This window comes from Oryctolagus cuniculus, chromosome 9 (genome assembly GCF_051225735.1).
Source record: "Oryctolagus cuniculus isolate XC-2025 breed Fujian yellow rabbit chromosome 9, ASM5122573v1, whole genome shotgun sequence".
Classification (NCBI taxonomy): Eukaryota; Metazoa; Chordata; class Mammalia; order Lagomorpha; family Leporidae; genus Oryctolagus; species Oryctolagus cuniculus.
Genome location: NC_142875.1, coordinates 108,000,095 through 108,140,440, shown reverse-complemented (window position 1 = coordinate 108,140,440; position 140,346 = coordinate 108,000,095). Strand labels below are relative to the sequence as shown.

At 38.3% G+C, this 140,346-nt stretch overlaps 3 protein-coding genes, 1 long non-coding RNA gene and 2 pseudogenes across 5 annotated transcripts; 2 read left to right on the top strand and 4 right to left on the bottom strand.

Moving 5' to 3' along the window:
- Window positions 1-30,077: 30,077 nt before the first annotated feature.
- LOC149124718 (C-type lectin domain family 7 member A-like) lies at window positions 30,078-93,593 on the bottom strand. Its single transcript, XM_089303324.1, has 7 exons — window positions 93,466-93,593; window positions 72,718-72,824; window positions 72,510-72,584; window positions 34,024-34,137; window positions 33,219-33,370; window positions 31,520-31,626; window positions 30,078-31,101 (listed from the first exon to the last, which is right to left on the bottom strand). The coding sequence occupies exons 1-7, from the start codon at window positions 93,591-93,593 to the stop codon at window positions 30,978-30,980; spliced, it is 807 nt and encodes a 268-aa protein (XP_089159450.1). The 3' UTR covers window positions 30,078-30,977.
- LOC108175720 (killer cell lectin-like receptor 8) lies at window positions 65,799-71,443 on the bottom strand. The gene is made up of 4 exons (XM_089304856.1): window positions 71,308-71,443; window positions 70,842-70,993; window positions 69,129-69,235; window positions 65,799-66,717 (listed from the first exon to the last, which is right to left on the bottom strand). The coding sequence occupies exons 1-4, from the start codon at window positions 71,426-71,428 to the stop codon at window positions 66,588-66,590; spliced, it is 510 nt and encodes a 169-aa protein (XP_089160982.1). The 5' UTR covers window positions 71,429-71,443; the 3' UTR covers window positions 65,799-66,587.
- Window positions 93,594-95,476: 1,883 nt separating the features above from the next.
- LOC127486762 (natural killer cells antigen CD94) lies at window positions 95,477-104,303 on the top strand. The gene is made up of 4 exons (XM_089303323.1): window positions 95,477-95,567; window positions 97,567-97,781; window positions 99,757-99,863; window positions 102,991-104,303. The coding sequence occupies exons 1-4, from the start codon at window positions 95,477-95,479 to the stop codon at window positions 103,118-103,120; spliced, it is 543 nt and encodes a 180-aa protein (XP_089159449.1). The 3' UTR covers window positions 103,121-104,303.
- Window positions 104,304-125,964: 21,661 nt separating this feature from the next.
- On the top strand, window positions 125,965-127,502 carry LOC149124717 (uncharacterized). The gene is made up of 3 exons (XR_016212988.1): window positions 125,965-126,073; window positions 126,388-126,539; window positions 127,395-127,502. It is a non-coding gene; the product is annotated as an uncharacterized LOC149124717 (long non-coding RNA).
- A 3,496-nt stretch (window positions 127,503-130,998) lies between these two features.
- Window positions 130,999-133,561, bottom strand: LOC138843711 (ubiquitin-conjugating enzyme E2 D1 pseudogene; annotated as a pseudogene).
- Window positions 133,562-135,776: 2,215 nt separating this feature from the next.
- On the bottom strand, window positions 135,777-137,690 carry LOC127486761 (heterogeneous nuclear ribonucleoprotein A1-like 2; annotated as a pseudogene). Its single transcript, XR_016212986.1, has one exon. The product of XR_016212986.1 is annotated as a heterogeneous nuclear ribonucleoprotein A1-like 2 (transcript).
- Between the last annotated feature and the right edge of the window lie 2,656 nt (window positions 137,691-140,346).

Below are 140,346 nucleotides of genomic sequence, written 5' to 3'. Positions count from 1 at the left end.
AGGAACAGAATAAACCCCACCACCAACACTAGGTTATTAGCATATGCAGAACTATGACATCCAAGGCATTAGTAACCACGCCTGCTCTCTGCTAGGAGCTTAGTAAGCACTGAAGAGCAAGCAATAACTGCTTTCTTCTACTAGTATGTAAGGTCAAGAGCCCTTAAAGAAACTTTCTCTGTGTTTCATGAATGCAAAAGGTGGTTGAGGTGTTGCATGAAAATCCTCACCAGCGTGGCAGATTCAGCATAAACTGAAGGGCCAGCGCCATGGTGCACTAGGTTAGTCCTCCACTTGCGGTGCCAGCATCCCATATGGGTGCTGGTTCTAGTTCCCATTGCTCCTCTTCTAGTCCTGCTCTCTGCTATGGTCTGGGAAGGCAGTGGAGGATGGCCCAAGTGCTTGGGTCCCTGCTCCCAGAGGGAGACCTGGAGGAAGCACCTGGCTCCTGGCTTCGGATCAGCATAGCTCCGGGAGTTGTGGCCATTTGGGGAGTGAACCAATGGAAGGAAGACCTTTCTTTCTGTCTCTCTCTCTCACTGTCTGTAACTCTACCTGTCAAATAAATAAATAAAAAATCTTCGTTAAAAAAAGTAGAGGAGGCCAGCGCCACAGCTCACTAAGCCAATCCTCCACCTTCGGCTCTGGCACTCCGGGTTCTAGTCCGGGTCGGGGCACCGGATTCTGTCTCGGTTGCTCCTCTTCCAATCCAGCTCTCTGCTGTCGCCTGAGAAGGCAGTCGAGGATGGCCCAAGTGCTTGGGCCCTGCACCCTCATGGGTCCCAGGAGGAAACACCTGGCTCCTGCCTTTGGATCGGAGTAGTGCGCCGGCCGGTGTAGCAGCCGCTTGGGGGGTGAAGCAAAGGAAAAAGGAAGACCGTTCTCTCTCTCTCTCTCTCACACTGTCTAACTGCCTGTCAAAAAAAAAAAAAAGTATAGAATTCAAGTTCTGTTTTGTGATGAGCATAGCAAAAAAATAAGCCCAAACCAAATGAACTCCTGAGTAGCTTGTCTATTTTGCCTACACTAACTGCTCCAGAGGATATGTATCCATTGTCAGATATAAATGCTGTTTATCACTAGCTCCCAAATTCTATAAAAAATGGAGCAGCTTTAAAGCAAATGAGGTGCCTGAGGAACAAGGGAAAGAACAGTAGCAATGGTTGGTCCTGAAATAAAGTTGGTCATAGATGACATTCAGAAATTATTCTAAAATTTTGAAATTTTAAGATATCAATTTAAAAGAGCTATAATTAATGTGATAAAGAAATTAATAGGAGTAATGCATAACATGTGTGACTTGAAAATGTACAAAAATTCAATAAAAATGCTGTAAAGAAAAACAGGGCATTGGAGTTGAGATGGCCCTTCCATGGAGTCAATTCTGAAAGAAACACAGGAAACACAGAGATAGTTCAAAATACTACCCAAATGGAAGAACAAGTAAGTAAAGCATAAGAAATGGAACATACCATTCAAACACTGTGGGACAGCATCAAAATATTTAGATAAGCTTAAACTGGATCTCAGAAAGAAAAAGAAATGATAGAATTTGCAGAAGGAATATTTGAAGATCTATCAACTGAGTATATCCCAAAAAATACATATCAAGTCAAAGACTGAAGAATCAATGGTATAATACCATAGGTGGGCACTGTAGCACATTAGGGTTTCAGAGATCTTCAGAGTCTGGGCTCCTAGGGCCAAGAGACTGCTCTCAGAAATTAAGAAAAAAGATAGGAAAGGAAAAGGAAGGAAAAGAAATTTAAATAAATGGAGGGGAAGGGAAAGGGAGGAAAAATTGAAAGGAACAGAAAAGAAAAGAAAGGAAGGAAAGGAGGAAGAGAAAAAGGAAGGGAGGGAGGGAGAAAGGAAGGGAGGGAGAGATCTTTGTTAAAAGTGTTGATATCTTTTCTGATGGCTTTGTTTTTGAGAATTTGCCTCCATAGAATACTGGAACACTGTGGTTTATAGTAGATATCCAGAGGTGTGTGCAGGTGGAAGCAGGGAGCTGTGGCCCACTTTTGTGAGTGGGGCAAGCACCCAGAGTACACCCAAATTGGGCAAGGTGGCTCTCTGCTATTTTTTTAAAGATTTATTTTATTTATTTGAAGACAGAGTTACAGAGAGACATAAAGACAGAGAGAGAGAGGTCTTCCATCCACTCCTTCACTCCCCAAATGGCCACAATGGCCAGAGCTGAGCTGATCTGAAGCCAAGAGCCAAGAGTTTCTTCTGGATCTCCCATGCAAGTGCAGGGATCCAAGGACATGGGCCATCCTCTTTGCTTTCCCAGGAGTTGTGAGCTTATAACGTCAGACTGCGTGATTTCCAATGACACAGCCACACCCCACACTTTCCCCAGACTATGTAGATGTCACATAATCATAGAGTGCAGACTCTCTAAGTCACAGGGTGCAGAGGATCTGCTCTCCGCCTTGCAAGCCTCCACGTCCAACAGGTGAGATGCCCATCTCTAGACCATCTGCAGACAGGTGAGAAATTATCACAGTAGACAGAGATAGTAAACTAAACTGAAATATTAGAAATGAAGAATTCAATTGGTGCTCTGCCTTGGCAAGTAGAGTCTAGAGCTTCGGTGGCGTAGGGGAGGGAAGCAACACTTCCTCACTTGCTAAGTGTAACAACCACTTAAAGAAGGTCAGTCCTCTCTCTATGTAGTGCTTTCCACTTAAGTTGAAGTGGTGTGTATTTAAAAACACCCCAGGTTACTCCCACAAGTTTGTGAAACAACTTAATTAGAAACAACATAATTAAAAGACAAATATCATATGTTCTCGCTGAACTGTGGCAACTGTCTGAGCACCTAAAAGGAAACCTGTAGAAGTGAAACGGACTCTATGAGAAACAATGACTTGATCAGCCCTTTTCCTGACTTACTATTTTATTTCTTGTAGTATTTTTTTCGTTCTACTTAATGCCATTGATTGTACTCTTTAAGACACAATTATTCTTAGGGGTTAAAATTTAACTGAAAAGTGATCCCTGTTAAATATAAGAGTGGGAATAAGAGAGGGAGGAGATGTACAGTTTGGCACATGCTCATTGGGACTTACCCCGAATGGTAGAGCTAGAAACGGGACAGGGGATTTGAAAACAGTCTCATCAAGGTGGCATGTACCAATGCCATCTCACTAGTCAAAGTGATCAGTTTTAGTTCAAAGGGATCACATAAACAAGACTAATGTCTGCTAATAATAACTGGTAGAATTAAAAAGGAGAGAATGATCCAACATGGGAAGTGGAATACACAGCAGAGTCATAGAACGGCAAAAGCCCTAAACAGCACACTGGCCTCAGAATCAGCCCTTAAGGCATTCGGATCTGGCTAAAAAGCCCGTGAGAATTTCTCAGGCATGGAAAGCCAAGACACTGTGGCAAAAACCAAAACAACAACAACAAAAAATCTCTGAATGAAAGATCTCTGTGAGTGAGATGTGAGATCCTGGTAGAAAGAAGGGGGCATCAAAGAATGAGGTAGTTTTCTTTGAAGGGAGGAGAGAACTTCCACTTTGATTATGGCCTTATCATATCTAAATAAGGTATGAGTTTGTGAACTCAAAAGGCTTCCATATCCTTGGCAACTCATGACAAGAGCCCCGGGTGATTACTGACGTCATAAATAAGAGTGTCAATTCTCAAATCAATAACGGGAGTCACTGTGCACTTTCTCCCCATGTAGGATCTCTGTCTCAATGTGTTGTACTATGCGAATTAATGGTAAAACGACTACTCAAACAATACTTCATACTTTGTGTTTCTGTGTGGGTGCAAGCAGTTGAAATTTTTACTTAGTATATACCAAGTTGATCTTCTGTATATAAAGATAATTGAAAATGATCTTGATGAAGTATGGGATGGTTGCGGGGGGGAAGGGAGGTTATGGGGGAAAAGCCGCAATAATCCAAAAGTTTTACTTTCTTTTTTAATTTATTTTTATTGTTTTATTTTTTGACAGGCTGAGTTAGACAGAGAGACAGATAGAGAGAAAGGCCTTCCTTCCCTTGGTTCACCCCTTAAATGCCCACTACGGACAGTGCGCTGCACCCATCTGAAGCCAGGAGCCAGGTGCTTCCTCCTGGTCTCCCATGCAGGTGCAGGGCCCAAGCACTTGGGCTATCCTCCACTGCCTTCCCAGGCCACAGCAGAGAGCTGGACTGGCAGGAGAAACCGAGACAGAACCGGCACCCCAACCAGGACTAGAATCTGTGGCTCTGGTGCCACAGGCGCAGGATTAGCCTAGTGCACCGTGGCACCGACCTTTATTTTTTTAAAGGTTTATTAATTTATTTGAAAGAGCTACACAGATAGAGGAGAAGCAGAGAGAGAGAGAGAGAGAGAGAGAGAGAGAGAGAGAGAGAGAGGTCTTCAATCCACTGGTTCACTCCCCAGATGGTCACCATGGCCAGAGCTGCGCCAATCTGAAGCTGGGAGCCAGGAGCTTCTTTCCAGTCTCCCACGTGGGTGCAGGGGCCCAAGGATGTGAGCCATCTTCTACTGCTTTCTCAGGCCATAGCAGAGAGCTGGATTGGAATTGGAGCAGCTGGCACTAGAACCGGCACCCATATGCAATGCCAGTGCTTCAGGCCAGGGCGTTAACCCACTGTGCCACAGCACTGCCCCCAAGAGTTGTACTTCCAACATTTATATTTATTAAATAAAAATTTTTTAAAAAGTGTGTTTATGATGACAAAAATGTTTTTTGTGCAAAAGATTTTGTTTTCATAAGTTGTTGAAAATATGTATTATGAATAAACTATGTATTTCAATTTTTTGCTTGTGTATTTAGACTTTATTTTAAAATCCTAATAAAAGGTGATATTGACTAATCCATGATTTTACTATACAGCTGTTCTTTATTTTAGAGTCTCCAGAAGTTAAAATACATTTTCAATTTTTTAAGTGTCAAGGTGTTATATTGTGAAACACATTTCTGGAGTTTCTTAACTATATCTGCCAGCTGTTGAGTGTACTCTCATCTATTTTGTCAACCAGATAATAAGTGTCGTATATGAGATTTTAAAAACGTGTTTGCTCACATTCTTAAATGTATGAAAATGTGCAGATTAAATATTTGGTTACTCTAATTTAAAATTATTGTTCAAAATTGTTACATTAAAGCACAAGGAAGAACTATTTCACCATCTATAATCATAAAATTCTTAAACATGCTTCTAGTCATTTTTGTATACTTCTTTAATTAAATTGACAATTGTTTTTTAAGGAATATGAGGAGTCTCAAAAAGCTTATGGGAATGCATATTATGAAAAAGCTATGCATGCATTTTGATTTTTTATTCACAGAATAAACATGATTTTCATTTTCCAGAACTCTAACAGAAAAGTACAGATAAATGCAAAGAAGAAAAATATTTCTAACTCAAAGTATTACATACACTTTAATAATAGTTGTTGTGGATTACATAATGTGTTGTTTAGGGTAAATATAAATATACAGTAGATACAGTAGGATATATAGATAGATAAGTAAGTAGATTAATAGAGGATAGAATTTTTTTAGAAAAATAGGATTATGCTATATATGCAATGATTTAATTGTAAAAATATTTTTTAAAGAATTTAGAGGAAAATAAAATATGAGACATTAAACTAAAGGAATATTGAATATTTAAAATTAATGTTTTTATATGACATTGTTTCCTAGATTTTCCTCCACCAGCTGAGAAAATATTTCATAAACAATGTTGAAATATTAGAGTTTTATTGTTTAAAATATTAAAGGGGATTTGAAAAGTTTATAGAAAATGGAAAGGAAAGAGATTCCTGATACAGGTGGTAAGCACACCAATTAAAATGCCATAAAAAACTCACATCCTATATAGGAGCACCTAAGTTCAGTTTCCACATCTGACTCCTGCTTCCTGTTTCCTGCTAACGTGGACCTCAGGAAGCAGCTGTGATGGCTCAAGTCATTGAGTTCCTGTGACCAAGAGGAAGACTTGGATTGAATTAACAGCTCCTGGCTCTGTCCCCAAACCAGCCCCAACCACTGCAGGCATGTCTGGAGCAAACCAATGGACAAAAACTCTATCTACCTGTTTCTCCCTGTTTCTCTTTGTGTTCCTTTCTGGCACTTGAATAAATTAAAATTTTAAAATGATATGCACATTTTCACAAACTTTTTGAAACCCACAATATGCTTAAATTTTAGTATGAACTGTTTTCTTGGGTAAACAATGTGAGGTTTTAATATTTTCATACCTCCTCCCCAATTTCCAAAGTGATTAAGTATATCAGTTTTTGATACTGTATAGATAAAATTCTTATTGAGTTACTTAGCCACAATTCTCACCAAGAAATGTTTTAAAAGAAAATGAATCATCTGAGTTAAAAGGTGAATTATTTGTATGGTCATCTTCGACTAGGAAAAAAGAAAGTCCTATCAAAAATTGCTTTCCCTCTGTCGAAAAAAATCTAGATAATCTATAAAAATCCAAATTTTCATTACATCAGAGTGCTGAGGTCACATGTAAGTCCAATCAGCTGAATTCTAACAGGGATGTAACCCACAAGGAGGTGATGGCATTCAAACACTGTTTCACTTTTGACAAGATATGGGAGAGAGAGGTTCATGCCATAAAGGTTACTTAAAAACAGATAAAATCTAGTGGCTGATGCTGTGGCAGAGTAGGCGAGGCCTTCACTTGCAGCACAGCATCCCACATGGGTGCCAGTTCATGTCCCGGCTGCTCCTCTTCCAATCCAACTCTCTGCTGTGGCCTGGGAAAGCAGTGGAACATGGTCCAAGTACTTGGGACCCTGCACCCACGTGGGAGACCTGGAAGAAACTCCTGGCTCCAGGCTTGGGATTGACCCAGTTCTGCCCACTGCAGCCATTTGGGAAATGAACCAGCAGATAGAAGACCTTTCTCTGTCTCTCCCTCTCTCGTATACAACCCTGCCTATAAAATAAATTTTTAAAAAAATCTGCAAAAACCCAGACAATTTTAACAAACTCTTTGTTTTATTTGAAAGAAGAAGGCAGTGGGATGAGAGGTCTCCATGTGAGAGGCAGGAATACAACTACTTGAGACATCACTGCTGTTTCCTGGGTTCCTGTTAAGAAGTTGACTCAGAAGCAAGAACTGTAGAATGCAGGGGTCTTAACTGCTAGGCCAACCATCACCCCAACAAACCTTTAAAGCTACGTCTGGGTGTTCATGAGGGACTGGAAATCCTTGCTGGTAGGGGAGCCTCCACGCCTCTTCAACAGGCCTCCAGGGCAGCTCATGAGAAAGGTCATGACAGGGCATCTCAGGAAATCCATCACTGAGCAAGGGCCAGGGAACCCTCTGGGCCAAAGCTCCTACAGTGACACAGGCAGAGGTGTGCTGTGCCAGCCCAAGTCTAATTCTTTCCTGCTTGAGACCCCCACAGGTGCAAGGAGGGACCTGACTGCTGCATGGGAGGAGCAGGGAATGCTGTGACAGCCACACTCAGGCCACTGCAGGAGACTGAGGCTAGACCTGGAGTGGGGATTTCTGTTTGCTGCCAACACTGCATCCATTTGACACAGGCAGCTCACTGAGGGAATGGGCAAGAGTTTAGCAGGATTTCCTTTAGGGTGCAGGTGACCACAGCTTGCTGAAGCAAGAGGTGGAACAAAAATACAAAGAAACCCTGCTGAGCTCCCCAGACCTCACATGCAGTGCGAGGTAGCAGTTGCACATCACTGACAGAACTTAAAGTCTGTGGTGGACCGATGGTGACCACAGGAGCAATGTCACATAAACCAGATCACAGTCAACAGAATTAGAGCCGTGTTCTTTTCTGGACTAACCTACAATGTTTGTCATGCCACAAAACAAAAACAAAAAACATATTAGATGCAAACACAGAAAAGGTAAGAAAATATTCATTGTCAAAACATAAAAGGACTCGGGCAAATTTAGGTATGTTCAAGATGCTGGAATTTACAGCAGTAACTTTTTTTTATATGTCAAAAAAGCTAGTAGGAGAAAGTTTTAGAGCATGAATATATGGCAAGTGGTAGCACAGTGGGTAAGACCTGGGCTTCTGATTCCAGCTGGTGAGGTGCACCCTTGGGTGCTTGGATCCCTACCACCCACATGGAGATCCACAATGAGTTCCTGACTCCTGTCTTCAGCCTGGCCCAGTGGCAGCTGTTATGGGCATTTTGGGAGTGACAAGTTGGTGGGAGATCTCTTTCTATCTCTGAAATAAATTTTTAAAATTGTATAAACATATGCTGAAACTCTGCAGAGATATTGGATATAAAACTGTGATGTCATAAATGAAATAATTCCTCCCATGGCCTTCTCAGAAAAATGGACACAGTATGGAGGAAAAAAAACACAAAAAGCAAATGTCTTGAATATAGTCTTCTATCTCTTCTGAACCACAAATATGTTTGTATGTCTGTGTGGGTGCACACTGCTGAAATCTTTACTTAGTATGGAGTTGGTCCTCTGTATATAAAGATAATTAAAATAAATCTTAATGAAGAATGGGATGGGAGAGGGAGTAGGAGGGGGCATGTTTTGGGGGTGGGAGGGAGGTAGGGGGTGGAAAAGCACCATATTCCTTAAGCTGTAACTATGAAATTTTTATTCATTAAATAAGAGCTTTCTAAAAAAAGAGTGAAAAATAACAGGTCATCACAGAGTTTTCAGACTGTGGTAATTATAATTCCTTACCTAAAACATCCAAACCAGAAGTCAACAAAGTTGTATCTTTGTTGTACAGAAAGAGAAGTCTGTCAATGTCTACTGCAATGATAATAGGCATATCATATAACAATGAAGGAAGCAGTGCCATAGAATGACCTACAATTCTAAATTTATGAATACCTAATCATGGGCTTGAAGATACATAAACCCTAAACTGATAACACTGAAAGGAGAAATGTCCAGACCTTCAATGACAATTGAACACTTCAGCAACCTCTGTCAGTGAGTGCCAGATAATTTAAACAAGAAGTCAGAATATAGAAAGTCTGGAAGAGCAGTATCAGCCAAATGGACCTGACTGACATAACACAGAGTATTCCACTAACAGGAGAGAACATTTCCTTCAAATGCACATGGAACATTCACTGGTGTGGACATATTTGGAGGCAGGAAAAGTCCACAAATTAGAAATAATGTAAGTCACATGCAGCATGTTCTCAGACCGTAATTTAATTAGTATGAAAAATCAGCAGCAGAAGATATATGTAAAATCCCCCAAATATATGGGAATTAAAGCATGCATTTATGAATGACACACAGATCAAAGAATAAATCATCATAGAGAACAGAAAATATTTTGAATTGAATGAAATTGAAAGTGAAGTGTAGCAGAATTTGTGTGACTAGCTGGAGCGGTGCTTCGTGGGGAAGTACAAGTTGCTTCTCTGAAGAAAAGAAAGGTCAGAAATCAGTTATTGAACCTTGCACACTGGCTTCATATCGGCGCACCTCTGGCCATTGCAGCCATTTGGGGAGTGAATCAACGGAAGGAAGACCTCTCTCTCTGTCTATTCCTCTCACTGTCTAACTCTACCTCTCAAATAAATAAAATCTTAAAAAAATAAGAACAAATTATTCAAAACCATCAAAGTAAAGGAAATCATAAATATATTAGCAGAAATCAAAAACAGAAAAACAATAGAAAAAATCAAAAGCTGATTCTTTTAGCATATCAGTATATTTACTTAAGTTCTGAAAATCAAGAAGACACAAAAGACACCAATATTCAGAACAAAGATAGCTACAGATGCTACCAGACATTTAAAATATTAGTGAAAATTGTAAGAAAATTTCTGCTAATAGATTTAATAATATACTAAGGTGACATCAAAATGTGCAAAATGGAAATATCTTGGAAATTTTCCAAGAATTTTTTTGGCACAATTGTAGGGGTGATTTTTTAAAAATATTTTGTAAATATGTAATCAACAATTTTTTTTTAACTTTTATTTAATGAATATAAATTTCCAAAGTACGATTTATGGATTACAATGGATTCTCCCACATACCGTCCCTCCCACCCACTACCCTCCCCTTTCCCACTCCCTCTCCCCTTCCATTCACATCAAGATTCATTTTCGATTATCTTAATATACAGAAGATCAGCTTAGTATACATTAAGTAAGGATTTCAACAGTTTGCTCCCACACAGAAACATAAAGTGAAAAATAATAGATGATTTTTTTTAAATGATGATGAAATCAGATCAGACCTATTGTCATGTTTAATCCCAGTGAGAGTCAAGTTGGGAATTGATAATTTCTTTTTTTTTTTTTTTACAGAGGATCAGTTTAGTATACATTAAGTAAAGATTTCAACAGTTTGCACCCCCATAGAAACACAAAGTGAAATATATTGTTTGAGTACTCGTTATAGCATTAAATCTCAATACACAGCACATTAAGGACAGAGATCCTACATGAGGAGTAAGTGCACAGTGACTCATGTTGTTGGCTTTACCAATTGACACTCCTGTCTATGGCATCAGTAATCTCCCTATGCTCCAGTCATGAGTTTCCAAGGCTATGGAAGCCCTCTGAGTTCTCTGATTCTTATCTTGTTTAGACAAGGTCATAGTCAAAGTGGAGGTTCTCTCCTCCCTTCAGAGAAAGGTACCTCCTTCTTTGAAGACCTGTTCTTTCCACTGGGATCTCACTCACAGAGATCTTTTGCCAGAGTGTCTTGGCTTTCCATGCCTGAAATACTCTCATGGGATTTTCAGCCAGATCCGAATGCCTTTAGGGCTGATTCTGAGGCCAGAGTGCTATTTAGGACATCCGCCATTCTATGAGTCTGCTGAGTATCTCACTTCCCATGTTGGATCACTCTCCCCTTTATTTATTCTATCGGTTAGTGTTAGCAGGTACTAGACTTGTTTATGTGCTCCCTTTGACTCTTAGTCCTTTCATTATGATTAATTGTGAACTGAAATTGATCACTTGGACTAGTGAGATGGCATTGGTACATGCCACCTTGATGGGATTGAATTGGAATCCCCTGGTATGTTTCTAACTCTACCATTTGGGGCAAGTCAGCCCGAGCATGTCCCAAATTATACATCTCTTCCCTCTCTTATTCCCACTCTTATGTTTAACAGGGATCACATTTCAGTTAATTTTTAACACTTAAGAATAACTGTGTATTAATTACAGAATTAAACCAGTCATATTAAGTAGAACAGACAAAAAAACTACTAAGAGGGATAATGTATTAAGTTGTTCATTAACAGTCAGGGCTATGCTGATCAAGTCACCATTTCCCATAGTGTCCATTTCACTTCAGGAGGTTTCCTTTTTGGTGTTCAGTCAGTTGTCACCGATCAGGGAGAACATATGGTATTTGTCCCTTTGGGACTGGCTTACTTCACTCAGCATGATGTGTTCCAGATTCCTCCATTTTGTTGCAAATGACTGGATTTCGTTGTTTCTTACTGCGGTATAGTATTCTAAAGAGTACATGTCCCATAATTTCTTTATCCAGTCTACCGTTGATGGGCATTTAGGTTGGTTCCAGGTCTTAGCTATTGTGAATTGAGCTGCAATAAACATTAGGCTGCAGACCGCTTTTTTGTTTGCCTATTTAAATTCCTTTGGGTAAATTCCAAGGAGTGGGATGGCTGGGTCAAACGGTAGGGTTATCTTCAGGTTTCTGAGGAATCTCCAGACTGACTTCCATAGTGGCTTGACCAGTTTGCATTCCCACCAACAGTGGGTTAGTGTGTCCCTTTTTCCCCACATCCTCGCCAGCATCTGTTGTTGGTAGATTTCTGCATGTGAGCCATTCTAACCGGGGTGAGGTGAAACCTCATTGTGGTTTTGATTTGCATTTCCCTGATTGCTAATGACCTTGAACATTTTTTCATGTGCCTGTTGGCCATTTGGATTTCCTCTTTTGAAAAATGTCTATTGAGGTCCTTGGTCCATACTTAAGTGGGTTGTTGGTTTTGTTTTTGTGGAGTTTCTTGATCTCTTTGTAGATTCTGGTTATTAACCCTTTATCTGTTGCATAGTTTGCAAATATATTTTCCCATTCTGTCGGTTGTCTCTTCACTCTCCTGACCGTTTCTTTTGCAGTACAGAAACTTCTCAATTTGATGCAATCCCAATAGTTAATTTTGGCTTTGACTGCCTGTGCCTCCCGGGTCTTTTCCAGAAACTCTTTGCCTGTGCCAATATCTTGAAGGGTTTCTCCAATGTTCTCTAGTAACTTGATGGTGTCAGGTCGTAGATTTAGGTCTTTAATCCATGTTCAGTGGATTTTTGTGTAAGGTGTAAGGTAGGGGTCTTGCTTCATGCTTCTGCACGTGGAAATCCAGTTTTCCCAGCACCATTTATTGAATAGACTGTCCTTGCTCCAGGAATTGGTTTTAGATCCTTGATCAAATATAAGTTGGCTGTAGATGTTTGGATTGATTTCTGGTGTTTCAATTCTGTTCCATTGGTCTATCCATCTGTTTCTGTACCAGTACCATGCTGTTTTGATTACAACTTCCCTGTAGTATGTCCTGAAATCTGGTATTGTGATGCCTCCGGCTTTGTTTTTGTTGTACAAGATTGCTTTAGCTATTCGAGGTCTCTTGTGCCTCCATATAAATTTCAGCACCAATTTTTCCAGATCTGAGAAGAAGGTCTTCGGTATCTTGATTGGTATTGCATTGAATTTATAAATTGCTTTTGGGAGGATGGACATTTTGATGATATTGATTCTTCCAATCCATGAGCATGGAAGATTTTTCCATTTCTTGGTATCCTCTTCTATTTCTTTCTTTAAGGTTTTGTAATTTTCATCGTAGAGATCTTTAACGTCCTTGGTTAAGTTGATTCCAAGGTATTTGATTGTTTTTGTAGCTATTGTGAATGGGATTGATCTTAGAAGTTCTTCCTCAGCCATGGCATTGTCTGTGTATACAAAGGCTGTTGATTTTTGTGCATTGATTTTATACCCTGCTACTTTGCCAAACTCTTCTATGAGTTCCAATAGTCTCTTAGTAGAGTTCTTTGGGTCCCCTAAATAAAGAATCATGTCATCTGCAAAGAGGGATAGTTTGAGTTCTTCCTTCCCAATTTGTATCCCTTTAATTTCTTTTTCTTGCCTAATAGCTCTGGCTAGAACCTCCAGAACTATATTGAATAGCAGTGGTGAGAGTGGACATCCCTGTCTGGTACCAGATCTCAGTGGAAATGCTTCCAACTTTTCCCCATTCAATAGGATGTTGGCTGTGGGTTTTTCATAGATTGCTTTGATTGTATTGAGGAATGTTCCTTCCAAACCCAGTTTGCTTAGAGTTTTCATCATGAACGGGTGTTGTATTTTATGAAATGCTTTCTCGGCATCTATTGAGATAATCATATGGTTTTTCTTCTGCAGTCTGTTAATGTGGTGTATCACATTGATTGTCTTGCGCACATTAAACCATCCCTGCATACCAGGGATAAATCCCACTTGGTCTGGGTGGATGATCTTTCTGATGTGTTGTTGCATTCTATTGGCGAGAATTTTTTTGAGGATTTTTGCATCTATGTTCATCAGGGATATTGGTCTGTAATTCTCTTTCAGTGCTGCATCTTTTTCCGGCTTAGGAATTAAGGTGATGCTGGCTTCATAGAAAGAATTTGGGAGGATTCCCTCTTCTTCGATTGTTCTGAATAGTTTGAGAAGAAATGGGATAAGTTCTTCTTTAAATGTCTGGTAGAATTCAGCAGTGAATCCATCTGGTCCTGGGCTTTTCTTTGTTGGGAGGGCCTTTATTACTGTTTCAATTTCTGTCTCATTTATGGGTCTGTTTAGGTTTTCGATGTCTTCCTGGTTCAATTTAGGTAGGTTGCATGTGTCCAGGAATCTATCCATTTCTGATAGGTTTTCCTGTTTGCTGGCATACAGGTCCTTGTAGTAATTTCTGATGATTCTTTTGATTTCTGTGGTGTCTGTTGTTACATTTCCTTTTTCATCTCTGATTTTATTGATTTGGGTCTTTTCTCTTCTTTTTTTAGTTAGTTGGGCCAATGGGGTGTCAATTTTGTTTATTTTTTCAAAAAGCCAGCTCCTCGTTTGGCCGATTTTTTGGAATGTTTTTCTTGATTCAATCCTGTTGATTTCTTCTCTGATTTTAATTATTTCTCTTCTCCTACTAGATTTGGGTCTGGTTTGCTGTAGGTTTTCTAGATCCTTGAGGTGAATTGAAAACTCATCTATTTGGTGACTTTCCAATTTCTTGATGTAGGCACCTATTGATATAAACTTTCCTCTTAACACTGCTTTTGCTGTATCCCATAAGTTTTGGTATGTTGTGCTGTTATCCTCATTTACTTCCAGAAAAATTTTGATTTCTCTTTTAATTTCTTCTATGACCCATTGTTCATTCAGGAGCATGTTGTTCAATCTCCATGTGTTTGCGTATGCTCTAGGGATTCCTGAGTTGCTAATTTCCAACTTCATTCCTTTATGGTCTGAGAAGCTGCATGGTATGATTCTAATTCTTTTAAATTTGCTGAGACTTGCTTTATGGCCTAGTATGTGGTCAATCCTAGAGAAGGTTCCATGTACTGCTGAGAAGAATGTAAAATCTTTAGCTGTAGGATTGAAAGTTCTGTATATATCTGTTAGATCCATTTGGGCTATAGTGTCGTTTAAATCTACTGTATCCTTGTTGATCTTCTGTCTTATTGATCTGTCTATTTCTGAGAGTGGAGTATTGAAGTCCCCCAGTACTATTGTATTGGGGTCTAAGTCTCCCTTTAAGTCCGTTAACAAATCTTTTAGATAAACCGGTGCCCTGTAGTTAGGTGCATATACATTGATAATTGTTATATCTTCCTGTTGAATTGATCCCTTAATCATTATATAGTGCCCCTCTTTGTCTCTCTTAACGGTTTTTGTGGTAAAATTTATGGTGCCTGATATTAAGATGGCTAGGCCCGCTCTTTTTTCATTTCTGTTGGCATGGTATATCTTTTTCCAGCCTTTCACTTTCAGTCTGTATGGATCTTTGTTGGAAAGATGTGTTTCTTGTAAGCAGCAAACAGATGGGTTTTGTTCCTTAACCCAATCAGCCAATCGGTGTCTTTTAACTGGACAGTTCAGGCCATTAACGTTCAATGTGACTAATGATAAGTGGTAACTTTGCCCTGCCATTTGCCAAAGATAAGTTCTAATATATGCTTTGAATTCCCTGTGATCTTTTGCTGTGAGGTTTCCTTCCTTGGTTTTCTTCCTTTACCTTCTTTCATATTGATGACCGTGTTTCTTTGTTTCTGTGTGTAACACATCTTTAAGCAGCTTTTGCAGGGCTGGACGAGTGGCAACAAATTCTTTCAATTTCTGTTTGCTATGAAAAGTCTTTATTTCACCTTCATTCACAAATGATCGCTTTGCAGGATATAATATTCTGGGCTGGCAGTTTTTCTTTCTTAGTACCTGGGCTATATCTTGCCATTCCCTCCTAGCTTGTAGAGTTTCTGATGAGAAGTCAGCTGTGAGTCTGATTGGAGATCCTCTGAGAGTAATCTGACGTTTCCCTCTTGCACATTTTAGGATCTTTTCTTTATGTTTCACTGTGGAGAGTTTAATTACAATGTGTCGTGGTGAGGATCTCTTTTGGTCATGTTTATTAGGGGTTCTGTGAGCTTCCTGTACTAGGATTTCTCTGTCCTTCTCCAAACCTGGGAAATTTTCTGCTAATATCTCACTGAAAAGGCCTTCTAATCCTTTCTCCCTCTCCATGCCTTCAGGAACTCCTAGAACCCGAATGTTGGGTTTTTTAATAGTATCCTGAAGATACCCGACAATATGTTTTAGATTTCTAATTTCCTCTTCTTTTCTTTGGTCTGACTGTATCCTTTCCTGTTCTCTGTCTTCTAAGTCCGATATTCTCTCTTCTGCTTCACCCATTCTGTTTGTAAGGCTCTCTATTGTGTTTTTCATTTGATCTATTGAGTTCTTCACTTCAGTCACTATCACAGTTTCCTGTTGTACTAGTTGTTTCGTTTCATTTTGATTCCTCCTTAATATTTCATTTTCATGAGAGAGATTTTCTATCTTGTCCATTAAGGATTTCTGTAGTTCAAGAATTTGTTTTTGAGAACTTCTTAATGTTCTTATCAATTTTTTTAGATCTGCTTCTTGCATTACTTCTATCTCATCATCTTCATAATCTTGAATTGGGGTGTCTTTTTCATTTGAGGGCGTCATGGTGACTTCCTTGTTTTTATTACCTTGGTTTTTGCGTTTGTTATTTGGCATATTGGAGATATTTGGTTTCTTCACTGTGGTGCTTTTTCTTGTTATACTATGACTCTAGATTAAGTGGACTATCTGTTTTTGATGGAGCCTTAGGGCTTGAGATGGGTGTAGCCTGAGAGCTCTGTTTGATTTATAGAAAAGTGTCAGAGATAATACAGAGAGGTTAAATACTCTGCTCAGCTTGCTTACCCTCATGTAATCATCCGACATTACCATACAGTGATACATCATACATTTGTCAAATCCAGGAGTCCCCTGTTGGTCTGTGACCATTAATTACGTGTCAGACTTGATCAGGTCTCATTCATTTCTCCATGGATGTCTTTTGGCTCCAGGACCCAATCATAGTTCCCATGATGCATTTATGCACCATGTCCCTTTCACTTCCTAGCTGTGTTCACTTACTTTCATGCAACCTAGCAAGTAATAATACACTGAATATCTTTTTAAATCTCTGGAAAATTAAACATTTCAGAAAGCTCTTTTTTTTTTTTTTTTTTTGCATGGTCACTTTTGCCAAAATGGCATTCAAATGATTGCTAGAAAAACATAAGAGTTATTTTGAAATTTCCTGTATAGCAATCAAACTCAACTTACTATAATTCCATAACTGTATACTTGAGATGGGAAGTCTGGGAAAACAGCATGAGCAGTTGTCGGTATGAGGAAGCATCTGACTTTTCACTATGGCTCTGCTTCTGCTGACACTTTTATGATACTGTAGAAGCAAAGTACAAAGTGATGAGAAGAAGGAAACAAAAGTCCAAAATTTCAGACACCAATGACAAAACTGTAAAAATGATCCCAATTAGACTGATTATACTGATATATTAGTTACTGAGCAAAAATTGCAGGTAAAATACTCTAAGTGTCAGAAATGAAGCAGACCATGTCCTCTCATTTTTCACTCCTTGTTCACACAGATTCTTATTTATTTCCTAAATAACCAATTTGTCCCTATTTTTTCATTGTAATATAACAGACTATTGAGCTAATCATTTCTCACACGCATTTAATTTTTTACCAACTTTAAATTAAAAATACATGGAAATCAGGTTTATAAGAAGTAATTTAAAAATTAAAAACATTTTCTCCTGGATCTTTGTTTTTGATAAATTATTTCAAAACTGTATGCATTCCAGGTTCATATATTTAAACTATTCTGCTGCAATGTTTCCATGAGCAGTTCTCCTGTTCTTATTTTATGAACTAAGACATTCATTTCATCTTGGGTTATATCTTGGTTTCTACTATGTTATCAATGCTTCATGATTCAATATAATGTTTTTTTTTTCTTGTTTGGAATTGTGATACCATCTAGATTAACCTGGTATTAAATAATGACCCAAAATGGTACTTCAGTGGACCTTAAAGAGTATATAAATTTAATGTAGAAAAGAAGTAAAGAAAATATTCTGAGAGGTGCTAAAAATAGATTGGTATTTTTGGGTGTAAAGGTGTGTGGGTGTTTTAATGACAGGTGAGAGGTTTGGTGATAATATAATTAGCCAATGAATAATAGTTGTTAGATTAGAGATATACGTTAGCTGTACAGAATAATAATTATCTCTGAGCCTGGAAGATCATAGTTCCTGGCCATGCCTAAAAACTAATGTTTGCCTTTTAAGAGAAAGCTTGGTTGCCTGGAGTATTAAAAAAAATCACCATCCTTAATACATTTATTTATGTCAGAGACCTACCTCCTGAAGAGAGATTCTAAAGAAAAATAGAGGAAGCCAAAAAGCAAATCTCAAAAAAGAATTGATAGAGAATCTAGCTTTGTTGCTGTTATTTTAAAGGGGCTCATGAGGGAAGGAATTTCAAGACACAGGAAAATACCTTCAACATAAATAAAGGAGGAAGCTGATACAGACATGGATTTCAGCTGATGTTACTCACTTTCTTGAGAATTAAAAGTGTGAGAACATTGAGAGCTTATTAGGTGTGAAGATCCATGTGTTGGATCTGAAGAAAACAATTGCCTTTTTTACAAAGTCGCACCTACTTCTAGGGTTAAATAGGGCATAGGGCTGCTCAGTGGATTAAACAAATAGCTTTTGAATTTTGACAGCTATGGCTGTAATTAGTGGACCAGAAGATTTTGACTTTGATGCTTTAAAAAGAGCTATATTTAAGCCCACTCAACATTTAAGTCTTTCAGTTGCTAGAGCTGTCTCTTCCTTATTTAAGGAGAATCTGTTTCTTCAGATAAGTTGAAGAGAATACAAGTGGAAAAAGTGTTGTTTTCAAATCAGTCAACCCAGGATTGTATACATTTACATTTACTGTAAATCAAGCAATCTGGATATTCTTAGTTTGACTTTTTTTTTTTTTTAACAAACATGCCAATGTTTGTGCATATATGACATTTCTCTATGTTTACCAGTTACATAACAGTTGCAGATTTTCCATATTCTATAAAAGGGAAATTGGAGAACTCAGGCTAAGCAGGATATGGGTGTTTCTCTTTTCATATTTATTGGTTTAGAAATGTTATTGTTAACTGTTCCCTAATCTCATGTCTGTTTGTTTTTTTTTTTTTTCATTTTCCAAGCTCTATAGTAATTGCTGTAGTTAGATTTTAAATGTTCATACAACTTCATTTTTATTCCTGATGGCCTTTCTGACACATGGGTGGGAACAAGTGAGACACTGACACCACTGGAAACTTTCTGTGTGGGAATATCAGTGTCATGTGATCGTCTGCACCTTCACACAAGGTCTCTGTGAGGGACGGTCTCACACATCAGGACCTGCCTGGTCTCACAGCAGAGGTGAAGCCAGCAGAGCTGGGACGTGCTCGCCTGCTCCTGACCAAGCCTGTGCTCCAGCTGGGGACATCCCAAGGTACAGACACAGACAGCAGCTACTGTGGGTGTGTGCGTCCATCTCCATGTCGCCTCTCACCCTGTTGATGGCAGAGGAATAGAGCAGCACTTGGTCCGGGAGAGATGTGTGGAAAGGTGGGGTTAAATTATGATCCATGTTAACATCTAAAGTTACCTTTATTCTAGAGGAGAGGGCAGGAGTGGATCAGAATGAGAATTTGTCAAAAGAATTCAATAGGCATGAAATTTTTAAAATTGTCACGTTTTGTGGTATATTTATTTCCTTTTATAAGACATTATATATACTTTTATTTCTCATCACAATGGATGCTATTTATCTGGCTAGCAATGAATAACCCAAACTTTGAATTACCTTAGCATGATGTAACCTGTGTTAAATTTTGAAACCTTTGTTAATATGTTTGTTTTCTATCAATGGAAATCTAGTCTAATATGTACCAATTCATTTTGTTGATATATATGTATATAGATATAAGACAAAAATAATTGCACAAAAATCAGTTATTTCAGAAAATATATGACCTCAAGCAAAGATTTATTTTAATCTTTTATTTATTTATTTGAGAGGTGGAGTTACAAACAATGAGAGGGAGAGACAGAGTGAGATCTTCCTTCCATTGGTTCACTCCCCAGTTCTCCACAATGGCTGGAGCTACAGGATCCGAAGCCAGGAGCCAGGAGTTACTTCCCAGTCTCCCATGCAGGAGCAGGGGCCCAAGGACTTGGGCCAACTTCTACTGCTTTCCCAGGCCACAGCAGTGAGCTGGATTGGAAGAAGTGCAGCCGGGACTAGAACAGGTGCCAATATGGGATGTTGGTGCTGCAGACGTAGGATTAACACACTGCCCCACAGCACAGTCCCCTGGAGTTAAGATTTATATTGTAATTGGGAATATGTGTTTCTCATCTATAATTTGAAAACAGTAGCAATGTGTAGACTTGCTGTTAGAATTATAAGTGATGCTTATCTCAGTTAATTATACTTTCATACACCCCGACCTAGAAATCCCATCATTTCTTAATTTTTCTCAACTCTGAGGTCATGTCCATGAAGGCCAGTGACTATCAGGATGATGAGATAAATGAGTGCTGGGATGTGAGAGAATATGATTCAGCAGCATGGGGTGTTCATTGAATTAGTGTGTGTGTGTGTCCCTCATGTAAGAGGTGCCTCTGTCATGTTGTGGTGATCATTTGGACCTAATACATGTACTGAGTATCAAGTTAATTTTTCAAGAGAGGGTATAAATCTGGATATTTATGTACAAATTATATCCATTTGCAAATTTTGGCAACTAATTAAGTTAACTTTAAAACAGTTTAAAAGTTTAATACAGTATGTCCATATCTGAATAGGATCTCTCTTCTAAAACATCACAAAAAGGAATTTAAATCACTTTTTCCTGGCCAGCATTGTGATGGGGTGGGTTGAGTCAGCACCTGCCATGCCAGTTCCCATATCAAAGTGCTCCTTTGTGCCCTTGCTGCTCTGCTTCAGATCCAGCTCCCTGCTAATGTGCCTGAGATGACAGCACAAGATGACCCAAGAGTCTGTCCCTCGGCTACCCATGTGGGAAACCTGATGGAGCTCCTTGTTCCTGGTTTCAGCCTGGCCCAACCCCTAGAATGCCAGCCATCTGGGGAGTGAACCAGTGGAGAGAAATTCTAACTTTCCCTCCATCTCTCTCACTCTGGAACTCTCTGCTTTGCAGATAAATAGATTAAATTTTTAAAAAATCTTTTCTGTATTTTCCAGGGTTAGGGTGATCTTAATTCACTTTCTACAGGCCAGAGCGTATATCATTCCTGCTACTCTCCCCGTTATTCATGAAACATTTCCCCGAATTTAGCTGAATCTGTTATGTCTCGTGAAACATCTCTGGTCCTTGCTGTGTTTTTAGCCTGAAACTCTCAGAAATGAGTGAGGAGAAAGTGACATACTCAGAACTGAAATTGTCTCACGCAAAGAAAAAGGAAGGCAAAAGACATCTAGCTCACAAAAAAAGAGGTAACTTTTCTTGTTTTCTGATTTCTGAGAACATAATGTCAGGTAGAAAAAAATTAGCATAAATGTTTATCCTGCTTAGGTTCTTATCTGTTTACCAAGCTCATTATATATCCACTTTTTAAATTTTTTACAGAAAACCCATGCACAGTAATCCTGGGAATCATCTGTGCTGTGCTCCTGCTGGCAAGCATAGGGTTAGGATATATGTGTGAGTATGTGCAGCTATGTGGATGTGAGTGGGCAATAAGAAAAAGAGAAGGAAATCGATTAGCCCAAGAAATGGTGGATTTTAAAAATACGAAGTCTTTTTTTTTTTTCTTTTTAGTTGTGGTCTGGAATATGGACACTGTAATAGATTGCTGAACTGGAGGAAGAGTTACAGTTATTGTGAAGGGGACATGGAGGGACTATGTATTTGATATTGCTAGATTTTTACAACCAGATAAAATTTAATGTTGGTACATAGGAGCATCATGGAAATGAAAAGATTCTGTTGTGTGACAAACACTTGAGTGATTTTTTTCAAATTATTTATTCGAGGGAGGGATGGAGGAAGAAAGAGAGAGAGAGATCCCACCTTCTCATTATCTAAGTTTTAAAGTCCGCAACAGCGGGGACTGGGCTGGGTCACAGATGTGGGACAGAAATGCAATCCGCTCATGTGGGTGTCAGCGACCCATTCACTTTGAGCCATCACTACTGCCTCCCAGCATCTCCATTAACAGAAAGTGGGAATCAGGAACTGAACCGAGCTAGCAAACTTGTGTGCCTGATATGGACAACAGGCATTTTTTAAAAATAGAACAATAGCTTTTTATTTTACATTTTTATTCTCAACTTAATGGAAGAAACTGCTGTTTCTCTCTTAGACTTTTAACTTTCCTTTTGCACATTAGAAATAGCTATATGAACTCATTTGCCGTGCATATTTTATGCATTCATTATACATACAGGCAAATCCCTTATGTCAATATGTAAATTCTAAATTGAGTCACATGCTGAGAAACCATTATTTAAAGATGGCATAAAATCTAGTTCATTTTTAATTTCCTTTGTTTGCAGTTTATGAAATGAACACTACTTTTTTTATGTGTCTTTGAATTAATAGATTTCAAGTTACATATAATTGTAGTTTTATATAAAATATATTTTATGGCCTGCAACAAAAATATTTTATCTATGATTATAATCCCAAGTAATCATCACCATGTTCTTTTATACCTAGAATTATAGGATATGATCATAATTAAGTGATCTTTTAAGTCATTTATGTTGTTAATTTTGTAATGTGGATTGAAGATTTTCAGAAGTGTCCCAAATGCACAACACAGGATATGGAAAACACAAAAGAAAAGAATACTTCCTCAGTACAGCTGGAAGATCATTCAGTTGTGCCATCAGGTAGAGGTTTGTACTCAATCTTTAGGTTAATAGTTGACAGGTTATTTTCATAGACTTACTGCTTTCTGTCCATTTCAACATATAAACTTTAAAAAGTTGATATTGGATCTTATGAGGAGTTTTAGGTTTTAACTTTACTCTCCTCATTAAATCTATTTTTAAAATCATAGTTAACTAAGCATTCGAGTTTGAAAAGATGTTTGGGTACAGAAAAACTCTTCTTTTATGCTAATTCCTTCTGAAGAAAAAATTAAATACCTAAAATCTTGTTTTTTAAATGGCCTGGTGTCTTGGGATGGGGGTGGCTTTTGTTTTGAAGAACAAGCCTGTGGCTTCTTGCAAGGAAGACACTTTTGCTGTGGAAGAAACTGCTACTATTTTTCTGAAAAAGAAGAAACATGGGAGGAGAGCAGGAATTTATGCTGGAACATGGATTCTAGCCTTGTGAAGATTGATGACATCCAGGAACTGGTATGTTCACTTAATTAACCTTTATGAGAAGCTTGCAAAGACTGAGTTAGGCTACCTGTGTAGGCTTTCCTTGAGTCTTATTTGACTGCAAGGTGGAAACACTTGTGTTTGTAGAGGGGAAGACATGCTTTAAGGACCTAAATAATTTCACTTTCTAAAGCAGCAGAGGTGGCTTGTTGTGTGTGCCATGGAATTATATTGAGTCCTTACTACTTATGTTTTCATGATTTGTGAATGATTAAAAAAACCTAAATGAGTGAATTAGTTGGCACTTAATTTTAGTAATTCTTCAGAGCCCTAGAATAATAAAGTATATTTTAAACCTTCTTCTACAATACCTCTATGTATTTCATAGGTATCAAAAGAGAAACCATTACAATTTTCTTTTTTAAAGAACTTAACTAAAGTGATGGGAATTTGGGTTGTTTCCACTGCTGTTGTGATGAGCAGCTCTTCATTAACCATCCTTAGACACGTCAGCTGTGCATGCCTTTCATGTGTCTCCTCTGCAGTTCATCACAAACCTGTATGAGTGCAATTATTGGGTGTTTCCAGTTTTACAAAATAATGCCACAATATTTTTCAATTTGCTTTTTCTTCTAGTATGAAGATATTCTATTGTTTCCTACCATCCTAAAATCTTGTGTTTGCTCTCTGTAAAGCATTTCCTTGTAGCTTTGTTTGCCTTTACTTGATCTCCACTGAACTTGATATCCTTTATTGTTCATATATGTTTTCTATGAAACATCTACACTTGATTTTTCTTCATTTTTTTCTTTTGGATGATTTTGCTTTCTAATTGATTTATATGAACTAATGTTTTGTTCTTGGAACTACATTACTGTATGCATGTCCAGATTTGAAACTTCCCTTCCCATGTTCTTGAAGGTGTGTTTTGATGAAGAGAAGTTCTAAGTTGAATGAATCCATACTTACCAATCTCTTTTTTGGTATTATGCTTGGAGATTTTTGCGTCTTTCTATAGAGGTTCACCATGGTCCTTTCTTGATATCTTTCAAGCCACAAAGATGCAGGAGATTCAGACTTTTAGAACTTTGACTTCCATGGCTTCTCTGCACAGTAGATGAACTAAGATTGTCTTAAGTGAAATGATTAGTATTTTGTACAAGTCCTTTGTAGATAAAAGGCAATTATTGATGTAATAAGTAATACTAGTAATTCTAACCTGTGCACAGAATTTCATTCAATCACACATCAAATACACTTACTGGATTGGATTATACAAAAAAGAAGATAAAAATGAGTGGAAGTGGCGGGACAACACGAAACTTGCTCAGCAACTGTAAGTTTGCATTTCACATTCTATGAGGTGGGAAATCACATAGTGTACTAGAGGATCCTGAGTGCCATGGAGCACTGTTCAGTCCCTGCTGGGTCAGGGAGTACAGTTCGTGTGGGGGGCAATGGAAGGAAGAGGTTTTATGTTTTTAATGGGGGAGACACAGGTGATCTAATGTGATAATGGTGTTGGTATAATGATTTAAAGGAGGTGAATGAGAAAGCTAAGGGAGCTCTCTGATGGGGTAGCATCCTGGAAGGAAGACTAACTGGTGTAGAGATGGGGGAGTGCATTTGGTTTTCTCCAGGAAACAGGAAGAGTATCAGTGATACTGGAGGAATCTGAGAAAGGAAGGAAAAGTAGGTCAGAGAGATGACATGGATGAGATCATCTAGGAGTGAGAGACCACAGAAAGACTTTGATTTCTCTTTTTTTTTTCTTTTGACATGTAGAGTTATAGATAGTGAGAGAGAGACAGAGAGAAAGGTCTTCCTTCCGTTGGTTCACAGCCCAAATGGCTGCTACGGCCAGCGCTGCGCCGATCTGAAGCCAGGAGCCAAGTGCTTTCTCCTGGTCTCCCATGTGGGTGCAGGGCCCAAGCACTTGGGCCATCCTCCACTGCCTTCCTGGGCCACAGCAGAGAGCAGGACTGGAAAAGGAACAACCAGGACTAGAACCTGGTGCCCATGTGGGATGCCAGCGCCGCAGGTTGAAGATTAACCAATTGAGCTATGGCACTGGCCCTAATACTTTGACTTCTTAATGAGTGCAGTGATTCTCTTTTGGAGGGTTTTGAGCTGCAGGATGACAAGGACAACCTTCCTATTTTAAAAAGTCCCCTGGACACTGTGTGGTCCTTAGGTGGTGAATGGGAGATACAGATTGCAACTAAGAGAGTCACACTGAAAGTCAGTTGTCATCAACCAAGTGAGTGATGGTGGTGGTTTGGTCAGGACAGGTAGGGAGGGTGCTGGGGAAACGGAGCCAGATGCCAGACCTACTGTGAAAACGTGTGAGAGGAAGAGAATTCAGAGATGGCTGCCAGGTTTTAGTCCAGCAATGATGACAGTAGAGCTGTCATTAACTGCTACGAGGAGCATCAGGCATTCAGTATTAGTGACAAGTTTGATACATCCATTATACATTTTGATATCTGTGGGCATGTCACATAGACATGTTGTGCATGATTGTAAACTTCATGTAAAAAATCTGTCCTAGGGATGTGTATTTAATGTGTGTCAATGTATGCAGGGGTGTGGACACTATGAGATGATATTTTGAGTACTTTTTTATGCTTTATTTTATTAGAAAATCAGAGTTGGAGAGAGATCCTCCAACTCCTGGTTGACTCCCCAAAAAGCCACAATAGCCAGGGATGTGCCAGGAGCTTCATCCAGGTGTCCCATGTGGGTGACGGGTGTCCCAGGACTTGGGCTGTCTTCTTTTAGTTTCCCAGCACATTGACAGGAGCTGAATTGGAGGTGGAGCAGGCATGAATTGAACAAGAGCTCATATGGGATGTTGGCATCTCAAACAGCAGCTTAATTCACTGTGCCACAAGGCCAGCGCCTGTTGTGGGGATTTTGATTGCTGAGATATCCAGACCCTGATCCCCAGGACACCCAAACATTTAGCTATTGTGGTGATGAGGATGATTACAAAAGGGTCCTAAGAAAAGTAGTGAGATTGAAAGGAGGAAACCAGGAAAGAGCAGTGGGATACCTAAAAAAGGCACAACTAAAGCAATGTGCCAAAGTTAAATGGTTGCTGACTTCTGTCAATAATAATTTTGTGACTTGAAATTATTATTATCAGACTCATATATCTGGTGGGAAATTCAAATTATATACTTTTTCCATATATCATAGCAAGTCCTATAACTTAGAATCCATGTTGAATATTCTCATTGTCCAACATCACAAAATATCAACACTCTGTTTGGTGGAGCAGACATGAGCTCAGTGGGAGTAAGGTCACCTTGTGTGTGAAATGCCAACCAGCTCCTCCTAGTGCTGAAGGTGAGGACGGGGTTGTGGCCTCCTGCTATCTGCACATCAATCTGAGTCACAGGACACTGGAGCTGTCATTGTATCTAATTATAATGTGTCACTAATAACCTTACCTTATTTAGTAACTCCGGTGAGTTGCTGAAGTCTCAGAACTTCCAGAGTGAGCCCATCTAAAGCCTACCCACTGTGTTCTGTGTACCTAGTCCTCATCTGCAGTCATTCACCAGCATGAACTGTCCCTTAGCTTTAGAAATACTTACACCTTCTGATTTGCCACCTGTACATCTGTCAGAGGGATTTTGTGTTCACTTAATAATCACACACACACATACACACACACACATTTTTAAATTGTGACAATGAAATATTGCCCAAAGAATGCTATTCTAAAATAAATATATTCTCTGACATAGGACTTTCCGTCAATCAAATAAAGTGGGTGAAAAATGTGGATGCCTGAAGCCACAATACATTAATAATGCTGATTGTTCAAGATCTTTTCCTTACATATGTGAGAAGAATAAGCCCTTCTTCAATAATTAGTACAACCTTTATGGAAAGCAGTATGGAGATTCCTCAAAGACTGAAAATATATCTACAACATGACTCAGCCATCCCTCCTCTAGGAATATGTCCTGCAGTAACAAAGTCCACAAGGAAAGCGATTCCTGCACTCCCATGTTTACAGCAACCTAATGTTTAACAGCAAATATATGGAATAAACCTATATATCCATAAACTGATTACTGTATGAAGAATATGTGTGTGATGAAATATTACTTAGCCACTAAAAAGAATGAAATCCTAATGTTTGCAACAAAATGAATGCAACTATAGATCATTATGCTAAGAGAAATAAGCCAGACAAGGAAAGACAAATATAAAAAGTTCTCTCATATTTGGATATTAATATATAATGTATTAAAATGATATGAATTTCTTATTGTTTAGTATATGCATAGGTAGAAGTGTTCTCTTCACTGAATTGTATCATATATATAACAAATCACCCTCCTTTTCTCACTTCATGATCATTGACATGAATTCCATGTAATATTAAAATCCCTGTTTTCAAGAAAAGAGTGAATGTATGTATATAATAGCTACATATGAAGTGAATATGACAAGATTTTAAAAATTGCTAAATCTTAAAATAAATTTTGCAAATAAAAAAATTCAACCAAAATATATTTTATTTTTGAGTGACACAAAGATAGTAATTATATCTATTTTTGGGGAATAGTATGATATTTAATACATGTTTGCAATATGTAATGATCCACTAAGGGTAACTGGCATATCTATCAACTCAGGCACTTATTTCTTTATGTTGGGTACATTCAAATCTAGCTAACTGAAATATTCAGTTGTCATAGGACATTCGAAGTTATTTCTCATAACCAGCTGCACCTCTGTACCAATAAACAATCTTCTCCCCATCACTCTCTCTGCTACCTGCTTTTAAGGCTCTGGTAACCACTATTCCAGTCTCTGATTTACAGTCAATGTTTTTTTTTTAATTTTTTTTTATTTTTTATTTATTTTTTGACAGGCAGAGTGGACAGTGAGAGAAAGAGACAGAGAAAAAGGTCTTCCTTTTGCAGTTGGTTCACCCTCCAATGGCCGCCGCGGACAGCACACTGCAGCCGGCGCACCGCGCTGATCCGATGGCAGGAGCCAGGTACTTATCCTGGTCTCCCATGGGGTGCAGGGTCCAAGCATTTGGGTCATCCTCCACTGCACTCCCTGGCCACAGCAGAGAGCTGGCCTGGAAGAGGGGCAACCGGGACAGAATCCGGCGCCCCGACCGGGACTAGAATCTGGTGTGCCGGTGCCGAAAGGCGGAGGATTAGCCTAGTGAGCCGTGGCGCCGGCCTACAGTTTTGTTTAAGCTTCCATATAAAAGTGAAAATAGTTAGTACTTGTTTTTATGTTACTTCAGTAAAAGTAGTGTATTCTCATTCTTTCCATGCTCCTGAAAAATACAGAATTCCATTCTATTTTATGGATGAGTAATATTCCAAACAGCATTTTTATCCATTAGGGACACTTAAGTTGAGCTCATATTTTGATTACTGTGATCATTCTGAATTAAACATGCAAGTGCAAGGATTCTTCAATATACTGCTGTCAATTCCTTTAGATAAACATGCAGATATGCAGAGCAGTTATAACAAAACAGCCTTGTACTTGGCAAAAAAAAAAAAAAACAGATGGATAGACCAATGGAGCATAATAGAAACTCCAGAAACCAGGCCACACATCTATAATCAACTCTATTTGACAAGGAAGCTAAACTCAATTCCTGAAGCAAGGGCAACTTCTTCAACAAGTGATGCTGCAAAAACTGGATCTTTGCATGCAGAATATGAAACTAGACCCCTACTATACACCTTGCCAAAAATCCACTCAAAATGGGTCAAAGACCTACGTCCATGACCCAATACCATCACAATACCACAGAACATTGGAGAAACCCTGCAAGATAGTGGCATAGGAAAGACTTATTTTAAAAGACCCCAGAAGTACAGCAATCAAAGCCAAAATTAACAAATGGGATTACACCAAATTGAGATGCTTCAGCACTGCAAAAGAAAGCTCACAAAGTGAAGAGGAGAAAATATTTGCAAACTATGCAAGTGATAAAGGATTAATATCCAGAATATACAAGGAGCTCAAGAAACTCAACAACAACAGAACAAACAATCCAGTTAAGAAATGAGCAAAGGACTTGAACATTTTTCAAGAGGAAATTCAAACAGCTAACAGACCTGAAAAATGCTCAGGAACATTAGCCATCAGGGAAATGCAAATCAAAGCCACAATGAGGTTTCATTTCACCCCAGTTAGGATGGCTCTCATACAGAAATCAGTGAACAACAAATGGTGGTGAGGATGTGGGGAAAAAGTACCCTAATCCACTGTTGGTGGGAATGTAAACTGGTGTAGCCACTGTGGAAGACAGCATGGAGATACCTCAGAAATCTGAATGTAGATCTACCATATGATGCAGCCACCCCACTCCTTGGAATTTACCCGAAGGAAAAGAAATCAGCATATGAAAGTCATCTGAATCTCCATGTTCATTGTAGCTCAATTCACTATAGCCAAGATATGGAATCAATCCAGGTGTCCATCAAATGAAGACTGGATAAAGAATTATGATATAAATATATATATATATGTATATGTGTGTGTATATTTATATATATATATATACACACTATGGAATACTACACAGCAGTAAGAAATGAAATCCTGTCATTTGCAATAAAATGGATGGAACTGGAAAACATTGTACTTAGTGAAATAAACCAATCCCCAAAAGATAAATACCGTCTGTTCTCCCTGATCTGTGCTATCTAATGCAGTACCTAAGAGCTAATCTATAGGAATGAAATTGACACTTTGAGATGTGATTTTTATCAACTCTTGTCTTTACTGTTGAGGAGCAATGTTTTTTTTTTTTTCTCCATACCCTTTGATGAACACTTTGCTTAGTGTAGGGTTATTATTATGAGTGTAATATAACAGATAATAGATATTTGTAAAAATTATGAATGGGAATAGGAGAGGGAGAAATACGGGGGAGGCGAGAGTGTGGGCAAGAGAGAGGTTAGGGTGGAAAGTATCACTATGTTCCAGAATCTGTTTATATAAAATTTGTATACTTTAAATAAAATTTTAAGAAGAAAAACGAAAAAACTTCAGTGTCTAAACATACTATTAAGAGAATGAAAGACTGGAAGGAATTATTTATACAACCTTTATTTAAGTAAGTACTGGCAGGCAGAATATATAAACAATTTTCATAACAATATTAAGAATATGAACAACCCAATAAAATGGTCAACAGATTTGAATACATATATATGAAGTAGTTATACAATTATACAGTTGAAACAATACACACAAAAAGTTTCCCAATATAATTTATTCATTAGGGAAATATAATTAAAATCACAAATAAAATTTCACAACACCCTTATTAAAATGACCGAAGAAACTGGCAATATTACATATCAGAGGGATGTAAACAAATGGAGCTTTCATGTATGCTGGAATGTAAAATGACAGGCACTCTGGAAAACACTTTGGAAGTTTTCTACTGATCAGGAAACTCAGATTCAAAAGTTTTCACTTGCCAGTGAACACACAACTATTAGGTATGGTGCAGTCCTCAAATTTAGAATGGATTCAGGATACTATTCTCTTCTCCTTCCAGATCCCATATTGTCTTTCTCCTAAGAGATAAAGATTCAAACAGAAATGCATACATGCTTCATACAAAATACTGTCCTTAATTACTACACTCCATTTACTCCCAGTCGAATTGCACAATAGCGCCTGAAATTTATGGAATTATCTACGAAAGTGTGTGAGTTGCAGGAAGAGTATTCCCAGCTCTGTTTCCTGACCCTCATCAGAGCCCTGAAACTGTTCTGATCCATCTTGTTTTCATAAGTGCTGTGATCATGAAGTCTTGAATTGAAAATGGTAGAATTCCAAAGTCTCTGGCATCTCATTTTAGTAGACCAATACTTGGACCTCATTTTAATCAGGCTAGAATATAGGTAGAGCTCTTTAAAAATGCAGATGCTCTGAAGTGAGAGAAGACTCCAGAGCTCCCAAGGGTTTGAATTTTTCCTAAGAAAAAATTATTATTTTTTGTTGGTGGTGTTCCCAGCATTAAGTTGAACGACATGTAATTTTCTTCTCACAGATAGAGTGCATGAGTCTGGCACAGTCAGAAGCAGTAATCTGAGATGCTGTTAGACTTCCACAGTTTCCACTCGTTGACTCTTTCCAATCACTTAAAATAAAATAAGAACAAATAAATACTATGAGATATTAATGCAGAAATAATCAGCTATACTGGTCCAAAGTGAAGGAGGCGTATCTTTTTGTCTTTACAGAGACTATCCCACAGGGCCCTAAGCTTCCCTAGAGAGAATCATGTGAGAAATATACACATAGACTTCACATTGAAAAATTCCTTCCCTTCTCCATGAACTCATCTTCATCATTGAGCTTAGCTCCTCTGGAATGTGTGTGTGTGTGTGTGTGTGGCACACACATGTCTATGTGCCCATGCACTGGGTAAATATGCCTGTATATGTGAATTAATACATACATGTATGTGTGCATTTTTGACCTGTATGATTTTGGAACTATAAACCAGAAGCAGTGATTACAGGGCTTGCAAGTTCTTCTCTATCCCAGAGACTTACATTTTGAGAAGGGGTACTGAGTTGTCCTCCCATGTCCAGGGACTGCTGGTTCCTTTACGGGACAACCCAATCCAAGAAAAATAAGATATTTGACTCCGAATGAAGTTCTGTGATAAATGAATCATTATCTATAATTAATAATATTTTAGATTCCTAAAATGAAGTAATAAATTTACTATTATTATATTAATTTTGTTGTTAATGTGAATATCAAATGGTATAAGGATCAACTTCACCCAGAATTTGTTTAATTAAAATAATGGAACCTCAGTTGCTAACACTTCATTAAAGGTAACAACCTAACTAAACCCTTAGTGACAATTATTTTAAATAAGTTTATTTCAACTTAGAACTGAAATTTGTTAACTTCCCTTCAAAATTCAAATTTGTGATTCAAATATGAGTTCTGAGCCAAGTCAGCTGTGAATTTCGAGTTCCAAGTGTGACAGCTCTAAGATTTGTAACAACACTGTCTTATATTTCTGTTCCACAAGCCCTTTGTTTATTTCTTCTGAAAAGGACACCCTGAGTCTCTTTGTCATTAGGTGCAGTGTTTATAGGCCAACTAGAAAAGTAACTGCATAAAAGTAGCTAGGATTCCTTCAATGAAGGCATACAACACTTAAGGCTATGACATCACTAGGTAATATAACCTCATGGGCTCAACATTGTAAATACTATCGAACCCTGACCAAAAGTGTTGTTATGCAGCACATTGTGGTACTTTAGTTTTTATTTATCTGAAGTGTGGGGAGAGAGAAACAAAGAGAGTGCATCTATCCACCGGTTCACACTCAAACTGCCCCTGACAACCAGAGCTGGGCCACACCACAACCAGGAGTCCGGAATTCCATTCAGGCATTCCACATGGTGGCAGAGATCCAATCTGAAATCCATGTAGAGTTTTTTCTTCTACTTTAAGGCTCATTACTCACACTGATTCAGGTTGCTTTTCCTTATAGGTATAATGACTTTTGCCAAAGAGGCTAAAGCTAAATTTCCAATATGAGAAAACTCAGTATGAGATACACATATTTCCATGATCAAGCATGATATATTTTAAGGACCATTTTTCCTAATTACTTGAGGTTTAATTTATATATACTTTGAAAATTCTAATTGTGGAAGAATTAAATGAATTACTAAAATTCTCATATCATATATTTGCATTTCTTGTTTGCCATAAGAACTGTGTGGGTCTGAATTAAAGTATAATTATATATTATAATTATATATTGTAATTTTATACTGTTTAATGGGATTCAAATGTTATTAGATATTAATAGTTTGCCAAGAGGTCGTATTTGGTGCAGCTCTTAGGTTGACCCTTTGGAAGGCTCGATGCCAAAAAGGAGTGCCTGTGTTTGAGTCCTTTGTCCACTTCAGAATTCAGATCCCTGGTGATGCACATTCTGGGAGGCAGCTGTGATGGCTCAAGTAGCTGAACCCCTGCCACACACATGGGTGTCCTGGGCTGAGGTTTTGGCTCTGGTTTTTAGCCTGGCCCAGGTCCATCTGTTGAGGGTACTTGAGGAGTGAGCAAGTAGATGTAATCGCTCCATCTGTCTCTCTGCTTTTCAAATAAAATGAAAATAAATTAAAAAATTGTAAAAGCCCTGCTTTAAATAAAAATGAATTAGCCAACAGGTAATGCCTACATACATATGGTGTAAAATGGAAAACAGGAAATACACATCACCAGTTCTTGTTGATCTTCTATCTTAACAAGTTTGGAGTCCATTCTCTCACAAAATTTCTTGCTGTCTTCAAAGTTCTTTGATTCTTTTGAAAAATAATAACAGTTCTCTCCACAACACGTCCACTTAAGTTTACATGTGCCACTTCTGCCACCTGGAAAACAGAAGACATTCCCCAGAGACCACTCGGGACACATCCTGAGCACCACGGTCCAGGCTGGACAGAGCCGAGGATCCCTTTCCAGCCCTGTGTATTCTGTGAGACTCATGGGCTTCCTTTCTGCTTTTGGGGAAAAAGCTCTGGTCTGGGAAGAGCATCCCATCCCTTGTATCCTCCATCGTTATGCACGATGTTGCTAACACTGCGTAGCAAAGAATTTCCTACAGGACCGGTGTTTTCCTTCACAGCCTCTATTGGAAGGACTTCCAAATGGGAAATGGCTTCTCTGTGCTCTCCAGACTAAGAAATCCATACAGGCTGATCTCAAGTCAGTACCTGAAATAGACAGCTATATTGGAGCATATTTGGGTAACAATGATTAGAGAATTTGATAAAGTTGTTATTTTAGATTTTTTTTGTTAACAAAAGTAATCTTTTGGTAAATAGTGATATAATAGACTATAATGTAATGGATGCAGAAAAACCCCTCTGATAATAGTGATTTTTTTTCTCAACTAAATAAGAGTTAAAGTTGTATTATACAATTGGTTTAATATATATGAAAATACAGATTGAGAAAGATACTAGAAATTCGAGGGACATAGAGAAGATACTTAAAATCTCAGTCATTAACCTACACTACATACCTGTGTTGACTGAGTTGCCTGTGAAAATGCTGTCTTTCAAGGTGGAATTGTCCTCTTGCTTTGGATTTTCCAAAGGACACTTCTGTGGGTGGACTGCATGATGACACTGAAAAACTTAACTCTACAACATTAGCTCAATGAAAACATAACACAGAGTTAAATAAAAGGCACAGTTTTAATTTTAATATGGCAAATAATCTTTAGAATGAAAGGCCTTTCAATTTTTTCTGCATTTATTTTTATTGAGAGAGAAATAAAAATATCTCCCAAATGCCTGTAACACATGGAGCTAGGCTAAGCTGAAGCCAGGAACTGGGAACTCAAGTCAGTTTCTCACGTGGGTGGAAGGGACTTAGGGATTTGAGCCATCACCTGCTGCCTCCCAGGATGAGCGTCACAGAAAGCTGGAATCTGGAGTAGAGTCAGGACTCAAACTCAGGCACTCTGATATGGAATATGAGCATCCCAAGCAGTATCTCAACCTCTGCACCAAATGCCTACCATTAGTGACTGTTTGTTTCCTGTTGTTTTAGGAATCTCTTCTTTGCCTGTGATTTCCATGCTCACATTCCATTTAATGAATGACATGGCATCTTATCAGACTTCATGATAGAATAATGAAAAATATAAAACCTGCGGAGCTTATTAATTGTTACAGGAAGATAATGCAAATAGCGCAAATGATTGGGTGTCTTTCTTTTTTATTACAAGGTGTTAGAGGATGGGTTTACTGACTAATGGTAGCAAGGCTTCATTTAGTTAGTGATGACCTTAAATTTGCTTGTGGTCCATGGGTGGGAAAGTGGCAGGGGAGTAAAGAGGATTCACTGTAAAATTCTAGATTACAGGAACTGATTTTTGAATTAGCTCAATGAGAGGACAAGGCACATTAGGGTAATGCAAAATGAGTACAACCAGAGGGATCTGAGGGAGAAGAGCTGTGAAAGGAAGCAAAAAGCAAGTTGTAAAAAAACTGTCTGTATGCTTAGGTATTTGGATTTCAGCATAAGGCTGTAGTCTCAGTATTTTTACTTTTCACACTAAGGTTTTTGAGAAAGATCGGTAAACGTAAGCATTCTGGTAAGGATTCAAATCTTTACCAATTTTGCCTCACTAAGATCTGAAACCAGAGAAGATGTCCACTTTCACCACTCTGATGCAATACAATTCTAGAAGACTTTGCCAGATCTATTAAGAGAAAGGAGTCCACAAATTAGAAATAATGTAAATCACATACAGCATGTTCTCAGACCGTAATTTAATTAGTATGAAAAATCAGCAGCAGAAGATATATGTAAAATCCCCCAAGTATATGGGAATTAAAGCATATATTTATGATTGACACATAGATCAAAGAATAAATCATCATAGAAAATAGAAAATATTTTGAATTGAATGAAATTGAAAGTGAAGCGTAGCAGAATTTGTGTGACTAGCTTGAGCAGTGCTTCGTGGGGAAGTACAAGATGCTTCTCTGAAGAAAAGAAAGGTCAGAAATCAGTTATTCAGCCTTGCACACTGGCATTGGATCGGTGCAGCTCTGGCCACTGCAGTCATTTGAGGAGTGAATCAACGGAAGAAAGACCTCTCTCTGTCTCTTCCTCTCACTGTCTAACTCTACCTCTCAAATAAATAAATAAAATCTTAAAAAAATAAGAACAAATTATTCAAAGCCATCAAAGTAAAGGAAATCATAAATATATTAGCAGAAATCAAATACAGAAAAACAATAGAAAAAATCAAAAGCTGAATCTTGTAGCATATCAGTATATTTACTTAAGTTCTGAAAATCAAGAAGACACAAAAGACACCAATATTCAGAACAAAGATAGCTACAGATGCTACCAGACATTTAAAAGATTAGTGAAAATTGTAAGAAAATTTCTGCTAATAAATTTAATAATATACTAAGGTGACATCAAAATGTGCAAAATGGAAATATCTTGGAAATTTTCCAAGAATTTTTCGGCACAATTGTAGGGGTGATTTTTTAAAAATATTTTGTGAATATGTAATCAACAATTTTGAGTCATCATTAAGTAAGCTTTGAAGAAGAGAGTGGCCCTTATTTCTTTGATACTGGGTGTTAACACAGCATATTTTGTTAAGGTCCAAGTCAAAGTTTATTAGCTGACAATGTACCCAGTGTTGTGTCCATCAACAAACAGAACAATTAAAAGTAAAGAATTTCCCTAGCCTGCGGTTTTAGTGATTTTCCAGTGCTGATTGAATCTGAGGAAGCCACTAATTAGTTAAAAAATAAACATAAATTTGAAATTGCATCACTATCATCTAACTATTTTAACAGAAGTTAAACCAATTGCACCTAATTCCTTACATCCTTGAACTTAAATTTTTTAAAAAGAGATTTATTTATATATTTGAAAGGCAGAGTTACAGAGAAGCAGAGGAAGAGAGTGAGAGAGAGGTCTCCCATCTGCTGGTTCACTCCCTAGAAGGCCGCAAAGCCCTTGCTGATCCAAAGCCAGGAGCCAGGCTCTTCTTCCAGGTCTCACACGCGGATTCAGAGCCCCAGACTTGGGCCATCTTCTATTGCTTTCCCAGGAGAGCTGGATTGGAAGTGAAGCAGCCTAGTCTCAAACTGGTGCCCATATGGGATGCTGGCGCTGAAGACTGGGGCTTTAATCCACTGTGCCACGGCGCTGCCTCCTGAATTTAAAATACTGATGTAAAGCATCTGTAGCTATATCAGTGCAATAGTATAGTGTTTTAATCATTTCCATACATCCACTTAAATTAGATAGTGCCATTTCATTCATGCAGCAGTTACCTCTGTATCTAAAGCTAAATCATATGATTTGGTTAATTGTCAAATGCAAAATAAAAGCATCCATTGATACAATAATGTAGCGACTGAAAGTTATCCAAATTTATTCTAATTTTACTTATTCAGTTCAGTGTGGCAGAGGTGGAGGGAGGAATCAACCTTGCTGTTTGGTATCCTAGACCTCAAAAAACTTGTGGATAGAAAAAATTATTTTCAATCTAAAATATCTATTCTTAATTTTAAAAATCAGAATATTTACATGCTTTTACCATGGACTTTGGAACACCCCGTGGTTGAACTGAACAAATCCTTTAACACCCTGAGTCGCCTGAAGAGCAACAGTTTATACAACTCACTGACTGCATATTACTCTACCTACGATGTTTCCTTAGAATATTACCTGAGATACATTGTGTACGCAATAAATATAGCTGAAAATAATAACATTTATTACATTTTAATTCCATTTTTCATTTTTTTCTACTCATAACTCTTTCTTTTTTATAGATCATTGCAATCAGAAGTTTTATAAGTCTCATGGAAGAACTAGCTTTGAGTTTGTACAAAATGTTTTATGTTTACTTTCTGTTTGATTTCTTTCATATCGGTAGTGTCCTCTCTCCTTTTTTTAATCCGTAAAATTGTATGCTTACATAAAATATCTTTTAATGTAAACATGTTACAAATGATGGCTTTTTTTCAAGGAAAACAATATATTACCATTTTTGAAAATAGTTCTCTGCATTCTAATATTCAAAGTAAAATATTCTTTCTATGGTGTATTTCTTTTTTCCATTTGCATTTCTCCTCTTTTCATAATTAAAAGTAGTCCTGTATACAATGGGTAATCAGCTATTTTTAACTCAAAATGGTTTTTCTTCATACAAATGCATGCACTATTAACTCTGAGTTAGTGTAGAGCCTCCATGCCCCATGCGTAGTGAATAGAGGTCTCTCTGTACAATGTAGTCATTTAACAGTATTCTCAGATTATATACTAAACATGTAAGTAATCAAGGTTATTTAAAGAATACCATGCTTTGAGGTGTTCTGCCACCTAAACAGGTTTGAAGAATTCAAATGACTGATGGATTGATTTTTACTATCTGATACATTATTTGTGTTACTATATTAAAACAAAATGAACACATTAAATAAGGTTCATAGATATGATTCAAAGAGAGAGTGAGAATTGGAAAAAGAGACAAAGAGACTGAGACCGAGACAGAGAGAGACTTTTCACTGGCTGGTTCACTCCCCAAATGGCCCCCACTGGGCCAGGCAGAAACCAGGAACCCAGAACCCCACCAGGTTTCCCACGTGGTGGCAGCTGGCAGCTGTCTGGGGTACCAGTGTTCCAGATGGCTGCTTAATCCACTGAAGCTCAACACCAGCCCCAATAAAGTTCATTTCTTAAATTAAAACATTCCACACAGAAACATCCAGGAATAGAGGGGTGAGTGGCATATTTTTGGGCTAATCAGGGAAAAAAATAATAGCTTCATGCAAATTCTTCCAGAAACTATAAAGAGGATACCCTACCTGATTTGCTCCATAAAATCAAGAATAAGCTCTAAACCAGTACCTGCAATGTATGTTACAAAAAAGACAAGTCCAGGAAATAGCTATAAAGAAAATTGATCCAAACATAATGATCAAAAAAGCAAAACATGATCTGGTGACATACAAAGTAAACAAGAAATGAAATTTTTTGCAATGCAAATTTTTCTCATTCAATATCAATAGAAACTATTCACATTGACAAGAAAGTGAGAAAAGAGTATAATTTTTATCATCTTGAATAATGTCTTTATAACTTTGATAAAATATTGAGTATTTGATAAAATACAAAAGCTATTTTTATATTCTCTCTATATATGAACTTCCCCATCTGAGGGAAAATATGTGGAATTTGTCTTTCTGCATCTGGCTAATTTCACTTGGTATATTGATCTCCAATTCTACCCATTTTGTTGCAAATTTTAGGATTTGTATACATGGCATGTTGTCTTTGTTCAGTCATCAGTTAATGGACAGCTTGGTTGATTTGATGTTTTCCAATTATGAATTGTGGTATTATATACATGTGAACATAGGTATCCCATTCACATGCTGACTTCATTTTCTTTCTATATATTCCCAGAATTGGAATATTTGTGTTATATTATTTATATATATGTTATATATGTTATATAGTATTTTGTGCAATCTCTGTATTGTTTTCTTAATGGTTGTTCTAATACGCATTTCTACCACTAGTGTATTTTCTCCCCATCCTGTGAGTATTTGTTATTTTTAAATTTTTGGTTGATAGCCATTCTAACTGGACTGAGATAATACCACTCTTTGGTTTTTATTTGCCTTTCCCCAGTGGAAAACGATCCTGAGCATTTTTTTTCATGTGCCTGTTTGTCATTTGTATTTCTTTGAAAAAAATGTCTATCCCTATCCTTTGCTCTTTCTTATCAGGATTGTTTGTAAGTGTCTTATTCTGGATATTAACCTTTTATCAGATACACAGTTTGTCAGCATTTTCTCCATTCTGTCAGTTATCTCTTCACATTGTTATTTGTTTACTAGTCAGAAACCTTAGTTTGATGTAATGTTATTTGTCTATTTTTCCTTTTATTGCCTATGCTTATGTGTCTTACCCAAAAGTCTTTGCCAAAATACTGTCTTGTAGTGTTTCCCTGTTTTCCTCTAGTAGTTTGATCATTTCAGACCTTGGATTTAGATCCTTGATCAGTTTTAAGTTAATTCTTGCCTGTAAGCTAGGGGACTTTTTTCAAATTTTTGCATGTAGAAATCCAATTTCCTCAACACCATTTATTCAAGAGACTGTCCTTTTATGCTTTTAGCTTTTAGTTTTTAAATGCTTTTAGCTCGTTTATCAAAGATTAGTTCGTGGAACATATGTGAACTTATTTGTTAGTTTCTATTCTGTTTCATATGTCTACATGTCTATTTTTGCCAGTATCATGGTATTTTGGTTATAATAGTGCTGTAGTATGTTCTGAAATACAGTATTGTGATGCCTCTGGCTTTGTTTTTTTTGTTAAAGACTGTTTGATTATTTGGGATCTTTTTTGTTTCCATATGAATTTTAGGATTATTTTTTCTAGTTCTGGAAGAATGTCATTCATTCTTTGATGTGGATTGAATGTATGAATGAATGTATAAAGTACTCTCTGTAGTATGGACATTCAACAGGTAATTAGCTCTGAGACACTAGTACAATTTCCTAATCACCAGCATCTATACCTCAGTTTCATCTGTTAAATGACAATGATAAAAATCTCAGGGATGTTGTTCAGTCTCAATAAAATTTTATAAATTACACACTATCATATGGCTGGGCATCTATTGTGGGGAGATACTACTAATCGATTCCATATATTTGAATATTCCAGATACTACATTCTTCTTCCAAATGCACCTTTTTTGTCTTGCAGTTTGGATCAACAGAGCTATTCAGCAGGACAACATTAACTTGGTCACCTTTTCCCATTGGTTCCTGAGTGGGTCACTCAATTAATTAACATTTACTGAGTATATATATTGAGTCATTGTACTGTCTCTCAATGGAGAGTTGTCAGTAGACTTCTCTAGAGATCCAGACTACAATTGACAGTGATGGACTAGCATGGTGAAAATCAAGAAAGGATTGGGAATTCCTCTGATTTTCTAATTAATTTTTTTAGGATTTTTCTAGGACCTGTGGTTTGATTTCTCTGTTTCTCCTTCCTTTTTTCCTGAAGAGTGGCCTAAGAAGGGATTCTTTTTTTTTTTTTTTTTTTTTTTTTTTTTTTTTTTTTTGACAGACAGAGTTAGACAGTGAGAGAGAGAGAGAGAGAGGTCTTCATTCTGTTGGTTCAAACCCCAAATGGCTGCTAAGGCCAGTGCTATGCCAATCTGAAGCCAGGAGCCAGATGCTTCCTCCTGGTCTCCCATTTTTTTTTGACAGGCAGAGTGGACAGTGTGAGAGAGAGACAGAGAATAAGGTCTTCGTTTTGTCCGTTGGTTCACCCTCCAATGGCCGCTGCAGCCGGTGTGCTGCGGCCAGCGCATCGCGCTGATCTGAGCCAGTAGCCAGGTGCTTCTCCTGGTCTCCCATGGGGTGCAGGGCCCAAGCACTTGGCCCATCCTCCACTGCAATCCCAGGCCACTGCAGAGAGCTGGACTGGAAGAGGAGCAACCGGGACAGAATCCGGCGCCCCGACCGGGACTAGAACCCGGGGTGCCGGCGCCGCAGGCGGAGGATTAGCCTATTGAGCCGTGGCGCTGGCCAATATATAATTGACAGAGTTAGACAGTGAGAGACAGAGACAGAAAGAAAGGTCTTCCTTCCATTGGTTCACCCCAAAAATGGCTGCCCCTGCCAACACGCTGTACTGATCTGAAGCCATGAGCCAGGTGCCTCCTCGTGGTCTCCCACGCGAATGCAGGAGCCCAAGCACTTGGGCCATCTTCCACTGCATTCGCAGGCCACAGCAGAGAGCTGAACTAGAAGAGGAGTAGTCAGGACTAGAACTCGGCGCCCATATGGGATGCGGGAGCCATAAGGCGGAGGATTAACCAAGTGAGGCACGGCGACAGCCCCTAATAAATATATTTTATTACAGGTATTTCTAATATTCACCCTAAAAATATGTTCAGTAGTTCTAAACAGGGAAATGCCAGGGGCCAGCATTCTGGCAGAACTGATTAGATTACCCCTGCAGTGGGAGCATTTCAGCAGCTCCACTTCTGATTCAGCTCCCTTCTAAAGTGCCTGGGAGGGGAGGGCTCATGGCACAGCAGGGTAATCCTCCACCTGCAGCGGCTGCATCCCACAGAGATGCTGGTTCTAGTCCTGGCTGCTCCTCTTCCAATCCAGCTCTCTGCTGTGGCCTTGGAAAGCAATGGAAGATGGCCCAAGTCCTTGGGACCCTGCACCAACATGGGAGACCTACAAGAAGCTCCTGGCTCCTGCCTTCGGATTGGCGCAGCTCCAGCAGTTCCGGCCATTTGGGGAGTGAACCAGCAGACAGAATACTTTCTCTCTGTCTCTCTCTCTCTCACTGTCTGTAACTTAACCTCTCAAATAAATAAAATAAATGTCATTAAAAAATAATAAAGTGCCTGGGAAATCAGCCAAAAGTCCAAGTGCTTGGACTCCTATACCAACATGGGAGACCTGAAAGAAGTGCCTGGCTCTGGGCTTCAACCTGGCCCAGCCCTGGCCCTTGAGTTAATTTGAGGAGTGAAAAATGGATGGAAGACCTCTCTCTCTGTCGCTCCCCCTCTTCGTGGAGGAACGACACAGGACCCTGCACTGTTCTTTTGTCTGCTCGGCCCTTCCCGGGTTTGCTGCTGGTTCTTCCCGGGTTGGCTGCCGTCCCTCCACCTCCGTGGAGGGGCGGGCCCCCTGCCACTTTCCCCACTTCCGCAGGGGAGCGGCACACCGCTGGCCGGCTCTCTCGGGGGCTGCTCAGGTGTTATTCGGATAGATGTTCCCGGTGCATGTTGTCTCTCTCCTCCTTTATAGTCCTCTTCCACCAATCCCAACTCTGCTACCCACACGCCGAGTACGCTGCTCTCCTCCAATCAGGAGCAGGTCCTACAGTTTATTGGTTGAACTGGAGGCAGCTGTGTAGAAGCTGTTTCCTCCTCTCCCAGAGCCATATTGTGGGAGAGCAGATGCATAGAATAAGTCTTAATTCCAGTAACTTAGTCTGGTCCCAGTTGCTCCCAGTTGCTCCCCACACTCTCTACCTCTCCCTTTGTAAATCTCTCTTCCAAATAAATAAATCTTAAAAAAAGGAAATGCCAATTAAGGAAAAACAGATTGGTGAATTTAAGAAGTTTATTCTTTTGAAAAGAAATGAGAAACTTATTTCTCACTCCCTTCACCATGATGTCATCTTCAAGGCAGTAGGATGAACAATTTTGAAATTAAGAAGCCATTTTTCTATAAACAAAATACTCCATGTGGGCTTAGTTATAATATCTGTTCAATGACAATGTTTCATTCTGGAATTTCATTCTTAACCTACTTACTTTTTTGAAATAGAAAAACTCAGATAGCAGGTCTTTAATTGAAGGCTTACAACACTTTCTCTGCAATGATACATTCCATGTATATAAGTGATCTTAAAGAGTTCATGGAAAGTGGTATTATGTTCTTATTGGAAGCAAGTTTTTTATTTTGAGGAAATTTTAGATTTATAGCCAAAAGGCAAAGATAATAGAATTATCATAGGCACCTAACCAAGTTTATTTACCTTAATGATATTATCTTACATTACCATAAGATGATACATCATACATTTGTCAAATCTAGGAGTCCCTTTTTGGTGCTCAGTTAGTTGTCACCGATCAGAGAGAACATATGGTATTTGTCCTTTTGGAACTGGCTTATTTCACTCAGCATATTGCTTTCCAACTTCCTAACAGGGATCACTTTTCAGTTAAAATTTAAACACCTAAGAATAATTGTGTGTTAATTACAGAGTTCAACCAATAGTACTAGAACAAAAAAAATACTAAAATGGATAAAGTATTACATTGTACATCAACAGTCAGGACAAGAGCTGATCAAGTCACTGTTTCTCATAGTGTCCATTTCACTGTTAAATATAAGAGTGGGAATAAGAGAGGGAAGACATGTGCAATTCGGGACATGCTTAAGCTGTCTTACCTCAAATGGTAGAGTTAGAAACATACCAGGGGATTCCAATTCAATCCCATCAAGGTGGCACGTACCAATGCCATCTCACTAGTCCAAGTGATCAATTTCTGTTCACAATTGATCATAATGATAGGACTAAGAGCCAAAGGGAGCACATAAACAAGACTAGTGTCTGCAAATACTAGCTGATAGAATAAAAAAGGGAGAGAATGATACAACATGTGAAGCGAGATACACAGCAGACCCATAGAATGTCAGATGTCCTAAACAGCACTCTGGCCTCAGAATCAGCCCAGGCATGCGGATCTGGCTGAAAAGCCCATGAGAGTATTACAGGCATGGAAAGCCAAAACACTCTGGCAAAACAAAAACAAAAACAAAACAAAAACCCTACATGAAAGATCTCAGTGAGTGAGATCCCAGTGGAAAGAACGGGTCATCAAAGAAGGAGGTACCTTTCTCTGAAGGGAGGAGAGAACTTCCACTTTGACTATGACCTTGTCTAAATATGATCAGAGTCGGTGAACTCAAAAGGCTTCCATAGCCTTGGCAATTCATTACAAGAGCCTAGGGTGATTACTGATGCCATAAACAAGAGTGTCAATTTGTTAAGTCAACAGCAGGAGTCACTGTGCACTTATTCCCCATGTAGGATCTCTGTCCTTAATGTGCTGTACATTGTGATTTAATGCTATAACTAGTACTCAAACAGTATTTTTCACTTTGTGTTTCTGTGCGGGTGCAAACTGTTGCAATCTTTACTTAATATATGCTAAACTGATCTTCCGTATATAAAGAGAATTGAAAATGAATCTCGAGGCCGGCACTGCGGCTCACTAGGCTAATCCTCCACCTTGCGGCACCAGCACAGCAGGTTCTAGTCCCGGTTGGGGCGCCAGATTCTGTCCTGGTTGCCCCTCTTCCAGGCCAGCTCTCTGCTGTGGCCCAGGAGTGCAGTGGAGGATGGCCCAAGTCCTTGGGCCCTGCACCCCATAGGAGACCAGGATAAGTACCTGGCTCCTGCCATCAGATCAGTGCGGTGCGCCGGCCACAGCACGCCAGCCGCAGCGGCCATTGGAGGGCGAACCAAAAGGCAAAGGAAGACCTTTCTCTCTGTCTCTTTCTCTCACTGTCCACTCTGCCTGTCAAAAAATAAAAATAAATAAATAAATAAATTTAAAAAAAAACAAAGAAAATGAATCTTGATGTGAATGGAATGGGGGAGGGAGAGGAAAAGGGGAGGGTTGGGGGTGGGAGGGAAATTATGGGGGGGAAGCCATTGTAATCCATAAGCTGTACTTTGGAAATTTATATTCATTAAATAAAAGTTAAAAAAAAATCTAGGAGTCCCCGTTGGTCTGTGACCACTAATTATGTGCCAGCCTTGATCAGATCTCATTCATGTTTCCATAGATATCTTTCAGCTCCAGGACTCCATCCATATCCCACAGCACATCTAGTCTCCAAGTCGCCTTCATTTCCTAGCTATGTCCCACTTACTTTTGAGGCAACCTCCCAAGTATTCATATACTCAGTATCTTTTTACATTTATGGAAAACTCAACATTTTAGAAAGCTCATTTTTTGCATTGTCACTTTCACCAAATCGTGTTAACATAGGTAACTAGCAAACCACAAGATACTATTATGGCTTTTCCTGTCTGAAACATAGCTCAACTGTTGATTATTTCATAACTGTCTATTTTAGACAGGAAATAATAAGGAGAAACATTGTAAATAATGCTGAAAAGGATTTATTTATATCAATTTACGTAAGATTTTATTATGTCTCTGTTTCTGTTGACAGTTTAATGTTGTTTTTGAAGGAAGAGTAAGAAGTTCTTAGAGAAAACAAACCAAACCCTAAAACTATAGTCACTAAAGGCAAAAATGTAGAAATTCTACCAAATAAGTTGAGACTGAATATGCTAATATATTATATGAGCAAAAACTGCACATAGAAATATTCTAAGGATCAGAAATAAAGCAGACCAGTATGCTTCATTTCCTTTATTTCTTGTTCACAGCAATTCTTATTTAATTTCTAACAACCACATTTATGCAAAATATTTACATTATAATATAACAAAGGATATTGAGCTCATAATTTCTCACATTCAGTTTTTACCAATTTTGAATTTAAAAACATACATGAAAATAGTTTTGTATAATCAATTTACAATTTAAAAATTAAAAACATATTTTCTCTTGGACATCGGTTCTTGAGAAATTATTTCTAACTGTTATGCATTCCTCATTTGTATAATTAAGCTATTCTGCTGATGTTATCATGAGCAGTTCTCCCTTTCATATTATATGTATTTACATATAAAATATACATTTCATCTTGGGGTTAAATCTTGGTTTCTACCACTTTATCATTGATTTCATTCAATGTAATATTGGTTGCTTTTTATTTTAAATGCTATACCATCTAGATTAAATGGATGTAAAATAATGACACGAGTTATACTCAGAGGACCTTAAAGGGTATAGCAATTCAAGGTAAAAGTGTAGCACAGCACAGTGGCGCAGTAGGTTAAGCCTCTGCCTGCAGTTCCAGCATCCGGTATGGGCGTGGGTTCTAGTCCCCGCTGCTCCTCCTCCAATCCAGCTCTCTTCTATGGCCTGGGAAAGCAGTGGGGGATGGCCAAAGTCCTTGCGCCCTACACCCGCGTGGGAGACCTGGAAGAGTCTCCTGGCTCCTGATTGGCATAGTTCCAGCCGTTGCGGCCATTTCGGGAGTGAATCAATGGAAGGAAGACCTTTTTCTCTGTCTTTTCCTCTCACTGTCTGTAACTCTAACTTTTAAATAAATTAAAATTTCTAAAAATATTAAAAAAATTCAAGGTAAAAAAATTCAGGGAAAATTCTGAGAGGGAATAAAGAATTGTTATTTTTAGGGCAAAAGGAAGTTCAGGTGTTTTAATGACAGGTGGGAGCTTTGGTGAATATATAATTAACCAATGACAAATAGCTTAGATTGGAGATATACGTTAGCAAGCAGAGCAATTAATATCTGTGAGCCTGGAAGATCTTAGTTCCTGCGCATGCCTAAAAACTAGTGCTTGCCTTTAAGGGTCAGCTTGGTTGACTGGACAATTAATAAAAAAAAAAAAAAAAAAAAAAAAAAAAAACCTTCCTCTTTATATTTATTTATGTCAGAGACTTGCCTCCTTAGTTCCTAGAAGAAAAACAGAGTAAGCTAGGGCTAGCGCTTTGGCGCACCCAGCAGGTTAAAGCCTTGACCAGCAGTGTCGGCATCCCATATGGGCACAGGTTCTAGTCCCAGCTGCCCCTCTTCAACTGCAGCTCTCTGCCATGTCTTGGGAAGCAGTAGAAGATGGCCCAAGTCCTTGGGCCTCTGCACCCGCGTGGAGACCTGGAAGAATCTCCTGGTTCCTGGCTTCGGATCAGCACAGCACCACCTGTTGCGGCCATCTAGGGAGTGCACCAGCGTATGGAAGACCTCTCTCTCTGTCTCTACCTCTCTCTGTAACTCTGCCTTTCAAATAAATATATCTTCAGAAAGAAAAATCGAGTAAGCCAAGAGAAAATCTTAAAAAAAAAAAAAGGCTAAATAATGTAACTTTGCTGTGATTTAGAAGGGGCGAGGACAGTTTTGCACCCTGGGTGATAAGAGGAGGAATTTCAAACCACAGTAAAGTGCCTTGAAAATACATAACAGATGCAACTGATAGAGATGTGGATTTCAGCTGCTATTACAAAAGTTCCTGAGAAGATTTTTGAAACCTGAGGGCACTGAGAGCCCTTCAGGCGTGAAGATCCATGTGCTTGACCTGAAAAAGTAATTGCTTTTTTAAAAAACTAGCACCCAGTTCTAGGATTAAATAGGGCAGAATTGCTCACTGAATTAAACAATTAATTTTTAAATTTTGACAGTTATAGCTGTCACTAGCAAACTAGAACATTTTATTTTAATGCTTTAAAAAGAGCTTTATTTAAGCCCGTTGAATATTTTAAGCCTTTCTGTTGCTACAGTTGTGTTTTTCAGTAATTAAAGAGAATTTATTTATTCAATTTGAAGAGAATACAAGTGAAAAAGTTGCTGTTTTCAAATTAATCAACCTAGTATTGGGTATATTTATGTTTACTGTAAAGCATTAAGCTGTCTGGATATTCATAGGGTGACTTTTTAAACATAGTGGCCAATGTTTGGGCCAATTTTACGTTTTTCTATTTTTACTGTATATATAACAGTTGCAGATTTTCACCTATTCTATAAAATGCAAAATGTAGAAATCATGCTAGGCAGGATATGGGTATTTCTCTTTTATATTTTATAAAATTTATTGTTAACTGTTTTCTAATCTCATGAGATGCCAATTTTTTTTTTCATTTCCCAAGCTCTCTAGTAACTGCCATAGTTCATTTTCAGTGTTCATAAAACAGTTTTTATTCTTGATGGCCTTTCTGACACATGGGATTGGAACAAGTGAGACACTGACACCACTGGAAACTTTCTGTGTGGGAATATCAGTGTCATGTGATCGTCTGCACCTTCACACAAGGTCTCTGTGAGGGGCGGTCTCACACATCAGGACCCGCCTGGTCTCACAGCAGAGGTGAAGCCAGCAGAGCCGGGACGTGCTCGCCTGCTCCTGACCAAGCCTGTGCTCCAGCTGGGTCATCCCAAGGTACAGACACAGACAGCAGCTACTGTGGGTGTGTGAGTCCATCTCCATGTTGCCTCTCACCCTGCTGATGGCAGAGGAATAGAGGAGCACTTGGTACAGGAGAGATGTGTAGAATGGTGGGGTTAAACTATGATCCATGTTAACATCTAAAGTTACCTTTATTCTAGAGGAGAGGGCAGGAGTGGATCAGAATGAGAATTTGTCAAAAGAATTAAACAGTCAGACGTGAAAGTTTTTAAAATTGTCACATGTTTTGAGGAATATTTATTTCCTTTTTTAAGACATTATATATACTTTTAATTCTCATCACAATGTATGCTACTTATCTGGCTAGGAATAAATAACCCAAACTTTGAATGATCTTTTCATGATGTCACTTGTGATAAAGTTTGAAATTTTTGCTAATGTGAATATTTTTTATCGATAGAAATATAATTAAATATTTACCATTTTGTTGATATTTATGTATATCGATATAACAAAAATAACTGCACAAAAGATTATCTCAGATAATAGATGACCTCGTGTTAAGATTTACATTATAATTGGGAATATGTGTTTCTATCTATAATTTGAAAACTGTAGCAATGTGTAGACTTGCTGTTAGAATTACAAGTGATGCTTATCTCAGTTAATGATACCTTCTTAATGACCCAATATTGAATCCCATCATTTCTTCATTTTTCTCAACTCTAAGATCGTGTCCATGAAGATCAGTGACTATCAGGATGATGAGATAAATGAGTGCTATCATGTGATAGAAGATGCTTTAGCAGCGTGGAGTGTTCACTGAATTAGTGTGTGTTCGCGTGTGTGTGTGTCCCTCATGTAAGAGGTGCCTCTGTCATATTGTGGTGATCATTTGGACCTAATACATGTACTGAGTTTCAAGTATAATTATTCAAGAGAAGGTATAAATCTGGGGATTTATGTACAAATTATATCCATTTCCAAATTTTGGGAACTAGTTATTTTAAAGCAGTTTAAAAGTTTAATACAGTATGTCCATGAACTGAATAGGGTATCTCTTCTAAAACATCACAAAAAGGAATTTAAATCACTTTTTCCTGGCCAGCCTTGTGATGGGGTGGGTTGAGTCAGCACCTGCCATGCCAGTTCCCATATCAAAGTGCTCGTTTGTGCCCTTGCTGCTCTGCTTCAGATCCAGCTCCCTGCTAATGTGCCTGAGATGACAGCACAAGATGACCCAAGAGTCTGTCCCTCGGCTACCCATGTGGGAAACCTGATGGAGCTCCTGGTTCCTGGTTTCAGCCTGGCCCAGCCCCTACCACCCAGCCATCTGGGGAGTGAACCAGTGGAGAGAAATTCTAACTTTCCCTCCATCTCTCTCACTCTGGAACTCTCTGCTCTTCAAATAGAGTAAATTTTTAAAAAATCTTTTCTGTTATTTCCAGAATTACGGAGATGTTAATTCACTTTCTACAGGCCTGAGTGTGTATCATTCCTGTAGCACTCCCTGTTTTCATGAAACATAGCCCCGATTTTAATTGAATCTATTACGTCTTTTGAAATATCTCTGGTCCTTGCTGTGTTTTTAGCCTGAAGCTCTCAGAAATGAGTGAGGAGAAAATGATATACAGAAATGAAATCATCTCACGCAAAGAAAAAGAAAGAGAAAGACATCTAGCTCACAAAAAAAGAGGTAACTTTTCTTGTTTTCTGATTTCTGAGAACATAATGTCATGTAGAAAAAAACTAAAATATTTAAAAACCATATCTATTCATATGGAATGTCTAGTTACTTATTTTACTTTATATATTGGGAGATGCATTTTAGTGTAGTATCCATGAGATTTTTGATTAGAATGAATATGTGATTTTAATGCAAATTTCCAGCATAAATGTTCATTCTGTTAAGGTTCTTATCTGTTTACCAAGCTCATTATATACCCACTTTTTAAATTTTTACAGCAAACCCATGCACAGTAATCCTGGGAATCATCTGTGTTGTGCTCCTGCTGGCAAGCATAGGGTTAGGATATATGTGTGAGTATGTGCAGCTGTGTGGGTGTGGATGGGCAATAAGAAAAAGAGAAGGAAATCGATTAGCCCAAGAAATGGTGGATTTAAAAATAAGAAGTCTTTTTTTTTCTTTTTAGTTGTGGTCTAGAATACGGACACTGTAATAGATTGCTGAACTGGAGGAAGAGTTACGCTTATTGTGAAGGGGACATAAAGGGACTATGTATTTGATATTGCTAGATTTTTACTACCAGATAAAATTTAATGTTGGTACATAGGGGTGTCATTGGAAATGAAAAGATTCTGTTTTGTGACAAACACTTGGATTGATTTTTTTCAAATTATTTATTTGAGGGAGGGATGGAGGAAGAAAGAGAGAGAGAGAGAGATTCCACCTTCTCATTATCTAAGTTTTAAAGTCTGCAACAGCGGGGACTGGGCTGGGTCACAGATGTGGGACAGAAATGCAATCCGCTCATTGTGGGTGTCAGCGACCCATTCACTTTGAGAGAGAGAGATTCCACCTTCTCATTATCTAAGTTTTAAAGTCTGCAACAGCGGGGACTGGGTTGGGTCACAAATGTGGGACAGAAAAGCAATCTGTTCATGTGGGTGTCAGCGACCCATTCACTTTGAGCCATCACCACTGCCTCCCATTATCTCCATGAACAGGAAGCTGGAATCAGGAACTGGACCAAGGAAGCAAATCCAGGTTCCTGATATGGAAAACAGGCATTCTAAAAAATAGAACAATGTGCTTTTTATTTTACATTTTTATTCTCAACTTTATGGAAGAAATTTCTGTTTCTCCCATGGACTTTTAACTTTCTTTTTGCACATTCGAAATATCTATGAACTGATTTGCCGTGCATATTTTATGCATTCATTATACATACAGGCAAATTCCTATGTCAAAGTAGGTGCTAAAAGGAGTCACATGTTGAGAAATCATTATTTAAAGATGGCATAAAATCTAGTTTGTTTTTAATTTCCTTTGTTTTCTATTTTATGTAATGAGCACTACTTTTTCATGTGTCTTAGAAATAATAGATTTCAAGTTATAAATAATTGTAGTTATATATAAAATCATTTTTTGGCCTGACACTTCAAATATTTTAACCTTACGTTTTATACGATTATATTTCCAGGTAGTCAACATCATATTCTTTCATATCTAGAATTACAGGATATGATCATAATTAAGTGATCTATTAAAGTCATTTATGATGTTAATTTTGTAATGTAGATTGAAGCTTTTCAGAAGTGTCCAAAATACACAACACAACATATGGAAAACAAAAAAAAATACTTCCTCAGTACAGCTGGAAGATCATTCAGTGGTGTCATCCGGTAGAGGTTTGTACTCAATGTTTAAGTTCATAGCCGACAGGTTATTTTTCATAGACTTACTGCCTTCTGTCCATTTTAATAAATAAAATTTAAAAAGTTGATATTAGATCTTACTAGGAGTATTAATTTTACTGTCTTCATTAAATCCACTTTTAAAATTATAGTTAACTAAATATTCGAGTTTCAAAAGATGTTTGGGTAAAAAAAACACTTATTTTATGCTAATTACTTCTGAAGAAAAAAATAACTACCTAAAATCTTGTTTTCTAAATGGCCTGGTGTCTTTGGATGGGGGTGGCTTTTGTTTTGAAGAACAAGCCTGTGGCTCCTTGCAAGGAAGACACTTTTGCTGGAAAAGAAACTGGTACTATTTTTCTAAAGGAGAGGTAACGTGGGAGGAGAGCAGGAATTTATGCTGGAACATGGATTCTAGCCTTGTGAAGATTGATGACATCCAGGAATTGGTATGTTCACTTAATTAACCTTTATGAGAAGCTTGCAAAGACTGAGTTAGGCTACCTGTGTTGGCTTTCCTTGAGTCTTATTTGACTGCAAGGTGGAAACACTTGTGTTTGTAGAGGAGAAGGCATCCTTTAAGGGACCTAAATAATTTCACTTTCTAAAGCAGCAGAGGTGGCTTGCTTTGTGTGCCATGGAATTATATTTAGTCCTTATTATTTATGTCTTCGTGATGTATGAATTATAAAAAAAAAGTACCTGAATGAGTGAATTAGTTGGCACTTAATTTTAGTGATTCTTCAGAGCCCTAGAATAATAAAGTATATTTTAAACCTTCTTCTACAATATCTCTATGTATTTCATAGGTGTCAAAAGAGAAACCATTACAATTTTCTTTTCATAGAAGTTAACTAAAGTGGAAAAATAATGGAGTGTGTATCTGGGACAGAGAACAGGAAAGAAAAGTGAAATGGAGAGAGTAAATTGCATTTGGAAATAAAATCAATCTTTTGCTTAACATTTGAGTACCCAAAGAAAACATTTAAAATGAATAAAATATAACTGAAATAATTACAAAATTTATACACTACTGTAATGTTTACAGTGTGTCAGATCTTTGTATGCATTATTTCAGTGCATAAAAACTTCCACATAGGTAATGCCATTCCCATATTTTAGACAAGGAAGAAACTCAAGGAGTTTAGTTTGTTTGCCTTTGCTCACATAATAAGTTAATTGCATAATCTGCTTTAAAATTTGTGGCTAGAGTTCTGATTTCCATAGCTGTATGATATTCGTGGTATCACATGGAGAGACGTTACTTAGTCATTCTCTAGGTGATGGGAATTTGGGTTGTTTCCACTGCTGTTGTGATGAGCGGCTCTTCATTAACCATCCTTAGACACGTCAGCTGTGCACACCTTTCATGTGTCTCCTCTGCAGTTCATCACAAACTTCTGTATGAGTGCATTTATTGGGTATTTCCAGTTTTACAAAATAATTTCACAATATTTTTCAATATGTTTTGAAGATATTCTATTATTTCCTACCATCCGGAAAACTTGTGTTTGCTCTCTGTAAAGTATTTCCTTGTAGCCTTGTTTGCCTTTACTTGATCTCTAGTGAACCTGATATCCTTGAATGTTTATTGTTCATGTATGTTTTCTATGAAACATCTACTCTTGATTTTTCTCCTTTTTTATTATTATTTTTCTTTTTTAAAGATTTTTTTATTATTTATTTGACAGGTAAATCCCTTTCTGGTTTGTAGACCAAGTCTTCTGTACTGTGTATGTGTATGTATTGTTGTTATACTCTTGATAGAAACACATACACACAATTATATGAATAATCATATATATGAAGTCTGTTGAGATACAATCCACTTACCATACAATTTATTCATTTAAATATAATAGTCAACATTTTCTGGTATATTCATATTGCTCAACAATAACTACAATGAATATTAGAACCCTTTTATCATCACATTGGAAATCTCTTATTCATTAATCATTGTGCCCCATTTTCCCTCAAACTTACCATTCCCAAATAATCACTAATCTATTTCATGTATCTACAGATAACTACTATTCTACGTATTTTCTAAAAATAGTATCACATAAAATATGGTCTTTGATGATTGACTTCTTTCAGCTAGTAGCAAACTGTTGAAGTTTTTTCACATCATAGAGTATCTCACTTTTTTCAATTTTTATTGTCAAAATTGTTCTGTATAAATATAATGAACTTATTAATTCTTTATTCTTATAATCACTTTAAAAATAATGCTGCTATAAAAATTGTCATGCAAGGTTTTGAATGGACACATCTTGTCATTTCTCTCAGAGTTATACATAGGAATGCGATGGCTAGGACATATGGTAAATGTATGCTATCTATACTCAATCTTTTGAAGAAATGTTGCACTATATTCCAAAGCCACTGTTCCATTTTACACTTCCAATGGTAGTGTATGAAGGTCTCATATCTCTGTATTTACCAACACTTAATTATATTTCTGATTATCATCATCCTTCTAAGTGTAATGTGGAATTCATTTTCTTTTTGATTTGCATTTCCCTAATTACTAATGGTGTTGTGCATCTTGCTATGTGGTTTTGGCCTTTTGTATATAGTCTGTGATGAAATTCCTATTTGAATTCTTTTCCTATTTTTAATTGGATTGTGTTGTCATTGGGTATTTGGAGTTCTTCATATATTCATATATTCTCATTATTCCTTATCATATAAGTATTTGCAAATATTTTCTCCCATTTTTACTCTTTTGATAGTAACATAGACATAATTTTGAGAAAATCCAATATATGAATTTTCCTGTGATTTCTTGTGTCACTTTCGGTGCTATAACAAAAAAAAAAAGGAAAAAGTAAAAAACACTGCTCAGTCTAAGATCATAAATTAAAATTAAAATTTATATAATCTTCCAATATTTTTTTCTATTTTAATTCTTACATTTCTTTATTGTTCATGTGCACTGTTCTTAGTTTTTCAATAGTGTTTTGTGGGTTTTTGGAGTATAGGTTTTATACTTCTTTTTAAAAAAGAGTATTTATTTATTTGAATGCAGAGTTACAGAGAGAGGGAGATAAACAAATAGATCTTCCATTTGCTGGTTCATTTTCCTAATGGTTGTAATGGCCAGGGCTGGACCAGGCTAAATGTGACGAGTGTGGCAGGGACTCAAGTATTTTGACCATCTTCCACTGTTTTTCCAGGCACACTAGCAAGGAATGGATCAGTAGCATGTTTCTGCATGCTTTTTTTTTTTTTTTTTGAAAGATTTATTTATTTGTTTTTTGAAAAAATTACATAGAAGGGGTTGGGGGGAGAGAGAGAGAGACTTCCATCTGCTGGTTCACTCCCTAGATGGCCACAACAGCCAGGGCTGGGCCAGGCTGAAGGCAGGAGCCCAGAGCTTCCTCCTGTCTCCCATGTCGGTGCAGGAGCTCAAACACTTGGACCATCTTCCGCTGCTTTTCCCAAGCAATTAACAGGGAGCTGAATTGGAAGTGGAGCAGCTGGAAAACAAACTGGCACCCATACGGGATGTCAGCATTGTAGGCAATGGCAACTTTTCCTGCTAAGCCACAGCACAGGCACCCTCTACGTTCTTTAAAAAGGTTTTACCTAACCATAGCTTTGTTGATATATGACACATAATGAGTGCTTTCTTAATATTTTCTGGATTGAAATACGTTTACATTTCTCACTAATGAATGTAGCATCTTACAGCAACACTGAGACAAGCAATTTTGCAATGCTTGTGTGGGATTCATTTGGCTCTTGAATAGAGAGGAATTTGAAAGCACGAAATCCCATCTGAGTGGCCTCCTTAGTTGTAAAAATTACATCAACATGAGATGTTAATGGGTGAAATGGGGTCAGGAGTATATGGGAACTCCTTAATTACATCCCAATTTGTATTTTGTTAATTTAAAATTAATAATAAAAAGAAATAGAGAAAGAAAGTTTCAAATAAGTGTTTGGGAAATAGAGAGCCAGAGGGAAGATGAAGAACATCTTTAATATAATTCAAGTTATATAATTAGACTGTATGAACTCAGCTTTCTAATTTTTATCTATTACTCCTCATTAATTAATGCATATTCAGAAAAATTTACAAAAGGATTTTTCCTTTTTATTTTTTTTTTAGTCTCGGGTCCTAAGAGAATTAGCTTCATGTCAAGTTTCAGCTTTATCTATTTTTCAAATGCAATTTAATAAGTACCTTATTCAATTATTTTTAAACTGTGGCGCAAGGGAGAGCATTCGGTGCACCTGTTAAGATGGTGCTCGGGAATCCTGCAGCCCTTTTTGGAGTGCCTGGTTTCAGTGCCACCTCTGTTGGTGATTTCAGCTTCCTACCAATGATAACAAGTGTTGGCTGAAGTTCTGGGGTCCTTCCCACCCATGTGGGAGACCAGGATTAAATTCCTGGCTGCATTGCTTCTTGGCCTTTTGGTGAAGATCAAGTGAATTCCTGCCTACTAGTTTCATCTGGCACAGTTTTGGCTGTTGTGGGCCTTTGTGGCGTGAACCAGTATGGGAGCCTGCTCTCTCTCTCTGCCTTTCAATTAAATAAATTTGAAAAAAAAAAAAAAAAAATAGCCGGCGCCACAGCTTGCTAGGCTAATCCTCCGCCTGTGGCGCCGGCACCCCGGGTTCTAGTCCCGGTTGGGGTGCCGGATTCTGTCCCGGTTGCTCCTCTTCCAATCCAGCTCTCTGCTGTGGCCCGGGAAGGCAGTGGAGGATGGCCCAAATCCTTGGGCCCTGCACCCGCATGGGAGACCAGTAGGAAGCACCCGGCTCCTGGCTTCAGATCAGTGCAGCGCTCTGGGCCATGGAGGCCATTTGGGAGGGGGGTGAAGCAACGGAAGGAAGACTTTTCTCTGTCTCTCACTCTCACTAACTCTGCCCGTCCAAATAAATAAATCAATAATATATATATAAGATATTCTAATATTCCCTTTTAAGGACATAGTCTGATGAATGTGATATTAACTTTAAGCCTATGAAAGTTTATCCTCTAAATTATAAAGACTATAGCAGAAAATTACCTTTTAATTATGGAAAGTCGGGATAATTATGGGTAACAACAATAATGATTGTATTTTAAAAATTACTAAATTAATGAAGATATTTTGTCACATATCTAGAACCAAAATCCTGTGTTGATTTGAAAATTAATAAACATTTCATAGAATCCACATATTTAGAACAATTTACATCAAATTGTAATCAGCACTCAAATTTTTTTTGTCATTTATGATCAAACTACACTAACCATAAGAATTAGAGTATATAAATATTTAAGCAAATTATCATCATTAGACTTCCTAGAAAAGGATAGCAAGGGCATTCATTATATGCTTTTAGGGAAGAAATATTGAGAATATGTTTATTTCACAAAGAGAAAGAGTTACTTTCCTAAAGAAGAATCACAAATGGGTAAATAGAATAAATGTAGATATTTATGGAGGAATAAATATACAGAGTGATTCTTCTGTTGTAGATGGAAAGGGAAAAGATTAGCTCAAAGTATTTATAAAATATATACGGTTTCCTAATGTGGATAGTGGTGGCGTAAGGAAATAATATGAAAAAGTTCAATGAAGATTATATTGTCATGTAAAAAGACACTAAGCTATTTAAGGTCTTTTGAATTTGAAGTGACTACTAAGTGCCAGGAGGAAATATCTAGCAAATGTTGCAGTTGTAAGATTGCAAATCAGAAAAAATATCATGAAAGGAATTGTGCCTCTCAGTTATCCTTTTTTAAAACAAATTTATGGGGCTGGCGCTGTGGTGCAGTGGGTTAAATCCCTCGCCTGAAGCACCAGCATCCCATGTGGGCGCCGGTTCTGGTCCTGGCTGCTCCACTTCTGTTCCAGCTCTTTGCTATGGCCTAGGAAAGTAGTAAAGGATGGCCAGGGTCCTTGGACCCCTGTGCCTACATGGGAGAAGCTCCTGGCTCCTGGCTTCGATTTGGCACAGCCCTGGCTGTTGTGGCCATCTGGGGAGTGGAGGACCTCTCTGTCTGTCTCTACTTCTCCCTGTGCTCTGTTTTTCAAATAAATAAAATAAATTTAAGAATTATTAAAAGTCATTGTACATAGATTTGGACTACTCTTTGATGTTTCCATGCATTATGCAAAATGTACTGATCAAATAAGAGTAATCACTTCTCCATCTTTGATGTTATTTTATGATTGGAGCCCTAAAGTCCTGTTCTTATTTGTTTCTGAAATGTGGAATGAGTTACTGTGAACAATAATCGCCTCACCATGCTGTGTAACACTGGAACATATTCCTCCGATCCAGCTATTATTTGGTGCCCATTCTTGATTCATTTTGAGTTGATTTTTGTACAGAGTATAAGGTAGGGGTTTTATCTCAAACTTCTGCATGTGGGAATGCGGTTTTCCCAACATCATTTATTGAAGAGGCTGACGCTTCACCAAGGAATACTGTTAGCACCTTTGATGCATGGGTTTATTTCTGGGTTGCCTATTTTATTTTGTTAGTCAATGTGTCTATTTCTATGCCAGTTTTCTGCTATTTGGGTTATCATAGCCCTGTAGGATGTCTTGAAATATGGGATTGTGATGCCTCCAGCTTTGATTTTACTTACTTTTCAAGATTTCTTTGGCTATTCAGGTATTATGTTCTTGCACATGAATGTTAGTGTTGTTTTTCTAGTTCAGTTAAGCACATCATTGGTACTTTGATAAGGATTTCCTTGATTTTGTAAATTTCTTTGGGTATTTTGGACAACATTTTGATATTAATTCTTTAAACCAAAAATATTTCTATTAACATTTCTTTAATCAGTGTTTTGCAATTTTAATTGTAGAGATTTTCATATTCTTGGTTAAATTTATCACAATGTATTTAATTTTTGTAGTTACTATGAATGGGACTTTTTACAAAGTTATTTCTCAGTAGGACCATTGTTGGTGCATAAAAGTGCTACTGATACTGTGTGGTGATTCTGTATTCTTCAACATCCCTGAATTTTCTTATCAGTTTTAGTAGCCTCTTGCTGGAGTCTTCTGGTTCCTTATATAAGGAATCATGTCATCTGCAAAGATGGGATAATTTTACTTCCTCCTTTTGATTTGTACAGCCTTTACTTCTTTCTCTTAATAGATCTGGCAAAATCTTCTAGAATTGTATTGCATCAGAGTGGTGAAAGTGGACATCTTCTCTGGTTTCAGATCTTAGTGAGGCAAAATTGGTAAAGATTTGAATCCTTACCAGAATGCTTACGTTTACCGATCTTTCTCAAAAACCTTAGTGTGAAAAGTAAAAATACTGAGACTACAGCCTTATGCTGAAATCCAAATACCTAAGCATGCAGACAGTTTTTTTACAACTTGCTTTTTGCTTCCTTTCACAGCTCTTCTCCCTCAGATCCCTCTGGTTGTACTCATTTTGCATTACCCTAATGTGCCTTGTCCTCTCATTGAGCTAATTCAAAAGTCAGTTCCTATAATCTAGAATTTTACAGTGAATCCTCTTTACTCCCCTACCGTTTTCCCACCCATGGACCACAAGCAAATTTAAGGTCATCACTAACTAAGTGAAGCCCTGCTACCATTAGTCAGTAAACCCATCCTCTAAGTCCTAACACCTTGTAATAAAAAAAGACACCCAATCATTTGCGCTATTTGCATTATCTTCTTGTTACAATTAATAAGCTCCGCAGGTTTTATATTTTTCATTATTCTATCATCAAGTTCTGATAAGATGCCATGTCATTCATTAAATGGAATGTGAGCATGGAAATCACAAGCAAAGAAGAGATTCCTAAAACAACAGGAAACGAATAGTCACTAATGGTAGGCATTTGGTGCAGTGGTTGAGGTACTGCTTGGGATGCTCATATTCCATATCAGAGTGCCTGAGTTTGAGTCCTGACTCTACTCCAGATTCCAGCTTTCTGTGACGCTCATCCTGGGAGGCAGCAGGTGATGGCTCAAATCCCTAAGTCCCTTCCACCCACGTGAGAAACTGACTTGAGTTCCCAGTTCCTGGCTTCAGCTTAGCCTAGCTCCATGTGTTACAGGCATTTGGGAGATATTTTTATTTCTCTCTCAATAAAAATAAATGCAGAAAAAATTGAAAGGCCTTTCATTCTAAAGATTATTTGCCATATTAAAATTAAAACTGTGCCTTTTATTTAACTCTGTGTTATGTTTTCATTGAGCTAATGTTGTAGAGTTAAGTTTTTCAGTGTCATCATGCAGTCCACCCACAGAAGTGTCCTTTGGAAAATCCAAAGCAAGAGGACAATTCCACCTTGAAAGACAGCATTTTCACAGGCAACTCAGTCAACACAGGTATGTAGTGTAGGTTAATGACTGAGATTTTAAGTATCTTCTCTATGTCCCTCAAATTTCTAGTATCTTTCTCAATCTGTATTTTCATATATATTAAACCAATTGTATAATACAACTTTAACTCTTATTTAGTTGAGAAAAAAAATCACTATTATCAGAGGGGTTTTTCTGCATCCATTACATTATAGTCTATTATATCACTATTTACCAAAAGATTACTTTTGTTAACAAAAAAAAATCTAAAATACTTTATCAAATTCTCTAATCATTGTTACCCAAATATGCTCCAATATAGCTGTCTGTTTCAGGTACTGACTTGAGATCAGCCTGTATGGATTTCTTAGTTTGGAGAGCACAGAGAAGCCGTTTCCCATTCGGAAGTCCTTCCAGTAGAGGCTATGAAGGAAAACACCGGTCCTGTAGGAAATTCTTTGCTACGCAGTGTTAGCAACATCGTGCATAACGATGGAGGATACAAGGGATGGGATGCTCTTCCCAGACCAGAGCTTTTTCCCCAAAAGCAGAAAGGAAGCCCATGAGTCTCACAGAATACACAGGGCTGGAAAGGGATCCTCGGCTCTGTCCAGCCTGGACCATGGTGCTCAGGATGTGTCCCGAGTGGTCTCTGGGGAATGTTCTGTTTTCCAGGTGGCAGAAGTGGCACATGTAAACTTAAGTGGATGTGTTGTGGAGAAAACTGTTATTATTTTTCAAAAGAATCAAAGAACTTTGAAGACAGCAAGAAATTTTGTGAGAGAATGGACTCCAAACTTGTTTCAATAGAAGATCAACAAGAACTGGTGATGTGTATTTCCTGTTTTCCATTTTACACCATATGTATGTAGGCATTACCTGTTGGCTAACTCATTTTTATTTAAAGCAGGGCATTTACAATTTTTTATTTTATTTTCATTTTATTTGAAAAGCAGAGAGACAGAAGGAGATATTACATCTACTTGCTCACTCCCCAAGTACCCTCAACAGATGGACCTGGGCCAGGCTAAAAACCAGAGCCAAAACCTCAGCCCAGGACACCCATGTGTGTGGCAGGGGTTCAGCTACTTGAGCCATCACAGCTGCCTCCCAGAATGTGCATCACCAGGGATCTGAATTCTGAAGTGGACAAAGGACTCAAACACAGGCACTCCTTTTTGGCATCGAGCCTTCCAAAGGGTCAACCTAAGAGCTGCACCAAATACGACCTCTTGGCAAACTATTAATATCTAATAACATTTGAATCCCATTAAACAGTATAAAATTACAATATATAATTATAATATATAATTATACTTTAATTCAGAACCACACAGTTCTTATGGCAAACAAGAAATGCAAATATATGATATGAGAATTTTAGTAATTCATTTAATTCTTCCACAATTAGAATTTTCAAAGTATATATAAATTAAACCTCAAGTAATTAGGAAAAATGGTCCTTAAAATATATCATGCTTGATCAAGAAAAAATGTGTATCTCATACTGAGTTTTCTCATATTGGAAATTTAGCTTTAGCCTCTTTGGCAAAAGTCATTATACCTATAAGGAAAAGCAACCTGAATCAGTGTGAGTAATGAGCCTTAAAGTAGAAGAAAAAACTCTACATGGATTTCAGATTGGATCTCTGCCACCATGTGGAATGCCTGAATGGAATTCCGGACTCCTGGTTGTGGTGTGGCCCAGCTCTGGTTGTCAGGGGCAGTTTGAGTGTGAACCGGTGGATAGATGCACTCTCTTTGTTTCTCTCTCCCCACACTTCAGATAAATAAAAACTAAAGTACCACAATGTGCTGCATAACAACACTTTTGGTCAGGGTTCGATAGTATTTACAATGTTGAGCCCACGAGGTTATATTACCTAGTGATGTCATAGCCTTAAGTGTTGTATGCCTTCATTGAAGGAATCCTAGCTACTTTTATGCAGTTACTTTTCTAGTTGGCCTATAAACACTGCACCTAATGACAAAGAGACTCAGGGTGTCCTTTTCAGAAGAAATAAACAAAGGGCTTCTGGAACAGAAATATAAGACAGTGTTGTTACAAATCTTAGAGCTGTCACACTTGGAACTCGAAATTCACAGCTGACTTGGATCAGAACTCATATTTGAATCACAAATTTGAATTTTGAAGGGAAGTTAACAAATTTCAGTTCTAAGTTGAAATAAACTTATTTAAAATAATTGTCAGTAAGGGTTTAGTTAGGTTGTTACCTTTAATGAAGTGTTAGCAACTGAGGTTCCATTATTTTAATTAAACAAATTCTGGGTGAAGTTGATCCTTATACCATTTGATATTCACATTAACAACAAAATTAATATAATAATAGTAAATTTATTACTTCATTTTAGGAATCTAAAATATTATTAATTATAGATAATGATTCATTTATCACAGAACTTCATTCGGAGTCAAATATCTTATTTTTCTTGGATTGGGTTGTCCCGTAAAGGAACCAGCAGTCCCTGGACATGGGAGGACAACTCAGTACCCCTTCTCAAAATGTAAGTCTCTGGGATAGAGAAGAACTTGCAAGCCCTGTAATCACTGCTTCTGGTTTATAGTTCCAAAATCATACAGCGAAAAAATGCACACACACATGTATGTGTTAATTCACATATACAGGCACATTTACCCAGTGCATGGGCACATAGACGTGTGTGTGCCACACACACACACACACACACACACACATTCCAGAGGAGCTAAGCTCAATGTTGAAGATGAGTTCACGGAGAAGGGAAGGAGTTTTTCAATGTGAAGTCTATGTGTATATTTCTCACATGATTCTCTCTAGGGAAGCTTAGGGCCCTGTGGGATAGTCTCTGTAAAGACAAAAAGATACGCCTCCTTCACTTTGGACCAGTATAGCTGATTATGTCTGCATTAATATCTCATAGTATTTATTTGTTCTTATTTTATTTTAAGTGATTGGAAAGAGTCAACGAGTGGAAACTGTGGAAGTCTAACAGCATCACAGATGACTGCTTCTGACTGTGCCAGACTCATGCACTCTATCTGTGAGAAGAAAATTACATGTCGTTCAACTTAATGCTGGGAACACCACCAACAAAAAATAATAATTTTTTCTTAGGAAAAATTCAAACCCTTGGGAGCTCTGGAGTCTTCTCTCACTTCAGAGCATCTGCATTTTTAAAGAGCTCTACCTATATTCTAGCCTGATTAAAATGAGGTCCAAGTATTGGTCTACTAAAATGAGATGCCAGAGACTTTGGAATTCTACCATTTTCAATTCAAGACTTCATGATCACAGCATCTATGAAAACAAGATGGACCAGAACAGTTTCAGGACTCTGATGAGGGTCAGGAAACAGAGCTGGGAATACTCTTCCTGCAACTCACACACTTTCGTAGATAATTCCATAAATTTCAGGCACTATTGTGCAATTCGACTGGGAGTAATTGGAGTGTAGTAATTAAGGACAGTATTTCGTATGAAGCATGTATGCATTTCTGTTTGAATCTTTATCTCTTAGGAGAAAGACAATATGGGATCTGGAAGGAGAAGAGAATAGTATCCTGAATCCATTCTAAATTTGAGGACTGCACCATACCTAATAGTTGTATGTTCACTGGCAAGTGAAAACTTTTGAATCTGAGTTTCCTGATCAGTAGAAAACTTCCAAAGTGTTTTCTAGAGTGCCTGTCATTTTACATTCCAGCATACATGAAAGCTCCATTTGTTTACATCCTTCTGATATGTAATATTGCTAGTTTCTTAGGTCATTTTAATAAGGGTGTTGTGAAATTTTATTTGTGATTTTAATTATATTTCCCTAATGAATAAATTATATTGGGAAACTTTTTGTGTGTATTGTTTCAACTGTATAATTGTATAACTACTTCTTATATATGTATTCAAATCTGTTGACCATTTTATTGGGTTGTTCATATTCTTAATATTGTTATGAAAATTGTTTATATATTCTGCCTGCCAGTACTTACTTAAATAAAGGTTGTATAAATAATTCCTTCCAGTCTTTCATTCTCTTAATAGTATCTTTAGACACTGAAGTTTTTTCGTTTTTCTTCTTAAAATTTTATTTAAAGTATACAAATTTTATATAAACAGATTCTGGAACATAGTGATACTTTCCACCCTAACCTCTCTCTTGCCCACACTCTCGCCTCCCCCTTATTTCTCCCTCTCCTATTCCCATTCATAATTTTTACAAATATCTATTATCTGTTATATTACACTCATAATAATAACCCTACACTAAGCAAAGTGTTCATCAAAGAGTATGAAGAAAAAAAAACATTGCTGCTCAACAGTCAAGACAAGAGTTGATAAAAATCACATCTCAAAGTGTCAATTTCATTCCTATAGATTACCTCTTAGGTACTGCATTAGATAGCACAGATCAGGGAGAACAGACAGTATTTATCTTTTGGGGATTGGTTTATTTCACTAAGTACAATGTTTTCCAGTTCCATCCATTTTATTGCAAATGACAGGATTTCATTTCTTACTGCTGTGTAGTATTCCATAGTGTATATATATATATATATAAATATATACACATATACATATATATATTTATATCATAATTCTTTATCCAGTCTTCATTTGATGGACACCTGGATTGATTCCATATCTTGGCTATAGTGAATTAAGCTACAATGAACATGGAGATTCAGATGACTTTCATATGCTGATTTCTTTTCCTTCGGGTAAATTCCCAGGAGTGGGGTGGCTGCATCATATGGTAGATCTACATTCAGATTTCTGCGGTATCTCCATGCTGTCTTCCACAGTGGCTACACCAGTTTACATTCCCACCAACAGTGGATTAGGGTACTTTTTCCCCACATCCTCACCACCATTTGTTGTTCACTGATTTCTGTATGAGAGCCATCCTAACTGGGGTGAAGTGAAACCTCATTGTGGCTTTGATTTGCATTTCCTTGATGGCTAATGATCCTGAGCATTTTTCAGGTCTGTTAGCTGTTTGAATTTCCTCTTGAAAAATGTTCAAGTCCTTTGCTCATTTCTTAACTGGATTGTTTGTTCTGTTGTAGTTGAGTTTCTTGAGCTCCTTGTATATTCTGGATATTAATCCTTTATCACTTGCATAGTTTGCAAATATTTTCTCCTCTTTACTTTGCTGAGCTTTCTTTTGCAGTGCTGAAGCATCTCAATTTGGTGTAATCCCATTTGTTAATTTTGGCTTTGATTGCTGTACTTCTGGGGTCTTTTAAAATAAGTCTTTCCTATGCCACTATCTTGCAGGGTTTCTCCAATGTTCTGTGGTACTGTGATGGTATTGGGTCATGGACAAGGTCTTTGACCCATTTTGAGTGGATTTTTGGCAAGGTGTATAGTAGGGGTCTAGTTTCTTGTTCTGCATGCAAAGATCCAGTTTTTGCATCATCACTTGTTGAAGAGATTGCCCTTGCTTCAGGAATTGAGTTTAGCTTCCTTGTCAAAGATAACTGATTATAGATGTGTGGCCTGGTTTCTGGAGTTTCTATTATGTTCCATTGGTCTATCCATCTGTTTTTTGCCAAGTACAAGGCTGTTTTGTTATAACTGCTCTGCATATCTGCATATTTATCTAAAGGAATTGACAGCAGTATATTGAAGAATCCTTGCACTTGCATGTTTAATTCAGAATGATCACAGCAATCAAAATATGAGCTCAACTTAAGTGTCCCTAATGGATAAAAATGCTGTTTGGAATATTACTCATCCATAAATAGGATGGAATTCTGTCATTTGCAGGAGCATGGAAAGAATGAGAATACACTACTTTTATTGAAGTAACATACAGAAAGACAAGTACTAACTATTTTCACTTTTATATGGAAGCTTAAACATTGACTGGAATAGTGGTTACCAGAGCCTGAAAAACAGGTAGCAGAGAGAGTGATGGGGAGAAGATTGTTTATTGGTACAGAGGTGCAGCTGGTTATGAGAAATAACTTCGAATGTCCTATAACAATTGAATATTTCAGGTAGCTAGATTTGAATGTACCCAACATAAAGAAATAATAAGTGCCTGAGTTGATAGATATGCCAGTTACCCTTAGTGGATCATTACATATTGCAAACATGTATTAAATATCATACTATTCCCCCAAAAATAGATATAATTACTGTCTTTGTGCCACTCAAAAATAAAATATATTTTTGGTTGAATTTTTTTATTTGCAAAATTTATTTCAAGATTTAGCAATTTTTAAAATCTTGTCATATTCACTTCATATGTAGCTATTATATACATACATTCACTCTTTTCTTGAAAACAGGGATTTTAATATCACATGGAATTCATGTCAATGATCATGAAGTGAGGAAAGGAAGGTGAATTGTTATATATATGATACAATTCAGTGAAGAGAACACTTCTACCTTTGCATATAGTAAACAATAAGAAATTCATATCATTTTAATACATTATATATTATTATCCAAATATGAGAGAACTTTTGATATTTGTCTTTCCTTGTCTGGCTTATTCCACTTAGCATAATGATCTATAGTTGCATTCATTTTGTTGCAAACATTAGGATTTCATTCTTTTTTAGTGGCTAAGTAATATTTCATCACACACATATTCTTCATACAGTAATCAGTTTATGGACATATAGGTTTATTCCATATATTTGCTATTAAACATTAGGTTGCTGTAAACATGGGAGTCTAGGAATCGCTTTCCTTGTGGAATTTGTTACTGCAGGATATATTCCTAGAGGAGGGATGGCTGAGTCATGTGGCAGAAACATTTTCAGTCTTTTGAGGAATCTCCATACTGCTTTCCATAAAGGTTGTACTAATTATTGAAGAAGGGCTTATTCTTCTCACATATGTAAGGAAAAGATCTTGAACAATCAGCATTATTAATGTATTGTGGCTTCAGGCATCCACATTTTTCACCCACTTTATTTGATTGACGGAAAGTCCTATGTCAGAGAATATATTTATTTTAGAATATCATTCTTTGGGCAATATTTCATTGTCACAATTTAAAAATGTGTGTGTGTGTGTGTGTGTGATTATTAAGTGAACACAAAATCCCTCTGACAGATGTACAGGTGGCAAATCAGAAAGTATAAGTATTTCTAAAGCTAAGGGACAGTTCATGCTGGTGAATGACTGCAGATGAGGACTAGGTACACAGAACACAGTGGGTAGGCTTTAGATGGGCTCACTCTGGAAGTTCTGAGACTTCAGCAACTCACCGGAGTTACTAAATAAGGTAAGGTTATTAGTGACACATTATAATTAGATACAATGACAGCTCCAGTGTCCTGTGACTCAGATTGATGTGCAGATAGCAGGAGGCCACAACCCCGTCCTCACCTTCAGCACTAGGAGGAGCTGGTTGGCATTTCACACACAAGGTGACCTTACTCCCACTGAGCTCATGTCTGCTCCACCAAACAGAGTGTTGATATTTTGTGATGTTGGACAATGAGAATATTCAACATGGATTCTAAGTTATAGGACTTGCTATGATATATGGAAAAAGTATATAATTTGAATTTCCCAGCAGATATATGAGTCTGATAATAATAATTTCAAGTCACAAAATTATTATTGACAGAAGTCACCAACCATTTAACTTTGGCACATTGCTTTAGTTGTGCCTTTTTTAGGTATCCCACTGCTCTTTCCTGGTTTCCTCCTTTCAATCTCACTACTTTTCTTAGGACCCTTTTGTAATCATCCTCATCACCACAATAGCTAAATGTTTGGGTGTCCCGTGGATCAGGGTCTGGATATCTCAGCAATCAAAACCCCCACAACAGGCGCTGGCCTTGTGGCACAGTGAATTAAGCTGCTGTTTGAGATGCCAACATCCCATATGAGCTCTTGTTCAATTCATGCCTGCTCCACCTCCAATTCAGCTCCTGTCAATGTGCTGGGAAACTAACAGAAGAGAGCCCAAGTCCTGGGACTCCCGTCACCCACATGGGACACCTGGATGAAGCTCCTGGCACATCCCTGGCTATTGTGGCTTTTTGGGGAGTCAACCAGGAGTTGGAGGATCTCTTTCCAACTCTGACTTTCTAATAAAATAAAGCATAAAAAAGTACTCAAAATATCATCTCATAGTGTCCACACCCCTGCATACATTGACACACATTAAAAACACAACCCTAGGACAGATTCTTTACATGAAGTTTACAATCATGTACAACATGTCTATGTGACATGCCCACAGATATCAAAATGTATAATGGATGTATCAAACTTGTCAATAATACTGAATGCCGGATGCTCCTCGTAGCAGTTAATGACAGCTCTACTGTCATCATTGCTGGACTAAAACCTGGCAGCCATCTCTGAATTCTCTTCCTCTCACACATTTTCACAGTAGGTCTGGCATCTGGTTCCGTTTCCCAGCACCCTCCCTACCTCTCTTGACCAAACCACCACCATCACTCACTTGGTTGATGACAACTGACTTTCAGTGTGACTCTCTTAGTTGCAATCCATATCTCCCATTCACCACCTAAGGACCACACAATGTCCAGGGGACTTTTTAAAATAGGAAGGTTGTCCTTGTCATCCCGCAGCTCAAAACCCTCCAAAAGACAATCACTGCACTCATTAAGAAGTCAAATTCTTAGGGCCGGTGTCATAGATCACTTGGTTAATCCTCAACCTGCGGCGCTGGCATCCCACATGGGCGCCGGGTTCTAGTCCCAATTGCTCCTCTTCCAGTCCTGCTCTCTGCTGTGGCCCAGGAAGGCAGTGGAGGATGGCCCAAGTGCTTGGGCCCTGCACCCACATGGGAGACCAGGAGAAAGCACTTGGCTCCTGGCTTCAGATCGGCGCAGCGCTGCCCGTAGCGGCCATTTGGGCTGTGAACCAACGGAAGAAAGACCTTTCTCTCTGTCTCTCTCTCACTATCTATAACTCTACATGTCAAAAGAAAAAAAGAGAAATCAAAGTCTTTCTGTGGTCTCTCATTCCTAGATGATCTCATCCATGTCATCTCTCTGACTTACTTTTCCTTCCTTACTCAGATTCCTCCAGTATCACAGATCCTCTTCCTGTTTCCTCGAGAAAACCAAATGCACTCCCCCATCTCTACACCAGTTAGTCTTCCTTCCAGGATGCTACCCCATCAGAGAGCTCCCTTAGCTTTCTCATTCACCTCCTTTAAATCATTATAACAACACCATTATCACATTAGATCACCTGTGTCTCCCCCATTAAAAACATAAAACCTCTTCCTTCCACTGCCCCCAACACGAACTGTACTCCCTGACCCAGCAGGGACTGAATAGTGCTCCATGGCACTCAGGATCCTCTAGTACACTAAGTGATTTCCCACCTCATAGAATGTGAAATGCAAACTTACAGTTGTTGAGCAAGTTTCGTGTTGTCCCGCCACTTCCACTCATTTTTATCTTCTTTTTGGTATAATCCAATCCAGTAAGTGTATTTGATGTGTGATTGAATGAAATTCTGTGCACAAGTTAGAATTACTAGTATTACTCATTACATCAATAATAGCCTTTTATCTACAAAGGACTTGTACAAAATACTAATCATTTCACTTATGACAATCTTAGTTCATCTACTGTGCAGAGAAGCCATGGAAGTCAAAGTTCTAAAAGTCTGAATCTCCTGCATCTTTGTGGCTTGAAAGATATCAAGAAAGGACCATGGTGAACTTCTTTAGAAAGACACAAAAATCTCCAAGCATAATACTAAACAAGTGATTGGTAAGTATGGATTCATTCAACTTAGAACTTCTCTTCATCAAAACACGCCTTGAAGAACATGGGAAGGAAAGTTTCAAATTTGGACATGCATATAGTAATGTAGTGCCAAGAACAAAACATTAGTTCATGTAAATCAATTGGAAAGAAAAATCATCCAAAAGAAAAAAATGAAGAAAATGTTCATAGAAAACATGTATGAACAATAAAGGATATCAAGTTCAGTGGAGATCAAGTAAAGGCAAACAAAGCTACAAGGAAATGCTTTACATAGAGCAAACACAAGATTTTAGGATGGTAGGAAACAATAGAATATCTTCATACTAGCAGAAAAAGCAAATTGAAAAATATTGTGGCATTATTTTGTAAAATTGGAAACACCCAATAATTGCACTCATACAGCAGTTTGTGATGAACTGCAGAGGAGACACATGAAAGGCGTGCACAGCTGACGTGTCTAAGGATGGTTAATGAAGAGCTGCTCATCACAACAGCAGTGGAAACAACCCAAATTCCCATCACCTAGAGAATGACTAAGTAACGTCTCTCCATGTGATACCACGAATATCATACAGCTATGGAAATCAGAACTCTAGCCACAAATTTTAAAGCAGATTATGCAATTAACTTACTATGAGAGCAAAAGCAAACAAACTAAACTCCTTGAGTTTCTTCCTTGTCTAAAATATGGGAATGACATTACCTATGTGGAAGTTTTTATGCACTGAAATAATGCATACAAGGATCTGACACACTGTAAACCTAACGTTAGTGTATATTTTCATAATTATTTCAGTTATATTTTATTCATTTTAAATGCTTTCCTTGGGTACTCAAATGTTAAACAAAATATTGATTTTATTTCCAAATGCAATTTACTCTCTCCATTTCACTTTTCTTTCCTGTTCTATGTCCCAGATACACATTCCATTATCTTTCCACTTTAGTTAAATTCTATAAGAAGAAACTTATAATGTTTTCTCTTTTGACACCTATGAAATACATAGAGATATTGTAGAAGAAGGTTTAAAATATACTTTATTACTCTAGGGCTCTGAAGAATCACTAAAATTAAGTGCCAACTAATTCACTCATTTAGTTTTTTTTTTTATCATTCACAAATCATGAAAACATAAGTAGTAAGGACTCAATATAATTCCATGGCACACACAATAAGCCACCTCTGCTGCTTTAGAAAGTGAAATTATTTAGGTCCTTAAAGCATGTCTTCCCCTCTACAAACACAAGTGTTTCCACCCTGCAGTCAAATAAGACTCAAGGAAAGCCAACACAGGTAGCCTAACTCAGTCTTTGCAAGCTTCTCATAAAGGTTAATTAAGTGAACATACCAGTTCCTGGATGTCATCAATCTTCACAAGGCTAGAATCCATGTTCCGGCATAAATTCCTGCTCTCCTCCCATGTTTCTTCTTTTTTAGAAAAATAGTAGCAGTTTCTTCCACAGCAAAAGTGTCTTCCTTGCAAGAAGCCACAGGCTTGTTCTTCAAAACAAAAGTCACCCCCATCCCAAGACACCAGGCCATTTAGAAAACAAGATTTTAGGTATTTAATTTTTTCTTCAGAAGGAATTAGCATAAAAGAAGAGTTTTTCTGTACCCAAACATCTTTTCAAACTCGAATGCTTAGTTAACTATGATTTTAAAAATAGATTTAATGAGAAGAGTAAAGTTAAAACCTAAAACTCCTCATCAGATCCAATATCAACTTTTTAAAGTTTATATATTGAAATGGACAGAAGGCAGTAAGTCTATGAAAAATAACCTGTCGGCTATGAACTTAAACATTGAGTACAAACCTCTACCGGACAGCACCACTGAATGATCTTCCAGCTGTACTGAGGATGTGTTCTTTTCTTTTGTGTTTTCCTTATCCTGTGTTGTGCATTTAGGACACTTCTGAAAAGCTTCAATCCACATTACAAAATTAACAACATAAATGACTTAAAAGATCACTTAATTATGATCATATCCTATAATTCTAGGTACAAAAGAACATGGTGGTGATTACTTGGGATTATAATCATAGATAAAGTTAAAATATTTTTGTGTCAGGCCATAAAATATATTTTATATAAAACTACAATTATATGTAACTTGAAATCTATTATTTCCAAGACACATAAAAAGTAGTGTTCATTTCATAAACTGGAAACAAAGGAAATTAAAAATGAACTAGATTTTATGCCATCTTTAAATAATGGTTTCTCAGCATGTGACTCAATTTAGCATTTACATATTGACATAAGGGATTTGCCTGTATGTATAATGAATGCATAAAATATGCACGGCAAATGAGTTCATATAGCTATTTCTAATGTGCAAAAGGAAAGTTAAAAGTCTAAGAGAGAAACAGCAGTTTCTTCCATTAAGTTGAGAATAAAAATGTAAAATAAAAAGCTATTGTTCTATTTTTAAAAAATGCCTGTTGTCCATATCAGGCACACAAGTTTGCTTCCTCGGTCCAGTTCCTGATTCCCACTTTCTGTTCATGGAGATGCTAGGAGGCAGTAGTGATGGCTCAAAGTGAATGGGTCGCTGACACCCACATGAGCGGATTGCATTTCTGTCCCACATCTGTGACCCAGCCCAGTCCCCGCTGTTGCAGACTTTAAAACTTAGATAATGAGAAGGTGGGATCTCTCTCTCTCTTTCTTCCTCCATCCCTCCCTCGAATAAAAAATTTGAAAAAAAATCACTCACGTTTTTGTCACACAACAGAATCTTTTCATTTCCAATGACACCCCTATGTACCAACATTAAATTTTATCTGGTTGTAAAAATCTAGCAATATCAAATACATAGTCCCTCCATGTCCCCTTCACAATAACTGTAACTCTTCCTCCAGTTCAGCAATCTATTACAGTGTCCATATTCTAGACCACAACTAAAAAGAAAAAAAAAGACTTCTTATTTTTAAAATCCACCATTTCTTGGGCTAATCGATTTCCTTCTCTTTTTCTTATTGCCCATCCACACCCACACAGCTGCACATACTCACACATATATCCTAACCCTATGCTTGCCAGCAGGAGCACAACACAGATGATTCCCAGGATTACTGTGCATGGGTTTGCTGTAAAAAATTTAAAAAGTGGGTATATAATGAGCTTGGTAAACAGATAAGAACCCAAGCAGGATAAACATTTATGCTAATTTTTTTCTACCTGGCATTATGTTCTCAGAAATCAGAAAACAAGAAAAGTTACCTCTTTTTTTGTGAGCTAGATGTCGTTTGCCTTCCTTTTTCTTTGCGTGAGACAATTTCAGTTCTGAGTATGTCACTTTCTCCTCAGTCATTTCTAAGAGCTTCAGGCTAAAACACAGCAAGGACCAAAGATGTTTCACGAGACATAATAGATTCACGAATAACGGGAAGAGCTACAGGAATGATACACACTCGGGCCTGTAGAAAGTGAACTATGATCACAGTAATTCTGGAAATCACAGAAAAGAATTTTAATAAAATTTATCCTATTTATCTGAAAGGCATAGATTTCCAGAGAGAGAGAGATGGAGGGAAAGTTAGAAAGAGAATTTCTCTCCACTGGTTCACTCCCCAGATGGCTGGTGTTCTAGGGGCTGGGCCAGGCTGAAACCAGGACCCAGGAGCTCCATCAGGTTTCCCACATGGGTAGCTGAGGTCCAGACTCTTGGCTCATCTTCTGCTGTCATCTCAGGCACATTAGCAAGGAGCTGGATCTGAAGCAGAGCAGCAAGGGCACAAACGAGCACTTTCATATGGGAACTGGCATGGCAGGTGCTGACTCAACCCACCCCATCACAGTGCTGGCCCAGGAAAAAGTGATTTAAATTCCTTTTTGTGATGTTTTAGAAGAGAGATCCTATTTAGTTTATGGACATACTGTTTAAATTTTTAAACTGACATAAAGTAACTTAATTAGTTGCCAAAATTTGGGACTGGATATAATTTGTACATAAATATCCAGATATATACCTTCTCTTGAAAAATTAACTTGTTACTCAGTACATGTATTAGGACCAAATGATCAGCACAATATGACAGAGGCACCTCCTACATGAGGGACACACACACACACACACACACACACACTAATTCAATGAACACTCCATGTTGCTGAATCATCTTCTCTCACACTCCAGCACTCATTTATCTCATCCTGATAGTCACTAACCTTCATGGATATGACCTTAGAGTTGAGAAAATGAAGAAATGATGGGATTCAAGGTTGGGGCATATGAAAATACCATTAACTGAGATAAGCATCACTTGTAATTCTAACAGCAAGTCTACACAAAGCTGAGATCTTCAAATTATAAATGAGAAACAAGTATTTCCAATATATCTCCAGGGGCCTGTGCCATTGCACAGTGCGTTAATCCTCCACCTGGGGCACCAGCATTCTATATGGGCACCCCTTCTAGTCCTGGCTGCTCCTCTTCCAATCCAGGTCTCTGCTGTGGCCTGGAAAAGCAGTAGAAGTTGGCCCAAGATCTTGGGCCCCTGCTCCTGCATGGGAGACTGGTAAGAAGCTCCTGGTTTCTGGCTTCGGATCCCACAGCTCCAGCCATTGCGACCATCTCGGGAGTGAACCATTGGCTAGAAGATTTCTCTCTGTCTCTCCCTCTCACTGTCTGTAACTCTACCTCTAAATACATAAACAAAATATTTAAAAAAATCTTAACTCAAGGTCATATATTTTCTGAGATAACTGATTTTTGTGCTGTTATTTTTGTCTTATATCTATATACATAAATATCAACAAAATGAATTGGTAAATATTAGACTAGATTTCTTTTTATTTTATTTTATTTTATTTTTGACAGGCAGAGTTGACAGTGGGAGAGAGAGAGACAGAGAGAAAGGTCTTCCTTTGCCGTTGGTTCACCCTCCAATGGCTGCCGCGGCCAGCACGCTGCGGCCCGCGCACCGCGCTGTTCCGATGGCAGGAGCCAGGAGCCAGGTGCTTTTCCTGGTCTCCCATGGGGTGCAGGGCCCAAGCACCTGGGCCATCCTCCACTGCACTCCCTGGCCACAGAAGAGGGCTGGCCTGGAAGAGGGGCAACTGGGACAGAATCCGGCGCTCGACCAGGACTAGAACCCGGTGTGCCTGCGCCGCTAGGCGGAGGATTAGCCTAGTGAGCCACGGCGCCGGCTAGACTAGATTTCTATTGATAGAAAATAATATTAACAAAAGTTTCAAAATTTATCACAAGTGACATCATGCTAAGGTAATTTAAAGTTTGGGTTACTCATTGCTAGCCAGATAAATAGCATCCATTGTGATGAGAAATAAAAGTACATATATAATGTCTTATAAAAGGAAATAAATATACTACAAAACAAGTGACAATTTTAAAAAATTGCACGTCTGACTGTTTAATTTTTTTGATAAATTATTCTGATCCACTCCTGCCCTCTCCTCTAGAATAAAGGTAACTTTAGATGTTAACATGGATCATAGTTTAACCCCACCTTTCTACACATCTCTCCCGGAGCAAGTGCTGCTCTATTCCTCTGCCATCAACAGGGTGAGAGGCGACATGGAGATGGACTCACACACCCACAGTAGCTGCTGTCTGTGTCTGTACCTTGGGATGTCCCCAGCTGGAGCACAGGCTTGGTCAGGAGCAGGCGAGCACGTCCCGGCTCTGCTGGCTTCACCTCTGCTGTGAGACCAGGCGGGTCCTGATGTGTGAGACCGTCCCTCACAGAGACCTTGTGTGAAGGTGCAGACGATCACATGACACTGATATTCCCACACAGAAAGTTTCCAGTGGTGTCAGTGTCTCACTTGTCACCCCCAAGTGTCAGAAAGGCCATCAAGAATAAAATGAAGTTGTATGGCCATTTAAAATCTAACTACAGCAATTACTATAGAGCTTGGAAAATGAAAAAAAAAAAAAAACAGGCATGAGGTTAGGGAACAGTTAACAACAACATTACTAAACCTGTAAAATATGAAAAGTGAAACACCCATATCCTGCTTAGCCTGATTTCTCCAACTTCGCTTTTATAGTATATGTAAAATCTGCAAATGTAATATAACTGGTAAACATAGAGAAATGTCATATATGCACACACATTGGCCTATATGTTAAAAAAAGCCACCCTAAGAATATTCAGACTGATTATTTTACAGTAAATATAAATGTATACAATCCTGGGTTGATTGATTTAAAACAGCACTTTTTCCACTTATTCTCTTCAAATTATCTGAAGAAACAGATTCTCCTTAAATAAGGAAGAGACAGCTCTAGCAACTGAAAGACTTAACATGTTGCGTAGGCTTAAATACAGCTCTTTTTAAAGCATCAAAGTCAAAATCTTCTGATCCACTAATTACAGCCATAGCTGTCAAAATTCAAAAGCTATTTGTTTAATCCACTGAGCAGCCCTATGCCCTAATTAACCCTAGAAGTAGGTGCTAGTTTGTAACAAAAGCGATTGTTTTCTTCAGATCCAACACATGGATCTTCACACCTAATAAGCTCTCAATGTTCTCACACTTTTAATTCTCAAGAAAGTGAGTAACATCAGCTGAAATCCATGTCTGTATCAGCTTCCTCCTTTATTTATGTTGAAGGTATTTTCCTGTGTCTTGAAATTCCTTCCCTCATCAGCCCCTTTAAATTAACAGCAACAAAGCTAGATTCTCTATCAATTCTTTTTTGAGATTTGCTTTTTGGCTTCCTCTATTTTTCTTTAGAATCTCTCTTCAGGAGGTAGGTCTCTGACATAAATAAATGTATTAAGGATGGTGATTTTTTTTTAATACTCCAGGCAACCAAGCTTTCTCTTAAAGGCAAACATTAGTTTTAAGGCATGGCCAGGAACTATGATCTTCCAGGCTCAGAGATAATTATTATTCTGTACAGCTAACGTATATCTCTAATCTAACAACTATTATTCATTGGCTAATTATATTATCACCAAACCTCTCACCTGTCATTAAAACACCCACACACCTTTACACCCAAAAATACCAATCTATTTTTAGCACCTCTCAGAATATTTTCTTTACTTCTTTTCTATATGAAATGTATATACTCTTTAAGGTACACATAAGTACCATTCCTTTGTCATTATTTAATACCAGGTTAATCTAGATGGTATCACAATTCCAAACAAGAAAAAAAACATTATATTGAATCATGAAGCATTGATAACATAGTAGAAACCAAGATATAACCCAAGATGAAATGAATGTCTTAGTTCATAAAATAAGAACAGGAGAAATGCTCATGGAAACACTGCAGCATAATAGTTTAAATATATGAACCTGGAATGCATACAGTTTTGAAATAATTTATCAAAAACAAAGATCCAGGAGAAAATGTTTTTAATTTTAAATTACTTCTTATAAACCTCTATTTCCATGTATTTTTAATTTAAGTTGGTAAAAATTTAAATGAGTGTGAGAAATGATTACTTCAATAGTCTGTTATATTACAATAAAAATAGAGATCAATTGGTTATTTAGGAAATAAATCAGAATCTGTGTGAACAAGAAGTGAAAAATGAGAGGACATGGTCTGCTTCATTTCTGACACTTAGAGTATTTTACCTGCAATTTTTGCTCAATAACTGATATATCAGTATAATCAGTCTAATTGGGATCATGTTTACAGTTTTGTCATTGGTGTCTGAAATTTTGGCTTTTGTTTCCTTCTTCTCATCACTTTTTACTTTGCTTCTACAGTATCATAAAAGTGTCAGCAGAAGCAGAGCCATAGTGAAAAGTCAGATGCTTCCTCATACCGACAACTGCTCATGCTGTTTTCCCAGACTTCCCATCTCAAGTATACAGTTATGGAATTATAGTAAGTTGAGTTTGGTTGCTATACAGGAAATGTCAAAATAACTCTTATGGTTTTCTAGCAATCATTTCAACGCCATTTTGGCAAAAGTGACAATGCAAAAAAAAAGAGCTTTCTGAAATGTTTAATTTTCCAGGTATTTAAACAGATATTCAGTGTATTATTACTTGCTAGGTTGCATGAAAGTAAGCGAACACAGCTAGGAAGTGAAGGGGACATGGTGCATAAATGCATCATGGGAACTGTGATTGGGTCCTGGAGCCAAAAGACATCCATGGAGAAATGAATGAGACCTGATCAAGTCTGACAAGTAATTAATGGTCACAGACCAACAGGGGCCTCCTGGATTTGACAAATGTATGATGTATCATTGTATGGTAATGCAGGATGATTACATGAGGGTAAACAAGCTGAGCAGAGTATTTAACCTCTCTGTATTATCTCTGCCGCTTTTCTATAAATCTAAAATTTCCTCAAAATTAAAAGTTGCTTCTTAAAGAAGCCTAGTAATATCATCATATCATTTCCCATGAACTCTATACATGGAATGTGTCATTACAGAGAAGGTGTTGTAAGCCTTCAAAGAGCTGTTATCTGAGAATTTTTGACTCAAAAATTGAGCAGGTTAAGAATGGAATTACTGGGATTGGCTTTGTGACAAACAGATGAAAATGCTGCCTATGATTCCAGCATCTCATGTAGCTACTGGTTCATGTCTCAGCAGCTCCACTTTTGGTCCAGCTCCCTGCTTATGGCCTGGGAAAAGCAGAAGAATGTGTCTAATTCTTTGGATCTCTACCACCTATGTGGGAGACCAGGATGAAGCTCCTGGCTCCTGGTTTCAGCCTAGCCCAGCCCTGGTAATTATTGCCACCTGGGGAGTGAACCAACAGATGGAAGACCTCTTTCTTTTCTCTGCTCCACTCTCTGTAATTCTGACTTTTCTTTGTTCCTTTTTTAAGAGAAGACAAAATATATTTAATTATATAATTTAACACAGTAGTTTGCTCTAAAAATAGAGAATTCTGGAGCTAATGTTAGCACATTGTATAGTAAGCCATATTTGGAGAGGGGAGGGTCTTTATTACTGATACAATTTCTGTCTTAGTTATTTATCTATTTAGTTTTTCAATGTCTTCATAGCTCAATTTTGGTAGGTTTATGTGTACAGGAATCTATTCATGTATTCTAGGTTACCTGGTTTGTTTGCATGCAGCTCTTTGTAGTAATTTCTGATGATACTTTTTATTTCTGGGTTATCTGTTTTTACATTTCCATTTCCATCTCTGATGAAAAATAGAGTAAGCTGGGGCTGGCACTGTGGCGCAACAGGTTAAAGCCCTCACTAGCAGTGCCAGCATCACATATTGGCGCAGGTTCTAGTCCCGGCTGCTCCTCTTGAGATCCAGCTCTCTGCCATGGCCTGGGAAAGCAGTAGAAGATGGCCCAAGAACTTGGGACCCTGCATCCATGTGAGAGACCCGAAATGGGCTCCTGGTTCCTGAATCCTGGCTTCAGATCAGCGCAGTTCAGGACTTTGGGACGAATTGGGGTGTGAACCATCAGAAGGAAGGCCTCTCTCTGTCTCTCTGCCTCTCTTCTCTCTGCGTAATTCTGACTTTCCAATAAATAAATAAATCTTAAAAAAAAAAAGAATTAGAGTATATCTTGCATTCTGTCCTAGCCTATAGGGTTTCTCATGAGCAGTCAGCTGTGAATTTAATTAGAGATCCTTGACATAATCTGGTGTTTCTCTCATGCACATTTTAGAATCTTTTCTTTGGTGTTTTACTGTGGAAAGTTTGACTGCAATGTGTCCTGTGTAGATATTTTCTGGTCATGTCTATTAGATATTCTATGTGCTTCCTATACTTGGATGCTATTTTTTTTTCTCCAAATTAGGGAAGTTTTCTGTAATTATTTCACTAAAAAGGCCTCTAATCCATTCTTTCTTTCCATGCCTTCAGCAACTCTTAAGACCTGTAAGTTGGGTCATTTGATAGTCTACCACAAATATCCAACACTTTTTTAATTTTTCTAATTGCTTCTTTTTTTGTCTGGCAGTAAGATTTCTAGAAATTTGCCTTCTAACTTGGATATTTTTTCCCTGAATATTAAAAAAATTGTCATTCACCCCTGCAATCCTTGATGTTTCTTTGTAGAATGTTTTGACTTAGTTAAATGTTATAGGGGCTGGTGTTGTGGTGCAGTAGGTTAAGCCACAGCCCATAACCCTGGCATCCCAAATGGGCTGGATGCCACCCATGTGGGATAACCAGATGAAGTTCCTGGGTTCTGCCTTAACTGGCCATTACAGCCATACAGCCATTTGTGGAGTGAACCAGTAGATGGGAGATTCTCTCTCTCTCTCTCTCTCCCCTCCATAACTCTTTCATTAAAATAAATAAACAAAATTTTTAAAATTCAGCTTTTTTAGCAGTTAACAAACTTCAGATTAGTTTGTATCAGATTTAGTAAATTATGTTCCAAAAGTGCTTACATTTCATGTATATTTTTCGAACAATTGTTAGAAAGTTATTGAAAAGAAAAAGAGACAATTAAAAAGCATTAACTTTCTTTTCTTCAAAAATTTTTTTTTTGACAGGCAGAATGGACAGTGAGAGAGAGAGACAGAGAGAAAGGTCTTCCTTTGCCGTTGGTTCACTCTTCAATGGCCGCTGCGGCTGGCGCGCTGCGACCGGCGCAACGCGCTGATCCGATGGCAGGAGCCAGGAGCCAGGTGCTTTTCCTGGTCTCCCATGGGGTGCAGGGCCCAAGAACCTGGGCCATCCTCCACTGTACTCCCTGGCCACAGCAGAGAGCTGGCCTGGAAGAGGGGCAACCTGGACAGAATCCGGCGCCCCGACCTGGACTAGAACCTGGTGTGCCGGCGCCGCTAGGCGGAGGATTAGCCTAGTGAGCCGCGGCGCCGGCCTTCTTTTCTTCAAATATTTTAACACCTATTTAATAAATATAAATTTGCAAAGTACAGCTTTTGGATTACAGTGGCTTTTCCCCCACATAACTTCCCTCCCATCCACAACCCTCCCTTCTCCCGCTCCCTCTCCCATCCCTTTCACATCAGGATTCATTTTCAATTAACTTTATATACAGAAGATCAATTTAGTATATATTAAGTAAAGATTTCAACAGTTTGCACCCGCACAGAAACACAAAGTGTAAAGTACTCTCTGATTACTAGTTATACCATTGATGTGCATAGTACAACACATTAAGGGCAGAGATCCTACATGGGGAGTAAGTGCACAGTGACTCCTGTTGTTGATTTGACAATTGACACACTTGTTTATGGCATCAGTAATCAACCTAGGCTCTTATAATGAATTGCCAAGGCTATGGAAGCCTTTTGATTTTGCCAACTCCGATCATATTTAGACAAGATCATAGTCAAAGTGGAAGTTCTCTCCTCCCTTCAGAGAAAGGCACCTCCTTCTTTGATGTCCTGTTCTTTCTACGGGGATCTCACCCACCAAGATCTTTCATTCAGGCTTTGTGGTTTTTTTGTTTTCTTTTGTTTTGTTTTGTTCTTGGCCACCATGTCTTGGCTTTCCACACCTGTAATACTCTCATGGGCTTTTCAGCCAGATCCGCATGCCTTAAGGGCTGATTCTGAGGCCAGAGTGCTGTTTAGGACATCTGCCATTCTATGAGTCTGCTGTATATCCTGCTTCCCATGTTGGATCGTTTTCTCCTTTTTAATTCTATCAGTTATTAATAGCAGACACTAGTCTTGTTTATGTGATCCCTTTGACTCTTAATCCTATCATTATGATCAATTAGGAACTGAAACTGATCACTTTGACTAGTGAGATGGCATTGGTACATGCCACCTTGATGAGATTGATTTGGAATCCCCTGGCGTCTTTCTAGCTCTACCATTAAAGGTAAGTCTCATTGAACAGGTACCAAACTGTACATCTCCTCCCTCTCTTATTCCCACAATTATATTTAACAGGGATCACTTTTCAGTTAAACACCTAAGAATAATTGTGTGTTAATTAAAGAGTTCAACAAATAGTATTAAGTAGAACAAAAAAAAATACTAAAAGGGATAAAGTAGCAAGTTGTTCCTTGACAGTCAGCACAAGGGCTGATCAAGTCATTGTATCTCATAGCGTCCATTTCACTTCAACAGGTTTCATTTTTGGTGGTCGGTTAGTAGTCACTGATCAGGGAGAACATTTAATATTTGTCCCTTTGGGACTGGCTTATTTCACTCAGCATGATGTTTTCCAGATCCCTCCATTTTGCTGCAAATTATTGGATTTCATTTTTTTTTACTGCTGTATAGTATTCTACAGAGTACATATCCCATAATTTCTTTATCCAATCCACTGTTGATGGGCATTTAGGTTGGTTCCAGGTCTTAGCTATTGTGAATTGAGCTGCAATAAACATTGAGGTGCAGCCAGCTCTTTAATTTGCCAATTTCATTTCCTTTGGATAAATTCCAAGGAGTGGGATGGCTGGGTTATATGGTAGGGTTATCTTCAGGTTTCTGAGGAATCTCCAGACTGACTTCCATAGTGGCTTGACCAGTTTGCATTCCCACCAACAGTGGGTTATGTCCCTTTTTCCCCACATCCTTGCCAGCATCTGTTGTTGGTAGATTTGTGAATGTGAGCCATTCTAACCAGGGTGAGGTGAAACCTCATTGTGGTTTTGATTTGCATTTCCCTGATGGCTAGTGATCCTGAACATCCTGAAATGTCTATTGAGGTCCTTGGCCCATCTCTTAAGTGGGTTGTTTGTTTTGTTGTTATGGAGTTTCTTGATCTCTTTTTAGATTCTGGTTATTAATCCTTTATTGGTTGCATAGTTTGCAAATATTTTTCCCATTCTGTTGGTTGCCTCTTCATTTTCATGACTGTTTCTTTTGCAGTACAGAAACTTTTCAATTTTATGTAATCCCAATTGTTAATTTTGGCTTTGACTGCCTGTGCCTCCCGGGTCTTTTCCAAGAAGTCTTTGCCTTTGCCTATATCTTGCAGGGTTTCTCCAATGTTCTCTAGGAATTTGATGATGTTGGTCATAGATTTAGAATTTTAACCCATGTTTAGTGGATTTTTGTGTAAGGTGTAAGGTAGGCGTCTTGCTTCATGCTTCTGCACGTGGAAATCCAGTTTTCCCAGCACCATTTGTTGAATAGACTGTTCTTGCTCCAGGAATTGGTTTTAGATCCTTGATCAAATATAAGTTGGATGCAGATGTTTGCATTGATTTCTGGTGTTTCTATTCTGTTCCATTAGTCTATCCACCTATTTCTGTACCAGTACCATGTCATTTTGACTACAACTGCCCTGTAGTATGTCCTGAAATCTGGTATTGTGATGCCTCCGGCTTTGTTTTTGTTGTACGAGATTTCTTTAGCTATTTGAGTTCTCCTGTGCTTCCATATGGATTTCAGCATCATTTTTTCTAGATCTGAGAAGAATGTCTTTGCTATTTTGATTGGTATCACATTGAATCTATAAATTGCTTTTGGGAGAATGGACATTTTGATGATATTGATTCTTCCAATCCATGAGCATGGAAAATTTTTTAAATTTTTGGTATCCTCTTCTATTTCTTTCTTTAAGATTTTGTCATTCTCATCATAGAGATCTTTAACATCCTTGCTTAAGTTTATTACAAAGTATTGATTGTTTTTGTAGCTATTGTGAATGGGATTGTTCTTAGAAGTTCTTTCTCAGCCATGGCATTTCCTGTGTTTACAAATGCTGTTGATTTTTGTGCATTGATTTTATATCCTGCTACTTTGCCAAACTCTTCTATGATTTCCAATAGTCTCTTTTTTAAATTTTTTTTTCTGAACAGGCAGAGTGGACAGTGAGAGAGAGAGACAAAGAGAAAGGTCTTCCTTTGCCGTTGGTTCACCCCGCAATGGCTGCTGCGGCCAGCGCACTGCAGCCAGCGCACCGCACTGATCCAAGCCAGGAGCCAGGTGCTTCTACTGGTCTCCCATGCAGGTGCAGGGCCCAAGGACTTGGGACATCCTCCACTGCACTCCTGGGTCACAGCAGAGAGCTGGGCTAGAAGAGGGCCAACCGGGACAGAATCCGGCGCTCCAACCGGGACTAGAACCTGGGGTGACTGCCCCGCAGACAGGGGATTAGCCTACTAAGCCACGGCGCCAGCTCAGGTGGTAAATCTTAAGGTGTAAGTATTTCTAAAGCTAAGGTACAGCCATGCTAGAGAATGATTGGAGATGGGGAAGAGGTGGAAAGGACACAGTGGGCAGGATTTAGATGGGCAGATTCTGGTAATACCGAGATCATGTGAGTGACAAATTAGATATAAAGACAGCTCCAGAGTCCTGTGACTTAGAATGATGGGCAGAGAACAGGAGGTTACAATGACATCCTCACCTTCAGCACTAGGAGGAGCTGGTTGGCATTTCACACACAAGGTGACCTTACTCCCTCTGAGCTCATGTCTGGTCCACCTAACAGAGCATTAGTATTTTGTGAAGCAGGACAATGAGAATATTCAACATGGATTCTAAGTTATAGGATTCTGGTGTGATATATGGAAGAAAGTATGTAATTTGAATTTTCCACCATATATATAAGTCTAACTAATAAGAATAATTTGAAGTCACAAAAATTATTATTGTCAAGAAGTCACCAACCATTTAAATTCCATGTATTTCTTCAGTAGTGCCCTTGTAGATGTAGCCCATAACTCTAATCTGTTCTTTCCTGTTTTCTTCCTTTCTATCTCACTGCTTTTCTTAGAAACCTTTTATAATTATCCTCATTGCCACAATATCTTAAATATTTGGTGTTCCAGGGATCAGGCCCTAGATGTCCCAGACATCAAAACCCTCACAAGGGGGCTGGCCTTGTGGCACAGTGGACTAAGCTGTTGTTTGTGATGTCAGCATCCCATATGAGCTCTGTTTCAATTCATGGTTTCTCTACTTGCAATACAGTTCCTTGTGGAGGATTAGCCTACTGAGCCACGGCACGGCCAGCTTCTGCCCATCTAAATCCTGCCCACTGTGTCCTTTCCACCTCTTCCACATCCACAGTCATTCTCTAGCATGGCTGTACCTTAGCTTTAGAAATTCTTACACCTTATTATTTAGCACCTGTACATGTGTCAGAGGGTTTTGGGTTCATTGAAGTAAACACACACACACACACACACACACACAGACACTTTTAGATTGTGATAATAAAATTTTGCCCAAGGAATGTCTTTCTAAAATAAATATATTCTCTGACACAAGGTTTTTCATCATACAACTAAAGTGGATGACAAATGTGGATGTCTCAAGCCACATTATATTGATAGTGCTGATTGTAAGAGATATTTTCATCACATTTGTGAAAAGAACGATTCCTTCTTCCTTAATTAGTACAGCCATCATGGAAAGCAGTATGGAGAGTCCTCACAAAACTGAAAATGTATCTACAACACGACTCAGCCAACCCTCTTCTAGGAACACATTCCACAGAAATGAAGTCAACAATGAAAGAGATGCCTGCGCTCCCACGTTTTTAAAAGCCCAGTGCTTCACAGCAAATATATGGACTAAACCATGATGCCCATCAACTGATTACTGTATGAATAAAATGCGATAAACATGTATATGTATGTTCATGATGAACTATTATTCAGCTACAAAACACAAAATCCTGACATTTGGAAGAAATGAATGGAAGTGGAATCATTATGAAACTGAAATAAGACAGACACAGAAAGACAAACTTGACATTTTCTCTCATATGTGGACATTAATAGATGAAGTAGAAAAACTATGTGGATATTTTATTACTTAATATATAATATATATAGATAGAAATATTTTTTCATGGAACTGTATCATATACATAACAACGCACCTTTTCCCTCACTTCATAGTCATTGACATGAATCTCATATTATGTGATATTAATATCCCTGTTTTCAAAAAAATGAATGTATATATGCATATAATAACCGCATGTAAAGTAAATGTGACAAAATGTTAAAATTGTTAAATCTTAAAATAAATTTTATAAATAAGTAAGTTTAAACTAAAACATATTTCATATTTTTTGAATGACACATAGAGAGTAATTTTATGTTTTATGAGAATACTTAAAACATGTTTGCAATATGTAGTGATCAACTAAGAGTACTGGCATCTTCTATCAACTCAGACATTTATTATTTCTTTATGTTGGGAACATTCAAAATCATCTGTACTAACTAACTTGTGTTCTACTAATTGTTATAGGACATTAGAAGTTATTTCTCATATACAGTTGCACCTCTATCCCAATAAACAGTCCTCTCTCCGTTACTCTCTCTGTTATATGCTTCCACGGCTCTCATTGCAAGGTGCCTGGTGTGTAACAAATGTTCCCAGGCAGACGAATCAATTAATTCACAGGCTTTTATTGGGGTTCTGCTCCTGGGCAAGGTTCCCCGGTCCCAACAGAGCAACAGAGCGGGGGCCGGGGAAGTCGTGCGTCAGAGATTGGGAGAGCTCCTTTTATAGATTCAGGGCATGGGGGTTAAAGGTTGAGGCAGGTCTGATCCTCATTGGTTGATCTTTAGGCACCCGCAGGGACCTTGACAAGGACTTTTCTTCCCCTGAAGTACAGGTAGGAACTTTCCATTCCCGGAAGTATAGGCCTTTCCTCCATGTGGATCCAAAGCTACTACTCATAATCACTATTCTATTCTCTGCTTTAAGATCAATGTTTTAGCTTCCATATAAAAGTGAGAAATTTAGTACTCGTCTTTCTCTATGGGATTAATTTCACTAAAAATAATTCATTCCAATTCTATGACGCTGCTGCAAATGACAGAATTCCATTCTATTTTACGGGTGAATAATATTTCATATGCATACGATGCTTTTATCCATTAACAATCTCTTCATTTGTTCTAATATCTTGATTATTCTGAACAATCGGAAATAAACATGCAAGTGCAGAGATTCTTCAATATACTGATGTCAATTCCTTTGGATACATATGAAGTTATTGGATTGCTGCATCATATAATAATCCTATTTTCAGTGAGAATTACCTTTTGATGTGGTCATCAGTAGAGTGGTGGAGAGATCCCTACTTGATGGATTCATGATCTTCTGTTGATGGTTTCTAAGAAACTCACTATTTTGGATCAGCCCCCCTCCCCCCGTTTGGAGTCTATGTTAAATATTCTTGCTCTTAATAGACCAGAAAATATCTACACACAGACATTGCAGTCAAACTTTCCACAGTAAAACACCAAAGATTCTAAAATGTGCATGAGGAAACACCAGATTACTGTCAAGGATCTCCAGTTAAACTCACAGCTGACTGCTCATGAGAAACCCTACAGGCTAGGAGAGAATGTAAGATATAGTCTAATTCTTTTTTAAAAAATTTATTTATTTGTTGGAAAGTAAGAGTTACACAGAGAGAGGAGAAGCAGAGAGACAGAGAGAGGTCTTCCTTCTGATGGTTCACACATCAATTGGTCCCAAAGGCCAGAACTGCAGTGATCCAAAGCCAGAAGCTAGGAGCCTGAAGTCCCTTTCGGGTCTCCCATATGAGTGCAGGGTCCCAAAGACTTGGGCCATCTTCTACTGCTTTCCCAGGCCATAGAAGAGAGCTGGATTGGAAGAGTAGCAGACTGGACTAGAACCTGTGCCCATATGCGATGATGGCACTGCAGGAGAGGGCTTTAACCTGCTGTGCCACAGCGCCAGCCCCAGCTTACTCTATTTTTCATCAGAGATGAAAATGTAAATGTAACATCAGATACCACAGAAATGAAAAGTATCATCAGAAATTACTACAAAGAGCTGCATGCAAACAAACTGGGTAACCTAGGAGACATGGATAGATTCCTCTACACATAAACCTACCAAAATTGAACTATGAAGACAAGGAACACCTAAACAGACAAATAACTAAGACAGAATTGAATTAGTAATAAAGACCCTCCACACTCCAAAACAAAAAACTAAAACAAACAAACAAAAAACCCAGGCCTGGATGGCTTCACTGCTGAATTCTACCAGACATTTAAAGAAGAACTAACTCCAATTCTTCTCACACTATTCAAAATGATTGAAAAGGAGAGAATCATCAACATTCCTTCTATGAAGCCACTGTCACCTTAATTCCCAAACCAGAAGAAGATACAACATAGAAAGAGAACTGTACACCAATTTCCCTGATTAACATAGATGCAAAACTACTCAACAAAATACTAGCAAATCAAATCCAACACCACAGAAGAAAGATCATTCACCAAGACCAAGTGGGATTTTTCTCTAGTATGCAGGAATGTGGGATGTTTCATGATCACAAATCATAAAATGTGATATATCACATTAACACACTAAAGAAGAAAAACCATATATTATCTCAATAGATGCAGAGAAAGCATTTGATAAAGTACAATATCCATTCCTGATAAAAACTTTAAGCAAACTGGGTATAGAAGGAACATTCCTCAACACAATCAAAGCAAATTATGACAAACCACAGCCAGCATCTTACTGAATGGCTTATTGGAAGCATTCCCACTAAGATCCAGAACCAGACAAGGATGCCCATTCTTACCACTGCTATTTGATATAGCCCTAGAAGTTTCACCCAGAGCCATTAGGCAAGGAAGGGAAATCAAAAGGATACAAAGTAGGAAGGAGGAAGTAAAACTATCTGCGTTTTGCAGATGATGTGATTCTCTATATAGGGGATCCAAAAGACTCCATTAGTGGAGGCTATTGGAACTCTTCATAGAAGAGTTTGGTAAAATAATGACATAAAATTAACACACAAAAATCAACAGCCTTTGTATACACAGACAATTTCTTGCTGAGAAATTACTTCTAATCTCATTCACGATAGCCAAAAAAATTAAATACTTTGGAATAAATTTAACCAAGGACATCAAGGATGTTTACAATGAAAATTATAACATGAGGAAGGAAATAAAATAAGATAAAAAAGGAAAAATCTTCCATGTTCATGGATTGGAAGAAACAATATAATACAAAAGTCTATACTACCAAAAGGAATTTACAGATTCATTGTGATCCCAATCAAAATGCCAAAACATTCTTTGCATATCTAGAAAAAATGATGTTAAAATACATATGGAAACTCTAAACAGCTAAAGCATTCGTATACAACAGAAAAGAAAGCTGCAGGCATTCAATACCACATTTCAAGACATACTACAAGGCAGGTATAATCAAAACAGTCTGGTACTCCTACAAAAAAAAAAAACAGGTGGATAGAACAATGGAACAGAATAGAATCTCCAGAAATCAATCCACACTTCTACAACCAACTTTCTTTGACAAAGGAGCTAGAAATCATACCTTTGAGCAATAACAGTCTCTTCAACAAATGGTACTGGGAAAAACTGGATCTCCACATGCAGAAGTACGAAGTAAGACCCCTGTCTTACATCTCACAGAAAAATCCACACAAAATGAATCAAAGAGCTAAATCTGTGACCCAATACCATCAAATTACTAGAGAAATTGGGGAAACTCTGTTTGCAAGACATTGGCATAGCCAAAAGCTTCTTCGAAAAGACCAGAGAAGCACAGGTATTCAAAGCCACAATTGAGAAATGGGATTACATCAAATTGAGGAGCTTCTGCTCTGCAAAAGAATCACTCAGCATAGAGAAGAGACAGTTGACAGAATGGGAGAAAATATTTGCAAACTATGCAACTGATAAATTATTAATATCCAGAATATATAAAGCGCTCAAGAAACTCAACAGTAACTAACAGTCTAGCTAAGATAGACAAAGAACTTGAACAGACATTTTTCAAAATAGGAAGTACAAATAGTCAACAGACGTATGAAAAAGTGATCAGGATCACTAGCCATCAGGGAAATGCAAATCAAAGCCCCAGTGAGGTTTTGCCTCACCCCAGTTAAAATGGCTCTCCTACAGAAATCAGAAATTAGGGAAAAAGTACCCTAATCCACTGTTGGTGGGAATGTATACTGGAACAGCCACGGTGTGAGACAGTATAGAGATACCTCAGAAATCTTAACATAGACATCATATGACCCAGTCATCCCATTTCTGGAAATTTATCCAAATGAAATGAAATCAGCATATGAAAATTATCTGTACCTATGTTTATTGCAGTCCAATTCACAATAGCTAAGATGTGGAAGCAACCCAGATGTCCATCAAACAAAAACTGGATAAAGAAATTGTGGATATGTACAGCTTGGAAAACTACGCAGTGAAAAAAAGAAATCCTGTCATTTGCAACAAAATGAATGCAACTGGAAACATCATACTTAGTAAATAAGCAGTCCCAAAAAGGCTATCCCATATGCTCTCCTTGATCTATGGTAACTAATAGAGTACCGAAGATGTAATCTATAGAAGTGAAATTGACACTTTGAGATGTGATGACTTTGAGTGGCCCTTATGTCAACTGTTGAGGAACAATCGTGGTTTGTTGTTTTTTTTTTTGTATTATTTGTTGAACACGTTACTTAGGGTAAGGTTATGTGTATAAAGTTAATTGAAAATAGATCTTAGTCAAAAATAAGATGGGGAATACAAGAGGACAGAGGAAGAAGGATGGGAGTGCCAGTGGGAGGCACGGAAGGGTGGTAAGAATGACTGTTCCTAAATTTGTATGTATGAAATACATGGAGTCTGTATACTTTCAATAAAAGGTTTCTAGGTAATAAAAGAAGCTTTATTGGGTAAAAGAGCTTTTTCTTAGTTACTAGCAGAAAACAAGTTAACCAACTTAGTGACCGTGAAGCATGGAGATGGGAGTAAAAGCAAGATCAGCACTTCCTGCAGTGTGTGTGTGTGTGTGTGTGTGTATAGCAGGTTTAGGTATGAAATGAGAAAGTGCAAGTACGAGATAAAAATGGCTTACTATACGATGTGCTAACAATAGCTCCAGAATTCTCTATTTTTAGAGCAAACTACTGTGTTAAATTATATAATTAAATATATTTTTGCCTTCTCTTAAAAAGCAACAACAAAGAAAAGTCAGTTACAGAGAATGGAGCAAAGAGAGAGGTGTTCTATCTGCTGGTTCATTCCCCAGGTGGCAATAATTACCAGGGCTGGGCTAGGCTGAAACCAGGAGCCAGGAGCTTCATCAGGGTCTCCCACATAGGTGGTAGAGTTCCAAAGACTTAGACACCTTCTTTTGCTTTTCCCAGGCCATTAGGGAGCTGGACCAAAAGTGGAGCCACTGAGACACGAACTAGTAGCTACATGGGATGCTGGAATCACGGGCAGCATTTTTATCTGTTGTGGCACAAAGCCAACCCTCATTCTTAACCTGCTCACTTTTTTGAGTCAAAAATTCTCAGATAACAGCTCTTTGAAGGCTTACAACACTTTCTCTGTACTGACACATTCCATGTACAGAAGTGTGCTTAAAGAGATCATGGAAAGTGATATGATGATATTACTATACTTCCTTTAAGAAGCAACTTTTAATTTTGAGGAAATTTTAGATTTATAGAAAAGTGGCAAGATAATACAGAGAGGTTAAATACTCTGCTCAGCTTGCTTACCCTCATGTAATCATCCCGCATTACTATACAATGATACATCGTACATTTGTCAAATCCAGGAGGCCCCTGTTGGTCTGTGACCATTAATTACGTGTCAGACTTGATCAGGTCTCATTCATTTCTCCATGGATGTCTCTTGGCTCCAGGACCCAATAGCAGTTCCCAAAATGCATTTACACACCATGTCTCCTTCATTTCCTAGCCGTGTTCACTTACTTTTGATGCTACCTAGCAAATAATACACTGAATATCTTTTTAAATCTCTGGAAAATTAAACATTTCAGAAAGCTCTTTTTTTTTTTTTTTTGCATTGTCACTTTTGCCAAAATGGCATTCAAATGATTGCTAGAAACCATAAGAGTTATTTTGACATTTCCTGTATAGCAACCAAACTCAACACACTATAATTCCATAACTGTATACTTGAGATGGGAAGTCTGGGAAAACAGCATGAGCAGTTGTGGGTATGAGGAAGCATCTGACTTTTCACTATGGCTCTGCTTCTGCTGACACTTTTATGATACTGTAGAAGCAAAGTAAAAAGTGATGAGAAGAAGGAAACAAAAGCCCAAAATTTCAGACACCAACGACAAAACTGTAAAAATAATCCCAATTAGACTGATTATACTGATATATTAGTTACTGAGCAAAAATTGCATGTAAAATACTCTTAGTGTCAGAAATGAAGCAGACCATGTCCTCCCATTTTTTAATCCTTGTTCACACAGATTCTTATTTATTTCCTAATTAACCAATGTCCTTATCTTTACATTGTAACATAACAGACTATTGAGCTAATCATTTCTCACACATATTTAATTTTTTACCAACTTTAAATTAAAAATACTTGGAAATCAGGTTTATAAGAAGTAATTTAAAAATTAAAAACATTTTCTCCTGGATCTTTGTTTTTTAAAAATTATTTCAAAACTGTATGCATTCTAGGTTCATATACTTAAACTATTCTGCTGCAATGTTTCCATGAGCAGTTCTCCTGTTCTTATTTTATGAACTAAGACATTCATTTCATCTCGAATTATATCTTGGCTTCTACTACGTTACCAATGCTTCATGATTCAATATAATGTTTTTTTTTTTCTTTTTTGGAATTGTGATACCAGCTAGGTTAACCTGGTATTTCATAATGACCCAAAATGGTACTTCAGTGGACCTTAAAGAGTATATAAATTTCATGTAGAAAAGAAGTAAAGAAAATATTCTGAGAGGTGCTTAAAATAGATTGGTATTTTTGGGTGTAAAGGTGTGTGGGTGTTTTAATGACAGGTGAGAGGTTTGCTGAAAACATAATTAGCCTATGAATAATAGTTGTTATATTAGAGATATACGTTAGCTGTACAGAATAATAATTATCTCTGAGCCTGGAAGATCATATAGTTCCTGGGCATGCCTAAAAACTAATGGTTGCCTTTAAGAAAAAAAAATGAGAAAGCTTGGTTGCCTTGAGTATTAAAAAAAAAAAACTTCCTTAATACATTTGTTTATATCAGAGACCTACCTCCTGAAGAGAGTTCCTAAGTAGAAAAATAGAGGAAGCCAAAAGCAAATCAAAAAAAAAAAAAAAAAAAAAAAAAAAAAAAAAAAAAAAAAAAAAAAGGTAGAGAATCTACCTTTGTTGCTGTTAATTTAAAGGGACTGATGAGGGAAGGAATTTCAAGACACAGGAAAATACCTTCAACATAAATAAAGGAGGAAGCTGATACAGACATGGATTTCAGCTGATGTTACTCACTTTCTTGAGAATTAAAAGTGTGAGAACATTGATAGCTTATTAGGTGTGAAGATCCATGTGTTGGATCTGAAGAAAACAATTGCCTTTTTTACAAACTAGCACCTACTTCTAGGGTTAATTAGGGTATAGGGCTGCTCAGTGGATTAAACAAATAGCTTTTGAATTTTGACAGCTATGGCTGTAATTAGTGGACCAGAAGACTTTGACTTTGATGCTTTAAAAAGAGCTATATTTAAGCCCACACAACATGTTAAGTCTTTCAGTTGCTAGAGCTGTCTCTTCCTTATTTAAAGAGAATCTGTTTCTTCAGATAAGTTGAAGAGAATACAAGTGGAAAAAGTGTTGTTTTCAAATCAGTACACCCAGGATTATATACATTTACATTTACTGTAAAATAATCAGTCTGGTTATTCTTAGGGTGGCTTTTGAAGAAACATGCCAATGTTTGTGCATATATGACATTTCTCTATGTTTACCAGTTATATAACAGTTGCAGATTTTCCATATTCTATAAAAGGGAAATTGGAGAACTCAGGCTAAGCAGGATATGGGTGTTTCTCTTTTCATATTTTACAGGTTTAGAAATGTTGTTGTTAACTGTTCCCTAATCTCATGCCTGTTTTTTTTTTTTTTTTCATTTTCCAAGCTCTATAGTAATTGCTGTAGTTAGATTTTAAATGGCCATACAACTTCATTTTATTCTTGATGGCCTTTCTGACACATGGGCGGGGGGGAAGGGAGTGAGACACTGACACCACTGGTAACTTTCTGTGTGGGAATATCAGTGTCATGTGATCGTCTGCACCTTCACACAAGGTCTCTGTGAGGGACGGTCTCACACATCAGGACCCGCCTGGTCTCACAGCAGAGGTGAAGCCAGCAGAGCCGGGATGTGCTCGCCTGCTCCTGACCAAGCCTGTGCTCCAGCTGGGGACATCCCAAGGTACAGACACAGACAGCAGCTACTGTGGGTGTGTGCGTCCATCTCCATGTCGCCTCTCACCCTGTTGATGGCAGAGGAATAGAGTAGCTCTTGGTCCGGAGCGATGTGTGGAAAGGTGGGGTTAAATTATGATCCATGTTAACATCTAAAGTTACCTTTATTCTAGAGGAGAGGGCAGGAGTGGATCAGAATGAGAATTTATCAAAAAAATTAAACAGTCAGATGTGCAATTTTTTAAAATTGTCGCTTGTTTTGTGGTATATTTATTTCCATTTATAAGACATTATATATGTACTTTTATTTCTCATCACAATGGATGCTATTTTTCTGGCTAGCAATGAGTAACCCAAACTTTAAATTACCTTAGCATGATGTCACTTGTGATAAATTTTGAAACTTTTGTTAATATGATTATTTTCTATCAATAGAAATCTAGTCTAATATTTACCAATTCATTTTGTTGATATTTATGTATATAGGTATAAGACAAAAATAACAGCACAAAAATCAGTTATTTCAGAAAATATATGACCTTGAGTTAAGATTTTTTGAAATATTTTATTTATGTATTTAGAGGTAGAGTTACAGATAGTGAGAGGGAGAGACAGAGAGAAGTCTTCTAGCCAATGGTTCACTCCCCAGATGGTCGCAATGGCTGGAGCTGTGCGATCCGAGGCCAGAAACCAGGAGCTTCTTACCAGTCTCCCATGCAGGAGCAGGGGCCCAAGATCTTGGGCCAACTTCTACTGCTTTCCAAGGCCACAGCAGAGACCTGGATTGGAAGAGGAGCAGCCAGGACTAGAAGCGGAGCCCATATAGAATGATGGTGCCCCAGATGGAGGATTAACGCACTGTGCAATGGCACAGGCCCCTGGAGATAAGATTTGTTTTATAATTGGGAATATTTGTTTCTCATTTATAATTTGAAGATCTCAGCTTTGTGTAGACTTGCTGTTAGAATTACAAGTGATGCTTATCTCAGTTAATGATATTTTCACATGCACCAACCTTGAATCCCATCATTTCTTCATTTTCTCAACTCTAAGGTCATATCCATGAAGGCCAGTGACTATCAGGATGATGAGATAAATGAGTGCTGGGATGTGAGAGAAGATGATTCAGCAACATGGAGTGTTCATTGAATTAGTGTGTGTGTGTGTGTGTGTGTGTGTTTGTGTGTGTGTCTCATGTAAGTGGTGCCTCTGTCATATTGTGCTGATCATTTTGACCTAATACATGTACTGAATAACAAGTTAATTTTTCAAGAGAAGGTATAAATCTGGATATTTATGTACAAATTATATCCATTTGCAAATTTTGGCAACTAATTAAGTTACTTTAAAACAGTTTAAAAGTTTAAACAGTATGTCCATAAACTAAATAGGATCTCTCTTCTAAAATATCACAAAAAGGAATTTAAATCACTTTTTCCTGGGCCAGTATTGTGATGGGGTGGGTTGAGTCAGCGCCTGCCATGCCAGTTCCCATATCAAAGTGCTCGTTTGTGCCCTGCTGCTCTGCTTCAGATCCAGCTCCCTGCTAATGTGCCTGAGATGACAGCAGAAGATGAGCCAAGAGTCTGGACCTCAGCTACCCATGTGGGAAACCTGATGGAGCTCCTGGGTCCTGGTTTCAGCCTGGCCCAGCCCCTACCACCCAGCCATCTGGGGAGTGAACCAGTGGAGAGAAATTCTCTTTCTAACTTTCTCTCCATCTCTCTCTCTCTCTCTGGAAATCTATGCCTTTCAGATAAATAGGATAAATTTTATTAAAAATCTTTTCTGTGATTTCCAGAATTACTGTGATCATAGTTCACTTTCTACAGGCCCGAGTGTATATCATTCCTGTAGCTCTTCCTGTTATTCATGAATCTATTATGTCTCGTGAAACATCTCTGGTCCTTTCTGTGTTTTAGCCTGAAGCTCTTAGAAATGACTGAGGAGAAAGTGACATACCCAGAACTGAAATTGTGTCAGGCAAAGAAAAAGGAAGGCAAAAGACATCTAGCTCACAAAAAAAGAGGTAACTTTTCTTGTTTTCTGATTTCTGAGAACATAATGTCAGGTAGAAAAAAATTAACATATTTAAAAGCCATATCTATTCTATATGGAATGTCTAGTTCTTTAATTGTTTTATATACTGGGAGATTCATTTATGTATATATCCATGAGATTTTTGATCAGAATAAATATGTGATTTTAATGCTAAATTCCAGCATAAATGTTTGTCCTGCTTAGGTTCTTATCTGTTTAACAAGCTCATTATCTACTCCCATTTTTAATTTTTTTTTTTTACAGAAAACCTATGCACAGTAATCCTGGGCATCATCTGTGCTCTGCTCCTGCTGGCAAGCATACGGTTAGGATATATGTGTGAGTATGTGCACCTGTGTGGATGTGGATGGGCAAAAAGAAAAAGAGAAGGAAATCGAGTAGCCCAAGAAATGGTGGTTTTTAAAAATAAGAAGTCTTTTTTTTTTCTTTTTAGTTGTGGTCTAGAATACGGACACTGTAATAGATTGCTGAACTGGAGGAAGAGTTACGCTTATTGTGAAGGGGACATGAAGGGACTATGTATTTGATATTGCTAGATTTTTACAACCAGATATGAAATTTAATGTTAGTGCTTAGGGGTTTATGGAAATGAAAAGATTCTGATGTGTAACAAACACTTGAGTGATTTTTTTTCAAATTATTTATTCGAGGGAGGGATGGAGGAAGAGAGATCCCACCTGCTTGTTATCAAAAGTTTAAAGCCTGCAACAGCGGGGACTGGGCTGGGTCACAGAAGTGGGACAGAAAAGCAACCTGCTCATGTGGGTGTCAGCGACCCATTCACTTTGAGCCATCACCACTGCCTCCCAGCATCTCCATGAACAGGAAGCTGGAATCAGGAACTGGAGTGAGGAAGCAAACCTAGGTGCCTGATAAGGAAAACAGACATTCTAAAAAAATAGAACAATATGCTTTTTATTTTACATTTTTATTTTCAACTTAATGGAAGAAACTGCTGTTTCTCTAATAGATTTTTTTTTTACATGCAGAGTTAAACAGTGAGAGAGAGAGAGACAGAGAGAGAGACAGAAAGAAAGGTTTTCCTTTTTCTGTTGGTTCACCTCAGAAATAGCTGCTAAGGCCGGTGCGTTGTGGCCAGCGCACAGCGCTGATCTGAACCAGGAGCGATTGCTTCCTCCTGGTCTCCCATGCGGGTGCAGGGCCCAAGGACCTGGGCCATCCTCCACATTTTGCACGTTAGAAACTGCTACATGAACTCATTATGCGGGGTATATTTTATGCATTCATTATACGTACAGGCAGATCATTTATGTCAAAGTGTAAATGCTAAATGGAGTCACATGCTGAGAAATCATTCAAAGATGGCATAAAATCTAGCTCAAGTTTTTAATTTAGTTGTTTTCTATTTTATGAAATGACCACTACTGTTTTATGTGACTTAGAAATCATAGATTTCAAATTACAAATAATTGTAGTTATATATAAAAATCTATTTTATGCCTGACACTTCAAAATATTTTAACCTTACGTTTTCTATGATTGTATTCCAATGTAGTCATCATCATATTCTTTCATATCTAGAATTATAGGATATGATCATAATTAAGTGATCTATTAAAGGCATTTGTGATGTTAATTTTGTAATGTGGATTGAAGTTTTTCAGAAGTGTCCTAAATGCACAACACAAGATATGGGAAACATAAAAGAAAAAAATACTTCCTCACTACAGCTCGAAGATCATTCAGTGTTGCCATCTGGTAGAGGTTTGTACTCAATATTTAAGTTAATCGCCGACAGGTTATTTTTCATAGACTTACTGCCTTCTGCCCATTTCAATATATAAACTTTAAAAAGTAGATATTGGATCTTACTAGGAGTATTAATTTTACTCTCCTCACTAAGTCTATTTTTAAAATTATATTTAACTAAGTATTCAAGTTTCAAAAGATGTTTAGGTACAGAAAAAAACTTATTTTATGCTAGTTCCTTTTAAAGAATAATTAAATACCTAAAATCTTATTTTCTAAATGGCCTGGTGTTTTGGGATGGGGTGGCTTTTGTTTTGAAGAAACAGCCTGTGGCTCCTTGCAAGGAAGACCCTTTTGCTGGACAAGAAACTGGTACTATTTTTCTAAAGAAGAGGTAACGTGGGATGAGAGCAGGAATTTATGCCAGAACATGGGTTCTAGCCTTGTGAAGATTGATGACATCCAGGAACTGGTATGTTCACTTAGTTAACCTTTATGAGAAGCTTGCGAAGACTGAGTTAGGCTACCTGTGTAGGCTTTCCTTGAGTCTTTTTTGACTGCAGGGTGGAAACACTTGTATTTGTAGAGGAAATGACAAGCTTTAAGGGACCTAAATAATTTCACTTTCTATAGTAGCAGAGGTGGCTTGTTGTGTGTGCCATGGAATTAGATTTAGTCCTTACTATTTGTGTCTTTACGATTTGTGAAATGTAAGAAAAACACCTGAATGAGTAAATTAGTTGGCACTTAATTTTAGTGATTCTTCCTATCCCTAGAACAATAAAGTATATTTTAAACCTTCCTTATAATATCTCTATACCTTTCATAGATGTCAAAAAACATTATAAAGTACTTATAAAATTTAACTAATGTGGAAAAATAATGGAGTGTGTGTTTGGGAGAGAGAACAAGAGAGAAAAGAGAAATGGAGAGAGTAAATTGCATTTAGGTAATAAAATCAAATTTTTGTTTAACATTTGAGTACCAAAGGAAAGCAGTTAAAAGGAATAAAATATACTGAAATAATTACAAAAATATACACTAACGTTAGGTTTACAGTATGTCAGATCCTTGTATGCATTATTTCAGTGCATAAAAACTTCCACATAGGTAATGCCATTCCCATATTTTAGACAAGGAAGAAACTCAAGGAGTTGAGTTTGTTTGCCTTTGCTCTCATAGTAAGTTAATTACATAATCTGCTTTAAAATTTGTGGCTAGAGTTCTGATTTCCATAGCTGTATGATATTCGTGGTATCACATGGAGAGATGTCACTTAACATTCTCCAGGTGATGGGAATTTGGGTTGTTTCCACTGCTGTTGTGATGAGCAGCTCTTCATTAACCGTCCTTAGACACGTCAGCTGTGCACGCCTTTCATGTGTCTCCTCTGCAGTTCATCACAAACCGCTGTATGAGTGCAATTATTGGGTGATTCCAGTTTTACAAAATAATTCCACAATATTTTTCAATATGTTTTTACTGATAGTTTTGAAGATATTCTATTGATTCCTACCATCCTAAAAACTTGTGTTCACTCTCTGTAAAGTATTACCTTGTAGCCTTGTTTGTCTTTACTTGATCTCTAGTGAAATGATATCCTTGAATGTTTATTGTTCATATGTATTTTCTATGAAACATCCACTCTTGATTTTTCTTCATTTTTTTCTTTTGGATGATTTTGTTTTCTAATTGATTTATACAAACTACTCCATTCCTTCTTTTTTAAATGAAATTATTTTTTCTCTTTTTTTTAAGTTTTATTTATTTATTGGAAAGTCAGAGTTATACAGAGAGAGGAGAGGCAGAGAGAGAGAGAGAGATCTTCCATCCGCTGGTTCACTGCCCAGATGGCTGCAACGGCCGGAGCTGCACCGATCCGGAGCCAGGAGCCTGGAGCTTCTTCCTGGTCTCCCACAAGGGTGTAGGGGGCCATGGACTCGGGCCATCTTCTACTGCTTTCCCAGGCCATTATAGAGAGCTGGATCGAACGTGGAGAAGCCTGGTCTTGACTGGCGCCCATATGTGATGCTGGGCTTCAGGCCAGGGTGTTAACCTGCTGAGCCTACTGCTCTGGCCCCAGCTACTTCATTACTTCTTAGAACTACATTACTATATTTCTAGATTTGAAACTTTACTTCCTATGTTCTTGATGAAGAGAAGTTCTAGATTGAGCGCATCCATACCTACCTCTCTTTTTTATTACTATGCTTGGAGATTTTTGTGTCTTTCTAAAAAGTCCACCATGGCCCTTTCTTGGTATCTTTCAAGCCACAAAGATTCAGGAGATTCAGACTTTTAGGTCTTTCACTTCCATTGATTCTCTGCACAGCAAATGAGCAAGGATTGTCTTAAGTGAAATGATTAGTATTTTGTATAAGTCCTTAGTAGATAAAAAGCTATTATTGATGTAATGAGTAATAATAGTTATTCTAATTTATGCACAGATTTTCATGCAATCACAAATCAAATACACTTACTGGATTGGACTCTATAAAAAAGGAGATAAACATGAGTGGATGTGGCAGGACAGCACAAAACTTGCTCAGAACCTGTAAGTTTGCATTTCACCTTCTATGCATTCAGTTATGTTTTTTTCTAGCAGTTGAAGCATGGATTATAGGCTAACACCAGGTAATGATTCTTAAAGACTTTAAAAATGTTCTTAATTCTATATAATCTTGTCGCTCCCCGTCTTCGTGGAGGAACGACACAGGACCCTGCACTGTTCTTTCGTCTGCTCGGCCCTCCCCGGGTTTGCTGCTGGTTCTTCCCGGGTTAGCTACTGTCCCTTCCACCTCCTTGGAAGGGCGGTTCCCCCTGCCACATTCCCCACTACTGCGGGGGAGCGGCACACCGCCGGCCGGCTCTCTCGGGGGCTGCACAGGTGTTCCTTCAGATAGATGTTCCCCTTAGATGTTCCTGGTGCATGTTGTCTCTCTCCTCCTTTATAGTCCTCTTCCGCCAATCCCAACTCGGCTGCCCACACGCCGAGTACGCTGCTCTCCTCCAATCAGGAGCAGGATCAGCTCCTGGAGGTCATCACTCAAGTTGGCAAGAGGCAGCTGCATAGAAGCTGTTTTCTCCTCTCCCAGCGCCATATTGTGGGAGAGCAGATGCATAGAATAAGTCTTAATTCCAGTAACTCAGTCCAGTCCGGGTTGCTCCCCACATAATCTCACATCTCAATGACAAATTAGATGACAAATAAAAATCTCAGAGCCCTAAATAATCAGCCCCAAAAGGCATTATTTTTCCATTGTGCTAATGGAGAGTCCTTCCAAACATAATTAATTAACATTGTTCTTTTATGTGACATATGCTGTATTTGCCAGAGAGGTTGGAAGAGAGGGATGAGAACTTGTTTCTAAACCCAGTTCTCCCTTTAAATGCAGTTTGTAGCTGTACACCTGGTGTCTGTTAAGACTGAAGTAGATTAATTTCCAAAAAATCATTAAGATCTTAAATCTGTATTCTGCAGACTAATATTTTTCATGCCATTAAATTTCAGATGTTCACAAAATTATTGGTAACTCATAGTACTAAAATGACATCGTTTTTTCAAAAATGAGTAAATAAAACTGCTGCAAAGGCACCAGGGATTTCGGGATGCAACTAAATGAGGTGGGGAAATCACTTAGTGTACTAGAGGATCCTCAGTGCCATGAGCACTATTCAGTCCCTGCTGGGTCAAGGAGTACAGTTTGTGTGTGGGGAGTGGAAGGAACAGATTTTATGTTTTCAATAGGGAAGACACAGGTGATCTCAATGCGATAATGGTGTTGGTATAATGCTTTAAAGGAGGTTAATGAGAAAGATAAGGGAGCTCTCTGATGGGGTAGCATCCTGGCAAGAAGACCTACTGGTCTAGAGAGGGGGGAGAGCATTTGCTTTGCTCATGAAAACAGCAGGAGGATCTGTGATGCTGGAGGAATCTGAGTAAGGAAGGAGAAGTAGGTCAGAGAGATGACATGGATGAGATCATCTAGGAATGAGAGACCACGGCAAGACTTTGGCTGCTTCCTGAGTGCGGGGATACACTTTTGGAGGTTTTTGAGCCAGGGGATGACAAGAACAAGCTTCCTATTTTAAAGAGTCCCCTGCACACTGTGTGGTCCTTAGTTGGTGAATGGGCAATACACATTACAATTAAGGGAGTCACACTGAAAGCCAGTTGTGGTCAACCAAGTGAGAGATGGTGGTGGTTTGGTCAGGACAGGTAGGGAGGGTGCTGGGGATACGGGCCCAGATGCCAGACCTACTGTGAAAATGTGTGAGAGAAAGAGAAATCAGAGTTGGTGCCATGTTTTAGTCCAGCAATCATGAGACTAGAGCTGTCATTAACTGTTATAAGGAACATCAGGTATTAGTTTTAGTAACAAGTTTGATACATCCATTATAGATTTCTGTGGGCATGTCACATAGACATGTTGGTACATAATTATGAAGTTCGTGTAAAAGTTTTGTGCTGCTGGTGTGTACTTAGTGTGTGTCAGTGTATGCAGGGGTGTTAACACTAGGAGATGATATTCTGAGTGCCTTTTTATGCTTTATTTTATTTGAAAGTCAAAGTTAGAGAGAGAGAGAGATCCTCCATCTCCTAGTTAACTCCCCAAATAGCCACAACAGCCAGGGATGGGCCAGGTCAAAGATAGGAGTCAGGAGCTTCATCCAGGTGTCCCATGTGGGTGGCGGGTGTCCCAGGACTTGGGCTATCTTCTGTTGGTTTCCCAGCACATTGACAGGAGCTGAATTGGAGGTGGAGCAGCCATGAATTGAACCAGAGCTCATATGGGTTGTTGGCATCTCAAGCAGCAGCTTTATTCACTGTGCTACAAGGCCAGCCCCTGTTGTGGGGGTTTTGATTGATGGCATATCCAGGACCTGATCCCTGGGAAGCCCAAACATTTAAGATGTTGTGGTGATGAGGATGATTACAAAAGAGTCCTAAGAAAAGTGATAAGATAGAAAGGAAGAAACCAGGGAAGAGTAGTGGGATACCTAAGAACAGCACAACTGAAGTAATGTCCAGTTGTTAAATGGTTGGTGATTTCTTGCCAATAATAATTTTGTGACTTGAAATTATTATTATTGGACTCATGTATCTGGTGGAAAATTCATATTATACACTTTTTCCATATATCATAGCATAGTCCTATAACTTAGAATCCATGTTGAATATTCTCATTGTCCTGCTTCACAAAATACTAATGCTCTGTTTGGTTGACAAGACAGGAGCTCAGAGGGAGTAAGGTCACCTTGTGTGTGAAATGCCAACCAGCTCCTCCTAGTGCTGAAGGTGAGGAAGGCGCTGTGGCCTCCTGCTAACTGCCCATCAATCTGAGTCACAGAACACTGGAGCTGTCACTGTATCTAATTATAATGCGTCCTAATAACCTTACCTTGTTAGTAACTCCCGTGAGTTTCACAAATCTCAAAAGAATTTCCGGAATGTGCCCATCTAAATCCTGTCCACTGTGTCCTTTCCACCTCATCCTCATCTCCAATCAAATACCAGCATGAACTGTACCTTAGTTTTAGAAATACTTAAACCTTCTGATTCAGCACCTATACATCTGTCAGAGGGATTTTGTGTTCACTTAATAGTCACACACACACTTAATTGTGACAATGAAATTTTGCCCAAAGAATGATATTCTAAAATATATTTTCTCATATAGGACTTTCCATCAGTCTTATAAGATGAATGAAAAATGTGGGTGCCTGAAGCCACGCTATATTACTAGTGCTGATTGTTCAAGACCTTTTCGTTACATTTGTGAGAATAATAAGCATTTCTTCAATAATTAGTACAACTTTTATGGAACGCAGTATGGAGGTTCGTCAAAAGACTGACTCAGCTATCCGTCCGCTTGGAATATATCCTGCAGTAACGAAGTCAACAAGGAAAGAGATACCTGCACTCCCATGTTTATTGCATCCCAATGCTTAACAGATATATGGAATAAGCATAGATGTAATTAACTTATTTCTGTATGAAGAAAATGTAATATATATGTGTGTCTATATATGATACATATAGGATATAATATGATATATTACTCAGGCATGAAAAAGAATGAAATTCTGGGTATTTCAACCAAATGAATGCAACTGGAGATCATTATGCTAAGTGAAATAAGGCAGACACAGAAAGATTAATATCAAACTTTTTCTCATATCTGAGAAAAAAGCTATGTGAATATTATTATTACTATACATATTCATATAAGTATTTACTCCACTGGATTGTATCATATACATAACAATGCCCCTCTTCACATTGTGATCACTGACATGAATCCCATATTATGTGATATTAATTTCCCATTTTCAAGCAAAAACACTGTATTTATGTATGTATATAATATCTCCATATGAAGTGAATTTGGTAAGATATTAAAAATCGTTAAATAAATTTAAACATAATTTTATTTTTGACTGATACATGGAGAGTAATTATATAGGGTTATTGGGAATAGTATGATAATTAATACACATTTGCAATATTAATGATCCACTAAGGGTAATTAGCATGTCTATCAACTCAGACATTTATTACCTCTTTGTATTGAGTATATTCAAAATCATCTTTACTAACTACCTTGAAATCTTCAAGTAATTGCTATAGGACATTAGAAGTTATTCCTCATAAACAGTTGCACCTCTGTACCAACGAACATCTTCTAACCATCACTCTGCTACATGCTTCTCAGGTTCTGGTTACCACTCTTCTAGTCTCTGCTTTAAGATCAATGTTTTAGCTTCCATATAAACGTGAGGACATTTAGGGCGCTGGCTCTGTGGAGCAGCGAGTTAACGCCCTGGCCTGAAGTGCCGGCATCCCATATGGGCACAGATTCTAGTCCTGGCTGCTCCTCTTCCAATCCAGCTCTCTGCTATGGCCTGGGAAAGTAGTAGAAGATGGCCTAAGTGCTTGGGCCCTTGCACCCATGTGGAGACCCGGAAGAAGCTCCTGGCTCCTGACCTCAGAACGGTGCAGCTCTGGCTATTGTGGCCAACTGGGGAGTGAACCATCGGATGGAAGACCTCTCTCTCTCTCTCTCTCTCTGCCTCTCTCTCTCTCTGTGTAACTCTTTCAAATAAATAAATAAATCTTAAAAAAAAGAACGTTTTGTACTCATCTTTCTGTGTGTTACTTACTTCACTAAAAACAAGGTATACCGATTCTATCCATGCTGCTGCAAATGACAGATTTTAATTCTATTTTATGGCTGAATAATATTGCATTATGTCTATATACAATGTGTTTTTTTTTTTCATTAAGAGACGCTTAGGTTGACCCCATATCTTGATTACTGTTAACTGTCTGAAATAAACATGCAAGTGCAGAAGATTCTTCAATGCACAGAAGTCAGTTCTTTTGGTTACAAGTGGAATAGTGGGATAGCTGGATCAAATAATAATTCTGTTTTCAATGGGAATTACTATTTGGTAGTGTAACCAATCAGCAGTGGAAATATCCCTACTTGATGGATTCGTGATTCTCACTTTGGGATTTCTAAGAAACTCTATTTGGATCCCTGCCCCCCACCCCACTTTTTGGCATCTCAGTTAAATATTCTTTTTCTTAATAGTTCCATATTAGTGTTTGATGGAGAATAAAGCTTCTGAGCTCTGAAGATCAGCATGGTTCACTTCACAATGCAGGTTGATAACACTTTCCAATACTACTTGCTACAGTTTGTGGAGGCCTGCCATACACAAGGATAGAGCCATCTGTCTGACACAAGAAAGAAGGAACAGAATAAACCCCACCACCAAGGCCAGGTAATTAGCATATGCAGAGCTATGACATCCAAGGCATTAGTAACCACGCCTACTCTCTGCTAGGAGCTTAGTAAGCACTGAAGAGCAAGTAACAACTGCTTTCTTCTACTAGTATGTAAGGTCAAGAGCCCTTAAGGAAAGTTTCTCTGTGTTTTATGAATACAAAGATTATGGGTGGTTGAGGTGTAGCATAAAAAACCTCTACCAGTATGGCAGATTCAGCATAAACTGAGGGGCCAGCGCTGTGGTGCACTAGGTTAGTCCTCCACCTGCGGTGCTGGCATCCCATATGGGCGCCGGTTATAGTCCCGGTTGCTCCTCTTCCAGTCCAGCTCTCTGCTATAGCCTGGGATAGCAGTGGAGGATGGCCCCAGATCTTGGGCCCCTGCTCCCAATCAGAGACCAGGAGGAAGCACCTGGCTCCTGGCTTCAGATCAGCGTAGCTCCAGAAGTTGCAGCCATTTGGGGAATGAACCAATGGAAGGAAGACCTTTCTTTCTGTCTCTCTCTTTCACTGTCTGTAACTCTACATGTCAAATAAATAAATAAAAAATATTTTAAAAAAAAGAGAATTCAACTTCTGTTTTGTGATGAGCATAGCAAAAAAAATAAGCCCAAACCAAATGAACTCCTGAGTAGCTTATCTATTTTGCCTACACTAACTGCTCCAGAGGATATGTATCCATTGTCAGATATAAATACTGTTTATCACTAGCTCCCAAATTCTATAAAAAAATGGAGCAGCTTTCAAGCAAAGAGGTGCCTGAGGAATAAGGGAAAGAACGGTAGCAATGCTTGGTCCAGAAATAAAGTTGGTCACAGATGAGATTCAGAAATTTTTCTAAAATTTTGGAATTTTAAGATATCAATTTAAAAGAGCTATAATTAAAGTGATAAAGATATTAATAGGAATAATGCATAACATGTGTGACTTGAAAATGTACAAAAATTCAATAAAAATGCTGTAAAGAAAAACAGGGCATCAGAGTTGAGATATCCCTTCCATGGAGTCAATGCTTAAAGAAAAATACAGGAAACACAGAGATAGTTTAAAATGCTATCCAAACGGAAGAAGAAATATGTAAAGGGTGAGAAAAGGAACAAAGCAATCAAACTCTGTGGGACAGCATCAAAATATTTAGATAAGCTTAAATTAGATTTCAGAATGAAATAAATGATAGAATTTGCAGAAGGAATATTTGAAGATCTATCAACTGAGAATATCTTAAAAAATATATATCAAGTCAAAGACTGAAGAATCAAGGGGTATAATACCATAGGTGGGCACTGTAGCCCAGAGATCTGCAGAGACTGGGATCCTAGGGCCAAGAGACTGCTCTCAGGCTATGTAGATGCCCCATAATCACAGGGTGCCAGATTCCCTTAGTCATAGGGGGCTGAGGATCTGCCCTCTGCCTTGCAAGCCTCCCCGTCCATCAGGTGAGATGCCCATCTCCAGACCATCTGCAGACAGATGAGAAATTATCACAGTAGACAGAGATAGGAAACTAAACTGAAATATTAGAAATGAAGAATTCAATTGGTGCTCTGCCATGGCAAGTAGAGTCTATAGCTTCGGTGGTGGAGGGGAGGGAAGCAACACTTCCTCACTTGCTAAGTGTAACAACCGCTTAAAGAAGGCCAATTCGTCTCTCTGAGCACTGTTTTCTACTCTAATTAAAATGGTGTACATTTAAAATCACGTCATAAATAAGAGTGTCAATTGTTAAATCAACAATGGGAGTCACTATACACTTGCTCCCCATGTAGGATCTCTGTCCTTAATATGTTGTATTATGCAAATTAACGGTAAAACTACTACTCAAACAGTACTTTATACATTGTGTATCTGTGTGGGTGCAAACTGATGAAATCTTTATTTAGTATATACCAAGTTGATCTTCTATGTATAAAGATAATTGAAAATGAATCTTGATGAAGAATGGAATGGGAGAAGGAGTGGGAGATGGGATGGTTGAGGGAGGTCATGGAGGGGAGCCGTTATAATCCAAAAGTTGAACTTTCAAAATTTATATTTATTAAATAAAATTTTTTAAAAAAAGTGTGTTTCTTTTGACAAAAAGTGTTTTTGTGCTAAAATATTTTGTTTTCACAAGTTGTTGGAAATATGTATTATGAATGAACTATGAATTTCAATACTCTGCTTATGTGTTTAGATTTTATTTTAAAATCTAATAAAAGGTGATATTGAACTAATCCATGATGATATGAATATACAGCTTTTATTTCTTTCAGAGTCTCCAAAAGTTAAAATAATTTTCCATTTTTTTAGCTTTAAGATGTTATAATGTGAAAAACATTTCAGGATTTTCTTAAATCTATCTGCCAGCTGTTGAGTGTACTCTCATCTATATTGTCTACCTGATGATAAATGTCGTATGAGATTTTAGAAATGTGTTTGCACAACATTCTTAAATGTATGCAAATGTGCAGATTAAATATTTGGCTGCTTAAATTTAAAATTATTGTTCAAAATTGTTATATTAAAGCACAAAGAACTATTTCACCATCTATAATCATAAAAACTTTTTTTTTTTTTGACAGGCAGAGTGGACAGTGAGAGAGAGAGAGAGAGAGAGAGAGAGGTCTTCCTTTGCCATTGGTTCACCCCCCAATGGCTGCCGCGGCCGGCGCACCACGCTGATCCAAAGGCAGGAGCCAGGTGCTTCTCCTGGTCTCCCATGGGGTGCAGGGCCCTAGCACTTGGGCCATCCTCCACTGCCTTCCTGGGCCACAGCAGAGAGCTGGCCTGGAAGAGGGGCAACCGGGACAGAATCCGGCGCCCCGACCGGGACTAGAACCCGGTGTGCCGGCGCCGCAAGGCAGAGGATTAGCCTAGTGAGCTGCGGCGCCGGCCTCATAAAAACTCTTAAACATGCTTCTAGTCATTTTTGTATACTTCTTAAATTAAATTGACAATTATTTTCAAGAAATATGAGGAGTCTCAAAAAGCTTATGGAAATGCATATTATGAAGAAACTATGTACGGATTTTGATTTTTTATTCACAGAATAAACATGTTTTCATTTTCCAGAACTGTTTAACACAAAATTACAGATAAATACAAAGAAGAAAAAATATTTTTAATTCAAAGTATTATGTACTATTTAATAATAGTTATTGTGGATTACATGATATGTTGTGTAGGATATATATATATATAAATAAACAGTAGATATATAGATAGATAAAATAGGATATAAAGATAAGTAAGTAGATGAATAGAAGATAGAAGGTTTTTTTTGAAAAATAGGATTATGCTCTACATGCATTGATTTAATGGTAAAAATATTTTAAATAATTTAGTGAAAAATAAAATATGAGACTAAATTAATATTTCAAATGAATATTTCTTTTATATGACATGGTTTCCTAGATTTTCCTACTCCAGCTTTGATCATATTTTATAAACAATGTTGAAATATTAGAGTTTTATTGTTTAAAATATTAAAGGGGTTTAAAAAGTTCATAGAAAATGGAAAGGAAAGAGATTCCTGATACAGGTGTTTAGCATAGCAATTAAAATGCCGAGTAAGACATTCACGTCCTATATTGGAGTACCTAAGCATGAAAAACCTTTAAGGAGTACCTAAGTTCAATTCCCACATCTTTCTCCTGCTTCCTGCTTCCTGCTAATGTGGACCTCAGGAAGCAGTAGTGATGACTCAAGTCATTGAGTTCCTGTGACCAAGAGGGAGACCTGGATTGAGTTTACAGATCCTGGCTCTGTCCCCAAACCAGCCCCAACCGTCACAGGCATGTCTGGAGCAAACCAGTGGACAAGAATTCTATAGAACTGTTTCTGTCTTTCTTTCTCTTTGTGTGTCTTTCTGGCACTTGAATAAATTAAAATTTTTAAATGATATGCACATTTTCACAAACTTTTTGAAACACCCAATATGCTTAACTCTTAGTATGAACTGTTTTCTTGGGTTAACAATGTGAAGATTTAATATTTTCATACCTCCTCCCCAATTTCCAAAGTGATTAAGTATATCAGTTTTTGATACTGTATAGATAAAATTCTTATTGAGTTACTTAGCCACAATTCTCACCAAGACATTTTTTAAAAGAAACTGAATCATTTGAGTTAAAAGATAAATTATGTGTATGGTCATCTTCTACTAAGAAAAAAGAAAATCCTATCAAAAATTGCTTTCCCTCTGTCAAAAAAAAAATCCAGATAATCTATAGAGATCCTAATTTTCATTGCATCAGTGTGCTAAGGTCACATATCAGGCCAATCAGTTGAATTCTAAACAAGGATGTAACCCACAAGGAGGTGATGGCATTCAAAAACTATTTCACTTTTGAAAGACATGGGACAGAGAGGTTCATGCCATAAAAGTTACTTTAAAAAAGATAAAATTTGGTGGCTGATGCTGTGGTAGAGTAGGCTATGCCTCCACCTGCAGCGCAGTATCCCATAAGGTGCCAATTCATGTCCCAGCTGCTCCTCTTCCAATCAGCTCTCTGCTATGGCCTGGGAAAGCTGGGGAAGATGGTCCAAGTGCTTGGGACCCTGCACCCACGTGGGAGACCCAGAGAAGCTCCTGGCTCCTGGCTTAGGATTGACCCAGTGCTGCCCACTGCAGCCATTTGGGGAATGAACCAGCAGGTAGTAGACCTTTCTCTATCTCTCCCTCTCTCTGTCTGTAACTCTGCCTATTACATAAATAAATTTTTAAAAATCTACAAAAACACAGATAAAATTGTAAGAAACTCTTTATTTTATTAGAAAGAAGAAGGGAGTGGGATGAGAGGTCTCCATGTGGGAGGCAGGAATACAACTACTTGAGACATCACTGCTGCTTCCTGGGTTCCTGTTAAGAAGTTGACTCAGAAGCAAGAACTGTAGAATGCAGAGGTCTTAACTGCTAGGCCAACCATCACCCCAACAAACCTTTAAAGCTACATCTGGGTGTCCATGAGTGACTGGAAATCCTTGCTGGGAGGGGAGCCCCCATGCCTCTTCAACAGGCCTTCAGGGCAGCTCATGAGAAAGGTCATGACAGGGCATCTCAGGAAATCCATCACTGAGCAAGGGCCAGGGAACCCTCTGGGCCAAAGCTCCCACAGTGACACAGGCAGACGTGTGCAGTACCAGCTCAAGTCTAATTCTTTCCTGCTGAGACCCCTCAGGTGCAAGGAGGGACCTAACTGCTGCACGGGAGGAGCAGGGAATGCTGTGACAGCCACACTCAGGCTGCTGCACGAGACTGAAGCTAGACCTGGAGTGGGGATTTCTGTTTGCTGCCAACACTTCATCCATTTGACACAGGCAGCTCACTGAGGGAATGGGCAAGAGTTTAGCGAGATCTCATTTAGGGTGCAGGTGACCACAGCTTGCTGAAGCAAGAGGTGGAACAAAAATACAAAGTAACGCTGCTCAGCTCCCCAGACCTCACATGCAGTGCGAGGTAGCAGTTGCACATCACTGAAAGACCTTAAATCTGTGGTGGACCGATGGTGACCACAGGAGCAATGTCACATAAACCAGATCACAGTCAACAGAATTAGAGCCGTGTTCTTTTCTGGACTAACCTACAATGTTTGTCATGCCACAAAACAAAAACAAAAACAACAACAACAAAAAATGTATTAGATTGAAATACAGAAAAGGTAAGAAAATACTCACTGTCAAAACCTAAAAAGATTGCGGCAAATTTAGATATGTTCAAGATGCCAGAATTTTCAGCAAAAACTTTTTTATATGTCAAAAAAAGCTAGTAGGAAAAGTTTTAGAGCAAGCATAAATGGCAAGTGATAGCCACAGTGGCTAAGACCTGGGCTTCTGATTCCAGCTGGTGATGTGCACTCTTGGGGGCTTGGATCCCTACCACCCACCGGGAGATCCTCAATGAGTTCCTGACTCCTGGCTTCAGCCAGGCCAAGGGCCAGCTCTGTGGGCATTTTGGGAGTGACAAGTTGGGGAGAGATCTCTTTCTATATCTGAAATAAAGAAAAAAAAAACTGCCAAAAGCAAATGTTCTTGAATATGGACTATTATCTCTTCTGAACCAGAAATATGTTTCAAAACCTTGTTTTCAAACAGTACTTTATACTTTGTATGTCTGTGTGGGTGCAACTTTTGAAATCTTTACTTATTATAGAGTTGGTTTTCTGTATATGAAGATAAATAAAAATGAATCTTAATGAAGAATGGAGTGGGAGAGGGAGTAGGAAGTGGGATGATTTGGCAGTGGGAGGAGGTATGGGGGGGAAGCACCATATTCCTAAAGCTGTAACTATGAAATTTTTATTCATTAAATAAGAGCTTTCTAAAAAAAAAAGAGTGAAAAATAACAGGTCATCCCAGACTTTTCGGTTAATAGTAATTATAATTTCTTACCTAAACTGTGCAAAGCAGAAGTCAACAAAGTTGTATCTTTGTTGTACAGAAAGAGAAGTCTGTCAATGTCTACTGCAATGATAATAGGCATATCATATAACAATGAAGGAAGCAGTGCCATAGAATGACCTACAATTCTAAATTTATGAGTACCTAATCATGGGCTTAAAGATACATAAACCCTAAACTGATAACACTGAAAGGAGAAACGTCCAGACCTTCAATGACAATTGAACACTTCAGCAACCTCTGTCAGTGAGTGCCAGATAATTTAAACAAGAAGTCAGAATATAGAAAGTCTGGAAGAGCAGTATCAGCCAAATGGACCTGACTGACATACACAGAGTATTCCACTAACAGGAGAGAACATTTCCTTCAAATACACATGGAACATTCACTGGTGTGGACATATTTGGATGCAGGAAAAGTCCACAAATTAGAAATAATGTAAATCACATACAGCATGTTCTCAGACTGTAATTTAATTAGTATGAAAAATCAGCAGCAGAAGATACATGGAAAATCCCCCAAATATATGAGAATTAAAGCATGCATTTGTGAATGACACATAGATCAAAGAATAAATCATCATAGAAAATAGAAAATATTTTGAATTGAATGAAATTGAAAGTGAAAGGTAGCAGAATTTGTGTGACTAGCTGGAGCAGCACTTCGTGGGGAAATACAAGATGCTTCTCTGAGAAAAATAAGGTCAGAAATCAGTTATTCAACCTTGCACTCTGGCTTCGTATCGGCACAGCTCTGGCTGTTGCAGTCATTTGGGGAGTAAATCAACGGAAGGAAGACCTCTCTCTCTGTCTCTTCCTCTCACTGTCTGTAACTCTACCTCTCAAATAAATAAATAAAATCTTAAAAAAATAAGAACAAATTATTCAAAGCCATCAAAGTAAAGGAAATCATAAATATATTAGCAGAAGTAGAAAAAGGAAAAGTAATAGAAAAAATCAAAAGCTGATTCTTTTAGTATATCAGTATATTTACTTAAGTTCTGAAAAGCAAGATGACACAAAAGACACCAATATTCAGAATAAAGATACCTACAGATGCTACCAGACATTTCAAAGATAAGTGTATATTGTAAGCAAATTTCTGCTAATAAATTTAATAATATACTAAGGTGACATCAAAATGTGCAAAATGGAAATATCATGGAGATTTTCCAAGAATTTTTTGGCACGATTGTAGGGGTGATTTTTAAAAAATGTTTTGTGAATATGTAATCAACAATTTTGAATCATCATTATGTAAGCTTTGAAGAAGAGAGTGGCACTTATTCTTTGATACTGAGTGTTAACACAGCATATTGGTTAAGGTCCAAGTCAGAGTTTATCAGCTGACAATGTACACAGTGTTGTGTCCATCAACAAACAGAATAATTAAAAGAAAAGAATTTCCCTAGCCTGTGGTTATAGTGATTTTCCAGTGCTGATTGAACCTGAGGAAGCCACTAATTAGTTAAAAAATAAACATATAGATTTGAAATTGCATCACTGTCATCTAATTATTTTAATAGAAGTTAAACCAATTGCACAAAATACCTTACAACCTTGAGCTTAATTTTTTTTATAAGATTCATTTGTTTGAAAGGCTGAGTTTCGTAGAAGCAGTGGCAGAGAGAGAATGAGAGAGAGGTTTTCCATCTGCTGGTTCACTCCCCAGAAGGCCGCAATGGCCAGAGCTGTGCTGATCCAAAGCCAGGAGCCAGGAGCTACTTCTGGGTCTTCCACACGGATGCAGAGACCCAAGGACTTGAGCCATGTTCTACTGCTTTTCCGGGCCATAGCAGAGAGCTGGATCGGAAGTCAAGCAGCCGGGACTCAAACTGGTGCCCATCTGGGATGCTGATGCAGCATGCTGGGGCTTTAAACCACTATGCTAAGGCGCCGGCTCCGGAAGTTAAAATATTGACGTAAAACATCTGAAGCTATTTCAATGCCAGAGTATAGTGTTTTAATCATTTCCATACATCCACTTAAATTAGATAGTGCCATTTCATTCATGCAGCAGTTACCTCTGTATCTAAAGCTAAATCATATGATTTGGTTAATTGTCAAATGCAACACAAAAGCATCCATTGATAAAATAATGTAGAGACTGAAATTTATCCAAATTTATTCTAATTTTACTTATTCAGTTCTGTGTGGTAAGGATGGATGGAGGAATCAAACTTGCTGTTTCATGTACTAGACCTCAAAAAACTTGTGGATAGACAAAATTATTTTCAATCTAAAATATCTATTCTTAATTTTAAAAATCAGGATATTTACATGCTTTTACCATGGACTTTGGAACACCCCGTGGTTGAACTGAACAAATCCTTTAACACCCTGAGTCGCCTGAAGAGCAACAGTTTATAAAACTCACTGACTGAATATTACTCTACCTCTGATGTTTCCTTAGAATATTACCTGAGGAACATTGTGTACACAATAAATATCAGCTCAGAATAATAGCATTTATACACTAATTCCCTTTTCCTTTTTATCCTCCTTATAACTCTTTTTTTTTTTTTTTTTTTTGGACAGGCAGAGTGGACAGTGAGAGAGAGAGAGAGAGAGAGAGAGAGAGAGAGAGAAATGTCTTCCTTTGCCATTGGTTCACCCTCCAATGGCCGCCACGGCCGGTGCGCTGCGACCAGCACACCCTGCTGATCCGAAGCCAGGAGCCAGGTGCTTCTCCTGGTCTCCCATGGAGTGCAGGGCCCAAGCACTTGGGCCATCCTCCACTGCACTAGGGGACACAGCAGAGAGCTGGCCTGGAAGAGGGGCAACCAGGACAGAATCCAGTGCCCCGACCGGGACTAGTACCTGGTGTGCTGGCGCCGCAAGGCGGAGGATTAGCCTAGTGAGCCACAGCGCCGGCCCATAACTCTTTCTTTTTTATAGATCATTGCAACCAGAAGTTTTATAAGTCTCATGAAAGAACTAGCTTTGAGTTTGTACAAAATGTTTTATGTTTACTTTCTGTTTGATTTCTGTTCATATCGGTAGTCTCTTCTCTCTCTCTCCTTTTTTTAAGTGTAAAATTGTATGCTTACATAAAATATCTTTTAATGTAAACATGTTACAAAGGATGTCTTTTTTTTTCAAGGAAAACAATATATTACCATTTTTGAAAATAGGAAAATATTCTCTCTATGCTATATTTCTTTTTTCCATTTGCATTTCTCCTCTTTTCATAATTGAAAGTAGTCCTGTATGCAATGGGTAATCAGCTATTTGTAACTCAAAATGGTTTTTCTTCATACAAATGTATGCACTGTTAACTCTGAGTTAGTGTAGAGCCTCCATGCCCCATGCGTAGTGAATAGAGGTCTCTCTGTAAAATGTAGTCATTTAACAGTATTCTCAGATTATATAGCTAAACATGTAAGTAATCAAGGTTATTTGAAAAGAATAGCATGCCTTTGAGGTGTTCTGCCACCTAAACAGGTTTGAAGAATTCAATTATTGATTGATTGATTGATTTTTACTATCTGATACTTATTTTTTATGTTAATATAGTAAAACACAATCAACAAATTAAATGAGGCTCATAGATATGATTCACATTCACTATTCACATTGACAAGCATGTGAGAAAAAAGTATAATTTTCATCATCTTGAATAATGACTTTCTAACTTTGATAAATATACAAGAACTATTTTTATACTCTATATATGAACTTCTCCATCAGAGGGAAATATGTGGAATTTGTCTTTCTGCATCTGGCTAATTTCACTTGGTATATTGATCTCCAATTCTACCCATTTTGTTGCAGATTTTAGGATTTCATTCTTTTCATGGCTGAGTAACATCCCACTCTGTATATATGGCATGTTGTCTTTATTCAGTCATCAATTAATGGACAGCTTGGTTGATTTGATGTTTTCCAATTGTGAATTGTGTATAATATACATGTGAATATAGGTATCCCATTCACATGCTGACTTCATTTCCTTTCTATATATTGCCGGGATTGGGATGTTTGTGTTATATCATAGGATTTTGAGCGATCTCTGTATTGTTTACTTAATGGTTGTTCTAATATGCATTTCTACCACTAGTGTATTTTCTCCACATCCTTGTGAGTATTTGTTATTTTTTGATTTTTGGTTGATAGCCATTCTAACTGGACTGAGATAATATCTCTCTTTGGTTTTTATTTGCCTTTCCCCAGTGGAAAACGATCCTGAGCAATTTTTTTCATGTGCCTGTTTGTCATTTGTATTTCTTTGAAAAAATATCTATCCCTATCCTTTGCTTCCGATCTGAAGCCAGGAACCAGGTGCTTCTCCTGGTCTCCCATGCGGGTGCAGGGCTCAAGCACCTGGGCCATCTTCCACGGCCTTCCCAGGACACAGCAGAGAGCTGGACTGGAAGAGCAGCAACTGGACTAGAACCCGGCGCCCATGTGGGATGCCAGTGCCGCAGGATTAACCACGTGAGCCCCGGTGCAGGCCCCTCTTTGCTCCTTTCTTACCTGGCTTGTTTGTAAGCGTCTTATTCTGGATATTAACCTTTTATCAGATACACAGTTTGCCAGCATTTTCTCCGTTCTGTCAGTTTTCTCTTCACTTTGTTGTTTGCTAGTCAGAAACCTTAGTTCGATGTAATGCTATTTATCTATTTTTCCTTTTATTGTCTATGCTTTTGGTGTCTTACCCAAAAAGTCTTTTCCAAAATACCGTCTTGTAGTGTTTCCCTGTTTTCCTCTAGTAGTTTGATCATTTCAGACCTTAGATTTAGATCCTTGAAAAAATTTCAAGTTAATTCTTGCCTGTAAGCTAGGGGACTTTTTTCAAATTTTTGCATATAGAAATCCAATTTCCTCAACACCATTTATTCAAGAGACTGTCCTTTATCTAGGGAATGCTTTTAGCTCATTTGTCAAGATACATATGTGAATTTATTTGTTAGTTTCTATTCTGTTTCATAGGTCTACATGTCGATTTTTGCTAGTATCATGCTATTTTGGTTATAATAGCGCTGTAGTAGGTTTTGAAATACGGTATTGTGATGCGTTTTTCTTCAAGGCTGTTTGCATTATTTGGGATCTTTTTTGTTTCCATATGAATTTTGGGATTATTTTTTCTAGTTCTGTGAGAAATGTCATTGGTTCTTTGATGGGGATTGCAAATGGGGATTGCAATGAATCTATAAAGTACTTTCTGTAGTATGGACATTCAACAGGTAATTAGCTCTGAGACACTAGTACAATTTCCTAATCACCAGCATCTATACCTCGGTTTCTTCTGTTAAATGACAATGATAAAAATCTCAGGGATGTTGTTCAGTCTTAATAATATTATATAAATTAGACACTAACATGTGGCTGTGCATTAATTGTGGAGAGATACTATTAGCTGTTTCCATATAATTGAATATTCCAGATACTACATTCTTCTTCCAAATGCACCTTTTTTGTCTTGCAGTTTGGATCAACAGAGCTATTCAGCAGGACAACATTAACTTGGTCACCTTTTCCCATTGGTTCCTGAGTGGATCACTCAATTAATTAACATTTACTGAGTATATATTTTGAGTCCTTGTCCTGTCAGTCAATGAAGAGTTGTCAGGAGACTTCTCTAGAGATCCAGACTACAGTTGACAGTGATGGACTAGCATGGAGAAAATCAAGAAAGGACTGGGAATTCCTCTGATTTTCTAATTTTATTTATTTATTTATTTATTTTAGGATTCATCTAGGACCTGCAGTTTGATTTCAGTTTCTTCTTTTTTCTGAAGCGTGGCTTAAGAAGGGATTTTTAAGGGGTCTTTTTTCTGACCTTTCAAATCAGTATATGTCTAATGTTCACCCTAAAAATAAAATGTTCAGTAGTTCTAAACAGGGAAATGCCTGGGGCCAGCATTGTTGCAGAAGTGATTAAGTTACCCCCTGCAGTAGAAGCATTGCAGCAGCTCCACTTTTGATTGAGAACCCTGCTCATTTGCCTGGGAGGCTCAGGCTACATGGCACAGTAGGTTAATCCTCTGCCTGCATCCCAAATGGGCACCAGGTCTAGACCTGGCTGCTTCTCTTTCAAGCCATCTCTCTGCTGTGGCCTGGGAAAGCAGTGGAAGATGGCCAAAGTCCTTGGGCCCCTGTGCCCATGTAGGAGACCTGGAGGAAGCTCCTGCCTCCTGGCTTCGGATCAGTGCAGCTCTGCTAGTTGCAGCCATTTGGGGAGTGAACCAATGGACAGAAGACTTTTCTCTCTGTCCCTCCCTCTCACTGTCTAAACTCTACCTCTCAAGTAAATAAAATAAAAACTGTTAAATAAATAAAGTGCCTGGGAAATCAGCAGATGGTCCAAATGCTTGGACTCTTATACCAACATGGGAGACCTGAAAGAAGTGCCTGGATCCTGGCTTCAGCCTGGCCCAGTTCTGGCCATTCGTCATGATGTCATCTTTAAGGCAGTAGGATGAACAATTTTGAAATTAAGAAGCCATTTTTCTATAAACAAAATACTCCTTGTGGGCTAAGTTATAATATCTATTCAATGACAATGTTTCATTCTGGAATTTCATTCTTAACCTACTTACTTTTTTTTTTTTTTTTTTTTTTTTTATTTTTGACAGGCAGAGTGGATAGTGAGAGAGAGAGACAGAGAGAAAGGTCTTCCTTTTTGCCGTTGGTTCACCCTCCAATGGCCGCCGCTGCAGCCGGCGCACCGCGCTGATCCGATGGCAGGAGCCAGAATCCAGGTGCTTTTCCTGGTCTCCCATGGGGTGCAGGGCCCAAGCACCTGGGCCATCCTCCACTGCACTCCCTGGCCATAGCAGAGAGCTGGCCTGGAAGAGGGGCAACCGGGACAGAATCCGGCGCCCCGACCGGGACTAGAACCCGGTGTGCCGGTGCCGCAAGGTGGAGGATTAGCCTATTGAGCCATGGCGCCGGCCCTACTTACTTTTTTGAAATAAAAAAACTCAGATAGCAGGTCTTTAATTGAAGGCTTACAACACTTTCTCTGCAATGATACATTCCATGTATATAAGTGATCTTAAAGAGTTCATGGAAAGGGGTATTATGTTCTTATTGGAAGCAAATTTTTTATTTTGAGGAAATTTTAGATTTATAGCCAAAAGGCAAAGATAATAGAATTATCATAGGTACCTAACCAAGTTTATTTACCCTAATGTTACTATCTTACATTACCATAAGACAATACAGCATACATTTGTCAAATCCAAGAGTCCCTGTTGGTCTGTGACCACTAATTATGTGCCAGACTTGATTCAGATCTTATTCATGTTTCCATGGATACCTATCAGCTCCAGGACTCCATCCAGATCCCACAGCACATCTAGTCTCCAAGTCGCCTTCATTTCCTAGATATGCCCCACTTACTTTTGAGGCAACCTCCCAAGTATTAATGCATTCAGTATATTTTTACATTTATGGGAAACCCAACATTTTAGAACGCTCTTTTTTTGCATTGTCACTTTTACCAAATGGCATTAAAATAGGTAACTAGCAAACCACAAGATACTATTATGGCTTTTCCTGTCTGAAACATAGCTCAACTGTTGGATTTTTTCATAATTTAGACAGGAAATACTAAAGAGAAGCATTGTAAATAATGCTGAAAAGGATTAGTTATAACAATTTATGTAAGATTTTATTATGTCTCTGTTTCTGTTGACAGTTAATGTTGCTTTTGAAGGAGGAGTATTAAGTTATTAGAAAAAACAAACCAAAGTCTAAAACTATAGTCACTAAAGGCAGAAATGTAGAACTTATACAAAATAAGTTGAGACTGAATATACTAATATATTATATGAGCAAAAACTGTACCTAGAACTATTCTAAGGTTCAGAAATAATGCAGACCACTACCCTTCATATCCTTTATTTCTTGTTCACAGACATTCTTATTTAATTTCTAACAACCACATTTATGCAAAACATTTACATTATAATATAACAAGTTTATGAGCTCATAATTTCTAACATTCAATTTTTACCAATTTTGAAATTAAAAACATACATGAAAATAGTTTTGTATAATCAATCTACAATTTAAAAAATTAAAACATATTTTCTCTTGGCCGTCTGTATTGAGAAATTATTTCAAACTGTTATGCATTCCTCATTTGTATAATTAAGCTATTCTGCTGCTGATGTAATCATGAGCAGTCTCCCTTTCATATTATATGTATTTACATATAAAATATACATTTCATCTTGGGGTTATATCTTGGTTTCTACTACTTTATCATTATTTTCATTCAATGTAATATTAGTTGCTTTTTATTTTAATGCTATACCAGCTAGTTAAATTGATGTAAAATAATGACACACGAGTTATGCATCAAGAACCTTAAAGGGTATATAAATTCAAGGTAAAAAAGTTCCGGAAAAATTCTGAGAGGTACTAAAAATTGTTATTTTTAGAGCAAAGGTGTTTAAACGACAGGTGAGAGCTTTGGTGAAAATATTATCAACCAATGACCAATAGCTTAGATTGGAGATAGACGTTAGCCAAGCAGAGTAATTAATATGAATGAGCCTGGAAGGTCTTAATTCCTGTGATGCCTAAAAACTAGTGCTTGCCTTTAAGAGTAAGCTTGGTTGACTGAAAATTTTTTAAAAAGCCCCTCCCTCTTTATATTGATTTATGTCAGAGACAGGCCTCCTTAGTTCCTAGTAGAAAAACAGAGTAAGATGGGGCTAGCACTGTGAGCACACTGCAGGATAAAGCCCTGACCTGCAGTGCCAGCATCCTATATGGGTGCAGGTTCTAGTCCCAGCTGTCCTTCTTCAACTGCAGCTCTCTGCCTTGTCCTGGGAAAGCAGTAGAAGATGGCCCAAGTCCTTGGGCCCCTGTACCCACGTGGGAGACCTGGGAGAATCTCCTGGCTCCCGGCTTTGGATCAGCACAGCGTCGACGAGTGAACCAGCAGATGGAAGACCTCGCTCTCTCTGTCTCTACCTCTCTCTGTAACACTATCTTTCAAATAAATAAAATAAATCTTAAAAAAAAAATAGAGTAAGCCAAAAGCAAAAAGCAAATCTAAAAAAAAAAAAAAAAAGCTAAATAATGTAACTTTGCTGTGATTTAGAAGGGGCAAGGAACCGGGTTCTAGTCCTGGTCGGGGCGCCGGATTCTTTCCCGGTTGCCCCTCTTCCAGGCCAGCTCTCTGCTGTGGCCCAGGAAGGCAGTGGAGGATGGTCCAAGTGCTTGGGCCCTGCACCCCATGGGAGACCAGGAGAAGCACCTGGCTCCAGCCATTGGATCAACGCGGTGCGCCAGCCGCAGCGCACCAGCCGTGACGGCCATTGGAGGGTGAACCAACGGCAAAGGAAGACCTTTCTCTCTGTCTCTCTCTCTCACTATCCACTCTGCCTGTCAAAAAAAAAAAAAAAAAAAAAAAAAGAAGGGGCGAGGAAATTTTGCATCTGGGAGATGAGGGAAGGAATTTCAAACCACAGAAAAATAACTTGAAAATAAATAACAGATTCAACTGATAGAGACATGGATTTCAGCTGCTATTACAAAAGTTCCTGAGAAGATTTTTGAATCCTGAGAGCCCTTTAGGTGTGAAGATCCATGCGGTTGACCTAAGAAAACCAATTATTTTGTTACAAACTAGCAACTTGTTCTAGGTTTAAATAGGGCAGAGTTGCTCATTGAATTAAAAAAATAATTTTTAAATTTTGACAGCTATTGCTGTTACTAGCAAACCAGAAGATGTTTATTTTAATGCTTTAAAAAGAGCTATATTTAAGCCTGTTCAACATTTTTAAGCCTTTCTGTTGCTACAGCTGTCTTTTTCAGTAACTAAAGAGAATTTATTTCTTCAATTTCAAGAGAATACAAGTGAGAAAACTGCTGTTTTCAAATTAATCAACCTAGTAATGTGTATATTTATATTTACTGTAAAACATTAAGTGTCTGGATATTCTTAGGATGACTTTTTAAACATAGTGGCCAATGGTTGTGCCCATTTTTCTATTTTTACCGTATATATAACAGTTGCAGATTTTTACCTATTCTATAAAATGCAAAATGAAGAAATCATGCTAGGCAGGATATGGGTATTTCTCTTTCATATTTTACAGATTTATAAAATTTGTTGTTAACTGTTTTCTAATCTCATGAGATGCCAATTTTTTTTTCATTTCCCAAGCTCTCAAGAAACTGCCATAGTTCGTTTTCAATGTTCATAAAATAATTTTTATTCTTGATGGCCTTTCTGACACATGGGATTGGAACAAGTGAGACACTGACACCACTGGAAACTTTCTGTGTGGGAATATCAGTGTCATGTGATCGTCTGCACCTTCACACAAGGTCTCTGTGAGGGACGGTCTCACACATCAGGACCCGCCTGGTCTCACAGCAGAGGTGAAGCCAGCAGAGCCGGGACGTGCTCGCCTGCTCCTGACCAAGCCTGTGCTCCAGCTGGGGACATCTCAAGGTACAGACACAGACAGCAGCTACTGTGGGTGTGTGAGTCCATCTCCACGTCGCCTCTCACCCTGTTGATGGCAGAGGAATAGAGTAGCACTTGGTATAGGAGAGATGTGTGGAAAGGTGGGGTTAAATTATGATCCATGTTAACATCTAAAGTTACCTTTATTCTAGAGAAGAAGGCAGGAGTGGATCAGAATGAGAATTTGTCAAAAGAATTTAAACAGTCAGACGTGAAATTTTTTATAATTGTCACAAGTTTTGAGGAATATTTATTTCCTTTTTTTTGCAATTTTTTATTTTTTTATTTGACAGGTAGAGTTAGACAGTGAGAGAGAAAGGTCTTCCTTCAGTTGGTTCACTCCCCAAATGGCCACTACAACCGGCAATGCACTGATCCGAAGCCAGGAGCCAGGTGCTTCCTCCTGGTCTCCCATGCAGGTGCAGGGCCCAAGCACTTGGACCATCCTCCACTGCCTTCCCAGGCCACAGCAGATCTGGACTTTAAGAGACTAGAACCAACGTCCATATGGAATGCCGGCACTGCAGGCAGAGGATTAACCAAGAGAGCCATGGCACCGGCCCCCTATTTCCTTTTTTAATACATTATATAGGTACTTTTAATTCTCATCCTAATGGATGCAATTTTTTGACTAGCAATGAATAACCCAAACTTCGACCTTTTCATGATGTCACTTGTAATAAAGTTTGAAATTTTTGCTAATATGAAAATTTTTATCAATAGAAATATAATTAAATATTTACCATTTTTGTTGATATTTATGTATATTGATATAACAAAAATAACTGCACAAAAATCAGTTATCTCAGATAATATATGAGTTAAGATTTACATTATAATTGGGAATATGTGTTTCTCATCTGTAATTTGAGAACTGTAGCATTGTGTAGACTTGCTGTTAGAATTACAAGTGATGGTTATCTCAGTTTATGATACTTTCATATGCCCCAACCTTGAATCCCATCATTCCTTCATTTTTCTCAACTCTAAGTCATGTCCATGAAGATCAGTGACTATCAGGAGGATGAGATAAATGAGTGCTGGGATGTGATAGCAGCATGGGGTGTTCATTGAATTAGTGTGTGTGAGTGTGTGTTTGTGTGTGTGTCCCTCATGTAAGAGGTGCCTCTGTCATATTGTGCTGATCATTTGGATATTTATGTACAAATTATATCCAGTCCCAAATTTTGGCAACTAATTAAGTTACTTTAAAACAGTTTAAAAGTTTAATACAGTATGTCCATAAACTAAATAGGATCTCTCTTCTAAAACATCACAAAAAGGAATTTAAATCACTTTTTCCTGGGCCAGCACTGTGATGGAGTGGGTTGAGTCAGCACCTGCCATGCCAGTTCCCATATCAAAGTGCTCGATTGTGCCCTTGCTGCTCTGCTTCAGATCCAGCTCCCTGCTAATGTGCCTGAGATGACAGCACAAGATGACCCAAGAGTCTGCCCCTCAGCTACCCTTGTGGGAAACCTGATGGAGCTCCTGGTTCCTGGTTTCAGCCTGGCCCAGCCCCTAGAACGCCAGCCATTTGGGGAGTGAATCAGTGGATAGAAATTCTAAGTTTCCCTCCATCTCTCTCTCACTCTGAAACTCTCTGCTTTTCAGATAAATAGAATAAACTTTTAAAAAGCTTTAATGTTACTTCCAGAAGTACAGAGATCTTAATTCACTTTCTGCAGGCCCGAGTGTGTATCATTCCTGTAGCTCTCCCTGTTACTCATGAATCATATCCCCGATTTTAGCTCAATCTATTATGTCTCCTGAAATATCTCTGGTCCTTTCTGTGTTTTAGCCTGAAACTCTCAGAAATGAGTGAGGAGAAAGTTACATACACAGAACTGAAATTGTCTCATGCAAAGAAAAAGGAGGGCAAAAGACATCTAGCTCACAAAAAAAGAGGTAACTTTTCTTGTTTTCTGATTTCTGAAAATATAATGTATGTAGAAAAAATTAACATATTTAAAAACCATATCTATTCGATATGGATTGTCTAGTTCCTTAATTATTTTATATATTGGGAGATCCATTTATGTGTAATATCCATGAGATTTTTTATTAGGAAGAATATGTGATTTTAATTCAAATTTCCAGCATAAATGTTCATTCTGCTTAGGTTCTTATCTGTTTAACAAGCTCATTATATACACCCCATTATTAATTTTTTTTACAGAAAATCCATGCACAGTAATCCTGGGCATCATCTGTGCTCTGCTCCTGCTGGGAAGCATAGGGTTAGGATATATGTGTGAGTATGTGCACCTGTGTGGGTGTGGGAGGGCAATAAGAAAAAGAGGAGGAAATTGATTAGCCCAAGAAAATGTGGATTTTAAAAAGAAGAAGTCTTTTATTGGCCAGCGCACAGCTCACTAGGCTAATCCTCTGCCTGCTGCACCGGCATACTGGGTTCTAGGCCCGGTTGGGGCAACAGAATCTGTCCTGGTGGCTCCTCTTCCTGTCTCACTCTCTGCTGTGGCCCGGGAAGGCAGTGGAGGATGGCCCAAGTGCTCGGGCCCTGCACCTGCATGGGAGACCAGGAGGAAGCACCTAGCTCCTGGCTTAGGATCCACGCAGCGCACCAGTCACAGCGGCCATTTGGGGGGTGAACCAACGGAAGGAAGACCTTTCTCTCTGTCTCTCTCTCACTGTCTAACTCTGCCTGTCAAAAAAAAAAAAGGCTTTTAGTTTTTTAGTTTTTCTTTTTAGTTGTGGTCTAGAATATGGACAATGTAATAGATTGCTGAAATGGAGGAAAACTTATGCCTATTGTGAATGGGACATAAGGGACTATGTATTTGATATTGATAGATTTTTTTTTTTTTTTGACAGGCAGCGTGGACATTGAGAGATAAAGACAGAGAGAAAGGTCTTCCTTTGCAGTTGGTTCACCCTGCAATGGCCGCCACGGCCAGCGCGCTGCAGCTGGCGCACCACGCTGATCCGATGGCAGGAGCCAGGTGCTTCTCCTGGTCTCCCATGGGGTGCAAGGCCCAAGCACCTGGGCCATCCTCCACTGCACTCCCTGGCCACAGCAGAGAGCTGGCCTGGAAGAGGGGCAACCGGGACAGAATCCGGCGCCCCTACCGGGACTAGAACCCGGTGTGCTGGCACCGCAAGGCGGAGGATTAGCCTAGTGAGCCGCGGCGCCGGCCAATATTGATAGATTTTTACAACCAGATATGAAATTTAATGTTGATGCATAGGGGCATCGTTGGAAATGAAGATTCTGATGTGTAACAAACACTTCAGTGATTTTTTTCAAATTATTTTATTCGAGGGAGGGATGGAGGAAGAAAGGGACAAAGATCCCACCTGCTCGTTTTCAAAGTTTTAAAGCCTGCAACAGCGGGGACTGGGCTGGGTCACAGAAGTGGGACAGAAAAGCAATCTGTTCATGTGGGTGTCAGCGACCCATTCACTTTGAGCCATCACCACTGCCTCCCAGCATCTCCATGAACAGGAAGCTGGAATCAGGAACTGGACTGAGGATGCAAACCTAGGTGCCTGATATGGAAAATAGGCATTCTAAAAAAAATAGAACAATATGCTTTTTATTTTACATTTTTATTCTCAACTTAATGGAAGAAACTGCTGTTTCTCTCGTAGACTTTTAACTTTCCTTTTGCACATTAGAAATAGCCATATGAACTCATATGCCGTGCATATTTTATGCATTCATTATACATACAGGCAAATCCCTTATGTCAAAGTGTAAATGCTAAATGGAGTCACATGCTGAGAAATCATTATTTAAAGATGGCATAAAAACTATTTCAAGTTTTTAATTTTGTTTGTTTTGTATTTTATAAAATGACCACTACTTTTATGTGCCTTAGAAATCATAGATTTCAAGTTAAAATATTGTAGTTATATGCAAAATCTATTTTATGGCCTGACACTTCAAAATATTTTGACTTTTCGTTTTCTATGATCATATTCCCATGTACTCAACATTATATTCTTTCATATCTAGAATTATAGGATATGATCATAATTATCTGTTGAAGTCATTTGTGTTGTTAATTTTGTAATGTGGATTGAAGCTTTTCAGAAGTGTCCTAAATGTACAACACAGGATATGGAAAACACAAAAGAAAAGAATACTTCCTCAGTACAGCTGGAAGATCATTCAGTGGTGCCGTCCGGTAGAGGTTTGTACTCAATCTTTAGGTTAATAGCTGACAGGTTATTTTCATAGACTTACTGCCTTCTGTCCATTTCAATATATAAACTTTAAAAAGTTGATATTGGATCTGATGAGGAGTTTTAGGTTTTAACTTTACTCTTCTCATTAAATCTATTTTTAAAATCATAGTTAACTAAGCATTCGAGTTTGAAAAGATGTTTGGGTACAGAAAAACTCTTCTTTTATGCTAATTCCTTCTGAAGAAAAAATTAAATACCTAAAATCTTATTTTCTAAATGGCCTGGTGTCTTGGGATGGGGTTTGCCTTTTGTTTTGAAGAACGAGGCTGTGGCTTCTTGCAAGGAAGACCCTTTTGCTGGACAAGAAACTGGTACTATTTTTCTAAAGAAGAGGTAACGTGGGAGGAGAGCAGGAATTTATGCCGGAACATGGGTTCTAGCCTTGTGAAGATTGATGACATCCAGGAACTGGTATGTTCACTTAATTAACTTTTATGAGAAGCTTGCGAAGACTGATTTAGGCTGCCTGTGTAGGCTTTCCTTGAGTCTTATGTGATGTTAGCGTGGAAACACTTGTATTTGTAGAGGAGAAGACATGCTTTAAGGGACCTAAATAATTTCTTTCTAGAGCAGCAGAGGTGGCTTGCTGTATGTGCCATGGAATTATACTGAGTCCCTACTATTTGTGTCTTCACGATTAATGAAACATAAAAAAAATACCTGAATGAGTGAATTAGTTGGCACTTAATTTTAGTGATTCTTTAGAGGCTTAGAATAATAAAGCATATTTTAAAACTTCTTCTACAATATCTCTCTACCTTTCCTAGTGTAAAAAGAGACACCATTAAATTTTTCTTTTTATAGAAGATAACTAAAGTAGAAAAATAATGGATTGTGTATCTGGGACAGAGAACGAGAGTTAATAGAGAAATGGAGAGAGTAAATTGCATTTAGGAAATAAAATCAATTTTTTGCTTAACATGTGAGTACCCAAGGAAAACATTTAAAATGAATAAAATATAACTGAAATAATTACAAAAACATACACTCCTGTTAGGTTTACAGTGTGTCAGGTCCTTGCATGCATTATTTCAGTGCATGAAAACTTCCAATAAATAATGTCATTCCCATATTTACACAAGGAGAAACTCAAGGAGTTTAGAGATTCAGACTTTCATTTAGGTCTTTCACTTCCATTGATTCTCTGCACAGTAGATGAGCTAGGATTGTCTTAAGTGAAATGATTGGTATTTTGTACAATCCTTTGTAGATAAAAAGTTTTTATTGATGTAATGATTAACACTAGTAATTCTAATTTGTGCACAGAAATTCATTCAATCACAAATCAAATACAGTTACTGGATTGGATTATATAAAAAAGGAGACAAAAATGAGTGGATGTGGCAGGACAGCACGAAACTTGCTCTGCATCTGTAAGTTTGCATTTTACATTCTATGCATTCAGTTATTTTTTTCTAAGCAATTGAAGCATGTATTATGGGTTAACAGCAGGTAAAGATTCTTAAAGACTTTAAAAATGACCTTGGGCTGGTGCCATGGCGCTGTAGTTTAATCCTCTGCGTTAGGCACCAGCCTCCCATATGGGTGCCAGTTCTAGTACCGGCTGCCCCTCTTCCAATCCAGCTCTCTGCTGTGGCCTGGGAGGGCAGTAGAGGAATACCCAATTCTTGGGCACCTAAACCCCAGTGAGAGACACGGAAGAGGCACCTGGCTCCTGGCTTCCGATCCGCACAGCTCCGTGGAGTGAACAGCGGGTGGAGGACCTTTCTCTCTCCCTCTCAATGTCTGTACCTCTACCTCTAAAATTAATAAATAAAATCTTTAAAAAAATAAAAATGTCCTTAATTCGATGTGATCTCACATCTCAGATGACAACTGAGATGACAAATAAAAATCTCAGAGCCCTAAATAAGCAGCCCCAAAAGGCATTATTTTTTCCATCGACTTAATGGAGAATCCTTCAAAATGTAGTAAATTAACATTGTTCTTTTATGTGACATATGCTGTATTGGCAGGTGAGGTTGGAAGAGAGGGATGAAAACTTGTTTTTATACCGAGTTCTCCCTTTAAATGCAATTTGTAGCTGTATACCTGCTCTAAGTAAAGACTGAAGCAGATTCATTTCTAAATAAACCATTAAAATCTTTAATCTGTAATCTGCAGATTAATATTTTTCATGCTATTGAATTTCAGTAGTTCACAAAATTATTGGTAACTCATAGTAGTAAAATAACATAGATTTATCAATAATGAGCAAATAAATCTGTGACAATGGCACTAGGGAGTTAGGGATGGAACTAAATGATTGAGGAAATCACATAGTGTAGTGGAGGATCCTGAGTGCCTTGGAGCACTATTCGTCCCTGCTGGGTCAGGGAGTACAGTTTGTGTGTGGGGAGTGGAAGGAACAGATTTTATGTTTTCATTAGGGGAGACACGGGTGATCTCAATGAGATAATGGTGTTGGTATAATGATTTAAAGGAGGTGAATGAGAAAGCTAGGGGAGCTCTCTGAGGAGGTAGCATCCTGGGAGGAAGACTGACTGGTCTAGGGAGGAGAGAACACATTTGGTTTGCTCATGAAAACAGCAGGAGGATCTGTGATGTGGGAGGAATCTGAGTAAGGATGGAGAAGTAGGTCAGAGAGATGACAAGGATGATCATCTAGGAATTAGAGACCACAGCACGACTTTGGCTTTTTCATGATTGTGGTGATTTACATTTGGGGAACTTTGAGCTGGGGGATGACAAGAACAAGTTTCCTATTTCAGAGTCCCCTGGACACTGTGTTGTCCTTAGGTGGTGAATGGGCGATACAGACTGCAATTAAGGGAGTCACACTGAAAGCCAGTTGTCGTCAACCAAGTGAGAGATGGTGGTGGTTTGGTCAGGACAGGTAGGGAAGGTGCTGGGGATACGGGCCCAGATGCCAGACCTACTGTGAAAATGTGTGAGAGAAAGAGAAATCAGAGTTGGTGCCATGTTTTAGTCCAGCAATCATGAGACTAGAGCTGTCATTAACTGTTATAAGGAACATCAGGTATTAGTTTTAGTTACAAGTTTGATACATCCATTATAGATTTTGATTTCTGTGGGCATGTCACAGAGACATGTTGGTACATGATTATGAATTTCGTGTAAAAGTTTTGTGCTGCTGATGTGTACTTAGTGTGTGTCAGTGTATGCAGGGGTGTTAACACTACGAGATGATATTCTGAGGGCTTTTTTATGCTTTATATTATTTGAAAGTCAAACTTAGAGAGAGAGTGTTCCTCCATCTCCTGGTTGACTCCCCAAATAGCCACAACAGCCAGGGATGGGCCAGGCCAAAGATAGGAGTCAGGAGCTTCTTCCAGGTGTCCCGGGTGGTGGGTGTCCCAGGACTTGGGCTATCTTCTGTTGGTTTCCCAGCACATTGACAGGAGCTGAATTGGACGTGGAGCAGCCATGAATTGAACCAGAGCTCATATGGGTTGTTGGCATCTCAAGCAGCAGCTTCAATCACTGTGCCACAAGGCCATCCCCTGTTGTGAGGGCTTTGATTGTTGAGATATCCAGGACCTGATCGCTGGTTCACCCAAACATTTAAGATGTTGTGGTGATGAGGATGATTACAAAAGGTTTCTATGAAAAGTAGTGAGATAGAAAATAGGAAACCAGGAAAGAGCAGTGGGATACCTAAAAAGGGCACAACTAAAGCAATGTGCCAAAATTAAATGGTTGGTGACTTCTTGCCAATAATAATTTCGTGACTTGAAATTATTATTTTTGGACTCATGTATCTGGTGGAAAATTCATATTATACACTCTTTCCATATATCATAGCATAGTCCTATAACTTAGAATCCATGTTGAATATTCTCATTGTCCTGCTTCACAAAATACTAATGCTCTGTTTGGTTGACAAGACAGCTCAGAGGGAGTAAGGTCACCTTGTGTGTGAAATGCCAACCAGCTCCTCCTAGTGCTGAAGGTGAGGAAGGTGCTGTGGCCTCCTGCTACCTGCCCATCAATCTGAGTCACAGGACACTGGAGCTGTCACTGTATCTAATTATAATGCGTCCTAATAACCTTACCTTATTTAGTAACTCCCGTGAGTTTCACAAATCTAAGAAGAACTTCCAGAATGTGCTCATCTAAATCCTGTCCACTGTGTCCTTTCCACTTTGTCCTCATCTCCAGTCATTCACCAGCATGAACTGTACCTTAGAAAGTCTTACAACTGCTGATGTAGCACCTGTACATCTGTCAGAGGGATTTTGTGTTCACTTAATAATCACACACACACACACACACACATTTTTAAGTTGTGACAATGAAATATTGCCCAAATAATGATATTCTAAAATAAGTATATTCTCTGACATAGGACTTTCCGTCAGTCAAATAATGTGGATGAAAAATGTGGATGCCTGAATCCACACTATATTCGTAGTGGTGAATGTTCAAGACATTTTTGTTACATTTGTGAGAAGAATAAGCCCTTCTTCATTAATTAGTACTGTTTTATGGAAAGCAGTATGGAGATTCCTCAAAGACTGAAAATGTATCTTCGACATGACTCAGCCATCCCTGCTCTAGGAATATATCCTGCAGTAACAAAGTCAACAAGGAAAACGATACCTGCACTCCCATGTTTATAGCATCCCAGTGCTTAACAGATATATGGAATAAGCATGAATATCATTAACTGATTACTGTGTGAAGCAAATGTAATATTTATGTGTATATATATATGATGAATTATTACTGAGACATGAAAAAGAATGAAATTCTGATATTTGCAACAAAATGAATGCAACTGGAGATCATTATGCTACGTGAAATAAGGCAGACACAGAAAGATTAATATCACATTTTCTCTCATATGTGGACATTAATATAAAGAGTAAAAGCTTTGTGAATATTATTTTTTAGGCAAGTTTCAAAAACTTTAATAAAGGAAAAAAGACACTTTCAAAAATAAATGCCACACTAATGAAAAGTTTAAAAAAAGAGTGAAAGATACTCAAGAAACAAAAGCCTTTACTATCAAAATATACTAAATACTTAAATCTAAAGATGTTGAGTGTTCAAATTCAGGGCAAATGTAGCTTATATATATAGCCAGTGAAGCAGTATTTTTCACATTATGGCTATTTCAAGACATCACTTAATAAAGTTGCTTTTTAAGACTATATGTTCTTAAACATCCATTTCACAATTCATTTAATTATTTTACATTCATTTTTAAAAACACATAATTTCTAACAACAAGGTTATTTTGTGCTTTAATAAAATAGTGAACCATGATCAAATACTCAAGTGATTTAAATCCTTTGTTAACGACTACACCCATCACAGATTCCTGCACACTTACACAGCTACTACAATAATCAAGAGCTACAACTGTTCTTAAAAATGACACTCACTCAAGTTTGATAAGCATGCTAAACACTAAAGAGATGTATTTTTCTCAAGTTAAAACATTGGAGCTTTCTAGATTTTCTTAAAATCTACAGTTTGCCAATTTAAAGCATTTTTAACTGGCAATTTATAAAAACAGAAGGAAGTATCTATTTAGGATTTTCTTTGCAACTTCTATAATAAAAATGTTTTTCAAATTGTGATGGCATTAAAATTCTGCTTTAGAAATTTCAGATTTTAAAATGTTAAGAATTACACTGCCTATTACATCTAGAAGAGCATTTTTTTAAATTAATCTAGTGATTCCTCAGGTCTACAAACACAATTTTCTTCATGGTGGGTGACACTGCCTTACACTCACTTCAAGACCTTTGCAATAATCCATTTTAGATGTGATTTAAGACAAACTCCATCTTCTAAATTCTCCTCTACAAGAGACCAAAGTATACTATCTTATAGATACACAATTTAATAAAGAGATACTAACCTAAAGCAATAAAGCTTATAATTAATGGTGATTAATGCCAAACACAATAGACTTCATAGTCACAATTTGGAAATAATTTTCATGCAAAATTTTACACAGAGCTTTAATCCTTACTTATAAAGTGATTTTCACTTTTTTAAGTAATCAAGACAAATAGTAGAAAAAGCATTTTATTTATATGGAAAAAGCTACAGTAAGATCTGTAAAAGGTGTCAATATAATATTGCCTATACAGAAAAAATTCAAATGTGAATAGCAACAAATAAAAGTTATACATCTTCCTACTTAGCAGTGCAATTAATTCACATTGCAATAAAGTTAAGTCAAGTATACAAAATCAAAACAAGTGTTTCTCCATAATCAGTATACTCAAAATTACAGTGTAAAGATCATTTCAGGTTTAAGAAATTTGCAATCAATCTACAGAATATCCTAAGACAAGGGAGACACAGTTCATTCATTTAATTATCAGCTGTTGGGTTTTTTCAATACTGTTCACAGGAAAAAAGTAATGAGTTGACACACATGTAAATAGAATATATTTAGTCTATACAGTAAAAAAATACAAATTATAAAGTGAGCAAACAAAGAATGAAATCTGAATACAGATTTATAAAAGTGACGACATCTTAGACAACACGTACAGTATTTCTCATGTGAAAACATCTAGTTTCAGCAAAAAATAATTTGGTTGCTTTTCAGCTGCATTGTAGATCTTGTAAGCTGAAGATGCAGATGTCCAAGTATCTTAAATACCGTAATAAATGTCTTTCTCAATGCATACAAAATGATAAATGCTCTCATCACAGTCTTAAGGGTATTTTTGGAAGTTTGTTTTGTCTTGCTTCAGAAAACACACTTAAGATGGGTAAAAATCAAAGAGTTTCATGGTACAATGAAACAGTAAACAGTGCTCAATTTACTGCTAATGATGAAAAAACCCTAGATTTTACAGTACTCTGGTATATATGAAAAAATTTTTTTTCATTTTACATTGCATATTTCTGAGTCCATTCTCTTGCTGATCTGTCTGTTGTATTTTTCTTTGTCTGATTTATATATTTGTGCAATATCTGGTACTAAAGGGTCATCTGGGTTAGGATCACAAAGTAGAGAACATATGGACAATAAAACTTTTGATAAAGTCAGGGCTGGTGACCACTGGGACCTCAGGATATCTAGACAAATACTTCCATTACTGTTTATATTTGGATGGTAAATTTTTGTTGTGAAAGCAATCTTTGGTGGCTTAAAAGGATAATCTGTTGGAAAATGTACGGTGAGGAAGAAGACTCCACCTTGATATGCACTATCGGGAGGCCCCATAATAGTTGCTTGCCAGTGGAACAAGTCATCTCCCACAGGGCCAGCGGAACAGTGAGCCGGTGGATCACGCTGTAGATCACTTAATTCTTTCTGAATCCGCTTCAGCGCCATGGGTCAGGGAGGGCAGAGGGGACACCGGCTGGCGGGGGACGGCTGTGGGGCTCAGGGGTGTGGGTGGTCGCGGGCTAGGCTCACGGGCCGCTCAGCTGGATCTGCCCGGTGCGTCCCCGGCTCGCCGCTGGCTGGCTCGTTCCAAGAGCCGGTGGCTGCTCCGAGTGCGCCCGAGCGCGAGTGTGCCATGAATATTATTTTTACTATATACATTCATATAAGTATTTACTCCACTGGATTTTATCATATACATAACAATGCCCCTCTTTTCTTTACATTGTGATGACCAACATGAATCCCACATTATGTAATATTAATATTCCCATTTTAAAGCAAAAACAATGTATATATGTATGCGTATAATATCACCATATGAGGTGTATATTGCAAAATGTTAAAATTGTTAAATCTTAAAATAAATTTCTAAATAAATTTAAACAAAAATATATTTTATTTTGACTGACACATGGAGAGTAATTATATAGGGTTATTGGGAATAGTATGATATGTAATATGCATTTGCAATATTAATGATCCACTAAGGGTAACTAGCATGTCTATCAACTCAGACATTTATTACTTCTTTGTGTTGAGTATATTCAAAATCATCTTTACTAACTAACTTGAAATATTCATAATTGCTATAAGACATTAGAAGTTATTTCTCATAAGCAGTTGCACCTCTGTATCAATCAACATCTTTTCTCCATCACTCTCTGCTACATGCTTCTCAGGCTCTGGTAACCACTCTTCTAGTCTCTGCTTTAAGATCAATGTTTTAGCTTCCATATAAAAGTGAGGACATTTAGGGGGCCGGCACTGTGGCGCATCAGGTTAACGCCCTGGCCTGATGTGCTGGTATCCCATGTGGGTGCCGATTCTAGTTCCGGCTGCTCCTCTTCCAATCCAGCTCTCTGCTATGGCCTAGGAAAGCAGTGGAAAATGGCCCAAGTCATTGGGATCCTGCACCCATGTGAAGACCCAGAAGAAGCTCCTGGCTCCTGACTTTGGATTGGTGCAGCTCTGGCCATTGTGGCCAACTGGGGTGTGAACCATCAGACAGAAGACCTAACTCTCTTTCTCTGTCTCTCTCTGTCTCTCTCTCTGTAACTCTGACTTTAAAATAAATAAATATATCTTAAAAAAGTGAGAATATTTAGTACTCATCTTTCTGTATGTTGCTTACTTCACTAAAAATAATGTATTCCAATTCTATCCATGCTGCTGCAAATGACAGATTTTAATTCTATTTTATGGATGAATAAGATTGCATTATGTCTATATACAAAGTATTTTTAAAATTAATAAATACTTAGGTTGATCCCATATCTTGATTTTTGTGAACAGTCTGAAATAAACATGCAAGTGTAGATTCTTCAATACACTGAAGTCAATTCATTTGGTTACAAAAGGAATAGTGGGATTGCTGGATCAAATAATAATTCTGTTTTCAATGGGAATTACTTTTTGGTGGTATAACCAATCAGCGGTGGAAATATCCCCACTTGATGGATTCGTGATTCTCACTTTGGGATTTCTAAGAAACTCTATTTGGATCCCTGTCCCCCGCCCCACTTTTTGGCATCTCAGTTAAATATTCTTTTTCTTAATAGTTCCATATTAGTGCTTGACGGAGAATAAAGCTTCTGAGCTCTGAAGATCAGCATGGTTCACTTCACAATGCAGGTTGATAACACTCTCCAATACAACTTGCTACAGCTTGTGGGAGACCTGCCATACACAAGGATAGAGCCATCTGTCTGACACAAGAAAGAAGGAATAGAACAAACCCCACCACCAAGGCTAGGTAATTAGCATATGCAGAACTATGACAACCAGGCCAATAGGTAACCATGTTCTCTGCTAGGAGCTTAGTAAGCACTGAAGAGCAAGCAACAACTGCTTTCTTCTACTAGTATGTAAGGTCAAGAGCCCTTAAAGAAACTTTCTCTGTGTTTCATGAATGCAAAGATTATGGGTGGTTGAGGTGTTGCATGAAAATCCTCACCAGCGTGGCAGATTCAGCATAAACTGAAGGGCCAGTGCCATGGCGCACTAGGTTAGTCCTCCGCTTGTGGTGCCGGCATCCCATATGGGTGCTGGTTCTAGTCCCCGTTGCTCCTCTTCTAGTCCTGCTCTCTGCTATAGCCTGGGAAGGCAGTGGAGGATGGCCCAAGTGCTTGGGTCCCTGCTCCCAATGGGAGACCAAGAGAAAACATCTGACTTCTGTCTTTGGATAGGCATAGGTCTGGGATTGCAGCCATTTGGGGAATGAACCAATGGAAGGAAGACCTTTCTCTCTGTCTCTCTCTTTCACTGTCTGTAACTCTACCTGTCAAATAAATAAATAAAAAATCTTTTTTTTTTCAAGAGAATTAAATCGTTTATTGATTACACAGGATAATGGATGATACACAGCTTCATTCCCATCTGTAATTTTATCTGGTACCATTATTCAATTTAGATATATTGCAAAGGATGTGCCAACAATCATTCTTATAACCAAATAACCCCATGACTTTGCTTGGGTGGCTTTTAATGGTGAACTTCAGAAGGTCACAACAGTAACTCATGTATCTGAGAACAGCTTCTCCACCCAAGCATTTTGTAAATAAATCTCAAATGGAACCTGGCATCACCCTGATGAATTCTGACTTTACACTTTTTGGGGAAGTTTACCAAGATGGCTTCAGAGTAAACTTTACACAGCACATTTAAAAAAAAAAAAAACACATTTATTCAGCGTCATGATCAGACTATTACATTTAGCAATCAACAGCATGGGTGCAAAAGAGAAAAAAAGAAAAAACTACATTAAAACCCTTTGTTGGAATGCTTTACACTTTCCACAGAACAGAAACTAAAATAACCTGTTATACAATTAGTCACAAATACAGTCCTCGAGTTTTTTTGCCCATACACATGAGTATTGTCTAAAACATGTCTTCTTTGTAGCAGCTAGGCCCTGCCACCACTGTGCTTGGCTGAGTTCACAAATCTGTTGTAACCTGTAGCTTCCCTGTCACTTCTCTGGCTCTCCTCTCCTGCTAAGCTTTGTTTCCTGGCAGTTATTAAAACCTTCTGCCACTGCCATAGCTGCTGCTGCTGCTAGAACCACCATAGCCACCTTGATTTCGTGGTTTGGCAAAATTTTGGCCGCCACCACCATAGGGGCCAGAGCTTCTGCCTCCAAAATTTCCTCCCTTCATGGGTCCAAAATTTGAAGATTGATTGTTGTAATTGCCAAAATCATTGTAGCCTCCGCTGCCTCCAAAATTGCTTCCACTACCACCGCCAAAGCCGCCTCCGCCGTTGTTATAGCTGTCATAGTTGCCACTCCTGCCATAGCCACTGCCCTGGTTTCCATAACCCTGTCCACCACTTCCATAGCCTCTGCTTCCTCCAGAGTAACCAGGGCCGCCTCCTCCATAACCACCGTCATTACCAAATCCATTGTAACTAACCATCCCCACTGCCACCATAACCACCTCCACCGCGGCTGCTGCCGAAGCCACCACGACCACTGAAGTTTCCTCCACGACCAAAGTTGTCATTGCCACCAAAACCACCTCCACGACCACCACCAAAGTTTCCAGAACCACTTCGACCTCTCGGGGTGGACGAAGCGCTGGCCATCTCCTGCTTCGACAGGGCCTTCCCCATTTCACAGTTGTGGCCATTCACAGTGTGGTATTTCTGAATGATAATCTTATCCACGGAGTCATGGTCGTCGAAGGTCACAAAAGCAAAGCCCCTCTTCTTGCCACTGCCTCGGTCAGTCATGATCTCAATCACCTCGATTTTCCCGTACTGCTCAAAGTGATCTCGGAGGTGATGCTCTTCAGTGTCTTCTTTAATGCCACCCACGAAGATCTTTTTCACAGTGAGGTGGGCACCTGGTCTTTGGGAATCTTCTCTCGACACAGCCCTCTTTGGTTCCACAACTCTTCCATCCACTTTGTGTGGCCTTGCGTTCATGGCCGCATCCACCTCCTCCACGGTGGCGTAGGTGACAAACCCAAAGCCCCTGGAGCGCTTGGTGTTCGGGTCTCTCATTACCACGCAGTCCATGAGCGTACCCCATTGCTCAAAATGGCTCCTCAGGCTCTCATCGGTCGTCTCAAAGCTCAGCCCTCTGATGAAGAGCTTCCGCAGCTGCTCGGGCTCCTTGGGCGACTCTGACTTCGACATGACGGCGGTGGGAAGAGAGAACTCGACGATGCTTCCTTGGCGGCGTCCGCAGGCAGAAAGGAGTAAGCCAACGAGCGTATCCCAATAAAAAATCTTTTTAAAAAAAAGGTAGAGCAGGCCGGCGCTGCAGCTCACTAGGCTAATCCTCCACCTGCGGCGCCAGCACCCCTGTTCTAGTCCAGGTCGGGGCACCGGATTCTGTCCTGGTTGCTCCTCTTCCAGTCCAGCTCTCTGCTGTGGCCCAGGAAGGCAGTGGAGGATGGCCCAAATGCTTGGCCCCTGCACCCGCATGGGAAACCAGGAGGAAGCACCTGGCTCCTGCCTTCGGATCTGTGCAGTGTCAGCCTTAGCGGCCACTTGGGGGGTGAATCAATGGAAAAAGGAAGACCTTTCTCTCTGCCTCTCTCTCTTTCTCTCACTGTCTAATTCTGCCTGTCAAAAAAAAAAAAAAAAGTAGAGAATTCAACTTCTGCTTTGTCATGAGCATAGCAAAAAAATAAGCCCAAACCAAATGAACTCCTGAGTAGTTTGTCTATTTTGCCTACACTAACTGCTCCAGAGGATATGCATCCATTGTCAGATATAAATACTGTTTATCACTAGCTCCTAATTCGAAAAAAATGGAGCAGCTTTCAAGAAAATAAGATGCCTGAGGAACAAGGGAAAGAACAGTAGCAATGGTTGGTCCCGAAATAACGTTGGTCATAGATGACATTCAGAAATTATTCTAAAATTTTGCTGAAAGAAAAACACAGGAAACACAGAGGTAGTTCAAAATGCTACCCAAATGGAAGAACAAATAAGTAAAGCGTGAAAAAAGTCACATAGCATTCAAACATTGTGGGACACTGTCAAAATATTTAAATAAGCTTAAATTGGATCTCAGAAAGAAAAAACTGATTGGGAAGGAGGAAGAGAAAAAGGAAGGAGGGAGGGAGGAAGGAAGGAAGGGAGGCAGAGATTTTTGTGAAAAGTGTTGATATCTTTTCTGATGGCTTTGTTTTTGAGAATTTGCCTCCATAGAATACTGGAACACTGTAGTTTATAGTAGATATCCAGAGGTGTGTGCAGGTGGAAGCAGGGAGCTGTGGCCCACTTTTGTGAGTGGGGCAAGCACCCAGAGTACACCCAAATTGGGCAAGGTGGCTCTCTGCTATTTTTTTAAAGATTTATTTTATTTATTTGAAAGACAGAGTTACAGAGAGATGTAGAGACTGAGAGAGAGAGAGAGAGGTCTTCCATCCACTCCTTCACTCCCCAAATGGCCACAATGGCCAGAGCTGAGCTGATCTGAAGCCAAGAGCCAAGAGTTTCTTCTGGATCTCCCATGCAAGTGCAGGGATCCAAGGACTTGGGCCATCCTCTTTGCTTTCCCAGGAGTTCTGAGCTTATGACGTCAGACTGCGTGATTTCCAATGACACAGCCACACCCCACACTTTCCCCAGACTATGTAGATGTCACATAATCATAGAGTGCAGACTCTCTAAGTCACAGGGTACAGAGGATCTGCTCTCCGCCTTGCAAGCCTCCACGTCCAACAGGTGAGATGCCCATCTCTAGACCATCTGCAGACAGGTGAGAAATTCTCTCAGGAGATAGAGATAGGAAACTAAACTGAAATATTAGAAATGAAGAATTCAATTGGTGCTCTGCCTTGGCAAGTAGAGTCTAGAGCTTCGGTGGCATAGGGGAGGGAAGCAACACTTCCTCACTTGCTAAGTGTAACAACCACTTAAAGAAGGTCAGTCCTCTCTCCATGTAGTGTTTTCCACTTCGGTTAAAGTGGTGTGTATTTAAAAACACCCCAGGTTACTCCCACAAGTTTGTGAAACAACTTAATTAAAAACAACATAATTAAAAGACAAATATCATATGTTCTCGCTGAACTGTGGCAACTGTCTGAGCACCTAAAAGGAAACCTGTAGAAGTGAAACGGACTCTATGAGAAACAATGACTTGATCAGCCCTTTTCCTGACTTACTATTTTATTTCTTGTAGTATTTTTTTCGTTCTACTTAATACCATTGATTGAACTCATTAAGACACAATTATTCTTAGGTGTTTAAATTTAACTGAAAAGTGATCCCTGTTAAATATAAGAGTGGGAATAAGAGAGGGAGGAGATGTACAGTGTGGCACATGTTCATTGGGACTTACCCCGAATGGTAGAGCTAGAAACGGGACAGGGGATTCCAAATCAACCCCATCAAGGTGGCATGTACCAATGCCATCTCACTAGTCAAAGTGATCAGTTTCAGTTCATAATTGATCATAATAATAGGATTAAGAGTCAAAGGGATCACATAAACAAGACTGGTGTCTGCTAATAATAACTGATAGAATTAAAAAGGAGAGAATGATCCAACATGGGAAGCGGGATACACAGCAGAGTCATAGAATGGCAAAAGCCCTATAACACTGGCCTCAGAATCAGCCCTTAAGGCATTCGGATCTGGCTAAAAAGCCCATGAGAATTTCTCAGGCATGGAAAGCCAAGACACTGTGGCAAAAAAAAAAAAAAAAAAAAAAAAAAAAACCCCAAAACCTGAATGAAACATCTCTGTGAGTGAGATCCTGGTGGAAAGTAAGGGCCATAAAAGAACGAGGGAGCAGAGAACTTCCACTTTGACTATGGCCTCGTCTAAATAAGATATGAGTTTGTGAACTCAAGAGGCTTCCATAGCCTAGGCAACTCATGACAAGAGCTCAGGGTGATTACTGACATCATAATTAAG

What these genes read in the sequence shown, in the direction of transcription:
- LOC108175720 (XM_089304856.1), bottom strand. Translation starts at nt 71,428, where the DNA reads ATGTGGATTGAAGCTTTTCAGAAGTGTCCTAAATGCACAACACAGGAT. An exon ending in TTGATGACATCCAGGAACTG is followed by an intron (nt 69,236 to 70,841) that starts GTATGTTCACTT and finishes ACTTGTGCACAG; the next exon opens with AATTTCATTCAATCACACAT. An exon ending in ACGAAACTTGCTCAACAACT is followed by an intron (nt 66,718 to 69,128) that starts GTAAGTTTGCAT and finishes TCTCTGACATAG; the next exon opens with GACTTTCCGTCAATCAAATA.
- LOC149124718 (XM_089303324.1), bottom strand. Translation starts at nt 93,593, where the DNA reads ATGGAGATGGACGCACACACCCACAGTAGCTGCTGTCTGTGTCTGTAC. An exon ending in CTGCTGGCTTCACCTCTGCT is followed by an intron (nt 72,825 to 93,465) that starts GTGAGACCAGGC and finishes GCTGTGTTTTAG; the next exon opens with CCTGAAGCTCTTAGAAATGA. An exon ending in AGGCAACTCAGTCAACACAG is followed by an intron (nt 33,371 to 34,023) that starts GTATGTAGTGTA and finishes TCTGTTTTCCAG; the next exon opens with GTGGCAGAAGTGGCACATGT.
- LOC127486762 (XM_089303323.1), top strand. Translation starts at nt 95,477, where the DNA reads ATGACTGAGGAGAAAGTGACATACCCAGAACTGAAATTGTGTCAGGCA. An exon ending in TCTAGCTCACAAAAAAAGAG is followed by an intron (nt 95,568 to 97,566) that starts GTAACTTTTCTT and finishes AGAATAATTAAA; the next exon opens with TACCTAAAATCTTATTTTCT. An exon ending in TTGATGACATCCAGGAACTG is followed by an intron (nt 97,782 to 99,756) that starts GTATGTTCACTT and finishes ATTTATGCACAG; the next exon opens with ATTTTCATGCAATCACAAAT.